The 122869-nt window shown below is 40.1% G+C and overlaps 10 protein-coding genes, 1 long non-coding RNA gene and 1 other non-coding gene across 17 annotated transcripts; 4 read left to right on the forward strand and 8 right to left on the reverse strand.

The window, feature by feature from the left end:
* Positions 1-2379: 2379 nt before the first annotated feature.
* Positions 2380-34410, forward strand: nol4la (nucleolar protein 4-like a). Its single transcript, XM_039604060.1, has 11 exons — positions 2380-3004; positions 15705-15860; positions 18960-19071; positions 21355-21464; positions 24460-24601; positions 25307-25599; positions 25698-25883; positions 27760-27948; positions 28038-28157; positions 28302-28491; positions 30942-34410. Exons 1-11 carry the CDS (start codon positions 2663-2665, stop codon positions 31151-31153), a joined length of 2052 nt encoding a protein of 683 aa, XP_039459994.1. The 5' UTR covers positions 2380-2662; the 3' UTR covers positions 31154-34410.
* Positions 34411-37740: 3330 nt separating this feature from the next.
* LOC120435268 lies at positions 37741-41060 on the reverse strand. Its single transcript, XR_005609607.1, has 3 exons — positions 40930-41060; positions 39036-39119; positions 37741-38024 (listed from the first exon to the last, which is right to left on the reverse strand). It is a non-coding gene; the product is annotated as an uncharacterized LOC120435268 (long non-coding RNA).
* Positions 41061-44461: 3401 nt separating this feature from the next.
* Positions 44462-46943, reverse strand: ppdpfa (pancreatic progenitor cell differentiation and proliferation factor a). The gene is made up of 5 exons (XM_031735870.2): positions 46783-46943; positions 45354-45456; positions 45165-45242; positions 44977-45070; positions 44462-44882 (listed from the first exon to the last, which is right to left on the reverse strand). The coding sequence occupies exons 2-5, from the start codon at positions 45406-45408 to the stop codon at positions 44750-44752; spliced, it is 360 nt and encodes a 119-aa protein (XP_031591730.1). The 5' UTR covers positions 45409-45456; positions 46783-46943; the 3' UTR covers positions 44462-44749.
* A 564-nt stretch (positions 46944-47507) lies between these two features.
* Positions 47508-47579, forward strand: trnae-cuc. Its single transcript has one exon. It is a non-coding gene; the product is annotated as a tRNA-Glu (tRNA).
* Positions 47580-49820: 2241 nt separating this feature from the next.
* LOC116317167 (tumor protein D54-like) lies at positions 49821-57957 on the reverse strand. 4 transcript variants are annotated; one of them, XM_031735850.2, is made up of 9 exons: positions 57736-57957; positions 56683-56792; positions 56426-56574; positions 56146-56193; positions 55611-55712; positions 53037-53063; positions 50428-50463; positions 50278-50326; positions 49821-50204 (listed from the first exon to the last, which is right to left on the reverse strand). In XM_031735850.2, the coding sequence occupies exons 1-9, from the start codon at positions 57746-57748 to the stop codon at positions 50127-50129; spliced, it is 612 nt and encodes a 203-aa protein (XP_031591710.1). In that variant the 5' UTR covers positions 57749-57957; the 3' UTR covers positions 49821-50126. The 4 variants fall into 4 exon arrangements, with proteins under 4 accessions (XP_031591710.1, XP_039460444.1, XP_039460445.1 ...); XM_039604510.1 differs by lacking the exon at positions 57736-57957 and adding an exon at positions 57270-57361; XM_039604511.1 differs by lacking the exons at positions 53037-53063; positions 57736-57957 and adding an exon at positions 57270-57361.
* A 2093-nt stretch (positions 57958-60050) lies between these two features.
* Positions 60051-65937, reverse strand: dnajc5aa (DnaJ (Hsp40) homolog, subfamily C, member 5aa). The gene is made up of 5 exons (XM_031735906.2): positions 65819-65937; positions 64863-64991; positions 64568-64781; positions 64309-64480; positions 60051-63346 (listed from the first exon to the last, which is right to left on the reverse strand). The coding sequence occupies exons 2-5, from the start codon at positions 64970-64972 to the stop codon at positions 63243-63245; spliced, it is 600 nt and encodes a 199-aa protein (XP_031591766.1). The 5' UTR covers positions 64973-64991; positions 65819-65937; the 3' UTR covers positions 60051-63242.
* A 4731-nt stretch (positions 65938-70668) lies between these two features.
* LOC116317212 (tripartite motif-containing protein 16-like) lies at positions 70669-72562 on the reverse strand. The gene has a single exon (XM_031735908.2). It carries the CDS (start codon positions 72511-72513, stop codon positions 70819-70821), a length of 1695 nt encoding a protein of 564 aa, XP_031591768.1. The 5' UTR covers positions 72514-72562; the 3' UTR covers positions 70669-70818.
* Positions 72563-73879: 1317 nt separating this feature from the next.
* Positions 73880-79862, forward strand: LOC116317220 (glucose-induced degradation protein 8-B homolog). Of its 2 annotated transcripts, none has more exons than XM_031735918.2 (5): positions 73880-74082; positions 74433-74559; positions 74653-74849; positions 75094-75291; positions 78414-79862. In XM_031735918.2, the coding sequence occupies exons 2-5, from the start codon at positions 74439-74441 to the stop codon at positions 78585-78587; spliced, it is 690 nt and encodes a 229-aa protein (XP_031591778.1). In that variant the 5' UTR covers positions 73880-74082; positions 74433-74438; the 3' UTR covers positions 78588-79862. The 2 variants fall into 2 exon arrangements, with proteins under 2 accessions (XP_031591778.1, XP_031591779.1); XM_031735919.2 differs by lacking the exon at positions 73880-74082 and adding an exon at positions 74192-74334.
* A 268-nt stretch (positions 79863-80130) lies between these two features.
* On the forward strand, positions 80131-92187 carry LOC116317200 (solute carrier family 17 member 9-like). The gene is made up of 13 exons (XM_031735893.2): positions 80131-80352; positions 81373-81570; positions 81699-81838; positions 85147-85246; positions 85344-85468; positions 86915-87011; positions 87135-87231; positions 87325-87412; positions 87514-87548; positions 89540-89655; positions 91557-91612; positions 91698-91727; positions 91817-92187. Exons 1-13 carry the CDS (start codon positions 80228-80230, stop codon positions 91984-91986), a joined length of 1377 nt encoding a protein of 458 aa, XP_031591753.2. The 5' UTR covers positions 80131-80227; the 3' UTR covers positions 91987-92187.
* A 5120-nt stretch (positions 92188-97307) lies between these two features.
* On the reverse strand, positions 97308-106316 carry ythdf1 (YTH N(6)-methyladenosine RNA binding protein 1). Its single transcript, XM_031735873.2, has 6 exons — positions 105931-106316; positions 105533-105560; positions 104951-105045; positions 102085-103704; positions 98946-98990; positions 97308-98819 (listed from the first exon to the last, which is right to left on the reverse strand). The coding sequence occupies exons 1-6, from the start codon at positions 105958-105960 to the stop codon at positions 98805-98807; spliced, it is 1833 nt and encodes a 610-aa protein (XP_031591733.1). The 5' UTR covers positions 105961-106316; the 3' UTR covers positions 97308-98804.
* Positions 106317-108205: 1889 nt separating this feature from the next.
* LOC120435367 (pericentrin-like) lies at positions 108206-109996 on the reverse strand. The gene is made up of 2 exons (XM_039604852.1): positions 109619-109996; positions 108206-109528 (listed from the first exon to the last, which is right to left on the reverse strand). Exons 1-2 carry the CDS (start codon positions 109842-109844, stop codon positions 108429-108431), a joined length of 1326 nt encoding a protein of 441 aa, XP_039460786.1. The 5' UTR covers positions 109845-109996; the 3' UTR covers positions 108206-108428.
* Positions 109997-110457: 461 nt separating this feature from the next.
* Positions 110458-121397, reverse strand: nkain5 (sodium/potassium transporting ATPase interacting 5). 2 transcript variants are annotated; one of them, XM_031735917.2, is made up of 8 exons: positions 121334-121397; positions 121128-121224; positions 120014-120151; positions 118042-118122; positions 114087-114284; positions 111626-111686; positions 111420-111490; positions 110458-111329 (listed from the first exon to the last, which is right to left on the reverse strand). In XM_031735917.2, exons 2-7 carry the CDS (start codon positions 121179-121181, stop codon positions 111435-111437), a joined length of 588 nt encoding a protein of 195 aa, XP_031591777.1. In that variant the 5' UTR covers positions 121182-121224; positions 121334-121397; the 3' UTR covers positions 110458-111329; positions 111420-111434. The 2 variants fall into 2 exon arrangements, with proteins under 2 accessions (XP_031591777.1, XP_039460795.1); XM_039604861.1 differs by lacking the exon at positions 121334-121397 and having other exon boundaries at positions 121128-121297.
* Positions 121398-122869: the final 1472 nt, after the last annotated feature.

A 122869-nucleotide genomic window follows, 5' to 3' on the forward strand; every position in this document is an offset into this window, starting at 1 on the left:
GTGTGAGAATTTGTCTTTGCTTGTTGACATTAAATGAAGGGAAACGTTTTGAAAGTGTTTTATCTCAACACCTCGGGTAAAATATAAAACATTACCATATTAAAAGTGGTGCAAAAACATTAAGTTTAAATGAATCAAAAGAAAATGAATGCTGATATTTTGATAACTCAGTAATTGTTTTAGTAATTTTTAAGCAGATAAATAAAAAAAAATACCTGTGCTCGTTTGTCTCTCATGATAGGAAAAAATATTTCCTTTGTGACCTCCGATTCTCCAGAATAAATATATTTGAAGATGTTCACCTAAACGGTGAAAATCTAAAAGTCTCACTATTCTATAAAAAATGACTATTTTATAGACAGAATGATTAATTGAAAAAAATCAGATTGTGGCAGATTAAAGTGACTGTTGCAGTCTCATGAAACAGCATAAAAATGGGGAATAACATAGTTTTCCACATTAAACTCACCTGTAGAACACCACCAGGTGTTCATTGACTTGGTAACTGAAAAAAGCATACCTCTGCTATGCTTCTTTTCTTTTGTGTCTGTTTCGAGCAGGTTTAATAACATCACAGCCTGCTAATAAGATCATTTATAAAGATTTTACTCTCTCAGTTCTGATTAGGATGAAGTACAAATTACACTTTTTGCTGGAGTTTCTCAATTCACACTCCTTGTGATGGGGACAGAGAGGTTTCACTCCTGTGTCCCCTCTCACAACTCTCTCTAATGTTGCTGGGTCTTTCCTTTGCAACATAAAGCACAATCACGCCACTGTTGCTATGAACCTGTGCTATATATATACATAAAAACTGTGCTGAAGAAGTGCCGCAGAATTTCTCAGAAAGTTGCACATAAGAACACTGAAAGTACATCCACTCCTGGAGAACACCAATTTGCTCCCTGAGTGCAAGTTTTAAGTAATAACAAACTGAACGTTTCTGTCCTAAACTCAGCCTTTCAAAATAAAAGCCTGTGTTGAGATGTGGCGTCTCCCCTGAGGGATGGATGGATGGGCAGCTCCCAGAGCGTATCCTGCATGCAGGCCAGTCCCGATAGAAGACACAGCATGAGACCACATGATGAAACGAAATGAAATAACTGGCGAAAGCTTTGGTCATTCAACACGCATGCATTCACTCACACACACACACACACACACACACACACACACACACACACACACACACACACACACACACACACACACACAGACAACATGTGAGTGAGCTCGTTTTTCTTTCTTTCCCTGTATCTGACAATCTGAGCTTCTCGTCATTCAGTCGTGGTGTGGCTTCTCGGCCCATGCAGCACACCGTTGTCTGAGTCAGGATGGAAAGATGAGGACGGGGCATCCCACTCACCCTCTGCACGGCCGGAGACACTGCTGCGCTGCTGTCATGGCAACAGCAGCAGTCACCACCGCCAGCATGGGCCTGTAATGCACAGGCCAGGAGGAGTCACACACAAGCGCACACACACAGACACACACACAAAGAGAGCACGACACACGGGTAGAAAACTGCACCGAGGAGGAAACCACTGATCCTAAATGAGCCTGTTTTTCCTCTAACATCTGTACACACACGCAAGCTGGGTTGTTCAAACACTGTCCCTAAACATAAAAGTCACAAATAATCTCATTATTCTTTGTTCGGAACACATTTTTCTTTCTTTTTATTGTTTTTGAAGATGTTATCGTGAATATAAATAATCTTCTTAAGCTGACTTCCAAAACATACATTGATATTTTATTCAGATTTAACGCCCATTTTATAAAAAAAAAAAAGAAAGAAAGAAAGAAGAAAAAGCACTTTATACATTATTGGAATCTCTCTCTGCGTAAAGTATTTCCTATTTAAAATCCTTCATCGGTGTTTTTTTAAAGGATGATTTCTGCCTCCACCCTCTTCCACCCTCCGTGTCTCCAAATCGGACATTTTCTCTGCGCCTGGGCAACATAAAGCTACTTGTAAACCGCAGGCTTTGCAGCAAATTACCAGTGTAATGCAGATTTGAGTGTGTGTTGTTTTTTTTTTCTTTACGTGGTAGAAAAAGCCCACAATGCAAAAGCTAATCCCATTCAAACAGGTGTTAGGAGCAGAAACAGTCCCAGGTGGCGCATGTTGATCGGATGCATGGCCATACAGGGGTACACTCTGAGCATCTTTGCGCTTTTTTCGAGGGGTTGAGCAACCCGCATCCGAAAATAGTGTTGTCTGTTAGAAAGTAGGTCGATAGGAACTGAGAGAGACGTTTGTTTCCACGCTTTTGTCTGTGTTCTTTGTTGTTTAGCGAGGACTGTGGGCTTTTTTTCATAGCCTACCCTTGTGTGGAGCGTTTTACGCACAGGTGGGAGATACCCGCTCAGCATAGGACAGCCCCCCTTTCTGCTCCTCAGCGGATGATGTGAGGAAGTGACATTTTTCACCGCTGCGGTTCGGGACAGCACTGCTCCTCTGCAAACAGGTGTGCTGCTGTCCGGGTCAGTTTGACTGAGAAGCCACAGAGAGGTAGCGTCCCAAAACCTGAACCGAGCCTCCTGGACGCGGGACAGCGGGAACCAGAGGAGAAAGAAATCCACCCGTTCAAGTCTGTTCTTTATTAGCCTGGGCTGTTTGAACGGGTTCAGACAGAGAGAGAGAGGGAGAGGGGGAGCAATGGCAACGAAAAAGGCGTGCGTGGAGGCACCCAAAAGGAGCCGGAGTCCGGTCGTTTTGGAGGCGGAGATGTTCAGTGAATTTCAGGACTGGTGTCTCCGGACTTATGGAGACTCCGGTAAAACAAAGACCGTCACCCGGCGAAAATACAACAAAATCATGCAGACACTGTTGCAGAACGACGAGTCGGATGGCGTTTATGTCGACAACAGCCACATCAACGCCAAATTCAAATTCTGGGTGAAGTCTAAAGGATTTCAGGTCGGGACCAACGTTTTGGGAGAGCACAACAAGAAAGGAGCTCCAGGGAAGCCCGTTTTATACGTCCCGGTCAAGTCAACGGTAAAGTGTGTGTGTGTGTGTGTGTGCGCGTGTGCATGCTTGTGCATATGTGTGTGTGGCACAGAGAGGGAACGTGCGTGTACATGAGCACGAGGTGTCCCGTCGCCGCCTATAAGTTGTCATTATTTCAGAGTGCACACATGCACCTGTCACACGGATAAAACGCTAACTTGAAATGTTTTGTCGTCCCGTCTCGCCCTCATCTCTGCCGATGAAGCTTCACTTTGTCCACATCCCAACCAGAACAGCCCTACTGTCATCCCTTGCTGCCATAGCAACGCCGGTGCCTCCTGGCAATCGCAATTGCAAAAAAAAAAAAAAAAAAAAAAAAAACAGTGAGTCGAGGCTATCACGCAAAAGCATCTCACCAGCGAGGTTTAAGTCCTGTCAGCGCTGTCGGGTGCAAAGCACGAGATAATTGACTTATTGACAGCATTTTGCGTGAACCTTGCAGTTCGGGTCTCGTGTAGCCCGGTATGGTGATGCTGTGCGCGCGCACGTGGATGCAGCGGCATGTTGGCGGGTCTGTGTCAGACTGCACTGGTGTTACCAGCTGAGAAGCTGCACGGCTTCTTTTTTTTTAAATGCAAACTTAAGATGATCACGTTCAGCTTTTTTCATGCCGAGTAGCTCAGCAGGTTTCATTGTCAGCGATTCATCAAAGGACACACGCACTCACTGTCCCATCTAAACCAAGAAGCACGCGCTGTGTCCGTGCGTCGACGGGGCTGATTTTTCTTTCTTCGGGAGGGCAAAGATAGGCTTCTAAAGTACTGAAAGAGGGGGCATTGTAATGAAATGGCACGGAGTGGCAGACAGCCCGAGTGTTTAGTCCCCACTTTTCATTGTCCTGGGCAGGATGCGGATCGGCTAGTAGGCACTCGTTGCTCTGGCAACACCTGTGCAGCCCAGGATAGCCTGCCTCTGCCGCATTTTATTCTGTAGGCTACGATCCGACATTAAGCTCTGTAAGCTCGTCTAAGATTATCTCCAAGAGAAACACACTGCAGGTAATTTCCACATTTTAGCGGAGAGTATAAGCGGTGCGTAATTGGTGACCACGTGAGGGGCTGTGGCGGAAACAAAAGGGTCTGCTCTGGGCTGATAGCGACATACGCCCACAGTTAGTACTCAGACTTCACTTCTCCGTTCTCCTGGATGATGTGTGGCGATGTTTCGCTTGTAAAATGGTAGTCAGGTCAGTGAAGCTGCAGGTGCTTCAAGGGTTAAGTTTTATTAGGCCTATTTGTCGGACTGGCGAGATAAACATGTGCGTGATGAACTGTCAGCCAGTGCCCCAGCAGCTTTTCCCGTGCACGCGGAAAACAAACACGCACGCGGGCTGTGCTCACGCGCGCGCACCCATGTCTATGTATGGTGTTTGGGCCTGCTGTGCCAGCACGGAGACAACCACCATTTTAAATAAGCGCCTTCAGGAATAATCTCCCCCACCCGGCCTGCTGGGACAGAGTCTCTCCGGACCTCAAAGAGCAGAAACACATTTCCTGCGAACTAACCGGAGAAGATTCTGGCCCCAATCAGAGACAGAGTCCTTTGACTTTTAGCTGAATAGCACTGATCCCTCTACAGGTGTTTTACCTGTGTGAATGGACGATTTAGACTACAAAACTCCTCTAATCTCGGCTCAATATTGTGTTTCCCCCCTGGGCAGGAGGGCAGGTGTGATCTGACTCCGCAGGTGCAGATGGTGCCTGAAATGTGATGTTGATGAGCTTTTGTCTGTCTTTTTTTTTTGGCCATTTCTGGTTGATACCAATTCAATATATTGATCAATATAACCTGATCAGCTTTAAAAAAAAATCCATGTGAAAAGCAGATGAGCTGAAATAAAACCCGAGCAAGGCCTTAAAAGTGTGTTTTTTAAAAAAAACAAACAGGGTAGCTTAATGTTTACTGGAGAGGAGTGCGCACACTTTTGTAGCTAATATCAGAAGGCAGGGGGAAACCTCCCCCTGACTCAGCTGCACTTGGGAAATTTAAACAACAAACAAAACATCAGCCAACAAAAGCTGCTTCTGATGATGAGTCAGAAGCCACAAATCAACCAATTCATGTGCATGTGACTGCAATAGAAAGCCCGATTTTTGATTCAGCTGGGCTTTATAAATAGGCTGTCCGGTGCCACTGGAAAAGGAACATGCACACACATGTACAAACACGCACACACAATGGTCAGTGCCTGCTCGCAGGGCTGCAGGGCCGGGGGCGTGTCTCTGGAGCGCGAGCACTGGAAGCCCCTCTGCAGCTGCTCCCAGGGTGTGCCAAGTTTCTGTGTGGGAGCAGGCATGGGGCTAAATGACGGGAGGCTGGGTGGGGGGTAGGGATGGTTGGTGGCTGATGTGCAGACAGAGAAGGTCTCTTCTGTGTGTCAGCGAAGCATACAAGGCGGCTTCAGTGTGTGGCAGGACAGAAAGACAGGGCACAGTAGCACAGACTCAGCGCTGATGCCTCTTTTCAAGCCGGGACACAGAATTATTTTCTGTCCTCCTGCTCTTGTTGTCTCGCCCTCTTTCTGCACAACTCAGAGCCCTGCCACTGCTCGGAGAATCCAGCAGCCCTCAGTGTGGAGATGCAACCTCGTTTAGCTCTCATTATGTCCTGATTAGAGGACGCTACAGAGGAGGAGGGGGATAGGACCAGAAACAGACACAGAGATGCACCACAGAATTTTACACAACATGAGCACAAGCGTCTTCCCGAGTGAAGAAACAGGGCTTAATCGCCCTGTGCATTTCCTTTCAGCTGACATGAGCATTGTACTGAAGAAAATTTTTGAAAAACTGCGAGCTGTTGCTTTTTGTTGCCATGCCTACTGAAAGCTGTAAATATCTCTGTTCATGTCTCACGGCTTTGGTGGACATGCTCTCACACAGAGACACACAGAAGTACTTCACATGAAAGGGGCTCGAACTGTGCGCACAGGACGTGCTGGCACAGACTGTGAACCCAGACAAAATAAGCCCATTTAACTGTTTATTAGACAAAAGAGAAACAAACGATGTAAAGACTAAGAGCCTATCAGCAGAAATCAGCATCTAAACAAGCAGAAAGCAGTGAAACATCATCATAGTCAGGATTCTTCTTTCTTTTTTTTTGTCCAAAGCAGTTGACTTCTGATCAATATAGCAACAGATTATTGTCTGTCAATCAGCCTTTTCGCCTTTTCTTTTAAAGAATTGAATACTTGTCTTTGTTTTTCTGCTTTGGGCTTCTTAAATATGAGAATTTCCTGCTTTTGTTCTTATTCCACTCATGTTGGGCTTTGCTCTGATAAAAGAAAGAATTTAAAGGGACACAACCTCGAGCCCCTTTCAGGATCTTCTGACATTTTATTGACAAAATCCCACATCAATCAATAGCTGACAATGACAATAAACATTAGTTACAGCCACAAAGTGACAGCACATGATCAAAGGAAGACATGATTGCCACAGAAAGAGGTTTCCAGACTGAAGAACTGAATGAAGCTTTAATTCCTAAAATAAGGGTTTGTCTCGGGACGTCCCCACATTGTTAGTCCTTATCCATGTCTCGGAAAATGGGCACTAAATGTTTGCTCCTCGCCCACGTCAGATGGGATGAGGAACATCATCATTATTATCTGATTAATTAGTCCGCGTTTCCCCTGAGAGCCCGTCTTTTGTGGATGGGCCACGGAGTCAAAAGAATACTGGCCCTATTATTCAGCAGCATTTGCATTAATGCTATTTTTTGCATAGCGAATCTCCAGCGCTTTTGTCCAGCCTTTTTTGTTTCATCCTTCTCTGGCAGCGCCTATTAGGAGCAACACATGGGCTCACGCTCGTGGGTTCAAATGGCAAAATGCTCAGCAGCCCAAACAAGAATCAACGCAGTTGTTCACGTCTCGTTCTTCATCAGAGCTGCAGAGAAATTACCCGAGCACCTCTAATAGTGATTGACCTGTTCCTTTTATTTATTTTTTTAAAGGTTTTAAAGTGGCTGTTTACCCCCAAATCAAATATCATTATTTGTCCTGTGGCCTGTTTTGTTATTTATCCATCTAGACTGTTTTAGAGTCATCTGCCCAGTATTGGAGATATTGAACAGTATAGATGTCTGCCTTGTCTTGAATATAATGAAAGGAAATGGCAGTCGCTCTGTGGTGTTCAAACAGTTTGAATATATACATAAAAAACAGCAATGTCTCTTTTCAGAAATCACAACCTGGTGACTAAGAAAAACCAAAAAAACAATAAAAAAAATCAACAAACCTTTGTGAGGTGGGTAGTTTCATTTTGGGACTACTTTCTTTGTACTAAACTATCCCCACCAATCGTTACACTGATAACAGGCTCCTGCTTGTGACAGGAAGTGCAACATGTTCTCCTCCCTGGGTGTAATATAATGCATTTTTGTCACATGTCACCCTGAGTCTTATTATTAAAAACAAGGTGTCCAGGGCAATATTGGCAGCAGGGACACACAAAGTCTGCAATAGGAGGGTGGGAGCAGTCTCATAAGTCATTAGGAGACTGGACTTCTTGTCCTATCGGCTCCTTTCTGTTTTGCACTTTTTCCTTTTTTCACTTGGTGATTGTTGTTCTGTTTTTCACAGCCTTGAACTTTCACTTTGACTCACAGGTTATGTTTAGAGACTGGAAACTACTTGGTTACGTTGTGTAAAAGATCCAAGTTTGGGGTAAAATGCATTTCTGCATGTTGAAAAATGACTAAATCAGAGCGCAGACGTCCAAGGACACCCTGTGTATTGCATTGATCGAGATGTCATGGTTGCTCCTCGCTAGACCTGCACCCATTAGCTGGCTGCAAACATCCTATTGTTCGTGGGTGAAGTTCGAAAGAAAGTAGTTCCTACATGAAACTGCTGGCTCAAGCTAAGAGACAGGGAGGAAGTCCAAACTGGCGATTTTTGAAAATAAAAAACGATTTATTAAAAATAAACTGACAAAACACAAATACCAAAGATGGTTGGTAGAAGGTGGAAGGAGGAGAGAGATCCTGGGACAGATTTTATCACTCCAGGAAGGCCTAGGCATTAGCTGCAATAGCTGACGACCCTCCGAGCATTTCATGTCACTGTTCTTTCCTGTTGGAGCGCCAAACGAGACGTCACAACTGCTGGCATGGTGCACTTTAGTGACATTTTGATTGTTGTGCACCAGGCTGGAGGCATTTCTACAATATATCAATCAGATGACGGAGAGGGAAATTGCTTGAACGTTTAGAAAAGATAACAAGGAAAAAAAGGAAGATTATAGTTATGGTGTAATAATGTGAGCCAGAAATGACGAATGCATCAGCTGTAAACCCGCTTAAGTCAACTGTTGTACAAGATAGTCAAAGGGCTTTCACACTGGGTCATGATTTCTGGGAAGAGACGTTGCTGCTGAGTGTTTCGATTCCCATTTAGTACCATTATAGCCAAGAAAACGCAGATCGTCTGCATGCATAAAATAACACAACAGGCCAGAGCGAACTGTCCCTTTAAGAGCTCCAGAAATGATGGGAACCAGTCAATCACCAGTGAAGAGGTAAATTCTCTGATGATGAGTGAGATGAGAAGAGCTGAGGTGATTCTTCTTTTAGCTGCTGAGCATTTGAACCTCCGAGCCCATGTGTTGCTCCTAAGAGGGGCTGAACAAAAAAAGCTGCCCTCAAAGCTGGAGATGTGTCTCATTGGGGTCTTCTTTGTTAAACTGGAGTCAATTAAAGATCCATAAAGAATATATTTATGTCAGCATTTGTTCATGTGGTCATCTCAGACTTTGCTGTGTTACTGTGACTTACTGTAAACGGGTGACGAAATCCATACTGTGCGCGAGCGTGTGTGCTCGTACAAAGAGGGGGTCGCTGATCGCATGCTCTGTGTTTCCTCCCTTCAGCACCCTCTCTGTTGCCATGGAGAGACCGTTCTTTGCTTTCCCATAGGAGGAGAAATTAACACCATTTTTAACTGGCCCAGGGGCCTCCCCCCTGTGTGGGAGATAGTCTGAGTTGTGCTCCGCGCACACACACAGCCTTAAAGACGGCAATAATCTCCCTACCACACCGTTGCTGTCATTTTTAATACCTTTGCAAGGCCAACGTTTAACGAACTGGGACAGCATGATAATAGCCTGAAAACGGTGAAATGGACTCTGGGATGTGATGATGTATGTGCGAGTCATTTACATACCATTTTAAGTCAGTGACTGAAACGTCAACAGTGCCAGTCTGCTGTGGGCCAGAGGGACCGTCTGTGTCTCCGGCTCGGTGGGATATTGGGGATGTCACACACTCTATCAAATAATGTTCATCATGGGAGCAGCCGAGAGGGACGAGCACACACCGAGACACACACACACACCCACACACACGGAGACGTCGGACAGAGGGGTTGAGCTCGGTGCACCTAATGTGGATTTAATGACGGGCCTTTATGAAATGAAGCAGACAGGAGAGGATGATAGTGGAAAGAAAAGAAATAGAAGGGGAGGGGGGATTGTTTTATATTATAAAAATGGGGACAGTGTTGAGGTAAGAGTTTCCTTTATCCCAGTTTTTTTCCATGACAAACCTTTGTCTTGCGGTGTTGTCCCCATGACACACATACAGGCGCAGGAGGAACAAGGATTGGCCCATTTACGTACCCATTAGCCAGCTGATAGATTTACAGAGGGGAGATGGGACTTTAAAAGATGACCTGTTGTCACATCTGCCTTAAGATCATCTGAGTCATGAGTAGTGTTGACACAGCCATCTCCCTGCGTTCTGGGTGTACACACATGTAAACACACACACACATAAAAGCACCTGAGCACACAACCCTGCACCATCAATTTACGCTACTAATTGTGCAACAATCCTGCAAAATAAAAGTTGCATTTCACTTTAAATGGGACCTATTATGCAGTTCCCTTTTTGCCTGTTGCTAAAATGGGTTTCTTTTTTAAATAATGAGTTTTAAATAAGGAGGTCAGCGTATGTGCAACCCTCCCGTGAGCCAAAAGCTTTAAACACTCAGGTTTTTGGCAGTTTTCAGAGATGCCCCACCCACCTGCTGTTTACACTGTAATATTCTGCTTGAGAGGGGCAGCCAATTAGAAGAAAGATGACTTAAAAGGAGTGGAGAGGCAAAAGCTGCAATTCTTCTGGTGGCCACTTGAGGCTTAATTCCAAAAGTGAGTCAATATGCATAGACTCCAATGTTAAAATACGCAACTTTAAAGCATTAAAACCCATGTTTACAGCCTGGTGAAAAATATTTTGGACTTTGTGGATAGTTATCCCTTTTTTTAAGAAAAAAGTCAGCCAGCTGGAGAGTCGTAAGCCTTAAAGATAGGGGCTGTTTGGCTGTTTTAACAGGTTCTAGCCAAGTTTAATCACTGAATGCGACCTTTGGCACCTTTTGAAGCATTTTAATCAAATTATAAATCTAATAGTATGACTTAGTGTGCAGTGTATACAGTCATCAAAGTCTCTTTTTGTGTTTTATTAGTCTGTTAAATTAGCACCCCATCATTTTATCCAAGCAAGGTCACTTTTAGCTCAGAAAAACAACATGGTGGTTGCCAAAGTGATAACATGAGAGAAGAGAAAACAGTGGAGAACATCACAGCAGCTACATCTGTCTTTTATATACAGTCTATTGTCTCAGGCAGTGGTTAAACCCAGCGACACCAGGACCCGGACTGAGATGAATAAGCCTTATTTTAAACTGTGAATCATGGAAAGCTGCACAGAGCTGAAAACCTGCAGGTTCACTTTAATTAGATTTCTGATTTTCAGATTTCGGCCTGTCCCACTCGTGTTTATCTGGTCGGCCATGGAGCTAATTTCTTGTGTGATACATCTCTTCTATCTTTGGCGGCCTGTCTTTGTGACCCAGCTGCTTCCCGTGAACCTCCCCCCACCTCCTCCTCTCTTCCTCCTCCTCCTCCTCCTGACCTGCCTGTGTGCAGGACAGCTCCTCTCTCCCCTCGGCGACTCTCGGCTACAGTGTGTGTGTGTGTGCGTGTGTGTGTGTGCGCGCGACTGCCAGCGGGGGTGGGGGCAGTCGACTCAACCCCTCCAGTCTCCTAGCAACAGAGCGGTTTGGTGCGGGACAGGGGGAGGCGCAGGGGATGGGGGCTGGTTGTACAGTGACTGGGGAGAGCAAAGTCCTATGGGATTAGAAAGATGGAGGGAAGGAGGAAAGGCAAAGAAGGAGGGTGAGAGTTTTGCTGTGTTGTTGCCGATTAGGGATGCTGACATGTCTCCTTTGCGCGTTAGAGCGGCGTGTTGTTGAAGAGACCAAATATCTACAGCTCTGCTCAACAGCTGTTCTCCTCAGAGATGCTTCAGTTCTGCCCGGTAGACATATATACTGCGCTTAAACACACACTGAGAGCAGGCTGTGGTTAGAGGTGAATGTTTAACTCTCTGTTGACTAAAAAAAACCCAACTCATTGACGCAGGGAAGCCCCGAGAAGGGGCCTTCATGAAGCAGGAAATGCACTTTTAGCTCAGTGCTCTCACCAAAAACTGTATATAAAAGAGAGACACAGCCACTGTGGGATCCTTTGGTTTCTGAAGCCCAGCTTTGAAGCCTCAGTTTTAGTACTTTGGCCAACGTCATGTTGTTTTTTTAAAACTCGAATGAGACACATTTGGGGAAGAAGGTGGAGTGTGCCGTTATCAGCTTGGTTAGTAATTAAACAGCCATAAACTGTACAGATGCAAAGCAGAGACGCAGATGCCTGCTAATAAACACTAAACAGCATTTAAAAAAAAAAAAAAAAAAAAATCCAGTTTAACTCACCAAACTGGAGCACAGACTTCTTGGAATGGCTTTTGGGACAATAAACCATAGAGGAGACCAGATTATTTGGCATATATAGGCAGCAACACCACAAAGATGGTAAACAAGTCCAGTTCAGGGATTCAGGTTAGTAGAGGTGACTCCAAGCAGGCTGCTAAAAATGTCTGCAGCACTAACTAAGCAAACTTAACGTTTAAGGCAAGTCAAATGCAGGAGATATAAAAACAGTTACCTTACTTTATTTGTTATAAACTCAGTAATAGAGCTGTGGAGATGCTTTGATACCAGGCTGTAAACTGGTTTATTTAGTTTTACCATGGGTCTCTTTGAGGGTTGACACCAGCCTCAAGTGGCCACTAGAGGGACCGCAGTTTTTATGTTGATTTCATTTATTCATTAATCTATTTTTTACCTTTTAACATTTTGTAGTTAAAGTTACTTTCAGCAGCTCTATTATTCACAACAGCTCATCACAGTGGATATCTCTGCAGGTCTGAGCCAGCAGATTTTTTATCAAGTAATCTCTTTTTCATCCTTCTGCCTAAATTTTGGCGTTTTGGCTGTCACCGTTTTGGTTCTTTGAAATCAGAGGTGATGACGAGGGCTGACGTAGTCCTGCCATCTAGCACAGCCGCTTTATTTCCCATTTGGACTCTAATGGACACCACTTTTTACAAGATGAACATTCACGTAAACTTAAACACGGGAAAGAATGAATAAACTCAAACTAAGCAACAACTGAGATCATAGATCATGTGAGCAGTAGGTTATTTTTCTCATAGACTTCTGCAGTCATTTATTTATTTTTTACTACATGAGTCGCCCCCTGGTGGCCATTAAAAAGAATGTGTTTCACTTTGCAGACTTGATGTATTTTTGATATTCAGTCTTTGGACTGTATATCAAAAATACACCTAGTTTTTCATGATGAGGCTGACAGCACAGGCCCCCAGGTACAGTTTCGTACTTATCTATTTTTATACATAGACAGATAGACTTAATGTATGGGAATATTAAGTAAATTACGATATTACAGCCGCTTTAAAATAGACACACTTTCAATAACAACAACAAAAGCTTTGAAAGTAAAAAGTAGAATATTTCAATAAAAGTGAAGAAACAAATAAAACTAGCTCAACATATAATATAAAATAAACACAACAAATTAAAAATGTCTCCATATTTATTTTAGAGTGCAAAGTTTAGCAAACAGATCAGAAAGAGAGAAAATAAAAGAAAAAACAAACAAACAAACAAAGAAATGTTGCTTATGGTTCAGGCTCATGCAGCAGGTCTAGCAGTGATGATCTGCAATATTTTCTGCATGTGATTCTTTCAGGTCAGAGAAAACGCTCCCAGCAGAATATCCGGTGTGTGCTGTGGATATTTTGCAGTAGCAGAATTCAATGCAGGATGCAGCAGTGGTGTGGGTGCACTGCACACCCCACAGTTGTGTGAGATTATCCAAATCCACCGTGAATGGGCCGACACCATTGTCCCAAACAGCAGCAGCAGCAGCAGCAGCTTCAGTGGTGGCGGTGGTGGTGGTGATGTCACCAGGGGAAAGATGATGATACCTCCAAGTGCGATAGATTACAGCTGTGATGATGAGGCGGAGGGTCGCTATTATTTCATTTATTATCATTACATTTAGCCCATGCTGACAGGGGAGAGTGGAGGGAGAGAGAGAGAGAGCGAGAGGGAAAGGAGGGCCGGATTAAAACAAACCCGCTCTGTGAGCTGGTTTTAGTTGCCATGGCAACGATCATTACCTCGCACTTGGGAGAGCAGGAGCAAGGAGAGAGAGGATGAGGAGGAGGGGAGACGGGACGGAGGTATGGGATGAAGAGATGCAAGCAGGAGAGAGGACGCAGTTGGGGAAAAACAAAAAAAAGAAAAAAAAAGGAAATGTCAGATCCCAGGAAGTGTGCAGAAATGTCACAGAAGAGAGGGAGGAGGAGGAGGAGATGGGGTGTGCGGGGGAGTGTGATTCCTCGATGCCAGGGGGACAACTTTTTGAACTCGGGACCCTCCTCTCACTCAAACATGAAAGGATCACTCCCCAGCTAGAACCCAATCTCCAGGAAATGTCAGAGAGCCTGTCTCGTATTTGCCTGGAAGAGGTGGAGAAAAAAAAAAACTAATTAAACGTCCAGATCCATTTGTTCCATTTTACGCTCGCTGGAGGACTTTGCGTTCAAAAATATCAGCAGGTGCTCGGCTGTTACGACAAAATCTGGTGAAAATGCAAAGTGTTGACAGTTCTGTATGAAGGTGTTGTTTAGAGGGGAAGATAAGGAGGAAGGGGTGGGGGGGTGGGAAGGAGAGGAAAGCCCCATGTGGTGCTGCGGATGGAGGCCGTTGTCCTGGCGATCCTACTTCTATGGTGTGTCACATGACCCTTTGCCCAGCACACCTGCCCGAGAGAAATCAGTGGCAGTTTCTATGGCGACAGGGTCAGCAGTACGGGAGGCAGGATGGCTGCCAGAGGTGGTGGTAGGAGGGACTGTTGGTCTTGTACAGTGTTATTTTTAAACATAGCAGAGATGAGGTGATGGTTGCAGACCCAGCCGGGGCCCAGACTTCTCCACCTAACGGAGACATTTAAAGACTGCAGGAGGTGAGCTGGACAGGATTTTTTTTTAAACTGGGGACAGAAAGCAAGTCAGAGTGGGCCCATCAGAAATCTGAAATAAATAGCAAACCAATGTGTTTAACAAAATGGAACATTTGTAGGTTTGAATGATTTTTCATTATTTACAGTTATGTGGGAAAATAAGTAAAATCTGAAAAGAAAATCGGTTAAGTGCTATTGCACATATGTCATAAACCCATCTTTTTATAAACAGCCTATGTATCGCATTAAAAAAAACAAAACAAAACATGTATGCACACAATTTTATAGCCAACTTACCTAATTTATCTTTTATTCAAAACTATAGATGACAAGAAGGAAAAATCCTTTTAATCCCAGTTTTCACCTTTGCTCAAAGCTTCCCACCCATGTTCATTAAATTAAATTCCTATGAATATTCTTTTCCAAAGCCCGGCGACACTTCGAAAACATTTTAATTGTTCTGATGGTTTTAATTGTGGGCAGACCTCCTGCCTCCATAACCGTTTATTAGGAGATGTGGCTGCCTCGTTAACAATATCTTGGCCAAATTAAAACACAGGATTTAACCTCGGAGTGATGGAGATGGCAATGACTTAAAATCAGTGTCTCGCACTTCCTTTGTTATAAGTTCAGCTTTGTGAGGACTTAGAACATAGAGAATGTACTGAACTTTAAACTTTATGGATCTACTGTATAGGCGTCAGACCTGCCTTTTCTCCAACAATATCCATAATTGGTTGCTTTCATGCAAGAACACAAATGTGTGGTGGACCTTAGGTCGGCCTATCAAATTTCAGGAGGTGTAGAGCCACCCAAGGTATCCTCGTTCATAGCCACAACTCTGCACACTTCCAGCTATGTAGGGGACTCTCCAGAAGGAATGGGGCTGTATGGCGCTGCAGTTCATAAATGTAAAATTCTTGGGGTCATTGGGGTAAACATGCTTCGGCTAGCAATTCTCATCATGTGCTCTGGTTTCAACAGTGTGGATGCTTCATCTAAGGACGTAGATGGGTCAAATGCTGATATCCACACTCACAAACTTTCAGCATTCTTCCTAAATCCAGGAGGGCTCAGCATGTCCCGCTATTAAACTGTCAAGTGGATTTTGAAGACTTGAAACACCTTTTTCTGTGACGTTAAACACAAGGGTGCAGTGCAGCCCTAGTTGTCCCTTTGACAATGCTCAAATCACACCGTCTTTCATTTAAGTTCCTTGTGTGCTGTGAAGACAATAAAATGTAAAATAAGAAGTCCTGAAGCTAGACTACGTAATAAACTCCTGTCTCTCTGTGTTTTAGTGTTCTGATGGAAATTCAACCCAGGAGAACTCCTCCCTGAAGCGCGTAGCCGTGGTTGAAGACTTCTTTGACATAATCTATGCCATGCATGTGGAGATGGGCGCCGATCCCGGCAGAGCACCCAAACATGCAGGCCAAAAGAAGACCTACAAAGCGGTGAGTAAACACAACCAGGTGCCTGCAAGGTGCAAGTAATCATGCTGCTCCTTGCTGATAGTGTGTGGGCTGACAGTAACAGCAGCCAAATATTATATGAAGTCAATATAAACTCGGCAGTATTAACATCATATTTTATTTCCTCTTGTCTCCTCCGTTTCCTTACGACGAGCAGTAGCGCTGCTGCCAGTGGTGGGAAACCGGAGAGTGAGCATATTCAGCTCAGAAAAATGAGGGGTTGTGCACATGTTGAAGTTTGCAAGCTCCTAAAAAATTTTATTAACAGAAATATGTTTATAAGATTCCCCGTGCTTGTCTTTAAAGGTATTTTAAAAGCTGTAAAGACAAAGTGCAGCTGAGGCCAGTGTGAGTGTGTTTAGTTTTTATTTTAAATATTTGGTCAGTGAGTTTTGGATGATTCAAGTTTTGACCACCAACATCAACAAGATTCATCCTCTGGGGAAAAATTATGCTGAGACATGCAACATTCCTTTCACTAGCTGTAACAGGAGTAATAGATTGCATCTTCCAACATGTCCTGGGACTAAAAGATCCCACATCAACGAACCTTACACCAAATGCACAAACAACAGAGTCTCATGGCAGCTGGTTCTTGTGCAAATTCATGAAGTGAAGAATTTGCCAGTGTGCAGAGCCAAAAAATCCAAATTTTGGTTGAGGTGCATTCATTTAGGCACTTTTACATGTAACTGATACACTGCTTTGTCTCCTGTATACTTTTTGTTTTTATTTATTGTTTGATCAGGATTAGGGTTTAAAAGGAATCTGTTCACTTAAAAAAGAGTTTTTCTGCAGAATTAAACACACATTAAGCAGCTCAGTTTTCTGAGGGTTTTGACCCATCGCGAGATGACGACACTGCACATTTTACATGAATTTATTCACAACGCTGTCAGAGATAATTACCTTAACAAATTGCTTGTGTTTCCGTGGGTGGACATGTTAAAACGACCCTTTCATGTTGTTGTTTATGAACATATAAAACATAAAGAAGCTTATATGATATATATCCAATATACATCCAATGTCACTTTAATTCATGAAATTTTGTACAAGTATTTGTAGTTTCAGAGAGTCACTCCTGTTTCTGCATCATTGTACAGCACACTGTGTACATATTGTACATGCATGCAGAGTACAGGGTAGCCTTGTTTGACAATTGCCACATTCACTGGGACTGATGTACTACTTTGCCTTTTACATTCAAGATGAATTATTTAACAGTAAAAAAAAAAAACTAAATAAAACCAAGCAACATGTGCAGTGCATTACGACTACGTCGATGCTATAAAAGAAAGAACAAGTTTGTAACGCTTTACAGACGCCTACTTGGCTACAGTTTAGAGAGTATATCAATCGCTATGCCAGTGCCTGCTAGCTGCAGGTTTTTAGAAGGCACTGATGTTACATCTATGATTTCTGAGTGGAAACGCACAAATTTTCACTCAAGCCTGCCTGCATTTAGTTTGCAATATCTGACTGTGATTGTTGTGCTAGCCACAGTGTTTTTTTAACATTTGAAACTCGTTGTGATTCTGAGAAAACAAAACAAATAAAAATCTAAAATCAAGATATAATCTCCCTCCACTGGTGAAAAACTGTGAGGCCTGCAAGTGTACAGTGTAACTTTTCCACCATTGTGATTAAACTACTCGGGAAGATGTAGAGCACTTCATGTAGTGCTGGGTAATGTGAAATCATTTGTGCGTGAAAAGTATGAAAATGCACAATTCATAATAAAGTTTCTTCAAAGGACAAAATAAATCTGTGCCTAATGCAGAAATATTGTGCATTACGCTAGCTCTAGCAGCTGTAATTTTTATCCAAAGTGAAGAATCATCTGTTTCTCACCTGAATATTTGCCTGTGGAAGCTCTTGGAAATATTGCATAACTAAAAACATATTTTTTTGGGAGACTATAAAAAGCGTGTTGACAACCTCTCTTTTCCTTTGTGTGAAATGTGGCCCAGAGTTGCAGAGAGCTTAAAATAATCCCAATGTGATTAATGGATTTGAAAAGAAGAGGCAACAAGTGAAGTCTTTGTAGGGGGTCCCAGACTCTGATCATCCACATGGCTAAAGGCAGGAGAATCAAAGAAGGCCAAATTTTGTGAGTTTGGGAATCATAATATATATATATATATATTTTAGCTTTAAGTAAACAAAGTCGATGCGGGGATCAAACCACAAATGTTTTTTTTCTACCACATTATTCATCCTTTTAGAACAAAGAGCTTCTGTTAGTTTCTGTTGCAGACTGAGGTGTGGTCTCGGGCCGTGTAAGCTGTCCTGACAAAATGAGGGGCTTTGTCTGCAGCCATAGAGGTGCAGCGGCAGCATTTGTGGCTGGGTGGGTGGATGGGGGGTTAGCAGGACACTGGTACCCCTCCTCTTCTGCCATCCCCCCCAGGAATAAAAAAAAGTCACAAAGCCAGTTCCTCTTGCCCCGTAGAGAGGTCCTGTCATGTCTCATAGAGTGTACCCTTTTGAGCAGGCAGCATCACTGGGGCTGGGCATAATATGGAACTGTCACTGTGGCCTTCTGGGACGTGCACGCTCCTCTGGGTGGCCTTTCCCTCTCAGCTGCCTCTAGGGGCCGTGAGGGGTGGTGGGCACCCCCACTGCCTCTCCATGGTCACGTGAAGGTCGCATTTTACAGGGAAACGCCAGAGGGGGCGAGGAGGGGAGGGTGGCATGGCAGTGGGGACAAACAGGGAAGGAAGGCTGAACATGAGAGGAGAGGTGTAGATATGAGTTAGCCGCTCCCCAGAGAACAAGAAGAGAAAGGGAATCGGAAAAGATGAGCACCACTTGTGTTTTATGGTATCAAAGCAGGAGTACGGAGGGGGGCTGCAGCTGGAATTAGGCCATCCAAAAGCACCAGCGATCGCCTAGAGGGAGGATTCCTCCTCATGCCATGTCGAGATAACACATAATCACTGACCCCATGCTTTCACACATGCACGGAGGAATTTAAAAAAACAAAAACAAAAAAAACACCTGCACACAGTTTGAGTTCAGCCACAGCCTGAGCCAAATCTGCTAACCCGGTCTCCTCCGCTCGCTACCCCGGCACAGATCGCAGAGACCTACGCCTTCCTGCCCAGAGAGGCGGTGACTCGGTTCCTAATGAGCTGTGGAGAGTGTCAGAAGAGGATGCACATTAACCCCAGCACTGCTGAGTTCAAAGGTAAAGGCACACACTAACCCAGAGACATCATTAACTGATGCACTATTTTTGAGATCAACCTTTAAGAGTTGTTAATGCTCAGACGCTTTGACACACTGACATGGAAAAGAGCTAATTACTATCATGTGATCATGATATTCTTAGATATACTGTGGTTTATCACATAGGACAGAGATAAGATAGAGGGGGTTGGCATCTGGATGACAGAAATTATGCTACATTGTCCTGTCAGACACTAAATATGAGCCGATATGATCTGAGGGATTTGTACTTTGAAGAGTTTTGAATCAAACCCTCATTAATAAAACATATGTGTGTATCCATCACTGACATGATGTAACAAAGACTCAAGAGGGCCGGCTCTCTGGGACCATACACAGCCTCTAAAATGATCACAGAGTTCCTCTAGTGGTTGGTGTGGAGACTGCAGGCAGCTTGCCAGACACATTGTTTGGTTTCTGGTGTTAAACACAGCACAGACTTGGATTTCTTTTGCAGGGTATTGAAGCAACTCTGCTGTACACAAAGCATTTGTCTGCATGATTAACTGAGAGCTTTTAGAACTTCTCCACAGAGGGATTCAGTAAAGGGAGAAAAGCCGGTCCAGTCTTTGTGCTAGTTCTTCAAAACTATAAGAAAAAGAGATGATAGAAAGATAAAAGAGGGGGGTTCACTGTGTTTGACAGTGTATAAAATGAAAAGACTTTAAGAAGGGGTCAGAGTGAAAGGTGACAAATTGTATTAAAAGAAATTCAACAAGACCTGAGGCTGTTTCTAGCCAGAATAGCATATTTGCAATGAAAATGAATATTAATAAAACCAATAAACTTTATTTTTTAAGTCCCAGAAAGCTGTCACTGAATATAACAAATGATGTTAAAACTAACTCGTGTACAGAAAGACAGTAGTTTTTCTGTTTTAAAATATTCCAAATTCCAGCAGGTGAGTTGTTTTTTTGGAAACCGTGCAGTTTTGTTGTGTTTTATTTTTCTTTCCCATGTTTTATAGTTGTTTAGCTAAGTAAATATTCTGTCAAGTGACAGACACTAATTGCTAGTGCTGCAAACTGCAGTTGTTTATGTGCTGATCTTATTTCTGTTGTAGTTTTTGAGAATGTGGTATCGTTACAGCTGACTGCATTACACCGTGAGGTTTTTCTGCTTTGACGTCCACCTTAGAGCATCACAGACAGAGATATAAAATCACAGAATCTGAGCTGACCCAGTGTAAAAGCATGGATCTATCGCGCTTTTCTCTGCTACAGTTAGAATGGTAGATGTTCATATTAAATATGGCAGAAATTTTAAATATTAAGTATGCTGTATGCACAAGTAATCTCTGTGAGCAAGAAGCTAAGGTTTCAGGCTCCTTTAAACACTCTGTTACTCACAGTTTTTTCTACTCTTGGCTCTCTATGATGTCATTGAGAGGGAAGATCCCTAATATGGTCATCTCAGCGCCACATGGTGCAAATTTCTGACTTCCCAGTTGTAGCTTTGAACTGAAACACCCCTTAAGTCAGACTTCCGACTCAGAAGTTCAGAGCAGTCCCACCAACCCGAACTCAAAAATGTAAGATGGCAGCAATTCACATGAACAGCGGTAAAACTCTAAAAGAAGTCATCTGTACAGCCACTGTTGTGTGTTTGTGACTCGCTAAATAAGCCATACACAGAGCACTGATAAGGCTCTACCCATGAATGTACTTTATCTGTGTTTTTAAACACAAAAAAACATTGTGCTGTTTTGCTAGTGATGTATGAATGGCTGAACCTTGCTAAGCAGCATTTGCTTTTTCAAATTTGCTGCTGGAATGCTCTCAACTAGGGAGTAACGTCATTTCCAGCTCTGAAATCAAACCTCTGAGTGAAATGAAACGCAACAACAGGTCTGCCTGTGAATGCAGAAGCTCCACCCACCCAGTGTTCAAAACAAACTGCTGCGAGGGGCAACCAATCAGAAGAAAGCTAGTTTAAAGGAGTGGGGAACTAAAATAGCAAAGTAAATATACTTCAAGTACCCCATGTAAGAGTGATGTATTAATATGGGCTCAGTAGTAACTCATTAATGAATATTTTATAATGTGATCACATATTTTGTATTTCAAAGTAGCAAGTAAGTAAATGTAGTGGAATAACTAATAATTAGTGTATAAATATTAAAGCACCTCAATATTATCATTACAGCAGCAACACAATTATAATAATGACTAGGTTACCTTAATTCATGCTTGTACTGTAATTACACAATAAACTGTATGTTTGTTATGCTTTCCTTCACCAGAGAACGACAGACCGACCTCGCTGGTCCCGGACCTCATCGATTACAACATGCCTCTGACTGCCACCTACCTGAAACAAATGAAACTGCAGTGCATGACTGCCACTGAAAGGGTAAGTGCCTCTCTCTCTAAGTGGATCTTTGTGAGGTGTGGGCAGAGATAAAAGCTTTTCCACCCCAGGTATAATTGCGCCGACTGCACGAGTCACCTCGTTATTTTCTTTAGAGGCTGCAGGGAGGGATGCTCTGTATGGGGAAAATGGGACGTAATACAAAACATCAGAGGGGGGAGCAGCCCAGTGTGAAATGAGGATTAGTAAATCTGTGGTGACGTCATATGAGAGACCACTCCCATGTGTAGCTGTGACAGAAACACTCAGGAACTGCTGCCACTAAAGTGCAGGGAGCGGCACTTGATGCTGATAATGTAGACCTCACTCACGCATAATTAGGATTATCCGGAACAATGACCCAGACTGTGATTCGCAGGTGAGTACAAATTAACAAACGCTCAGACTGTTGGTCGCATCTGTGCGCAGACAAGAGTGTGAGCAGGCCAATAATTTAATTATTAACCATCACAGAGGTTTATTTCAGCATTGTAGTAATTTGTTCCATATCTGTGCAGCACGGGTTTTGGAGCTCAGAGCAGCAGCTGTTCCATAATGCAGCAGATCACAAGTAAATTCACGACTGTGTGTTTAGTCTGTTGGAGCTTCACTTCTCAGCTGCCTGCACGCTGTTTTGCAGAACTTTGTTGGCTGCTAACATTCATCCCTCACTTTCTGTCTGGTAAAGAAACAAACGGCAGACATAATGAGTGAAAAAACATGCGGCAAACCCGAGTCTTTGGTTTGTTTTCCACCCTTTTTATCTTACTGTTGTGCTCTTAAAGAGGCCATTTTGGTTTGTCACAGGCCTCCAAATATAAACAGAAACTCAATGGTCTGCCATTAAATAGTATTCTAGGTGTGTTTCTTAATTGTTAAATTGGTAAAATACAAGATATTTTGGATTGAGGTTGAGATATTTGCACCAAAGACAATTTTGATTTTTTTTTGCAGATCTCTGCAGATTTCTGTCCATCTTAAGACAAACATATCTGCAAGCTTTCATCTGTACTGTAAGCTTTACTATCTTCAAAGAGTGATGCATCTTATCTACAACTCATGAAGTGAGCCTCAGTTTTAAAAGTTAACCTTGCCTCTCTTTAAATTATGTATCTATTTCTAAGCACAGACATTAATGATGCTACACATTCAGCTACTTAGAAACATGTAATTAGGAACCCTTTCTCCCACCCCCCCCTCTCTTTGATGCTCCACGGCTCACTTGGTGCCTAATAGAGCTGTCACTGAGCATTTTGGTCCTCCACGAACCCCCTAACAGAGGGAAGGCTGCGTATTCCCAGGAGTTTAGGCCTATTTGTGTACTCGTGTGGGGGGGAATGAGATGACGAGATGCGCTTCTGCTCCGTTCACGACACACATTGGTAGTTGTGCTCCCTCTGAGCGAGACACATGACAGCGTGCATGCAGGTCATTTATGCGAACATGAATTAAACCGGCCTGGGTCGCTCTTTGAAGCTCAGCTTTGGTATGAAATGTAAATAGGATTCATGCATTTAGTTTGGAGCCAAAACTCAGGACAGTCTGTGAATAGTTTGAGAGATTATTTAGCTCTCCTTCGCTTAATCCTCACCCTCGTGGCTTACTCATGTTTGTCTTACGCTAGAACAAGCTTCTTCAGGATTTCTGCATAACACAGTTAAAAATAGCAGTGCTCCAAGAAACATATTAGTTAAAAGAGAGAGAGTCTCCTGCTTTATTCTTCTCTTTGATGTCATCACTTTTTAGCCAGAAAATATCCACCAAAAACGTATGAACTGGAAACTGGTGGCTGTGATGTTTCCTCTGAATATTCTGGGCTCAGTGAGACCTCTCTGAAAGAATTTAACCTTCAAGCGAACAAATTTATGTATTTATATGTGCAATTCTGGTATTTTTAATCATAAAAACGCTTCCTACAGGAATGTTTACAGGAATTGGTGCAGCAGTGATAATAAAAGGTTGTGTGGGATCATTTATACATGTTGTACGTATGTTTTATTTTAACATACGTACAACTCTGATGTTATTGGAATTAGTCAAATGTTGGTAATTATTTGATAATAAGACTTCCTAAGCACTGTTGATATATTTCTGCAAAAAATATTTTAAATATAATTAGATGTTTGTTTAGATTTAGTTTGGAACAGAAACATGGAAGCAACAAATGACAAAAACAGTATGATGTAACATGATAACACCCATCTATCCCATTAAATTATACTGTGATAAATTCACACTTTAAGCATCTTTTTTTTCACAGTATAGCTACTTTTAGCTGTTAGATTTCACCAAAAATAATTCCTAACGCCACCCTAATGGGAATTTTTTTCCTCCAGCTGGAAATGAACCTGAGACTTTTTTGTTCTCAACTGAATGCGTTAACCTCTGCACTATGGAGACACTATAAGTACAGCTTTTATAATATTAAATAAAAAAACATTTGTTTTGTAAGCTCTAAACATACTAGATATAATTTGTTTGTATAATTTTCCGCATTCAGTTCCCTTTTGTACAAGCATGTTTACAAACTGTGATTAATGACGCTGGAATATTTTTGGATCTCTGTACTGGATAAAGGAAATGGTATAGGTATGATAAACACAAATAAAGCCATTAAAAGGTATTCCTGTATAAAATATAATGGGGTCATAAATGACTCCACTCAGTCATTTTCAACGCTTTAAGCATTAAGCATTAAGCATTAAGCAATTTAAATGGCCATCATTTTGCAAAAACAAGGATATTATCTGTGAAAACCCCCCCAACATAAATATAAAGCCTAACATTAGCTTCATATAGAAACTGAAGGAAGGGCTAACACAGGGCGAAGCACATATCGGTTTGTGATAAACTCGGTCGGTGTCAACCTGTCCCTTAGCAGCAAAAACTGTAATCAAAGTTGTCAGAACTGTGAGGAATCACTCCACGCCCTCTTCCCTCCTGTTCACTTCGCTTTTCCACTCTCACGCCGTCTTTCTTTCACGCCGCCTCCCTTCAGGATGATAGTTCGGTGAGCAGCGAGGACATGAACAACGCTGAGCCCACATGGGTCGCAGCTGAGCAGCCCCCAGTGCCTGAGTCGAGCCCACCGAATGGAGACAGGGTCAGCAACCCGGCAGCCACCATTAAAGAAGAAGACGGTAAGTGTCTGCAAACCGTCACAGCACAGTCCTCTCTTATCTCAGCATCATACTGTGCGCTGAGATTTTTTTCCCTTTTAGCTTTATTTACATCTGGAAGGCTACAGATTGGTATTATGCAGGAAACAGCTTGCCTTGTTCTTAGCGGACTAATCCACATAAATCCAGTCTTACAGGGGGTGGGACACCACCGCAGCCCCAATCCACTCGTCACCCCTCTCCCTCAGAGCTTACAGAAGTAGGACAAAGGCCGATGTTAACCTTCACAGATTAGGAGGGAGAAAAAATTGGGGCAAGTCACTGAAAGGGATTGATTCTGTGTTTCGCCAAACCTAGGTGTGACACGTGCAGGGATCTTAGCAGTAACTTGCTTTAAAAGCTGCACACACAGCAGGAAAAGAAGGCTCGCCCTCCCCCCATTGGTCCCTCCTCGTCCTCATCTCTTTCAGTTTTTTTCCCCTGCAAAACTCTTAAGATTCCCTCCTTTTACCTTAACTTTCATTTGTGGTGACAGTTGACCCCATTACACACTTCCTTCACAATTTCATTATGCACAGCACGAGGCAGGAAGTCCCCTCTCCTACTCCAACTCCCACTCTAAAATCTATTCCAGTAAACAGCCCCACATTAATGCTAAATTATGAAAACATCTGCACAGCTCATCTTCGTGTCTGCGTCTGTGTCCCTTTCCCTCCCCTCTGCCAGATGACGACTCCTCAGAGAGCGGCAGCGCCAACGGGCTGCCGGCTCTGACCTCCCCGGAGGTGCTAGCCATGGGTGGGAACGTCCCAGATGGTGGGGCATCGTACGGGGAGGTGGCGGAGAACGGGGTGAGCGCTCCCCTGGACTTCAGCACCACTTCATCTTCATCCTCCTCGGAGGATCAGCAGCCGGTGAATCTGAGCGACAGACTGCTGCCAGCGGGGAGCTCGCCACCAAACTCCTACCCTGCAGACCCCAACAGGAAGTACCCCATAAAAACAGAGTACACCAACAAGGTAACAGCAGAAACATGATCTGCACTGATCATGATAAACTCCTGTGTGTCTGTGTAATCCACAACAATGGATTTCTTTGTGTGTTTCTCTGTGTTTAGTCCCCTCCGTACAGCTCAGGAAGCTATGACTCTGTGAAAACTGAACTGAGCATGAGCGCAGAGGACCTGACCTCTGGTCGAGCACAGATAATTGACGACGATGACGACGATCACGATGACCATGATGACAGCGACAAGATTAATGACGCTGAGGGGCTGGACCCTGAGAGACTTAAAGCCTTCAATGTAAGTAATATTTGCAGCAGACCTAAATTAATATAGACGGAAAATACAGCGCAGAGCTGTTCATCAGCCTGTCAGCACAGATGTTAAATCATATGTATTATTACTCTGCGCACATGCTATTCTTTATTGCTTCGCTACATATTGAATCAGTCTCACTAGACGACAGCCTATGGTTTAATGATGTGTTTCCAGCCCGACGGGTTCTAGTTTTTGTATTTTTTTCAGTAGGTTTTATTTTTATTCAGTTTAATAATTTTTGCTTTCAGCTTAGTTTAGTTTGAAGTGAGGTAAATAATGTTTAGTTTTAATCATTGTTTTTATTTTTGTTTTTGCGATATGGGCAGTATTTGTCAGATAGAGATTTAAGAACATCAGAAGAATAATATTTTATTTTATTTCCCACATTCAGGTTCGGTACCTTCTCTTTAATTTAAATGACAAGGATTTTAGTAATTAAATGAATTTTTCAGATATGGAACTTACGTCAGTTCACTGATTGGTAGCAAATTTGTCTTTTGCAACAAAAACTCATTAGGTCCATGTGCACTTTTTAAACCTCAAAGTCTGCCTCTGAGGACAAAGATCAGTAAAGATGCACTTGGAACAAACTGATCAGCTGTAAAACAGAACACCTTATTGCTTAACAATAACAGGAGACCTTACACAATAATTACACCATAAACTGTTCTCAGAATAAATAAAGATAAATATGAAATAAATAATTTGACTGTACTCGTCATATCAGGTATGTACAAACAACATAATGATAATTTGACCTGTTTAAATGTCACGTGATCTGGTGTGTGTCTTCTGATTGGTGGTGTTATGGACACAGTGGCTTTTGCTTTTAGGGGTTTTTGCCAGCAAATCAAGTTTTAGGAAGAGGCTCTGTGTGGAGGGTCTGATTATCTTCAACTACATGCTGAAAGCTTTCACTTGATATTGTTATCTCATTTGTGACAGAGGTGGAGTTTAGAGGATTTAGTTACCAATAATAATCTTGTTTTCAGCTATATAAATTTATTTGTAATATATGTTCTGTATTTGCTCGTTTTATTGTGAAAACAAACAAATAACAAAAGATGAATCATGACAATCATGACCCAAAATATTTGTATTAGTACTCTTATTAAGTGGCTTCGTGGTGTAGTAGTTTTTCACATTTTCTTAACAAGCAAAAGACCCCTGGTTTGATCTCAGGAGGAGACAAAAATCCCTAAAAACTCAAATATGTGGAGCTACCTGCTGTGGTAATGCCTTGTGAATAAGGGAGCAGCTAAAAGTAGCTTGTTAAGTAAATAATAATGTGGTGGTAGTAAGAAGGGTTGATAAAGGTATCAAAGAAGAAATAGACTGACAATTGATATTTTGAAATGCAATTTTATGTGATACAGAGGGGTCTCTGCAGGGTTTGGAGCTCATTACACCACAGTTTCTACTGGTGCGGTGGAGGTGGGTGTGGGGCATAATATTTACAAGTTTTCTAGATGGGAAGAATTTGCATATACAAGCTTGTTCCAAACTATCCTATTTACTCTGTGAAATCCATTTTCTGTGCATTCCTGGTTTGAAAAGAAACCAGTAGAATAGCAAAAGTAGACTTCCAAATATGCCAACACAACCAGAAATATTGCCCTGGATTTGAGCAGTGACTCAATTTCCATCCCTCCTGTTGTCATCACCTCCCCCTCCCTCTTTTTCCTCTCTTCTTCCACTCTACCTCTACTGCCCCCCCAACCTCCTCCCCTGCCTTTCCTTCCCTCTTTTGTTTGACTCTCACACCCCTCTTTCTCTCTCTACCCTGCACCCCCACGATTTTTTCTGCTCTACATCCCTTGCCTCCCCTCCCCCTTCTCTATATCTCTCTCTCTGTCAGATGTTTGTGCGTCTGTTCGTGGATGAGAATCTGGACCGCATGGTGCCCATCTCCAAACAGCCCAAGGAGAAGATCCAGGCCATTATTGAGTCCTGTAGCCGCCAGTTCCCAGAATTCCAGGAGCGCTCCCGCAAGCGCATCCGCACCTACCTCAAATCCTGTCGCCGCATGAAAAAAGGCGGTTTTGAGGTACAAAGTGCCCCCAGATTAAGTGTTTTCTGCTCAGCTCATAACTATTCACATTCATAATGAAAAGCTCTCACTCGCCCCACTGCCAGATACGACCAACACCTCCCCACCTCACCTCTGCCATGGCCGAGAACATCCTCGCTGCCGCCTGCGAGAGCGAAACCCGAAATGCTGCCAAGAGGATGCGGCTCGATGTCTACCAAGCGACGGTAAATGTCTTGGCAGTTGGTGTTTGTGAATCTGCCCAGCAGGGATTTGGGAATGTGCTCGGCTGGCCATGCGTCATTAACAGCAGACTGCACAACACAAAATCCAATGTTCTGCCTAAACTGAAAATATTTAATTTCTTGTAGGATGAGCCAGCCTCTATTGACAAACCCACCTTGAGGGACCCAGCCCCCGTGGCTCCTTCGGGATTTTCCATTTCCAGTGCAGCTTTTGCCCAAGACCAGCTCTACACCAACGGAGGCCTCAATTATAACCTGCGGGGATATGGGACGGTCGGCAGCACCCAGCAGAACTCTGATGCTGTGCAAACCAACGGTGAGTCGCTTTCATTGGATTACGTCATCTGCCTCGATAACGTGTAAAAGAAAGGGTCGAAAGGAAGCCCACAGTATTTAAGAGACTGTATTTATTGATCTAGATATAAAAGCTAGTGTAAAAATACATGTATTCTTTGTTATGGCCAGCAGGGGGCATCACCTCTGGTTAGCGAAAGGAGCTCACATTGTATAGAGGCCTTTGGGAAAAATTACCCTACTTCTCACTTTATTTATGAGCCTCATAAACACTTTACCAGTAAATTTATAGTCTCAATCATTAGTTCCAAGTCTTGTTTGATAAAACATAATCTTCATTTTGTAAACTGGGGTTTACTTTACAGTAAAATAGACAATAGAGTTTGATGTGGTTTGGGTGTGGCCTTCTTACAATCAAATGTTGCCATATAAGAGTTCATCGACTTTGGTTTCTCTCACCAGGTTTCAAACAAACAAACAAACAAACAAACAAACAAACAAACAAACAAACAAACAAACACAGCCAAAAACAAATTAAAAAAACTTTTTTATATGCTGCATGGCTGGTCCATTCACACTGAAAAACACATATTCCACATTTTGTAGACTTTGTGGTAATGAGGCTGAATTTTTGTATGGCTATCTGTATTCTGTCATTAATGGAATCCCTGGTAATCAATGGCAAAAAGACTTCTGCAACACATTTGCTAAGATTTACCAAAACTACCTAACATTTTTACTTTTACTTTCGTCCTTTGTGAAATAAGCAGCAGCTCAGAAGCCTGCTTTGTGACTTCTTTTAATGGTCACCACCCTGCCTGAAATAAAACAGTGTGACTTGGTAAGATTAGCATATAGATAATCTGAGACCTGGTGAGTTATTCTGGTGATAACGCCTTTCACCGGGAGCTTCCAGTTAGCCAGAGGATATCTAGATGAAGACTTCCTCTTCCAGTCACATGGACTCAGATACATTTAAAAAAGCTAATAATAATAATCTGTGCATTGATATGCATTGATACATAACATACTCCCATAATTTTCTCTTTAATTTCTCTGTTAAATACACTCAAGTGATTCCACCCTGATACTCTAAAGGTCACTTCTTCTTCCCTTAGACCAGCGATGTCAAACTAATTTTACATTGTGGGCCACATATAGCCCATTTTGACCTTAAGTGAGCTGGACCATTGAAGCTCCTCTTTTTGTCAGTATAAAGAACTTTAACTGTGCATTGAATCCCTCAGTTATCGACAAATAAGAAAAAAGTACTTCAACAGCATGTCTCAGTTTTTCTACATGATAAAGAAATACTTTTATAGTAAATATGAAATCTGACAGCGTGACTTTTGGGACTAAATTGTAAGTAATAACTGCCCGATCGGATCTAATAATGAAACAAAGTTTTTTCTTGTTTTTTTAACCTCTGTTTTTTCTTTTTCTTTTTAAATTGTATGGAGCCTCAAAATAGAAATTTCTATTGTAGGTAGTGAAAAATATGAAACTTCTCAGTCACTTAAATGTTCATGTATTACTTCATTACTTTGATGTAGTATGAATGACTCTGGAGGTTTTCATCAGTAGGAAAAGCTGTAAAATTTATGAAAATACACTTAAAAGTCCAAAATCTGTGCCCTTCTTCACATTTTCCAAAGTCATCCTGTGGGCCGTATTGGAGTCTTTGGGTGTTCGATTCTGGCCCCCGAGCCTTATCTTTGACAGCCATGCCTTAGATCTACAGGTTTATATTGGGACATAATGTGTCAGTACAAAAGCATACACACAAAACTTACATTTACACCAAATCACGCAGGCTATAATCTGCAGTATTTCCCATTTGAGAACTCACTGTCAGCAGTTCTCAGGCCACATCTTCATCATTTCATTCATCCATTTTATTCTTATCTCCTTAACTGAGATTTCTTCTTCTTGCTTACATGTGACTTTCAACCAGCCCTCTGACTAAACAATTATATCTGGGGGAGGACGGCTTCTTTACGTGTTCAAATCATCACTTCTTGACGCCCCCAGCTCTCACTGTACTTTGCTTCGACGTCTTTACACTTTAACTGCCACTTCACCAGTTTCCATGGTTAGCCCGTTTAAAGCATCATTTTTGCTTATATAATAGAATAGACTGATTTTTTTCAGTGATTTATATTGTAAGGTAAAGACCCTGCAGTAATACAGAGAAAACCCCACAATCAAATGACCAACCTCCCACTGGTGACAGTGGGAAGGAAGAACTTTCTTTTAACAAGAAGAAACCTCCAGCAGAACCATGCTCAGGGAGGGGCCGCTTTCTGTAGTGAACAGTTGGGGGATTACAGATTTCTTTGGACTGTGAACCATCCAAAGCCACTTTAGTACGATTTAAAAATACAAAGATGAGGCTAGAAATGAACATAGAGCCACTTAAATGTATTTCCTGTATTGTCTGACTTCCCTAAAATATTCCGTTTGCCTCCGCAGGTCCCACAGATCTGAGTATGAAATCTGTCGGCCCAAACTCCTCCAGCGCCAACAGTCACGGTCAGGGAGGTGGCGGAGGCGGCGCTTCGGCTCAGCTCAGCCCTCCAGAGGTGACGGCGGTGAGGCAGCTCATCGCGGGGTACCGGGAGTCCGCGGCCTTCCTGCTCCGCTCAGCAGACGAGCTGGAAAACCTGATCCTGCAGCAGAACTGAGTCCGAGCCACACCGTGCCAGCTCCCTGCCCCCTCCTCGGCCTGTCCGTCTCGGGGCAGACTCTCACATACAAAGACACAGTTGTACATGAGTGATACTGCAGCGCACAGTGGGCCCTGTAGGTATGACACTTATCCCCACATGTTTATGTCTTTGGGCGGGCCAGAACATATCACAGGCTGAAAGATGTTTATTTATGCATTTGGTTCACTTTGACCTTATAGTGCCCTGTTATCTGTAGCCATTCATCCCATTCAATTCATCTTAGCACCTCAACCTCCATTTGTCTCAGGAAGCGATGATCTATGTGGAAAAAAAAAGAAAAAAAGGAAAAAGTGGTGCACAGACTGAGGTGTTGAATCAGCTTAACCACCGTAACGCCAAGTCAGCTCATTTGTGCAGACGTTTGGACAAATGAATAGTTTCCTAGCAGTGAATTAGCATCGTTATTTCTTTCTATTTGTGTGTAAAATATGCTGTACAGTGGCATGATTTGATTGGGTCATGTGAATCGAGTTGTTTCTAAATGATAACCGGATAACTGAAAGTCCACAGATGAATTGCTGCTAAAAGATGTGGCGACCTGCCACTTGACCTGTTAACCTCAACAGCTACTGTCGGATATGCTGACTTTCATATATATATAAATATATATATATATACTCCAAAAAAATAATAAGATTAAAAAATGTTACAAAGTAGAGCACGAAAATATCAGCAGTGACAGTGTTTGACAGTTTTCACCTGTAAAGTTTGACCAGAACAAGCAGATCCATCAACGCGTGGTCAATATTATACCTCTGTTCTGCTTAGTCGGAGTGATTTCCAGACTACGAGACAAAGACTCATTACCCAGCGCACCTTTTTGTTTTCACTTATCCTACTATGAATATTTCTATCACGGGCAGTTTCTCATTACTCAAAGGGAAGGAGGCTTTTCGGAAGCCTGGGTATGCAAATTGAGGTCACAGACTCCTGTCAGGGAGAGAAAGGAGATTAATTTATTGTTTAGACTCTTGGTGTTATAACCAGAAAAGTGGAAAAAGGTGCAATATTGAAGATAATCGGTAATGGTTGCTGAAATGACTTGATGAGGCGTTCTAAGAGGGTTAACTACCCTTCCCTCTTGCTGTAACTGTCAAGTTGTAAAAAGTAATGATATCCCATGCAGCATTGTAGCCAATTTCAATGTTGTTGTTTGTTGTGATTACTGATCTTTATCGCTAACCTCATAACTGAGGCACTTTCGTGTACTGGGATCAGTCAGTGACAAAAAAGGAAAAAAGGGACCTGGCAGAAAAAAACAGGACTTTATGTTGCACGTCTTTTTCAGGGGAGGGTCGGGTTGTTTCGTGGAAGAAGTGTTCAGTGACTATTCTTAAGTTTAGAAAGGGCACATAGAGCTCACACGCATCCATTAGAGACTGCGGCGGAGGCCGTGTGAGCACACGAGCGGGCGGGATGTTCAGACAAAAAGAAACTCCTTCGTCTGGGCGTGCGTCCGTCTGAATCGTCCCCTCTGACCCTGCATCACAGTCTCATTAAATACACGTCTGAAAACACACAGTTTGAAAAGAAGCAAGAGACAATCTTTGAAAAAGATGTAATCACATCACAGTTTACTCTCCCAGCTCTCTGCTATGGTGTGTGTGTGTGTTTATGTTTGTGCATGTGTGTGTGGACTGAGGACACAAACGAGTACTCAAAGCCGATCAAGAGCACAGCCTCACAACTTTTAATGGTGAGTCACTCAGCACAAAGACAGTTCTGTATGTGTGTGTGTGTGTTTGTGTGTGCGTTTCTTTTAATCCTTTCTGTCGATGTTGACAGTGTGTTGATTTCCTGTTTGTGTATAAGTGGAGTGACCCAGTTTGTAAACAGCATCAATCTGTGACGATTTAATTCAGTAGGCTGAAACATTCCAGACAAAGACTCTTCGAGCAGCCGAAAGCGGCTCGCACCTTACTGATTTGTCAAAGTTTAGAGAGCTATATTTCTGTATGTATCACAAATCCTATCACATGTATCATTAATCAGTCTCTTCGGGGTCATTCACCTCTTTCTCACCACCTGCAGGCCTGGCTAGTGATTCAGGACCTGCGCTTTATTACCATGTCATGATTGGGCTGCATTCACATTTACATTCACATTTAAATTCTATTATCTATTGCAAGTTTGGAAGCACTTTATAGCTCAGGATTAAGGTAACACAATGATTTGAGTGTGTTTTTACCTCATTTGAATAATTAGCTTCAGTTCTGACAAATGATTATAACAAAGGATAATCTGACATAACTCACAATCAGAGGTAGTTTTCATCAAAAAACAAAACAGCAGACAGCTCCTTTATCGGAGTTTAAACTCATCAGTGTGTTTGGTCCATCTGAGCGGTGTTTCATAACAGAGGAGAGAAGCAGGGCTTGTTATGAAAGGCCTGAATAAGCCTTGTTGGAGACCATCCCTATAGCTAATAATGATCAATCAGATTTCTTTCACTTATTCAGTTAAGGTCCCCAGGGGGCCTGTTTGAAGTGTCATACAGTGCTAACCACTGTGCTGCACCTAGTAAAGTCTTAGCTTTGGTAAAGTCTGACTTCAAATTTTAGTTTGATTAGTTCATAGATAAGAAAACAGAAAAGTAGCTGTAACGTTCGTGGCTGAATAACTGTGAAAGATATAGTAAAGAGATTTAAAAGAAAAATTTCAGTAAAGTTGAAAAAAAAAAAAAAGGTTAGCAGTGGCCTCTGGGGCTGAAGAATGAAGTCGCAGTTCAAGAGCTGTTCTGTCTTTTGGCCAAAGTATAGCAAACACTTTAAAAAATGACTGAAAAAACATCAAAGCTAATCACACTCAGCAGCCTGAAATTAGCAGAGAAATGTCTTCAACTTTTATATGTATTTATATGTAACATTATATATAATGTTTTCAACTTTTATATACTTTAGTTTTGGTTTCCTAGACATGTAACCAAGGAGCCAAATAGCTTTCAGACTTAATTAGTTAGACCTACAGCTGGCCAGAGCAATGAAATTGGTTATACAGCACTGAAGCTGGGCTACAGCTTCAGTGCTGAGCTAAACCTGCTTTTTACGGATTAGATGGTCATGATTGGCCGGCACAGGCAGAAATGGAAACATTTTAACCAAGTGGCAAAAATAGCAGAAGTGCCAAAAACTGCAGTTCCTCTAGTGACCACTTGAGGCTGTAAAGCTCAAAGTTAGGGGACGTAATCAGAGTCTGCTAGGCCTCACCCTGACTAATTTGTGTTACCACCGTGTTTTTGCTGTTCGTGCCTTTTGTAGAATTTTTATTGGGAATATCTGAGACATTTTATTTTTTGCTGTGCAGTGCACATATCCAGAAAGTTTTTGATTGGCACGTTAAATTCTAGCGTTTTATTAACTAGATGACAAGTGTGTCTATGCTTGGACTTATTTGGATGCAGTTTGTGTCCCAGGCTTGCTGATTTCTCAGCACTCTGCCTTCTTATCCACATACGATCACTTCTAGCTCCAAAAATTCCAACATATCTCAGCCAAAATGCTTGAACTGAGGCTTCACAAACCAGTTATTCAAATGAGAGCCATCTTTTATATGCAGTTCATGGTTTAAGCCTCTTTCCTAAAGGTGAATTTGTGATGTTGCTGAAACAGCCTTGGTTTAACTGGTCATCTCACTTTATGAAACACCCCTCTGGCCTCACACAGACATAATCATAGATGTACGGGACCTGAGTCCTCACACACGTCTTCCTCGTCTCCTCCAACCTGCTTGTTTGTTACTGTAGCCATAGCAGATCCTCCACATGTGACGCCTTGTTGAACCTCGTCCCATCTTCACAACCAAACATTTGCTTGCAGATCGATATTCTGTCTCAAGTCTACGCTGAGCAACATTTTAGCTGTGCTAGAGTTACTGTGATCAACGACAACCATTAGTTGTCATGTTGTTGTTTTTGTTTTGTTCCGTTTTGGTTTCTTTTGATAATGCCCAATGGATTTTCTCTTTGTATTGACTGGACAATGTAATCTATTGGTGTTGATTAAAATGCCCTGGTAGCTTGTGGATTGCTAAAGTGGTCTGATAAATGTACTGTATAGCTGTACAAAGAGTGATAAAAGATGTTTTAAACCTTTTCTTTTTTCTGTGGGTACAGCGCTGTTTAAAAAAATCAAAGTGGTTTAGCCCTTGCCTGTTTTAACTTATCATTTGGTGGTGGTCTGTATTACTTCTATTGTTATTTATATTATTTCAATTGTTGCCTCTTCTGCACGGATAAGTGACTGTAGCTCTGTGCAGGAGGTTGTACTGTAAACCTGTGTGAAGCTTTGTATTTTTCCCCTCTGGTTTTGGACTCAGTGAAAGTGTGATGTTTACATGTACAGTTTTTCAGAATATTTTGCTTTTGTTTGTTTTTCGCGTTTTATTCCGACATATTTTTGCCTCTCACACTTATTCCTCTCCTTCTAATCTGTGTACATTTGCCCAGGTATTTTCCTTTTGTTGTTTCATTGCATCAAGTGCAGACGTGACCTCTTTGACTACCTGGTCACATGGTCAGAGTGTGCCGTGACAACTGGCTGCGGTCGGCTCGGCGTTGTGGTGGCTTCCAGCATTATAAAAGTTAATATTAAGTAAAACGGGAGCTTCGCAACTTCTCAAAGTGGACCAGCAAAGATTAATTAAGGATTTCGATTACTTTAATCAGCTGTTTTAAACTACTATTGTGGCCTAAACAGAGAACGATGGAGTGTAGGTACATTTATTTTGCTACATCAAGTGCTCATAATCTTTTAATATCCTGGCCGCGTTGTCAGGGAAAACTCCTTGTCCTTAACCCGACTGGTGTCCTGAAAGGTACACTTTGACCTGTTGTAATATCTCCTCGGTAACATAAAAGCCATTCCCCTCTCCTGGCCTTTTAAGGGGAACCCATAAACCTCAGGTAATACTGAATCTCCAAGTTTAGTTTTTATCCGCTGATTTCCTCTGAAATGAGATTTAAATCTCTTAACGAAAACCATTAACATTTATATGAGATGTCTATTGTTTTGTACATTTATCATTGTGATTTAAAAGTGGAGCTTTTTCCAGTACCTGTGACTTAATTTTTTGGAGTGTTTATAGGTATGGATATTTATTATTATATGTGAAACTACAAAAAGACAAAAGAAAAAGGTTGAACCTGTTTCATTTGTATGTTTCATGCAAAACTGTCCAGGTGAGATTCTCTCTGCCTCTTACATATCACTAATGAGGGACCTGTGTTTGTTTGGAAATAGCGCTTTTTCAGTGTTGCATCAACGCTATGAAAAAAAAAACACCAGTGGTTTACCAACAGCAGAGTTGCAAGGCTCTCCTCTTCTCCTGAGATGTCAGTAATTGAATAAAACAGTGCGATGAGCTATCAAACTGAGACCTCGGCTCGTGGTGTTTTACTTTTTTTCTTTAATTTCTGCAAAAATAAAGAGTCTCAGTTCAGTTTATTTATATAGCACCAAATCACAAGAACAGTTGCCTCAAGGGACTTTATATTGTAAATGTATTGTATTATATTTATATTGTGAGATTGTTGTAATCCTAACAATCAAAAGACCTCCTATGAGCAAGCACCAGACAAGAGTGGAAAGGAAAAACTCCCTTTTAATAGGAAGAAACCTCCAGCAGGACCAGGGTCAGGGAGGAGAGCCATCTGTGGCGACCGATTCGGAGTGAGGGGAGGAAGACAGAACAAAGACATGCTATTGAAGAGAGCCAGAGATTATTAATAAGTAATGATTAAATGCGGAGTGGTGAATAAACACATAGCAAGCAAAAAAGAAACAGTGCATCATGGGAAGAAGCACTCAGCAGTCTGCACCTATTGCAGCGTAACTAAGAGTGGATTCAGGCTCACCTGATCCAATCCTAAATATATTCTTTATCAAAAAGGAAAATTTGAAGCCTTATCTTAAAAGTAGAGATGGTGTCTGTCTCTCGAGCTGGTTCCACAAACAAGGGGCCTGAAAGCTGAAGGCTCTGCCTCCCATTCATCTTTTAAATACTCTAGGAACCACAAGCAAATGAGCAGCCTGACAGTGAAGTGCTCTGTTGAGGTGATATAGTACCATGAGGTCATTAAGATAAGACAGGGCCTGATTATTTAAGACCTTGTGGGTAAGGAGAAGGATTTTAAATTCTGAGTCAATGAAGAGAAGCCAGTATGGGAGAAATATGCTCTCTCTTTCTACTCCCTGGCAGTACTCTCGCTGCACCATTTTGAATCAACTGAAGGCTCAAATAAAAAAAAATTAAACACGGAGCTGCTTCAACACTTACTCAATTTATTCAGTATTAAGTGTATTGTGCACAAGAGGGCAGCAGAGCCACAGAAAGCAGATGGAAAAGTAATGATTAATGTTTGCAAAGGAACCAAAGAAATCCTGCATGTAGCAAAGCCTTACAGACAGTAGTTCAATGTGTAAATGTTTTCTTTTTCGCAAAAGTTTAAACACAATCTATAGGAAAATAGAAATAAAGCAAAACAGTTCAATAAAATGCACTACAACAAAACAAAATTGTAAATAATTAAAGTTTATTTATGGTGCTTTTCATAGGTAAACAAATACAAATCTGCCCATGCCAAAGGCAAAGTGGACGGACAGGAACCAAACATAACAGTACAAATTACAAACACTTAAATGCCTGTTTGAACAGATGAGTTTTGAGCTGCTTTTTAAAGGATGCCAAGAGTCAAAGGAGCAAATACAGAGAAGGCAGAATCCCTTTTTAATTTTCTGATCATGAGAAGGCCTCTATCTGAGGACCTGAGAACCCCAGATTGGAGAAAAGGGGTGGAGCAGTTCCATGACACAGGTGGGGGCCTCAGTTTCTAAGGTTGTAAAAGTGAGAACCAAGACTTTTTGAGATTTCTTTGAAATTGCAAACAGAAACCTTACAGATGTTTTAGTTAGACAAGAAACAGTGCACTACAATAATCCAATTGAGAAAAGATGACAGCATCTCTAGGAGCTAATAATGTGAAATAGAAGGGACAAGCAAGAACCACAGAAAGCAGATGGATCAACAATCAAGCAGAAACAAGAGAAGGAAAGGACTTTGAAAAATACTCAGAAGCTCATATTCTCCAGTCTAGTTGAGGACAACAAGACATGGTGGGAAGAAGGAAAACCAAAAAGTACACAAAAAATTTCTTTATCTAAATAAAAACGAAATGATCCATCAACCTACACTGAAGCACAAAAAAACCCAAATACTAAACTTGAATGAAGTCATTCAGGAGTGAACACGGAGAGCCAGAGATAGGAACAGATAAGCACTGAGGCAAATAAACACACAAAAAACAAACAAAGAGCAGGAGCTGATACTTTGATGAATTGCATTTGAACACCATTTTTATGAAAAAGACTGCAAATCAGAAAAACGTGAAAGTACATCAACGAGAAAATGGAAAAATAATCAGTGCTGTGACATCAGGATATCGTGAGTGTCAGAGATGTAGGGTGCTCGCTGCTGGAAACACTCAGTGTGCAGCGAGTGCTGCACGGGTAAAGCGTGAATGTTCCAATAATCAGCAATCACATGACAGACTATTGACACACGCGCTCTGTTATTGACTTTGTACTAGTGAGTACACTGACTCAGAACAAGTAAATATTCCCACAAAACAAAATAAAAGTCTGTTTACATCATTATACATGTCAGCTTATTCAACACTTATTTGTATTTACAGGCTTTAACTGGCTTAAAATGGTTCAATTAGGAATTAAAAATAATCATTTAACAATCGAAAGCCAGTATTATGTTGTAAATGTCTTCTATCACATTACAAACGTACTTTATTGGATTGAGATCTGAAGACTGTGGAGTGAAGTGAACTCACCGTCATGTTCCAGACACCAGTTTGAGATGATTTTGTGACATGGTGTGTTATCCTGCTGGAAGCAGTCATCAGAAGCTGGGAACACTGTGGGTACAAAAGGATGGGCATGGTCAAGCAGCAATACTCAGGTAGGCTGCAGGCTTCTGCAGTTGGGGCCCAAAGTGTGCCAAGAAAATATCCCCCACATAATTAACCCACACACAGCAGCCTGATTTTGTTTTACACTGATTTCTCTGATTTCTGATCCTACCTACAGAACTCACAAGACCAGGAAACATTTTTCCAGTCTAACTCCTGGCTTCTAATCAGCTTGAGTTAGTCGGATCAGTTTTCTTTGACCTCTGACATCAACAAGACATTTTCACCCAGACAACTGCTGCACACTTTTCTCTTTTTCAGACCATCCTCTGAAAATCCTACAGATGGTTGTTTTGGGGAAAATCCCAGTAAATAAGCAGTTTCTGAACTACTCAGACCAGCCTGTCCAACTAACAACTATGCCACATTTAAACTTTCTGAGTTTCTGCTAGTAGCAGCTGAACTGGCGTATCTAAGTGCGTGAATGTGTTTTTGTTTGTTTTAATATTGAAAGTAAAATGGTGGTCGTTGAGTCTATAACAATCAAACTGATCATTTGAACTATTTCAAATCATCTCCAGTAAAACAGTTAATGAGGCATTTAAATCCTCTAGTAAAGTCAAACATACATAATAGTATAGCCTCATCACCTGAGTCTTATTTGCTTAAATGGGGCCAATCAAAAGGTAACACACACACACTGTAGATGGCTGATATGTAGCTGCTGTGAAGTTCAATGAGTGTGGTGAAGTAAAGCATGAAATAGTCTAATCAAGGTGAATGTAGCATCACTGCTTTAGACAGTGAAAAGAGGCCATATGAAGTGCAAGCTACAATCTGACATGAGCGTTTTGGATTCAAGGTCTATTTCACCACCATTTTTTTATGTTAATTTTATTTCCAAACACTTTATTGGGGTTTTTTTTAATAGAGTTAAGAATAAACTTCACTCAGACATTGCTAGATAAAAGATGCTACTGCAAAGCCTTTGAAATCACAGTGTTTCGAAATGCATTTTTCTGAGTGTTGCTTCAAATCAAAACAGATTTTTTTCAGTTTGCTAAACTTGATCCTGTGAAGAAATACAAACAAAAAACACAAACAAACATCCGTGGCCTGTGGAGAAAATCAATCAGGATTGGATTTCAACATGAAATGTCCCTCAGTGACAGATGAACCCACGTTCTTAGGTCATGCTGCCAGTCAAACATAGACATAAAAAAGGATGCGAGCAGTGCCCCTGCAAACAGTATAAACCCTTTTACCTGAAAAGTCAAACAAAGATGATTCCTGTTATTCCTGTTATCTTATCGAAGAGGGTGTATAGTTGTACATTTGGTGGGAGTCAGAGGCTGGACTTTGGGGATGCATCGATTCATGAGCCAGATACCTTTGCCCCACATTCCCCATTTATCTTTAGACTGTCTGGTCTGGATGGGAGCTCTGTGGCCATGCCAGTCTCTTTCACTGCACAGAGTCAGCATTCAGAAAAGATATGATTTCCTAAACTATTTCACTGACATGCATCATATAGAGAAAAAGTTTGTCTAATAACAACATACCCTAAAGAATAACACAAACCTGCAGTAGTGTACTTATGTAATAAATCCTTAGATGGAGGGACATCTTTAGGATCTTTTAAATGGGAAACCAAAAACCAGTTAGGCCTCTGCAGCGGAAATATTAAACATGCATCACAAGACCTGGCTGACAATATGGCGGCTGCACTGAAGGTCACGATATTAACAAAATTTATACTATATTGAGTATATATATGTTATGCTACTGATGGTGGAAGTAAAGAAAAGTGTCTCACACATTCTTTGGTGCAGCTCCTCAGTTCATCCTCTGTCCAAAACAAGCCCGCTTTCTTCTGATTGGCTGCCCTTCACATACAGACGATTTAAACAGCATGTGGGTAGAGTTTCTGGTCTTACAGCCAGAGAGGTGTACCTGAGGGAGAAAAAGCTTCCTAATAAAATAAAGAATCGCACAACAGATCCTTTAAAAGCTGTAATGACTCTTCAAAATGCTACACAGTTAAAGAACGCACCCAGAAATATACATATACTGTATATATATACAAATATATACAGGAAGCTCCACTACAGTAGCAATGGTCATTAGTCATGTGACTCCTTTGGTAAACATGACACAAATACTGCTAATAATACACTAAACTGTGATTAAAAAGCATCTTTATAAATAGAAATAATGATATAGTTTGATATTAAAAAGTGCAACTAAAAAAGTCATGTAACCAGAGATATTATAAGTGTTATGAGTCCATTTTAAAATGACAGCACATTTTATATTGTAAATTAGCCTGCTTTAGGATTTTTGGATGAAAAGAAGAGCTAACATAATGTTTTTGACCCATTTCAACAGACAGTTCTCATTCATCCTTCAAAGTTCACCTTTGCAAATTAAAGGAGTGAGAGGATGGTAGGCAGGGAACCAAACCACCACCATGAGGCATTTTCAAAACTTAAATTAATTGTTTTGCATCTATTTGCACAAAAGCTTTGGGTTTATACTTTTATTGGTTACTGGAGAAAGGACCCAAGTTCAGTAAGCTCATGCTGGCAATGTTATCAACAATAAACCAGCCTTTTTCAGCTGATCTAGAACTAAAGATGTTTAATGTTCAATAGGCATAAACCAAACAGGGAATCCAGATAAGGGAAAATTAAGGTAAGGAAAACAATCACAAAGGAGGGAACTCAAGGCACAGCAGACATGCAAGGAAATGTATTAACCAAAATAAAAATGACAGTGGACATAAGGAGCACAAAGACACTAAAACAAAGACAAGACAGACAGAGGCAAAGTCTGAGAAACACTGGAGACAAGTAGGAACACACTGGAGACAAAAGAGGATCTGGACACCCTGGTGTTTCTTGTATTTGCTGCTCCTGGATGGCCTCACGGCACTTTTTGTTTTGGTCTGTGTTGTTTTTCTTTAATCTCTGTATTTGTCCTTCACTCTGGTCTGTAAACTTTGTACAGAGAAACTCAAAAGACCGGCATGAGGGGACAGTCCCACGATAGTGCATTGCCACAGGTTTGCTTGCACTCAGCTGGGATCACAAGACATTTTTAGACCTGAGCGCCTCCCTGACACGCCACCAGGAATAGGTCAGCTCTGGAGGGCATTAAGAACAGGTTGTACCATTTTTAAATCAGTTGTATAACTTAAAGTTCTGACTGCATGAATCATGTCTGACACGGCTGTAAATGATTAGCATAGATTCTGGAACTGTTTGACTTTCTGGTTTGTCCAGATAGATTATCTTGTGAACAGGACAGTACTGCACGTAGACTTTGCTCAGTTTATTCTTAGTTGTCAGTCTATAGTTTGCAAAAGCTTTTCTGACTTGTAGTTCAAGGAAAAACCTTTTCATAGAACTAGAAAATGTATTGATCCTCCTGTTATCATTAATCTGTTATATAATTATTTTACAATGATAGTCTTAATAAGAGAGCTACACAAGACTATGGTTCTAAAGGAAATGTGCTGTGGTGATAGTTCAGTAATTAGTTCAGTTCAATTAAAGTATGGTTGGATACTGGCACCTGTTCTTTTCACTGTGTAGCTCAGGTTGCATGAGCTGACCCTGATTCTTAAATTAACACTAAGAAGAATGTAACAATGCACACGACAACCAATGAGGATCAAATTCCAAATTTTCCCCTCATTCTGTTTCGGAGAGCAGTTACTAAACGCGGTGACTATGAAAGATACTCTGCCAGGAATGATTTCTGTGGTGATGATAATGCTGTGCAGCACTGCATGCATAAGCAAGTTCAGCATGTGTACACAAAATGTCAAAGTAGCTCTTTTTAAAGCGTACAGTCCAGCACATTTGTGGTTGAGCTGTGGAACAACATGTCATTGGGTAGACGATGAATGCATTAAGGATTTTGTTTGTGAAGAATAATGTTCCTCTCGTGGTGCACAGAAAAATGTTGTGTATATTTAAGACCAAATTAATTAATTTCTGTAATATTCGCTTTCACAGAACACTCTAATGTTTGTGAAACAGCTGGAATAAATGCACAGTTGTACAACTATATACGAGAGTAGATAAAAGTTAATAAAATGCAGTAGCGACATATGAACGTGAAAGGAAAAGAAAAGAAATAAAAGGGAAGAGGAGAGTGGAGAAGGAATATTGAGTGCATCACAGGATTTCTCCCAGTTGACTACATTTTTAAAGGATAGTTCAGAGTCACCCAGTCCAGCCCAAACTGTATGTTTTGTCAAAAAGGAAAGTTTAATCTTAATATCTTGAAAGAGTAGAGGAGGTCTGTCTCCATTCTAAGAACCACAAATAAGCCTGGACTCAGCATGAGTTCTCTGGTGGGAGGATGTGGTACTAAGAGGCCTGGATCATTCAGTGCACTGTATGTGAGAAGCAGAATTTTAACCCAATTCTGGATTCAACAAGAACCAATAAAGAAAAGCTAAAATGCAGCTCATTACACCCTTTGAACATGTGTTGCACTAAACTTCAGAACATTATTTTCTTAAATCCTTGCCGGCATATCAGGATCTAATCACCTCCTTGAACTTCTTCTCTTACTAATCACTTACTAATCCTACAATCACATTTCTAATAAAATGTGATTGTTAATTTTATTTGATTATAAGCACATATCTTTGTCTTTTAATGTGGTATTTAGGTGCTTTCAAATATAAAAGAAATCAACATTTATTCACAAACTGAGAACACATGTAGAATTTTAAGTCTAAAAGGATGACAGGGGAGCTTTAAAATCTCTCCCGTTGCAGCATTTAGAGAATGAACAGCTTGAATATTTTACAATAATGTGCCCGTCTCTGAAAACAATGGCAGCATGAGCTTTAACAGGAGTGCTTTACATTCATGCTGAGTGGGTTTTATGGTGGCAAACAGCAGCGGGTGCATGGCTGCTGTAGTAGGTGTCTAAACAGTGATTTGTTTTCAGTGAATTTATGCATCTACAGAACAAAACATGAATAAACCCTCTGCATTTTTATTTAACTGTTAATCATGCCCGACCATCCTAACCGTTACTCTCCACAGCAGTGTGTCTTTCAGGAGCTTGGTGACCCACATTCAAGCTAAGGTGAAGTGTTATATAAACTGTAATACCCCTTGTAATAATCGTTTCTAATCATATCGAAGTTAAAGAGATTAAGGTTGTTTGGTAAGCAGAGTGCCTCTCTCTCCCATTACAGAAAAAGATCCCATGAACCGCTGCAAATCTGAGGATTTGTCATAATGTTTCCTAAATAAAAGCTCAGTTTCTTTTGACAACCAGTCTGTAAATGTCAATAACAGAAAGAAAATGTGACACATAAGTGCTCCCTGTAAGCATTTTATTAGTAGTACTGGTAATAGTATTAATAATAACACTGTCAAGTCATAAGAAGAAATATATGAAAAAACACATTACATATTCTGTTTTTTTTTACTTTTGGTCTTAACAAAAATGTAATAATTTATACAGGCAAACAGGAAAAGCAAACTCTACCAACTAAAAGTAAGAAAAAACACCCTCGTTGCCATCACCACCGTCATCTCCATCTCCATTGCTTGGACTATGGTGATGGATGGTCAAGCTGAGGGTGAGGAAGGTGCGAATGGGGTCTAGGAGGAAACTGGAGGAGGGCTCATTGGTTCAGACTTCCCGTTTTCACTGCTCTCGCTGACCTGTCTGTTCAGCACCATTTGCCTGGCAATGCAGGTCACCTGACCGTTAGCCACTGTGTAGGTACTGTTCCTGCAACACAGAAAAAGCCACAGTTTAAAAACCAACAACTACAAGGGAAAAAAAATCAAAGGTAACTGCCCTCCACAAATATTACAATGCTCACTTTTGATTTTCAGAGCCGTTCTGCATGCCGGGCTGGTTCTGTTTAGCAAAGAAAAAGGAAGTCCACCAGTGGTCAGAGTCTTGCCGTGGAAGTGCTGCAAGGAGCAAAACTGAACGTTATCTGATGCGGAGAGAGGAAGATTTTCCTTTTTAAACATTTTGCATATAAAATCAGGTCATGCTGAATACCTGGATGGTGTGGAATGGCCTCTCCTGTGTACTCGGCACTGCTGCAAGAGCTGTTACTCGATGTGGACCCGATGCGCCCTGGAGAAAACACAGTTTGGCTTTTTATTCAAGTCTTATTCTCGAGGAAAAAATTAATAAAAAAATTAACTTTCACAAAAATGAAATGCACATAAACCACATGGGACTCACTTCTGTAATAATCATGGGTGGCGATGAGGGAGCCACTTGATGGAATTGCTGCCATTGTTGCCGACCTTAGGTGGAAAACCGCTCAAAGATGGAAAATGGTAACCTAAAGGCAAACACAGAAAAAAAAAGTATCTTTATAATTTTATTCTCTTCATGTTGTACCACAGAGATACTGCACATCTGCGCTGCACGTTTCCCTCTGTGCTTAGTTTAAGGGCCTCGAGTGCAGGTTGCTAAAACAGAAACAGCTGCTTCAGGGAGTCTGGTTTCCCATGACTCAAATAACCAAAACATGTGTAAGGACATGTCAGCACGACCTACATGAGCTGGCTGCGTGACCACTGACACAGAAAAATCAGGTTGTTCTGCCAGGTCACAACAGAGGCCTGCATCCAGACTTATTATAGCTTCCTATATTAATTATATATATATATATATATTTATTTATTTAACTTTTACTTCTAGATGCCAGGTCAGCATACCGTTACACATTTCAGTTCATTTTTAGTGCTTTGAAAGGTTTAACTTTGTAAAAGTACTATGATATTATGACAAATGCAACACTTTCCCATTGATTGAGGCAGCTCAGTCACAATAAGCATCTTCAGGCTAACTAAAGATATTTCTTCGCATTTAAGTTTATTTTGTAAGTGCATTTTTGTTTCTGTTTGTTTTATTCCACCAAATGAACTTACTATTAGTGGTAGTTAATTACTACATACAGTATACTAATAATATTTGTAGTTTTACATTTATTTATTTATTTAAAATGACTCCTTTTGAAAAACACGTATTAACAGCTCAGAGAACCAGCTGAAAGCTGTAGAGCTTAATACCAGGTGAGCAGCAGATGGCTGTGGGGATTTCATGAACCAGGTACAGGTCCTGATAACCCAGATTAACACCTGAGCTGAGGCACAGACGCACCAGCAGTCCAGAAGGCAGTTTCACCTGCCTTCTGCAGTAAATATTAACATTTACTGCATTTGTAGACAAAAATGCACGAGATACAGATTTACATTAAAAAATACCACAAAAATATTGGTGTAATTATGAACTTCACAGCCTTCTGCGGTAATCTGAAGGATCATGGGTATACCTTCAACAATAGTTTAGTTTGTTTTTCCTCTTGACTTTGGTGCCTTAATGGCCATCATATTTGTGTTGCTTTGTACACAGAGAAAGCCAGAGTGTGCTCTGGAGTAATTAGAATAAAAATGTGCATGTCCAGTGATGTGAGATGGTTTGTAGGCAACTTGAAAAGACTTGGAGAACACCACCTTTAACTTACAAATAATGAACTAATATTCTATATTTCTCAATTAACATTTTTTGTTTTCACTAAGTTTACATATCAAGGTTACAATTAACATACAAATAATTAGCTGCTGATATTTTAACGCTTTTCTAGTGATGTTATTTGACTCACCTGCAAGAGTGGGGTGGTGTCGTTGTCACCAGGTGCGGTTGTAAGGTGCGGATGGCTGGAACCAGAAAAGGTACTAGTTGTTTTTATGGCCCATTTGTAAAGAAACTATTCCTGATGACCACTTCGGTCACTATGCTGCTGCGCTTTTGGTTCACGCAGAATCACCGAGGGCTTTTTATACGAGCTGGGTTTGGCGCGTGCCACTGTGGAACCACGGGGTGTGGCCTGTGGTAACTCGAGGCCACTGAACGTGCGGAACGTTCTAATCGGTGACACCAGACTGAGAAGGAGGAGAAGCAGGCTTGGAGCGGCTTATGTTAACCCGCTGCTGGCACAGACTCGTGGAATAATCCACATTAGCCAGCCAGTTTAGAGGTGAAATGGGAACAGGCAGACAATGCCAAGCCGTTTTCAATAGCAGGTGACATTTGAGTTAGTAACAAGGCAGCGGACGAGTTTTTAAAGGGTTTTTCGACCTTACATTGAGTTGAAAGGCATTGTAAAAGCAGTTCGTTTGTAAAGACTCATTCATAAAGTTCTTAACTCAGAGCATGTATCTAAGTAGAGATGGTAACTGAGCTTACCCTTCCCGTAGTGGAAATCACATGAGACAACAATGCAGCATAATTTTTACTATTTGTCTCAGTTAAAATGTAGCATTTCTTTGAGTTCGTAAGGCTAACGGTCTCTTTCAAAGGGGCTGGACTCAACCGTGTGACTACCACTCCCTGGTGGTCTAGTGGTTAGGATTCGGCGCTCTCACCGCCGCGGCCCGGGTTCGATTCCCGGTCAGGGAACACGACTTTTTGAGCTTTCGGTCAATCACAGCAAAAATTTTTGGCACAACTTCACCTGCTTCCAAGGTGCGTGGGGAGGATGAAAAAATTCACAATGCAGGGACTCCAGCAACACTTCAAGGAAAGAGGAACAACTTTATTGACCACATCACATCTTCATAGATAAACCAGCTCCCATATAACAAGTTGGTATTGGTTAATTGGTTAAGCCTCCCTGTAAGCCAGTTGATTACACTCAAACGTATCTGTGAAATTCCGGATGAATATAATAAGAGCAAAGAAGAGATGTTGAACAAATTTAAAGAAAGAAAGTAGCCAACAAAGAGGACTGGTTAAGATCTGCAGAAGAGAAGATGAATTCAATAAGCAGGGATTTCTATTTAGCAACTAAGAAATCTCCAAAACTTAAACCTAACCTTGTCTTTTGTACAACCTTTACACCAAAAACCAGGAACACTAAAGAAATAATTTTAAAACACTGGCATATCCTTCAAAATGACCCAAACTTAATAGGTACCTTTAAAGAACCACCAATGATAACCTATAGGAGAGGAAGAAATATTAAAGATAGGCTTGTTAGAGCTCCCCAGGACCCTAATACGCCAGATAAAACCCTGATAAGCCATAATCTACAAGGTAATTTCAAATGTGGGTCATGCATAAATTGTCAATACACCAAAAATGTTAAATCATTCAAAGATCCTATAAGTGACAAAACCATTGCCATTGAGGGCTTTATCACATGCAGAACTAAAAATGTAATTTACATGATACAGTGCCCATGCAATAAAATATATAAGAGAAACATCCCGCCCTCTGAAAGCTCGAATTAATGAACACAGAAGTTCAATCAAGAGGAATGCTCTAACCAGCCCTGTTGCAAGACACTTCAATGATAAACATCCAAATTCACCTTTATTCTTTCTAGGCAATGAAGCCATTAAACTAAACCAAAGCGGTGGTAATATTAATTTTATCCGGAAAAAAAGAGAAGCATTTTGGATAGAGTCTGCACCCTAGAGGTATGAATGAGGATTTTTCTATCAATGACTTTTTGTGAACTGTACCCTTTTTAATGTTTTTATTCTTTTTTTACCAGTTACTTTATTTTGTCAATTATTCTCACATGGGTAATGTTTAGTAATTAATTGATTAATTAATTTTATCAACAAAAGAAAGAGTAGCTTTCTAGACATCTCGTTTTAAGTCTACATTTTAAGTCTACATTTTAGAGATTTTACATTTTATTGACATAATTGAGGACCTTACCGAAAATGGGGTTCCATGTTATGATGTACTCTTGTTTTTTAATCTAACTGCTGCACTGACTTCTTTTTTAATGAAATGTTTTCCTTCGTAATCATTTTATAGTTTTTTTTTTGTATATTTGTAATATTCTTCTTATGTATTTCATGCATGTATTATTTTCAGACAGGTGAGACTTATGCCCCCCCCCCTTCATCATTAATGATCTAGTCCAGTATTTACTTGGGTGTGACTTAACCAATTAACCAATACCAACCAGTTATATGTCAGCTGGTTTATCTATGAAGATGTGATTGGTTAATTTGGATTTTTTTTTCTGTTTCCTGCCTTTTATTTAAGCACACTTTTACTATGTGTTACTGTGACGCTGATGAAGGCCACAAGCCGAAACGCATTGGTCAGTCAATAACGCTTTTGGTTAATGTCATTAAGGCTTGCTAACATTTGGGGTTGTCACTTTTATGGCTTTTTATTTTCAACACTTTAATAAATGTTCTGTTATGATAAGCCAGGTATACATATTTATAATGACCTATTGATCTATAAATGATAAATGATCTATAAATATTGGGTCCTTCTCTGTAGGATTTAATTTTTGGGATTGCAGCTTTTGATTTAAGTAAAAGCTGATTAAGTAAAGTAGAATGGAGACAAAGTAGGTAGGCAGCATAGCATAAACTGGGGGTATCAATAAATTTGCTAAGTGTGAACATTGCAGATAATAAATATAATTTAACTTGTTTATGTTATTAGAAATATTAGATAAATGTTTTAATAGTTTCTTAAGCAAAGTCTGTCCCACTTGATTTCCATCTATGAGGCTGTATGAGACCCTAGAATTAAAATGGCTTTGATACCCCTTGCATATCTCTTCCACCACCTAAAGGTTCATACCCGTGAAGTGAAATCATCTTATATTGTCCACGATCAAAAAATATGGACAATGTATTTCAACATCCATTTCAAAAGACTGCACACCATTCTATTGACTTTAATTGAAAAATGTTCAATTACAAAAATACTTATAATTTATAATACAGCTCATTTCTGCTTGAGTCTCTGCACATGTGTCAAAATAAATTACATTAATGAAACTGAGTATTGAATATTAAAAATGTTTTATGTCAAAATGAGCTTAAGTTACAAATTTAACATATTCTATCAGACAATCAGTTTTAGATTACAGTCAAAAAACAAATTCACACAGACAGGGAGCAAAATTATTTTTTTTCATAGCTTTAGAAGTAATGAAAATAATTATTGACATTAGACTGGTTCTTCTCATTGACTGTGGCGATGGGATCTTCTTTCAAACCCGGACATGTTTCCATTAGTTGATGTGCTGCCAGTCACTTTATCCTATGAAACAAGTGACAGTATTCAAAACAAGAAGCACAGAGCTAACTGTTTTATCCATCTGCCTGCTGTTTACCTTCATATTGCCAACCATTTCCTCAAAAGATCTGAATGTAGAGGAATGCCTGAGGAGAGACAAAGGACAAATTAAAAGATGAGCAAAGTTAATGTCCAAGCCACGCATATATGAAAAGATCTATAGAGACAAAGAGACGTGGTGTTTTACCTCATACTCGGCACACTTATGGTGTGGCTCAGTGTGCTGGGAAACAGAAAAGAGGAAGTTTAAGCATTAAAAAAGACAAATAAGCTTCAAAAACAAACCTTAAAATTACAAAAAAAAATTTTTTTTATTTTGCTGCAGATTTTGTAGATTTGTATACTAAGGGTTAAAACTTTTATAATAAAAGTTTCACATAAGTTCAGTAAGGAAGATCTGTTTTTCACTGCATTTTATCACATGAGCTATTCTTTCTCTTCATCACTTTCCACCTTGTCAGATTCACCTCTTGTCCAATAATCTACCTGCCCCTGATCTCCCAGCCAATCATTCTCCTCCCAGTTTTCCACCTCATCCAAAGTGTCTAGAAAATATCCATTAGCATGTTTAGGCCATCATTGTGAGTGGCTACAGCACTATGGAGACCACTTTGATAATATAAAGTTTAACATATAGCAGATTAATAGCTTTCAAAAGTTCAGTTCAGTTCAGTTCAGTTCATTTTTATTTCAAACATATACATTCACCAACATTTCATAAAATCATTCCATGCAGTTGTTTGAAAAGGAGTAGGCTGAAGTATATACTTATTTAGCCCTACCCCCTCAGGTTTACATCCTCATCATCTAAATTTGAACAACAAAACGTTTACAATGCCTTCAACTTAGAACATAATAACATCACAAAAAAAAAAAAAAAAAAAAAAAAATTGTCATGTTCAACAAGAAAATCAAGAAAATAAACATCAGTTTGACTGCTGTCTTGGGTTAATTGCATTTTCTTCATTCTTATACTTATTTAAAATTTCTTTTTTGAGTTTTATTTTAAACTGGTTTATATCACTACTGACCTTTATTTCTTCTTTTAACTCATTCCAAAATTTAACTCCCGCTATTGAAATAGACATCCTTTTCAATGTTGTTCTTACTTTTTGTAATTTTAAATTCCACTTCCCTCTAAAATTATACCTCCCTTCTCTTTCTAAGAACCATTTACTTATTTCGATTGGGAGCATCCCTTTCCTTGCCTTATATATTATTTGCACTGTTTTAAACTTCACCAGATCCTGGAATTTTATAGCTTGCGTCTTAATAAAGAGCGGGTTTGTGTGAGCCCTATACCCCTCCTGATTTATTAGTCTAATAGCCCTTTTCTGCATTATAATTATAGTCTGAATATTACTTTTATATGTATTTCCCCAAACCTCTACACAATAACTCATGTATGGTAATAGTAAAGCACAATATAACATATACAATGTTTTCCTATCCAAAAATTGTTTTACTTTCCCCAAGACAGCAATGCCCGTGCTAACTTTCCCTCACATAAGTGATGTGTGATTTCCAACAGGCCTTATGATCAATGATCACACCAAGAAATTTTATGGTATTAACCCTTTCTAGATATACATTATCAACACAAATTTCAATATTAATTTTTTTCTTATAGTTTCCGAATAACATAAATTTTGTTTTATTTAAATTTAAGGACAATTTGTTTCTATCAAACCACTTCTTTAACATCTTTAACTCCTGTGTGATCACCTCCAAAACCTGTTGAAATTCCACACCTGAACAAAGTATATTGGTATCATCTGCAAAAGCTTTAAAAATAAAAAAGAAGACCAGTTTTAGTTTAATTTGAAAGTCCAGCTGTAGATGAGTTATACTGGTAAACCATCAGCGTGGGCAGTGGAAGCAAACAAATCTGTTCATGACACATTTTTGGAGTCAGTAGCTCGGTAGCTCCATGGTGTAGAGGGTAGAGTTGACCTTATATTAAAAGATCTGAGGCTTAAGACTAGTAGAGGATCCAAACCCAGCCTCTGGGGCATCACAAGCATGCTGATACTTCTCATGTGGTGACTCGTTAGGAAATGAGAAAGAAGCTGGAGCACATTTAGAAAATGATGAGCTGTTTATGTGTCTGCATTCATAGAAACCACTGCTACTGACATCCAGCAAAATTAACCAGATACGGCACCAGTTGATATCTAGATGTAGGCACATATTACACATTTTTATAACAGTATATTAAATATTTTATACTCTTTTATTTTTCTGTCAAAATCACAGGGAGTTGCTAAAGCTGGGCAACAGATCCACAGGCTCCAGATCTCTGGTCTAGACACTGGGTGGTGAAGTTACTGTCTCCTTTATCTGGGAATCTGCTCCAACAGGATGCTCCATGATGATGCCTCTCATCATAGAATAACTGCTAGAAATGCTTACATTTTGCATGCAACAAATTTGTTCTTTTCTTTCAAACAATTTCTCCCTATTAAAGTATAAATTAATTTAAGTCTTGTTTTTAAAATTCTTGAATTAGTCAAAAATTCAGAGAAAAAAGAGGGAAAACAATAATTTTTCTTTAAAAAACACCTGACATGTCAAACATCTGGATCTAAAAAGACAGAAATGAAGAAAACCCCAAAACAATTTAATATCTTCTATAAATCACGCTGATTATTTCAGTTCCATTTCAGTTACTGCATGATGTGAACTGTGTGATGTTCTAACACTCTAAATCACCACTTTCCACTTTTCTTTTCTTTATTTTTTTAGGTCACACCCTCTCATGCAGCTCGCTTCAGTCTTACCGCTCACAGATCTTACCGTGGTGGGCTTGGAAGAGGCAGAGCTCTGTTGAGTCCGCAGCATGAAGGTAAACAGACAGACACAGATAGCGTCACATCAGCTTCTGTTTCCACAAGGATTACAACAACAGACTTATCAGCTACTGCTGCTGATGGCCAGGTGCTCCACGGTGATTGGATTACAGCTGTTTAGTGGTTGAACATAAACACAAGAGGTACTTCAACCAAAATTTTGAGCCTGTCAGGAAGTTCTAAATCTACTTGTTGTACATCTTTTAATAGTTTTCTTCAGGAACTGGCCCAGTGCTGTGGTATGGGGTCATGTTATATAATTGTTATATGTATTTTTTTTTAACATCACAGGCTTTGAATGTATTGTAGCTATTTTGCATTGAGCCACGGTTAACAGACCTTGAATTTTAAGATCTACTGCTGGAGAAACTTTGGTTTTGAATTTTTCTGCATAAAATATTTCAAAAACAAGATGTTTGTAGAAATTCTGTTGCAAAAATAAATTTGGAAGTAACAAAGGATGAAAAAGCCCCACCCTGACTAGAATCCCTCAAGCAATCTCTTGTTCATCTAATCTGGGTTTTAAACCAATTCCAGCACACTGTAAAGACATACCTCACTCAAACATACCATCAGTTTTAAAGTTTTAATCTTCTTCTAGTATTGATAAAACAAGGAAAACTTATCTGGCAAAAAGTAACAATGCAAATGTAATTTAGTTTATATAATTTGTATTTTTGACTATTTTTTGCATTAAAATGATAATTAATACAATAATAAAATTTGTGAATTCCTGCCACTGATGAAGGAAAATAAATAAGAAACACATATAGAGACATTAAAAGGTATTTGGATATAAAATAAAATACAATTTGCTCATAAATGAAACCACCATGAAACCATGACATACTCCCTACTGCACCCAGAGGCTTGTAAGATGACTGATGAAAGACTCCCAGATTAGTGAAGGTCTAACTGACATTAACCTGTTAGCGATCAGCTATTTTTATTGAATTTCTACAAATCTGACAGACTCAAATGGAAAAGTTAGTAACAGAAGAAATCCTTGTCATTTTTGGAAAGGATGGTTTTGAAAGCAAATTCTAAGGGTTACGACAGTGAAGGATTTTGTTAGTATTGATGTTTTTTCCCTGTGGAGTTTAGAGTAGCTTTAACTGTGACTAATGCAGGTTTACATGTTAGCAGCATGTGTAAGGATTGCTTCCGTCTGAGTCTGTTTAGTCAGTACTCGGTACCATAATTTGAAAGTTTATATGTGCGCTTAACATTATCAGTACCAATGTCGGCTGTGAAATTATACAAGCTGTTTTAGTTGTGCGACATTAAACTGAAAGACAAAATAGTGAATCCTAATGCGAGAGTTAGGATGTGAATACAAAAATAAAACTAACATAATCACAAATTAAGGAGCCTTTAACCTATCTTTGGGCTCATAGTTTCAGTTTGTATTAGTGTTTATTTTATTCCCGGTATCTTTCCTCTCCCATTCTCTTGTGTGAACTCCTTTATGTCTCTGTGTTTCCCTGTCTAGATACAGGTCTCACTTTTTTAATTTTTAGAATTACTTTTCTTAAGTGTCTTTGATTATCTTCACCTTCATCTCGTTACCACATTGTGTCCTGTTTCCTTGTGTATTTCAGGCTGTGTATGCCTGCGGCACTTTGGATTTTGCCACTTTAACAATGAATTTTGTTTTGGATTTGGCGTATTGGTGTGACTGAGTGGGTTGCCTTTGGTTCACTCATTCTGTCTCCTGTAGATCTACATTAGGGGCCTAATTCCATGTTTTGTGTTAGTATTGATCTTTTTTTACGCCTTTTAATTTCAGTTTTATTTCATTTTCCAGTTTTTAGCTGTGTTTTATTTGTTTCACATGTGCATCATTTCCCACTTATTTTTCATTCTCCTGTTTGCTCTCCTGTGTTTCCTCTCGAGTTTTACCCTGTGTTTTGAAAAGTGCTATACAAATAAAGTTATTATTATTATTACTATCATTTTTGTTTCTGCAGAATCAGAGTAAGGCTTGTTTTTCTGTTCACTATGTCTGCCTCAGTGTCCTGCATTTGGCTCCTCTCGACACCTAATTGCAATGCTTGTAACTTGCAGTCTTTCATAGTGTTTTCTAACATGTAAATCTGCCAAATCAAATATGCAGAGCCACCCGCTGTGGCGACATCTCGTGAATATGGGAGCAGCTGAAAGAAAAAGCCACAGTTTACACTTCAAATCACCCTTTCGACATGCTGTCCGCTTGTCATGCCTCTCTGTTGGCCTCCTATCCATCCATCTGTCCAGCTGAACTAGCCAAAGACAGCTTTTCCAACACCCCGATGATAGCCTTTGCACTGTGAACTCTTAGTCCTCTTTCATTATGTGCAAGCAAAGCCTGGCATTTGATTTTTAAGCTAAAGGGGACTCACAGGAAGTAGAATCTTAATGACATTTATCCTGTTTATTTTGACTCACTACCGAGTCAATTTTGAACAAAGCTAATTTAAAAAGTAAAAAAAAATAGCCTTTTATTTTGAAGATTGAGTGGAGGAACTGACTATGGGTGTACCTCATCTGTGCCAGCCTCCTGGTGATGACCACGCCCACACTAGACATTGCAGCAGATGTCACCTGGCCTGCATGAGAGAGACTGTCCCGTGTCCTCACATATCTACAAGGAGAAATTAGCAGTAGAAGTCAGGATCTGAATTAAGAAAAGTCCCTCGCTATTGTAATATATTACATAACAGGCAGGTGCATACAGGGAGCACAAAGGTATTAATTCAGACGTAGTTAACAATAAGCTCATAGACGTCACTGGCGACAGTCCATCTGGCTGAAGCAGATCCCTCACTCTGTCTCTAATGAACACCTCAGGCTGGTCCTCCTGTTTCCTGTTAATACTGCTGCTCCTTGTGCTAAGTCAGGCTGTGAGGCTATTAACGGGGCACCAATCCTATTTGACACGGAAAATCCCATCCCTTGCTTCTTTGAAGAGATCCCTCTTTAGCATGTGAGTGCAGGACAAAACTTTGGAAAATCCCTGCGTCATAAAACATAGCACAAACCTTTATTATTTTGTGCATATAATGAGGAACACTCACACGCTGGAGTGGCTGATGTCATCCAGAGTTGCAGAGGCTGTGAGATATCTGAACGGACAGAACAAGCACAGGTTGACAGATTATTGCACTGACACAATAGAGAGCCTACGACAGTCATTAGAGTACTTTCCATCGTTACGTAACAGAAGTGCACTAAGACTATGTGTGGTAAGTGATCTATCACGACAGTGGTTTAGGTGTCTTAAACCAGTTAAACTATCAATGGTTTTCAAACAATTAGCAAACATTACTATGTTTGTGAGGACCAAAGTGCACATACGGGGCTGAGGTCTGGACCTCTTGCCATCCTTTGGATAAGCTCTGTTTGATGTTACCGAGTGTACTCATTCCTAGTTGCCTTCTGATGTCTGCTGCATATTGTTCTTTGGCCAAAAGCACCTGCCTCAAGGCCTGAATTTCATCCTCTGTCTGCGAGAAAGAAAAAAAAAGAACAAGCTGATGTTATACATATCAATTTTTCTTTAGAGCAGGGTTTCTATCCCACATTGTCCCAAATCCCCCCATGAATAACTTTACCTTGGTAAGTTCAAAACGTAGAGCATCTAAGTCCTCCTCTGTTAGATCTGTGGGTGAAGATCCATTTCCCAGTGTGATTGGAGAGAAGTGCACAGAAGCTCCACCAAAACCTTAGAAACAGCAAAGAGGAAAAGACCGGATAAATAAAAAAATCATATAGATACTTTCCTATTATCTTTGACTATTTTATTAACAAAATATTGGCTATTGTGGTGTAACTGAACCCCAAGTTAACTTAGCTGGCTCTTAAATATATATAATGTATTTGTATCTGATTTAATATATATTTTAATAGGAAAGGTATGCTGCATTAACCAAAGCTACAAACCACAGTATTTAACGCTTTAATTGCGAAGTAGACGGGCCTTTGAAAAACATGAAAACTAACAACAAAATGCGCACTGGATTAAGTGTTCATATTTAATTAAAAACACAGAACAGAACATATTCAGTGAGAATAAAAAAAAAAACCCCATCAAGAACAATGAGGGCAATGAACTATTAGATAAAGCCATGTAAAATGGAAACACCTATTACATAACTGTTTAGTTCCTGTTTATTTTTACGGATAAATACATAGCACGTACCAGACATGAATATCATTAGCCTTCTGAACCTCATCTAACTTAGAAATGCCTTTAAAATGCATAAAACAACAACAAAATACACCAAAATGTAGTTATAGATACTCAGTATAGCATATATACACAGCTAATGCTACAGCTAATATAGATGCTATGTACAAAAAGCCACAGAAAAGCCTTTTATAGATACATATGAAACTTCTGCATACTTTTAAACACACTTTTTGTAGACATATATAAACAGACACTGGAGCTGTCCTCAGTGCTGAACTCTCCTCTCCCTCTTCCTGTACAAATAACTAGCTAATAAGTAGCTGCTCGGCTAACAGCTAACCTCACCTGTTGCACATTTGTTGCTGTTAGCTGATAACATTAACCGCACAATTTCAACGAATAAACCTTTAAAGTAAATGCATGTCGGTGCTAATTTCACACATGGTCCCATACAGACATGGCGAGACGGTCTTACCTTGTCTGCTCATTGCTGCCAGTTTCACCTCTCAAGTGTTTGACTGGCTAGCTGCTGCCAACTGTCCCCACTGAGCTCAGCAGGAGGCAGGCAGCCAGGATCATCGGGGCTGTTAATGGGCTTACACCCACACACATACACACCACAGGAACAATGATGAAGAAACTTATAGCACAATTAAACCTTTCTTTAAACTCACGCAAAGGACAAAGAAGTGTCCTATCTAATACGACTTTATTACTTAAAGTAGCATTGAACGTTGTCTTGCAAATTGGTGACACAAGTATTTAGAGTTTTTTAACTGAAGTCAAAGGTTTAACCATCAAAACATACTTAAAACGACAAAAGAGGAAGATAATTATTATAAAGTAAAAGTACTTATGCTGTACAATAACATACATCCCCAATTCTAAAATAACTTGCGTCATTGTGTAAATGTCATAAACCCATATGGTATCAACAGATCATAGAAAGCTTATCCTCCTGAGACCCAGCCTATTCACTGTAGTGGACAACAGCTAAACTGAAATATATTTTTTTCCTTGGTTCTCAGGATGATATGAAATATTTAAACTGAGAAAATGCTCCACTGTAAGAAAAATAGTAGCTCATATTTAACTCCTATTGAATTTGATGGCAGTAACACATCTCAAAAAGATCATCAGTCAGATGATCTCAAAAAGATCATCAGTCCACAAAAGCTGCATCTGCAAATTGTGGAACAATTTGTGATAATATTCCTCAACATAAAATTGTGAAGACTTTAAATATATATCCATTTACGCTTCATGATATCATCAAAAGATTCAGAGATCTTCAGGCCCACAGGTGGCACTGCATTAAAACAGGCATGATTCTATTATGGAAATCACTGGGCTCAGGAACACTTCCAGAAATCATTGTCTGTGAACATGGTTGAGCAAGACAACCATACATGCATATTAAAACTCATGCAAAGAAGAGGAGCAAGATGTTCACATCACATGCCTACTATGTCCTTTAAATTAGTTTCACTAAAAACATGCTGCATCTATCCTTATCCTCTGCACAGTATAGCTTCTAAAAACATGGGTAAAATAATGAATAAAATCTATACTCATGCACATCAAATCAAAGTTTCAAATCAATTCAAATTGCTAGTTTGAACAGTTGAGAGATGTTTTAGTATAAGGATCCTGAGGTAAGCTGGAAGAATGACTTGTCTCCATCTGCTGGTAAAACAATCCACCACACTATGAAGGTAAAGGATGATTTATTTGGAAGTCAGATTACTTTGTTTTTTAGTTAATATCCTTTTGCTTAAAAAAAACTTGATTTTTGATTAAAGTTAGATACATTTGTTTATCTAACAAATACCTTCGCATGTGAGCAAAAATGTGATAACTGACAGCTGTTATGTTAGCATTTAGCATTAGCATTTCATTGTCAAAATTAATTATTAAAATGATTTATTATTCTTTTTATATATGTGCAGTATATTTTAAATTAAAAAGCAATAATATAATAATAATTTTCAAGACAAAGTGGTGTAAAGGATTTCAACATTGTTCATGCTTCTTAATTTTTTATATTTCATATGACATTTATTTATTTATTGTTGTCATTCTGATGCTTACTTTTCTGCATGGTGACTGAAAATTTGACAGTACTTTCATGTGTTCATAATTACAGCAACTGTGAAAAACCACCAAGACACCATCAGCTGAAATGCAGCTCCAAACTGATCCTGCAGAGTTTACGGTTGGCTGTAGACACTCACAGCTGTACCTCTTTCCTGACCTCCTTCATAAAAAATGACAGTGATCTGGGCCAAAATTTTTTAATTTCATTGCAACATAAGACCTCCTGTTGCTAATTTTCAGTCCAGTTTGGCATACTTCAGCCTTTTCTTCTCGTTTCCCTTCCACTGACACCATTTCTGATGAGGCTAGATGGGCCAGTGGCCAAGCTCCAGATGCATCCCTCATGTCCTGTATCTGGTCTTTTCTGGGTTTAAAAAAAAAAAAATCCTCTGAAAATGGTCATATACACCGACTGGATGGAAAATTGGTGAAAAAGCAGCCATACCTTCAAAAGCCTGGACAACAATGGCTCAAGACCACTTAAAAAATTACAAATCTGGCTCCCTGGAAACAAAATATAAAGAAATGAAGGGTGGTTCAAGACTTGACATTAATTTGTTGATTACTTGGCTTAAAACATTACCTGAGTAATATCATTACTACTACTGTAAGTATCTGAAATCCCAGTCAAAACGAAAAACCTGTATGTAACCTAATTTGATAAAAACACGAGTCAAAATGTTGAGGAACATTTATTCAACAAGAGCAAATGAGATCAATGATCCACTTGTTTTCTTCCAGACACACAGTTACCATGCTACAACATAAATGTTAAGGTTTATACTTTATATGGGCCAAGTGTATGTACAAGCGACCTTAACCATTAAACCATTCCTTGCAAAATTTAATGGCTACATTACAACACCATACCAGTTAAAATCATAATCGATCATCATCTAAAACGTGACCAAGTATGAAATAAATAAAATTCCAAAAATGCATCATATAACCATTTCACTATAGTTACACTATATACTATATTGTCTTTTTATGGAGTCATTTCCTGATCATTGATCCATTATAATTTTTTTAAACACACAGTGCATTCAACTTAGAACATTTACAGTAGCATTTTTCAGTATCTCAATGAAAAAGCCATGACAGGAACATCTACGTTTCATCAAGGGTTACAGGAAACATCATACAAGGGCCACAGAGGTCAACATCCATACCGTTAATAGCAGAGGGTGGGCAACGGGAGCTCACCAATTGTAAACCATTAAAAACACATCATTAGCAGTCATGAAACTGACAAAGTGGCGAAGATGTTCATGGCGATTTATGGCAAAAATGTGTGGCAATATATGCAAATTCAGTAGTATGTAAAATTCTTTTACTCTGAGCTGCCTGTAGCACTGGCTCACAGATGATATGCCTGATGAGCATCTTTCTCTACATGGATTCAGAAAAGTCAACAATGAGGAACGATCACACAGCATCGGACAAAATATCAAAGTCATCGGACAGTTCAAAACACAGGAATGAGTTGAAAATAAAAATCCTCCATGCTGATATTCTGTTCTCACCTTTTTTTTATAATAACTCTGAAGAGTGTAACATGTTTTTTTTCCCTAAATCTTCTTATCTAAAGTTAAAAACATGTCACCCTCCTAACCAGCACTGCTGCTGATAAATATCGGTTATTTCTACCTTTTAGCAGTTCTCATCAGAGCCAGCTGGATTACCTGGAGCTCCTTGGCTTCATGTAGCAGAAAAATAAAACTAACATAAAATAAATGTCTCTCAGTCTTAGTGAGCTGCAGTAGCTCTAAAAAATAGTTTTACTATTAGTACAAATCTTAAGTAAGGACAGGAAAACAGAATAGAAGAAGAGCCCGGATGTGTCATCGTAAAATAAACAAAATCTATTGAAATGTTATTGTTTCATCTGCCCATTCTCATTAGTCGGGTGTCAGATAACGTTGTTTTGTCAAAGCCGAGGCTCATTTATGCACAAGGTGTCCTTTGGTGGCAGCTCATGATGCACCGGGTTATGGCACTGGTGACACAGAACTGTCACTTCCAACTTCATCATGTAAGGCTACTATTTTAAAGGGAGGCATTTTACTTCAAGCCAACCAAGCAGTTTTTAGGGCTTAAACCTAACCGAGTGAAACCACAAATAAAAAGAGGAAAAACACAAAGTGCAATGGCCTCTCTCAGTCCCTGGTAGGATTGCGTGCATGAGCAAGCTAGAGGTGTGTCCTCTCCCCTGTTTGCTGAGCGGCAGGTTGGTGTACCTGTTTCCCGTCAACTCATGACCTCCTGCACATAAAAGAGCCCATTTAACATGAATTCATTGCCAAAGTGCTCTCTCCAGTGCTCCAGTTTAGTTACAGACTTTCTCTGTGCACTCGTCTCTATGAGATAAGCAGATTTACCTGTGCTGGACATCACCTGACTCCCTGTGCTCTAATCGCTGCTCTCTGTTGGACTGCTGACATTTATGTTAAAATTAAAACTCTCTGAATCTGCTTTTTGGTTTTCAACTTGGTAAACCATGACACATAAGTTCAAACAAGAACCAAACCACGGTCTCCTCCCTGACAAAGCTACAACTTATGCACCACCACCGCTTCAGCCTCCTAACAGAGACTTCATAGGTGTCTAAAACCAGACTATTAACTTTCACGGACTAACTATGGCCACTGCATTAAGGCACTGTCACCAAAGGACATTTTATGTTTAACCTGGAAACATTTATGGCATCTGACAAAACAACATTATATCACTCCTTGAGATGAGAACGTCTTGGTTATATATGATTTTTTATTTTTTTGAAATTTATGCATCTAGTATCATCGTCAATTTGTAGCTGGTGATATGATGAAACAACAGTGAACTGTACCATGGGGTTGAAATGTGCCATATTTGATTTAAAATACATTAAAAGACAATATGCATTAATGTAAAATAACAATTATAACAACCTGCTCAGTGCTGCAGGAAAAACAGGGGTAAGTAGTCTGTCCTGCGATGAGGGGCTTTCAGAAGGAAGGAAAATGCCAAAGCTAATTACTAACTAAAACAGAAACTCTAACGTCAGCAGAAATTTATAGCAAACTGTCTGCAAATAAAGCTCTGTGCCTTAATGACCTCATGATTGACATTAAAAACACTCTGGTGGAGGGCACACTAAAGACCACGCTGTAGGTCTGACAACAGCAGGTGGCATTTTCAACTGAAAGAATATCGATTGCGAATCACAAGAGAAAAGTGTAAATATGTATGAAAACTTAGTTCTTGGAGGTTTGGGTGCCTTGGGGCGCTTTGGGTGCCTTGAAAAGCGCTATATAAATCCAATGCATCATTATTATTATTATTATTATTATTATTATTATTTATGATGGCACCGAACACCTAAGCCAGAAAGCACTTCTCCAACCAACACCTCCCTGAGCCATGGCTCTCTGTTCCTTTAGCATAAAACATCTGGTAAACTTTATCCCCTCCTCATGTACTGCACTCATTTGAAAAAACTGCACCTGCATGATGGGTTTTGCAAAGTAAAAATGTTGCAAAGGATTAAAGAAAATGTGGAGACCTTTTTTTCCAAACAGTGCATGCTACACCATGATGCAAACTATGGGAAAGGTAAGGTAGGGCAGGCGACCTGTGTGAGTAAAGGCTGAGAGATACAAAAGAAGAAATAAAAGGGATTTCTTCTCGTACTGGCGGGGAAATACGCAGCGGACCGATCAGGGAGGGAGGTGTAAGGGATGTGAATTCATTAGTTCCTTTCATGGGCCATGCTTACTAGTCCCCTTCACCTCCACATGGCTCTCTTTCTGAAGTGGAAAGATGTTTTGCCCCTTTCGTTCATCTCACTGAGGTGGAGCAGGGAAGCAGGCAGGACCGCAGGCCAGGATCGATGGGAACGGAGGGTTAGTTGAAGCCGGTGTCGGTGCGGTAGGAGTGGTGCCCATCTGATGTTAACTGGGTTGTCTCTGTCGCTGACGGCTGCAGCACTATAGGTTCACCACCAGCCTCTGTACGAGAAGCACAAGGAATATTTCAAGTGCTTGTCAGATGAAAAATCACTCACCGGACACATTGTTAGGTACACCTGTTTAAGTGTATTTTGAGGAACTGCTAATCTACTATGATTCCCCACACAACCATCTCTATAGTTTAGAGTGAAGAGTCTGAAAAGAGAAAAAAATCCAGTGAGCAGCAGTTCTCTGTATTCTCTGATGTCAAAGAAGAATTGTTAGACTGTTTTGAGGTGATAGGAAGCCAACAGTAACTCAAATAAACACTTTTACAAGGTATACAGAAGAGCATAACATGATGAACCTTGAAGCAGATGTGCTACAGCAGCAAAAGAACACACTGGGTTACAATCCTGTCAGCTAAGAACAGGAAACTGAGGCTACAATTCACACAAGATCACCAAGCTTGAACAATAGAAGACTGAAAAACATTGTCTGGTCTAATGAGTCAGTATTTGGCATAAACAATGTAAAAGCGTAGCTCCATCCTGCCTTGTAGTTCAGCCTACCTGAGTGCTGCTGACTCTATGACCACAGTGAACTCGTCTTCAACTGGCTTAGTTCACCAGGAATCACAAAACCCAAATCATCTCAAAATATATGGTTTTCTTGAATATGATAGTGTGTTCAGTGTACAAAGTGTGCAGCCAGCAAATCTGCAGCAACTATGTAATGCTATCATATCAATATGGCCAAAAATACACCAGCCTGAATGCCTTTGCACTGGCTTCCTGTTTGTTTAAGAAGAGATTTTAAGATTTTGCTTACTACATTTAAAGCTCTTTGTGGCCTCATATGGTAATTATTGATGTATTTCACCCATATAATGTTAAATTCTTGGATTCTGAGTGTGTGATTTATGTGTTTTTGTGACACTCTTTGTAGCACTGTTTTTTATAAGTGCTATACAAAAAAACGTACTTGTGAGAAGAAAAAAAAAAAATGGTGCTCGTTCTCACCTCTCTCATCAGATTGCAGCTGAGCCTCCAGGTCCTCAGGGGACACATAAAAGTCCTGCTCCTGGCCCTCTCGAGGCCGTGGTTTACATCTTCCACAGCAGCAGTTACAGCAGCAACACAGGCAGCAACAGAAGTAACAGCCAGTGGCCAGGCCACACAATACAAACAGAGCCTGTAGGAAACCGATTCATGAAATAAGGGTTAAGACAAGAGGTGTAAAAGGTTGTAAAAGAGCAAACAGTAAACGATCCTGTCTTACCTTTGCCCACCAGCTAGAAAGGACAAAGTAAGTGTTAACATTCTCCTCTCCAAACTGCTCGGCCACATATAGCCCTAGAGAGCCATATTTATCGTAAATGTTACGCTTCGTGGGGTCATTCAGGATGGCGTGGGCGTTGTTTATCTCCTTGAACTTATCTGCGGCCTCTGGATTGTCGGGATTCTTGTCAGGGTGGAACTTTAACGCCAGTTTCCTGCAGAATGCATCACAGTCAGCTTTACAGGTGACCAGACCTTTCTGTGAGCTAAGCCAGGTGACCAGAGTAAAGCCTCACCTGTAAGATCTCTTTATATCATCCGTCGTGGCCATCTTGTCAACTCCCAACACATGGTAGAGAGACTCACCCGCGGTGGACAGAGAGCGCTGCCTCTGCTGCTCACTCATGATGTCTCACGTCCACAGGCTGCACACAGAAATGCACAAAATTAAGAGGCACTGCTTGGACTGTTTTACCAGGACATTCATTCAACTAAAGTGAGGCCCTTGTGATTCAGTGCTTTCTGCTGCAGGCAGGCAACAGCTGGTTCTGTGCTGTCTGGATGAAATACAGATGTCCAGTACTTACTAGAAACACCCAGCTGTGTGGGAAATATATGGAAAATAGGTCCAGGAAAGGGGGAAAAAAATAGTGGATTTTTCTCCTTTTTTAAATTTTGATGATATAAACTTTAGATTTTCAGCAGGAGATAAATTCTCCTTATTGATTTTTGAAGGTGTGACATCTTGGCAGGACCCCTGATGCATATGCTGCTTAAAGTAAATCAGCAGCTGACACCCATAGAGACAACGCACTGCAACAGCACAGGCTTTATTTTTGAAGACCAGAAAACCTACTCTTTTAAGAAGACAGAAGCCTCCAAATGGGTGTCATCTCGACACAAATCAACAGCTACTACTCTGTTTAAAGCCCTCTTATGCCTGATTTCTTACATTTTCACCAAAAACTACATGTTCAGTCAAGCGGCTGTCAAATTTCCCCTAGTCACGAATCGCATCCCGCTCAAAAAGATGTCTATAGGAAGGATTAGACTCTGGGTACGATGCTGGGAGCATAATCTCCGTGCAAGCATCATCAGCAGCACTGCTATAGCGCACAGCATCCATGTTGGTTCGCTTCCCCGGCCTGCTCTTGATGCAAGACAGGAATAGATCGTCAGCAGTTATTTTCAAGGACAAGGGCCAGAGTGTCGAGGAAGAAAGGAAATAATGGAAATGTAGCATGAGGCTCACCTTTCAGTCGACTCTAATGCGCTGCGAAACTAACGATCCCAGCAGGTTATGATTTTAGACAGTGCAGCGTGACTATGGCCGCATCTCCTCGCACGTACCCGGACCCTCTCTGGCTCCCACTACACAACCATGGACAGTGCAGCAGTCCGCTGGCTCCGCCCCCCCACCACCCCACGGCGACCCGACGTGCGCGTGCACGACGGGGAGGATGCTGGAGGAAAGATGAGCAGCTCAGTATTTGTCGTGAAAGCTAAAAAGGGAGTCTCTTTAAAAAATATTACATTTAATTTACCCACTGGAAATTGTATAAGAAAGATTTAAAATCGATACTGAGTTCTATGGAGGGCCAGGAGTGACTAAATGATACACCATCAAATAATTAGTTAAATGTGTCATTAATTAAATTAAATTGGAATTAAATTGGAATTAATTAATTAAATAAGTATTTATGCCACATTAATTATAACCCTGGCATGTAGAAACTAACTGAACTGTACTTTGCAAAAAAACTGTTTGTGTGTCAGCAAATACACTTTTAATATTTTTTTAGCCGAGAATGTAGTGGTTTAATCTTCAGATATCTGGTCGGATTGTCAAGATAGAGCCTCTTTGCAAAAGTGCTTTGATGATTTCGGATTGGTTGAATGAATGAATGAATGAATGAATGGATGTGATTGGTTGAACAGGTGTTCGTGATGTGTGTTCTGTGCTATCTGCATTTCCATCAGCGTAGGAGACTCAGCAGCAGATTAGAATCAAGTATAATAACATTTATACATCTGGTGATTTTGTGAATAATCAATAACCAAACTGACAATGCAACACACTGTTTGCACAGAGATTTACAGCACGATGCTCATTTACAACACATTCCTCCATCATTCCCCCTTTTAAACACTTAAAACATGCAGCAAATAAAAGACTGAGTGAAAATGTGGCGCTTCCTGCTGATTTTAAACAGAAACGATCAAATCTGTTCAGACAGTTTAAGTTTGTATTCTCTCAGCTGCAGACTCGCTGCTGTTCAAATGTTTGAGAGTAAAGATTGGATATAAAACAAACGTCAAACATAGACTCAGTCTACATACACACTTGATATGAGGTCAGCAATTACACTGTCTGTGTCCTGTTTTAAGATCATATATGTAAAATTGTTGTTTAAATTATAGTTTCGGAGTATCATACATAACGCCCATGTGAGGTGTGTGACTGTACACCACTATACTGAAATAAATCAGCTACTACTGAAATACACCTGCTATATAATAAACTATGATATACATGTGAAGGTGCGATTAACATGTTTAGTGATAAAGGACAGCTTCCTGCCTTTAGTCTCATTCATGAGCAGTATTAGTTCTCTTCTAACATCCAGAAGTCTGCACGATGTGTTTCATAGTTTCTGACAAGCCTTTGTGAGTTAAAGGTAACATGACCGAAACACCAACATCAAAAAACAAAACAAAACCCCTCACACAAATCATATATTAACCTCATTTATTTTTATTTTAGTAAACTCTGAAAGTTCTAACAGACAGCTGGTGCTTAGAATACAGTTGAATAACTATTAACAAACAGATGATGTAATATTTCTGGACAGACTGGAGTCTTTCAGTATCCAAGGCTGCTCCTCTCGGTGGAAATTCGCCTTCTCTTTCCTCCTTGCATAAAATTTTTTTTTAATCTTAGTTTTAACTCAAAATTCACGGTTAAAAAAAATCCAACACTTATGAGCACCACATAATAAGGAAAATAAAATGGCTCAGTCTAACATGTGCTCCAATGAGACATTAAACTTCAGTAAAATTATGCAGTTATGAAACTTAACTGTAATCTGAGCCAAACTGATTTTCTCAGTTGTAAATAAAACAGTGAAGTAAACGTGACCCGACAGACAGAACCTAAGTGAATTATGTCCAGTGTTTAACCTCTACTGAGAGCTAAAACTCAGCAGAGGTTTTAAAGCTGTGTGCCGGTGATTGGATATCAGCTGCTCATAAAGTGGGTTCGCCTATAAAGTGCTGTGCAGTTTTCTAAGTGTCCATTGCTCTCCGTTTAAATCCCGTTTGTCATCTTTAACCCAGGTCAGTCACTCTGAGGGAAACACAAGCTGCAGCAGCTCTGCGCTCAGGAAACAAACTACATTTACTTAAATGGCTTAGAGAGCCATTTGAGCCTTAAATTAGAGTACTTTTAAATGCAGGAACATGTTTAAAGGACATCCAACTTTGACTGTAAGACAAACAAAGCATTGCATGTGTGTTCCTCAGATGGGCAGGATATCACTATTGGACTGTCTAACCTGCCAACTTCAAGAAGGACTGAGACAAACGACAAAAGAATAGAGCAGCATTCAGTGACCACGACACATGAGCATATTCCTGCAACATTCAGCATCTGATTCTTGTTCATCTGTGTGCTTCTGCTTTTGGTAAGTATAGTTACCTAACTACAGTAACTATAAAGCAGTCACTCTAAACACATGCCGCCATCCAGTTCTAACTACCTGGTTACTTCCTGTCAATTATTTTAGAAACCATGTGGTCACCTGACCTAACACTGCCTCTTCTTGTTCCCCTTAATGTTGACGTGTCAAATGTCAAACAGCTGGAAAGGAAACTACACCAATGCACTGGGATGTTTCCCCAACACGTGCCAGACGATGTTCCTGCCTATCACGGCAGCATCACCATAGACAGCCCGCCTCCTCAGAACCTCAACAAGTCATGTATTGATCACAATGATTATGAAGATGACAGCGAGCGGAACTAAGATTATAAAAATACACCACCGTAATGTTTAGATGGTTTCTAATTATTAATGAATATCATGTTTGTTTGTTTTGTCTGTTTTTCTTTTTGTTTTGTCTTTTTTGGCCTCATTTGTTATTAACAAAGGTCACCAATCTCACACAGTTTACATTCTGTATGTGTTTTCACCTTTACCAGCCACACTCTGACTGCAATTAAGAAAACAAACTTTAAAAAACTGTCGACTCAATGACTTTATCAAATATTGAAGGCATTCAGGTAGAGCCGGCTTTTGAATTACTATGAACACTTACTATATTCTACCTGTACAATAGCGAGCAGAACTAACACTGGAAAAATGCACCACCACAATCTTTGCATGCTTTACAATTATTCATCAATATAATCTTTCTGTCTTTTTTTGCTTTTTTCTTTTGCTTTTTTGCCCTCACCAACAAAGCTCACCAAACTTACACAGGTAAACCTTATTCATGATATAACAAGGTAACAAGGTCAACAATGAAACAGTAACAGTCTAAGAAGTGCATTCTAAACTCCACTTGAGTCAGTTCTATAAATGTGCAAAGACTCATTCAGGACTGTAAAAGGAGAACTGCAGAACCCCAAGTCTTCATCATTAAACCTCTGGTTGCTTCATTTTTTTGTTTTATATCAGATACTTTAAAGGTTTTAGTAAAGCTGCATTGCCATGGTGGGGCAAAGTGCTTTTGTGTTTGTGTGTGTGTGTGTGTGTGTGTGTGTGTGTGTGTGTGTGTGTGTGGTGAATGCCTATGAAAGGCCTTTTCTTAAAGAGCAAAGTGGGATTTGAATTTGAGTTACAGCAGACCGTCGCCACTTTGAAGTGGAACGCAGCCCTCCTACTGCAGACAACAAGAGGAATTGAACACGCTGTCCACCCTAGTCCACAGCAACCACCATAGCAACCGCCTAGTGTATGACCTTAAAAAACATGTCCTTTCTTCACAACTGTCAAAAATATGAAATAATTTGCAAAGAGTAAAACTGTTACAGCTGCAGAGGGCTCTTTTGAATCTGTTTATATAACTAATAATATACAATATGATGTAACCATGGAGACAGAGTAAGTCATGTGAGCTAGCGTGCATGTTTACTACAGTGAATGAGGCGATTGTGTGCACAGCGTCCACACACTGCACAGGGTCAAGACATGACTTCAATATTGTTTTATACAAAATAAAGTTGTTTACAATTATTATCTGTCTCCCAAATAAGCACAGCTGTTCATGTTTGTCATTACGCGTTTATTTGTAAGAAAATGATGAACTTCACATTGTGCACCTAATCAAAGCACATTTGATAAGTCTGTTTCATTCCTTTGCACCATGAGAGCTGGAGTAAATATATATCCTGACAATTAAAGTTGAGCAAACGTCAGTGAAATCTTGAAACAGTAGACACAGGTAGAAATGGGATCAGATTCATCTCTGCATAGTCAAAGGCAGATACCGCCTGTGTTCAGTCCATCATATGAAAAAGGAAGCTGTAGCACAGTCCATGTGCTTTTGCATGCACGGCTAAAATGTTCTCAAGCAGCTCAGTCTCAGAAATGTCTCTAAAGTAGACATGTACAGTGTAGTGTAAGCACTGAAAGATCATAAAGAAAACACTACCATTTATGTCAAACTAATGTTGGAGAAAAAAAATAGAAAGGCTATGTTTGGTTTTAAGTTAACCTTTAAGAGGGCGACAAAGACAACATGTATACAGGACTGAAAAAACATTAAGAAATACAACATATGTGGAGACAAATTCAAAAATGAAAATTGCAACAAACATCACAGTTACATTTTTGATTTTGAGTAAGTTTCACTTAACATTTGTGTTTTTATTCTTGTAAATGTGTTGCTCTCATATAACACTGTGCTTTTTATTTTTAAGGCAAAAGTGAAATAACGTAAAAATACATAAATGAATTTTTTAGCAAATATGCAAAGCAGTTTACAATGTCATGTGCAGAAATAGTTTTGTAAATAAAAATCATCATGAAGAGCAGCAGCCTATGGGAGGTTGTTTCTGCCACTGAGGAAATATACATAACCCAATCTCTTATTTTATGGATGTTGTTTTTCAGTGGCAGAAACAACCTTCCATAGTAGCCTAATGGCTAATTGCACACAAGAGCTCTTATGTTTGATCTTTGTGAAGTGTGAAAGGCCCAGTAATGATAAAATACAGCTTTAAAGCCACCACAACATGAAAGATTCCTCTCTACTTGAGTTTGCAGAATTTAGTGGTTTTCACATCTGAGAAAAGCCAAAATCCAGCATAGAGCGGCTGAGTGAACGTGGTGTGGACTCTGTGGAGAAGGGTCATAGTTTCAGATACACTGTAGAAGGACAGGATGCCCGCACTGTGATCCAGGTACACTCCTATTTTGGAGAAGTGAGGACCTGAGATGGAAGTGTGGCTGTTGTTATGCCAAAATTCATATGCTTTTTTGTGACAATTCAAAGCCCAACTTTTCTCATTGCGTCCAAATTTACATTCGTCCCCCCACCCTGCTCTGCCAATATTTTTGTAGGCGACTGCAATGTGAAATCCTATCCCTATCCACTCCACCTCCCAGTAACACCGTCCAGTCAGACTCTCTCTGCTCAGGACCTGAGACCATGCAGTGAATCGATGTGGATTATTAGAATAAGACTGCTGTTGTTTCATTAATGTCGCCTTTCTGTTCCCCTCTGATAAGAGCAGCCATTTGTTTGCTGTGTTTGGGTCCAAGGTGATTGCACGTGAATAGTTTAAGAATCCAGCTCTGGTCCTTGGCTCTGGTTTTGGAACTGACAGCAAAACATCCACTTGAGTGACTATGAGTGAGATGTTTGACCATGTCTCACTCAGGATATCCTGTAGCTTATTTCTGGTTTCTGACACAGCTGCTGTCACATCCTCAAAGTACCTCAGAGGACGGATATTGATGCTGGAGGAGTCTATAGGCTGTCTGAGTGGTGACAGTAAGGGGTGGTTGTGCAGAAACAGATTGTGATCCTCTGTGTCTATGAGCTGCTTCAGCTCAGCATCTTTGTTCTTCAGCTCAGCAATCTCTTGCTCCAGCTTCTCCTGAAGCTCTTTGACTCGGCTCACTTCAGTTTCCTGCTGGGATCTGATCTGCCGTTTTACATCAGAGCTTCTTTTCCAGATGAGACGAATTAGCTCAGTGAAGATCTTCTCACTGTCCTCTACTGCTTTATCAGCGGAAAAACTCATTGCCCTGACCTCCAGCTGAAGCACATTCACTTCTTTCTCTCGGTCCTGGATTCTTTGCTGGATTTGTAGTCGACTCACCTCGAGCGCTCTTTGCCTCTCAGACCTTTCTGCTACAGCTGAAACCGTTTCATGGCCTTTATGTTCATCTAAAGAGCAGACATAACAGATACTCTGCTGATCAGTACGGCAGAAAATTTTCATCACCTCACTGTGACGAGAGCAGATGTTCTCCTGGAGCCTCTTGAAGGGGTCTGCCAGTTTGTGTTTCTTTAAAAGAGCCACATCATAATGAGGCTGAAGGTGCTGCTCACAGTAAGAGACCAGGCACACCAAACAGGACTTCACAGCTTTTAGTTTTCTTCCTGTGCAGAGATCGCAGGCTACGTCTTCAGGACCAGCATAGCGCTGATAAACAGAAGCAGCTTGGAGTGCGGTCTTCTTCAGCTCCTCCACTAACTCTGCTAACATTGTGCTTTTCACCAGGACAGGTCTCGGTGTGAAGGCCTGCCTACACTGAGGGCAGCTGCAGATTCTCTTCCCCTGCTCTTCATCCCAGTGGGTTTTAATGCAGTCCATGCAGTAGCTGTGTCCACAGGGAACTGTGACCGGATCCTTTAGTATATCCAAACAGATTGAACAAGAGAAGCTTTCTGGGTGCAGCTGAACTCCTTTCTGTGCCATTTCACCTCTCAGCATCTGTGCCTGTGTGAGTTTCGTTTCCTGAGAACTGAGACTGCTCTGACCTCTGAATGTAAGAATTGTGTTTGTGCAGTACACGTCACCACATTTTGGTTACACCCATGTCTAAACTGCAGGTCCAAAGGGGAGGGAACACACAGAGAAGAGCTCCAGTATTTAAAGAAGAAGTGTTAGAAGCTGTTTTTCATTCCAAGAAGAGAAACAGTACTCTGTGTTTAGGCTTTACTCAGTTAAATCTTCAGCCACCAAAATTTTTAGGTGGTAAATTCATCTTTGAATCTCTGTCTTTAGAGTTTGTGCTTTACTTCTCCACAAATCCATTTCCAAAATGTCATATATAGTCAAGTAAAGACAGCTATAACATTTAAAACAAAAGCAATTAACCCAAAGTCAGATACAGACACATGGAAGTCAGACACATGAAATAAACTGCATTTCCCATCCCAATCACACAGAACAGGACACACAGAACACATTTTCTTTTTTACATTTTTGTTCCCATACACTAACAGTCCATAATGTAAATTCTCAGTTGACCCATCATTACTAGTAATCAAGAAACAAGGAAGCAATGTCAGACAAATTTGTAATAAATAGTCATTTTAATAACAAAAATAATTCTAATTCTAATCATTTACACCTAAAGTTCAAAGCACAGAACTCTAACTCTAATAGTGTGTAAAAATGTGTAAACTGACTACAGGGTGAAGACAGGACTACATAGTCTATACAGATTGAGCCTCAATTGGTGCACATACTCGACACAGGAGGGTCAATCAGAGAGGAAGCAAGACACAAGAGAATGTGTCAAAAACTGTCAAAGTAAAACAGGAAATGATTAAACAGCCAATACTGAAATGAGAGTAAAGACTAAACATAAATGACAAATTCAGGGAAAACACAAAAAGACTAGCATTAGGGTCATTCTACATCTGAAGGAAAATTTATTTCACTTTAAAAAGTGTCCCTTTATCTTATAATTTTCTGTTAAGTATTTAAGAAAAGCAAATAATAAACCAACTACACTATTCATACAACAATTCGGACTATAACGAGGTAAAAGCTCAAAGCCCTGTGAGCTAAGAAAAGCATTTCTGATTATTGGATTAAAAATGAGACGGTAGCAGCTTGATTGCACAAGTTAATGTTTTTAGATTATGACATGTATCTGCCCATCTATTCTTTATTTTTGCCTGTATTGTTCCACACAATGTTTGTATAACTTCAAACTGAACCTGTGTGCGCATTAAATAAGAAAATGCTGTCCGACTTTTAATTTAATCAGTAGTTCCGGTTGGTTCTCCCACTGCTCTGACCGTTACTGTTCCTCGGCAACCGTGACGTCACACCCAGCGCCAATCGAAGAGCTCGCAAGATCGACGCATCTATCGCGAGGTTATCACATTAGCTTGGTTAGTTAGCTAGCTGCGGAAACCCTGAACGTGTGTCCGTTGTTTATGATTTTATTTATTCTTCTAAAGCACTGAGAGGGCTGAGCAGTGCTTATTGATTATCGATTCCTAACGCGTGCAGGAAAGCATAATCGCCGGACCTTGTGTTTGCACGGTAAGCCATATAAACGCTCGCTGTCTGCTAACTGGCCAGGGCTGTTGCTCAGGAGGAAATGGGTTTGTTTTGAAAGCCTCGGAGAATTTTCCCGTTATGTTTTAGCGAGATTTTCAATCGTGTAAAACCAATTTAGGCATCAGAAATGTGGTGTTATTAATTTTACTTTTTAACCTGTTGCGTGTTTGATTTCTGTGCGTGTTCGTTTTGTAATACTGGTCTTATTTTCACGGTTGTCCTGTCGATCTTCGTGTAGGTACAAACTGTGACCAAGCTGTGTCAGTCTTGCTCACGTTTACAGTATTTATTTATTTATTTGTTTGTTTGTTTGTTTTTTGAATACTTTTCAGGATCCAATGATGAGTTATGCCGAAAAGCCAGAGGACATCACAAAAGAAGAGTGGATGGACAAATTAAATAACGTTCACATACAGCGGGCGGATATGAATCGGCTCATTATGAATTACCTGGTGACAGGTGAGGCGTAGATTGAAGATACAGCCTGTAAGCTGAATTTACAAATTGTAAAGTCTTGTTTATTTCTTTGTGTCTGTCTGTGTTTGATTTAAGAGGGCTTCAAAGAGGCAGCAGAGAAGTTCCGGATGGAGTCTGGTATCGAGCCGAGTGTGGACCTGGATTCGTTGGATGAAAGGATAAAGATTAGAGAGATGATCCTGAAGGGCCAGATTCAGGAAGCTATTGCACTCATTAACAGCCTACACCCGGAGCTGCTCGACACCAATCGATACCTGTATTTTCATCTGCAGGTGCGTTTCCGAAAAGCTGTGCAGGGCTCTAATTTTAACTTTGGAAATAACAGTAAGACATCTGATGTAGATCTGCTCTGCATTGCAGTGCACTTTCTCTAATAACCTATCCTGCCATTGCCTGTGATGAGATTATGTTCTTTTTCTCCTCCCACAGGAAAAGGAAGTTATTGTGATATTAGATAAAGTTTGACAAGACAAAGCCTGAACGTCAACACTCACTGCTTCATTTCCCCTCTTGCAGCAGCAACATTTGATTGAGTTAATCAGGCTAAGAGAAACTGAGTCAGCGCTGGAGTTTGCTCAGACACAGCTGGCAGAGCAGGGGGAGGAGAGCCGAGAGTGTTTGACAGAGATGGAGCGAACGCTAGCCCTTTTGGCATTTGACAACCCAGAAGAGTCACCCTTTGGAGATCTGCTCAACATGATGCAGCGGCAAAAGGTGGGCAGACTTTAGTCCGACTGTAAAGCTGGACATCTATTTGACATTAATATTGCATGTATCCAGTATTGTAGACTCTTGTGGATCTGAAATTGCAGTAAGAGACCCATCAGCCAGAGCAAAAAATGATGATGATCATTTTATTTATATAGCACATTTCATCACTTGAAACTCATTGTGCTTAACACATAAATTAAAGAAATTTAATAACTGTAGGTTTACAATCCCTTAAGGCAATGAAACCAGCAAAACAGAACAAAATCATATGAAAGAAAAGAAAAACACATATAAACTGTAAGCCTGTGTGAATAGAAAGGTTTTGAATCTGTTTCTAAATGTACACACAGATATAATTATTCTCAAGTCAGCAGGCAGCTTTTTTCAAAAAACAGGACCACAGTAACTAAACGCACACTCAGTAGACTGAGATCTGATTCTGGGACCAGTTAAAGGATCTGAGTCTGATGACCGGAGAGGTCTGATTGGGTTGGAGACACTGTCAGAGATGTACTGAGAGCCAAACCATTGAGAGCTTTGTGAACTAATAGAAGAATTTTAAAGGTTATTCTGTATTGTGTATTCTGTATTGTACTGGGAGCCATTGAAGCGCCTTTCCCTGTAAGGATTCTGGCTGCTGCATTTTGGACAAGCTTAAGATGTCCTAGTGGTGATTTAGAAAGGCCTGCAAATAGTGTTGCAATAATCTCACCTACGTGAATGCACGGTATATTTTCTCAGTGTTGGTTTGAGATGTGAAAATTCTAACCTTAGATATATTTTTAAAGTGACAGAAGGCAGTTCTGGTAACCTTATTGACGTGGTTATCAAAACTGAGATCACTGTCCAAAATTATGCCACGGTTCCTGACTTGCTCACTGTGTTTCAGAGAAATGGATGACAGATATGAACAGTATTTTTGGCCTCTGACTTTTTGGAACAACAAGTATTTCTGGCTCGTTTCTTTTCAGTTCTAAAAAGTTTTGAGACATCCAACAGTTAATGCCATCACTGCAACTTATTATTTTGTGAACAGAGGTTAGATCAAAGGAAAGTGATAATTATAACTGTGTTTCATCTGCATAAGAATGGTAGGTTATATTATTATTCTTTATGACAGTACCAAGTGGGAGCTTGTAATAGACAAAGAATTGACCCCTGAGGAACTCCTGATTGAATTATTTGTGGAGATCTAGATATGATGAGAGCCAATTAAGAACCTGACTAGGGCTGTTCGATATAACGATATATATCGGATGACGATATAAAAACGTCTATCGTTTCATTTTACGCTATCGTTTGTTTCGTGGTGTCGCAAAATAAACTGTTTACGGCAATATTTTTTCATTATTTTGATGGTCACTGTAGTGGCTATATTAATTTCCTAAAGTTCTCTCTTTCTCTTATATTTAATATAACCACTCTACCAACGGACAAGCGCTTGTTTTTAAGCATTGTCGTTAGCAACAACGACGGTAAAACCACCTCGTGTCCGCTTGTTTATTTTCCACATAAACCTTTCACAATAAAGCTCAAGATCCTGTTGAGACTTTTCAAAATAAACGGAATCACGTGAAAGATGCAGAGTATTTACGGATGAGAAGCAAAAAAGAGCCGTCAGGTGCTAAAAAATAAACCTTAGACTCAAACGTTAGAACAGGCTTTTCCCCGCAGCACGCCGTGTAATAAATACTCACAAAGAAAACGGCGGCCGTTACAACCTATGTCTAAAAATGTATCGTTTCATGCATCAGTTAAAACACTCGACTCCAGGTACACGACGCCCAGCTGGAAACACTTCACGCAAGTCGAGCTGCCTGACATTCACGGAATTTACAGAAAATGTTACATTTTTGTGATTTATATCGTTATCGGACGATAGATGTCTTAATATCGGGATATGAGATTTTGGTCATATCGCACAGCCCTAAACCTGACCTGTTAAAACAACGTCATGAAGCCTTTAAATTAGAATATCATCAAGAGTGTCAAAAGCAGCAGTGGGATCACTGCTGATCACTGTTGATCCTCAGGTCATTGATGGCTTTAGTAAGAGCTATTTATTTGCTATGATTGGTTCTGAACCCTAATTGATACTTCTCATAAAGACTGTGAGTTGAAAGGTGTTCAGTAAACATTATTTTCAAATACTTTGCTGAGAAATGAAAGATTAGATATAGGTTGTTATAATTATTAATTACCAGTGGATAGAAGTAATTTCTATGGTTGTGGTGGGATTACAGTACATTTAAGCAGTTAATAATATTTCCTAAATGTTTTCTAGTGAGATACAGATTTGAATAGTTTGATGGGGATGGGGTCAAGTAAAGATGTGCAAGGATTTAACTCTTAAATAACTTCTTCCAGATCTTTAGAATTTACAGGTGAGAAAGTGGACATTGATCTTGTGGCAGCAATTTGATCAGAAAGTGAGTCTGTCCTAGATAAATTACTTTGAAAGGCTAAGATGTTACAAAATTACAAAATTAATTTGTAATTGTATTTTGTCTATGTTTTCTCTCAGCTCTCCTGCAGATTCTTTTTGCCATCTTTACCTTTTAGCTGTTTCTCCAGGGTGCTTTTGACAGGAGCAAGGCGATCAATAATTTAAGAAACTGTATTTTTATAGTTGTCCATTTCATCACATGATGACAGTTTTGGTAATGCACACTTTAAAAAGTCACTAATAAATGTGTCAGTCGTCCTGGCAATGACACGATGCTTATTAATAAATCAGCTTGTATTTGTTTTGACAGATAAACAATAAACGTCTGAAAATAATCTCTAATGATCATAAACGGCAACATCTAGGACATTTGTGATAAATGTTGTTTATATTTTTACTCCTTTTTTGTTTGTCTGAAGTTGTTTCCCCAGGTTTTGGCATACAGGGAACAAAAAAAAAATTCTAAATGGCAGATATATAAAAAAATATTAACTTAAAAAAATAGTCCTGACTTTCTTCAAAATATGGTAAGGGTTGCCAGGTATGCTGGCTCAGAGTGTTTTAATTCCTGTTTTGTGGAGTCGTGTGAGGCTGAATATAAACATTAAGAGCACAGTGAATGCCAGCAATAAAAATTTGTTTATTTCAATTTGACTATCGCACACATCTCGGTGCACAGGTGTGGAGTGAGGTGAACCAGGCCGTGCTGGACTATGAAAACAGGGAGTCGACACCCAAACTGGCCAAACTGCTGAAGTTGCTGCTGTGGGCTCAAAATGAGCTGGACCAGAAGAAGGTGAAATACCCCAAAATGACTGACCTTAGCACAGGCACCATCGAGGACCCCAAGTGAACACAACAGACAAGAACCACCACCTTCCACGTCCCCTTAATTTATGATCAGTCAGTGACTGTGTGACAACCAGGTAACATATATGTATAAACAAATGCTACAGTGTTTCTTTTGTTTCATGTTTCATTCATGAGAGGTAAGACTTAACTCATTGTGCAAACTGTAAATTGCTGTATTTGCAAAGTGGCAGAAATTATTTAGTTTCAATACAGAACCTGGATTTTTAGGTAGCTCTCAGAGACAACAAAATTTAAATTGCTGTTTTATATTTTGTCTTTTTAAAAGCTACGCTGGTAGTATTATTTATCGTGACCATTTTCCCCACCAGACTTCACTTTACCAGGAAAAGTTGATGGTGTGAATGAGCACTGTTCATAGAACCGGGGGGTGGGGGGGTTGAGACTCCTGAGACTGGTGAAATGAGAAAATGTGACTATTTTTCAAAAAAATGGAAAGCTATACTTTATCTAATTTTAATAATATAATATTTATGATTTTATTTACTCTCATTTTTGTTTTCCTCTTTTTTTTTTGTCAGCTTTAAAATCAGCCACATGCTTTTTACGCCGTGAAATTTGATTGTACCTTGTGTCTATGGGATGCCTTGTAAATTCATCATTTAAGTGTTTGAGAAGGTGAAGAGAGTCCAAATGGAGTTGGTTTCTTACTGAGCTGAGGCCTTTTCTGATATCTACAGTGTGCACTGCCTCCAACATGCTCCAAATGGTTTTTCCTGCTGCACAGGTTTAAGGTTATGGTTAAGTGAAGCCAATCCTGCATGATCATCATGTAGGATTGAGAGAAAGGGCTGCTGTATATGGATGATGGAGCTGTCAGTTATGGCTACTGTCTAGTTCAACCCCCTCGAGTATGAAATTAATTCAAACAGGAGCAGTTTCCTTTAGTAAGTGGCTTTGTTTTAGTAACTTAAAATGACCCAAAGCTGATACCTGTTGTCTCTGAACAGGTATTTTGAAGAGTGCTATCATTTTTCCACTTTTCAAAGCCATTGGTACTTTCACTTTACCTGCATGTAAGTGTCCCTTTTTTTCCAAATGGGGGAAAAAGTACTTGTGCTTGTTTATTTTTGTTTGGTTTGTTTATTTTTATAAAAAGAAACAAACTTGCTGCTAGTTGTCCATCCTTAATTTCTTTTAAGGTTGTGTTGTCTTTATAGAAACTGGCTTTGACCCAGAAAGCTCACATCCCTTTTATTATTCCACATTTCTAAGATCAGATTTGCAATTATTAAAATAAACTTTTGTGAACCATAAACTGGCTGTGTTTGCATTTTCTGAGTTTGGAGTGTACATGTATGTAAATTATAAAAAGATCCAATAAGTAAAGTTATTTTAATCAGATAAAAGTTCTTTGAAGATTTTAAATTACCTGGATTTTGATTTAAAATTCATATTGAAATTCATCAGCCCTTTATAGGGAAACATGCAAATGTTGTATCCACTAAAACCACCAGAGACCTCTGCTGTCTGCACTGCAAATCACAACCAGGTGCATTTGAGTTTTCTTTCAACAAGTTTGACCTGTTAGGCTCGTCTGCCTGTGGCTATGAGGTTCAGCTAAATGACGCTTCTTTAGTGCGGAAAGGCTGCAGAGATAACAGAGACGGTAGTGTTCTCTGAATGGCTGACAACCACACATCAGGAGCCAACAAGAAGGACTCTAATGGTTCTTTATTGGATCCTAAGATTTATGGGCCTGATGAATGTAAAGAAGAGGAGTCGGGAGACCGAAACCTATGGCCAAGGTGAGACGGCAAAAGATTTGACTAAGAAAACAGAGCTAATGTCTAGATTGTAGTCTGTCAGGGTATTACTGAGAGCTCACTTGAAACATGTACTCATTTGATACACTAAATGGCTGTCTTAACTCAATGCCTTTTTGTGTTTGTTTTTTATAAGAACAATGGCAACTGGATGCTAAGTGACAAAACAAATTACATGTGTACTGTAACTATTCACGAGAAATTTAAAGACCAATATGATACACAGTAGTTGTAGTAGTAGTATGCTCAGTTTGCCTGGTCTCAGTAAACGTGAAAACAAAAGTACTGGTAGTTCTTAATATTTATTACAGGCCAATGAGAATTATTTTTTTAGGCATGTTAGTTAGTTTGGTGTGTTTTTACATGCTTATCTGGCTTTGTCCAGGCTAAAATGTCTCAGCAACTCCCAGATGAACTGAGATTACATTTTGCTAAAGATATCAGTTTAATTTTATCACCAGCATGTGAAATCTTTCACTTAGAAGTAGAGTTTCTCAGCATCTACCAACTAGATGTAGCACCAACAAATTGACATCAGTGTTTTTAAATATATTATTTAAACTTCTTGATTATTGCACAGACTGCTGTGAAGCCCTGTATAAAGAATTGTGCAGCACCTGAGATGCAATAACTTTTGGGTGATCCTCTTGTCTTTTTTCTCCCACGTCTTTGCTTTACTTGCAAAAATATTGAGATTTCCATGAGCCTCTGGAGTGTTTTGTTTTTAGTACTAATTAGCAAATATTAACATGTTAGAGCACTAAACCAACATTATCACACCAGCACGTCAAACACCATCTCTGTGAGGATATTTACTTGCCAGTATGAGCATTTGCATTTGTCCCAGTGCAGGTGCACACAGCTCATAAAGTGGCTATAGACTCTTTGTTTAGTGCTGCTGACATCACTAGACTGGTTTTCACTCACACTCACCCAGTTCGTTGGAAACAGTTTACTGGGTGCAAATTCTGAATATATAAGCAAGAGCTGTTTGCCTTACAGATCCCTGGCTCAAAAATGGATCGTGATGCTGTTTATGGGCACCTGCTTCCTCTATTGTGCGCGGATGGCCATGCCTGTCTGCGCCATCTCAATGGCTGCTACATTTCATTGGAGTAAAATCGATTCTGGGGTGGTTTTGGGTGGATTCTTCTGGGGTTACTGTCTCACACAGATCCTGGGAGGACACGCGAGTGACAGGTAAGGATGTGATGCGTTAAAGCACACATGACTTCACTTAATGAGCAAATAACCTTCCAGGTCTGTTTACTGTGAAGTTAGGTTTTGAGTTTCAGGATGTTGCTCTGTGAATGATTGTTGTTTATTAGAGTGGGAGGAGAGCGTGTCCTGTTCTTCTCTGCATCATCATGGGCTCTGATCACAGCTGGCACTCCTCTGCTGGCCCATCTTGGCTCTCACACCCTGGCTCTCATGACTGTGGCCAGGTTTCTCATGGGGATATTACAAGGTTAGTATTCTACCAGTCATTATGCTCTAGTAAGAATGTACATTTATTTATGCAGATCAAAATCCCAAAGCACTTCACATTAAAACACAAAAAATATATATAACGGTGCAAAGCAATACAATATAAAACAACACATTTATTAAAAACTTGTCTGTACAAAAATGTCTTCATCTGCATTTCAAAAGAATCAGTGGAGTCTTCCAAGGTCTTTAGGCCTCAAAGAGAAATCCACAATCTTGGTGCAACTGCCTGAAAAGCCTGATCTAATAAAAATTTAGCACAGATGTGGATACATATTTTGATACTGAGTAACAAATAAAGTTGGGACAACAGACTCATACTGAATAAAGGAAGCATTGTGCTATTCTCACATGGCTAACTAATGAGAGCTGACCCCGTTGTAGGATTTGTGCATGTGTATGCTATGTGGAGTAAGGTGTAGGTAATCCAAAGGGTTGCATGCCTGTGTAGGATTCCAGTCATCCAGATCATGGTAGTCCTAGGAGCTTGAAAAGAAGACAACTGGACTTATTCAGGTTGTTGAAGATGTTTTGCCTCTCAACCAAGATGCTTTTTCAATTCCAAAAACTGGCAGAGAATTGCAGGTAATAAACCCCTGATGGGGGCCAAGGTGTGAAAAAAGGTGTGGATCATTATCGTCACCAGGTGAAACCTCTGTGAGACATTGTCCCACCCCACCATCCTGTGAGCTGTTGAGATCACCAAGGTGTGAGTGGGAGAAACAATCTCAAGCATGGATTGTGGGTGGCCAAAATATCGTTGCCCCTGGTGATGATAATGACCCATGCACTGGCTCATGTAAATCACATGATCAATAGTGGGTTAATGACCCAACCCCCAGGACCACCTCCAAAGGGGTCGGCCCCTACCAGGCATTTATTAAAGAAGCCTCTTTGATGACAGAAGAAGTCCAGTTTGTCTTTTTCACACTCACAAGACAATCTAATGGATGGTTGCCATACAGGCAACTGAAGTAAACTAAACTAAAAAAAACTGGCATGCGTACAGAGAAAAAATCGAGCCAGGGTTAAGAGTTTTACACTGGTTTGCAGAGAGTTGGGCTGAAAAGTCAATGTCTTGGGCTGTCTCCCCTTCTGTGGTGCACTGAAGAGTTGTACAGCCCAGCAGACAAAAGACTTCCTCAATCTCAAAGTGTTGCAAGACAGCTACAGGAGTCTCTTACTGAGCAAGCTCATGACAGACAGCTGTCTATTTAGTTCTTTTTTTCAACCACTGATGCAAGGGCTTCAAGCTGCATGCCACAACTGCAGAGCCCACTGTCCTAACCAGTCTATCCTAGTCCCTCTTCTGAATGCTTTCCAGCACAACACTACATTGAAGAGAACGCTTACTGTAAGTGACTACTTAAACATCAGCAGGAGATTACTGCAGTCCAAGCTTGTTGTCCATCTTCAGTCTCATGCTGAAAGTTGAATAAGACAATAAAAACACTCTGATGCCTGTTCAGTAAATACAAAGCAGCGAGAGAGACTGGAAACAGTCAGTCTGTTTTTGGTTAGTCGGTCTGATAACCCAGTTGGTGATGTTACTATAACTTTGTAATCAATGGTACTCCTGGGCCATCGTGGGAAATGACCAATCATGTTCCTGTGATATCAAAATTTTCCAACAAAAAGAAGAAAAGCTTTCAGAAATGGGCACAGTGCTACAGCTCACCTGGTTGAGCAGGCTACCTATAAGCCAAAAGTTAGCCATGCATCGTCGAGCTGAGTGTTTTTACCATCTTGGTGCTATGAACCCAAACTTGGTGAGCGAGCTGTGGCTCTGACAATGAAAGTGAAGATGTTGCATGTTAGTGTTCAGTGAGCATGCTCTGCAGAATCTTTGTTGACCTTAATTAGCAAAACAGACCCAATCTTTTATCCTGTGTCGCCTAAATCCAGTGATCAAACCCATTAAGCAATCAAGAAAGTGTTTACCGAGGTCACAGCCTAATTCTACATTTATACTTTTGGTTTCCTCTGACACACAGATCCCAGTCCCATGGGTTAAAGTTCTTTGTGGTGGACAAAAGGATAAAACAATCCTATCTTTAAGTATTATATTATAAAATGAGCCACTCTTTAGTCTTGTTTTTCCAAGCTGCAACTATGAAATCACAACTCTGTGACTGGTCTGCTGAGATGAGCAGCATAAATATAATGTTGTGGGAACAACACCAGTGTGACAAAAACAACTCCAAGTAGCGAAAAGCTGCAGCAATTAAGTTGTTTTATCCGGTTTGTTAGCTGCTCAAAACCAGTGTAAAAATGGGAATTTGTGGTTTGTTTGTTCTCTTGACTGAAAGCAGTTGCTAGGCAACAAGCATAAATGTTAGGAAGTGAGTGTTCCCAGTCAGAAGTGCAAGCAAGCAGATTTTCAAACAGAATTTTTGACTTGTTGCACTCTGGTTTCCCCTTCAAAAAGTACAAAACGTATCCAGCTGAGTGTTGTGCCATTTTAATGCCATTAACCTTCAAGTGTAGCCATGCCAACATACTGGTTTTGTCAGGGAGAGCAAAGTCATACCAGTTCAACATGTTTTTTTTTTCCTTTTGCTTGCTTTGTTTTGTTTTTGGTAATTGTGTAGCTATGACCTGTTACAACGACAGATGCATGTTCAGCTTGCTCTAGTTTAAGGAAGCTGGTTGCTGGTACATATTTCATGCTACCACTCAGGAATGTGATTCATAATGTTTAGCCTAAGTTTTCCAAAAGTAAGCGCAGCCATATCTGACCACAAGCTGAACTAGTCCTTTAAATAAAACCTTCAGTTCTCCAGGTTTATTAAACATATTGTAGGCTCACAAGGTTCCTCCCCCGAGTTCTGCAGGGTTCTGCAGGTGCCTTTCTTGGCTAGCATACATGTATAATAGATCTGAAACGACAGCAGTCCTTTTTCTGACTGCAAATGTAGTGAACTTTTGTGTGCACAACTGTGGGTGCAACTTCACCAGCTTCAAGTCCAAGAGGAAGAGGACAAAGTCTGGAGAGGTTAATACTCCCACACTTACACTGCTTTATTGTTTGACTGACATGTTTTGGCTTGTGGCCTTCATCAGGGACCTTGATAAAGGCTACACCAGAGTTTTTCTTCATTTCCTGTACGTTGATATGTGCTGCATGCTATCAACACTAATCCTGGATGTAAAGGATCCTGACCACCCTATGCCAAACACCAGAATTCACCTCAGAGGGGAAAAGCCCAGTGCTAGGCAGGTGTTTTTAATGTTGTGGCTGACTTGTGAATACTCTGTGAATTTAAAGTGTCTCGTCATTTCTTACAGGGGTTTTTTTCCCATCTTTGGCCAGCTTGTGCTCACAGCGTGTAGTGGAAGGGGAGAGAGGGTTTTTAATGAGTATATTGCAAAGCGGTACACATCTTGGGTATGTTTTACACACGTCACACACATAACAGCTGACATATGAATATACATTTATCTCTGATGGCATGCTTTTGTCTTGCTCTCTGTTTCTCTTTCAGAACATTGTTAGCGGGTGGGTTGGGGACCCTGATGCTCGACAGCTATGGCTGGGAAAGCATGTTCTACAGTATCGGTTTCCTGTCCGGACTCTGGGCTCTCATTGTTTGGTGGTGTTTACTAAAAGGTACAGCAGCGAATCGTGTATTCTTAAATAACAAAGAGGCTTAATATACTGTTTTTCTTTGACAGATAGTTCCAGTTTTTTCGTTTATTTATTTATAATTTTCAACCACTTTTTAAAGAAAACAAAAGCAGTTTTGGTGTCACAGTTCCATCCCAGATTTTATGTTGTACCTGGCTGGTCGAATGTATTCCCTGAAACGGCACTTGCCTCTGAAAGCTGCCCATCATCCACACAGAGCAGTTTGCTCCGGTTTCTTGGATGTACTTCAGGAGGTGTCTGAATCTCGCCCTAGGTCTGTTAGCAAGTCTGTTCACTGAAAATCATTCCAATGAGTGATTACAAGTGGAAAATTAGACAATAAAATCAAAGCTCATATTAAAAACAGAAGATTAGAAGTAGATTCAAAAACATCATGATAGGAATCAGTTGCCCAAATGCTAAAGTGGTGCATGGAGAAGCTATTTGTGGCAGCTGCTCATTTCCCGAGTTGCTGAGTTCACTGACATAAAAGTTTATGTATAAATTTATGTCTAATGATTTTAAGTGTAATGACTTTGTGACTTTTAATCTGGCGTCTCTATGATAGGGATCCTTTTTTTGGACTGACATATATTTGTCTCCTTGTGATCCCTAGGAGATTTTTTTTTAAATCTAGAAGTTCCACAAACTGTCAGATTTGCATAAATATGTTTGATTTGATGTGCCTTTATGTTTATATGCACTGATGCAGATAAATGATACATCCCTGCAAGTTCCCTTATAAATGTAACCTTGTTTTTCAAGAGCTCGAGCTACTTTTCTTCAGTTCTTGTGTTTAAAATACTTTAACACCTTCCGAAATTACTGAAAGCTACAAACAGAATTTGAAGAAATGCCTGCTATGTCTTTGTCCCAAACATTTAAATATTGTGTTGAAGAGAGATATCAGGTGCAGTTGCACTTGGGGCCCCTCTGTGTCGAGTTTGCATGGACTCGCTGTGCCTGTGCTTCCACTAACAGTCGACATCAATGTTAGGTTAACAGCTGAATCTAATTTGGCTGTAGCTGTGAAAGAAACCATGAATATTTGTACGTCCCTCTGTGACAGTCCTGTAATAGACTGTGAGGGAAAACACAAAAAGCACACTGCATTCATTCTTCTATTTAAAAAAGGTGTTTATTATAGTGAGGAAGGTGATTGGCTGTAACATTCCAGCCATTTCCTCAATAATGCTGCTTCTTTTTGTCATAAACATTTGCCTGATGAAGGTCTAGTAGTGAAACACTGACAATAAAGCCAGTTTATGGAAATCGGTCTTCAGCACTTGTTATGAAACACAGGTGCTGAAGACCGATGTGTTTTAAAGTGTTTTTTGCTAGTTTTATTTACTGATATATTTACATCTCGATCAATATCAAATGTAATGGAAGATGGCAGTTTAAGCTAATGTTCAGTGTATGTTTTAGGTGAACTTACCCCCAAGATGATGGAAACAAAGAAGAACTCAGAGTGGAGTCTGTCAAGAATACCCTGGCTGAGCCTTTTTAAGAAGCCGCCTGTCTGGTACAGCTTATAAAGTCTTTTATTTTTTCATAATTACCACCTCATATTTGTGTGAGTCTCTCAGCCTCACCGCATCTCTCTCCTCTGCTCTCTCTCTGGTCACTGTCTTCTTCTCTCTCTAAGGGCCATGGTGTTTGCTCACATGTGTATGTGCAGCACATCCTACACACTGTTATCATGGCTGCCAACATACTTCAAAGAATCATTTCCTCATGCCACGGTATTTCCACCATTACTGCTACTTAGCTAATAAGCATGGTGCACTGTTTCCTGGACCTACATGACAACCCTCTGAAGCTGTCTGTTCCTGCAGGGATGGGTCTATAATGTTGTTCCATGGCTAACTGCAATCCCATCAGCACTTGTTGGAGGATACGTTTCAGATTTCCTCATTAACCGAGGTATCAAAAAAAGGTTGCTCTTCTACTGTGATGTGTGTTATGTTGCAGTTAGAATATGTTTTATTAAAGATGTTTGAAATGTTCTGGTTTGTTATCTGTAGGATATGGTGTAGCATCTGTGAGAAAGATAATGCAGGTAAGTGTGAGATGTTGTTTGAACTGATAAAAGCATGTGTGTGGTGAGAAATTTGTCCTGACTAGTTACTTAAGTGTTCTTTGGGAATTTATGCAGTCTGTTTTAAACATGTATTTACAAGCCTGGAAGCTTTCCTAGGACTGTTTTTTTGCCAGTGCTCTACACTGTTAAAAAAAACATCTTAAAAAAACGGTAACATTCCGGCAGCTGGGGCGCCAAAATACTACCGTAAAATAACAGAAAATAACTTTCCCATAAAAATACAGTTATTTTCAGTAATGAAAATAGAGTTTGTTGCGCTAATTTTACATAGGATTCTGCCTTTTCCAAGTGCGTTTAGACATTAAATTAGGAACATTTTAACGTGATTAAACAATGAAATTACCTATAAACAAGGTCAATGAATGTGGCAATATGAATCATAATACGTAAATGTACAGAAATATACAGTTAACAGTTGGTTTAAATTATAATGGATTGCATGCTCTGGGACAGACTGACAGAGGCGAGGCTGCCATATCGCACCATCGGCCCCTCTGGCCATCACCAGTAGGCGGTAGGTGAAGAGTCTTGACCAAGGACACGACGACCGAGAGTGTCCGAGCCGGAGCTCGAACCGGCAACCTTCTGATCACAAGGCGAACTGCCAACTCTTGAGCCCTTGAGCCTAAATAGCAATGATAATAATACTTATGTGATGTAACACAAGCTTATAGGAATCATGTTATATACTTTTCCATAGCATTACATTTGAATTCAACAGTTCAATCTTTCAAATAACGGACAGATATTTGTGAAATCATGATACATTTCTGAATGTATTTTAACAATCTAAATATGCATATGTACAGACAGATACATTTAATAAACATGAAAATTATGTTTTATTACATTACAGTGATTTAACGTTAATTGACATTTGAAATGTGAAGTCACAGTCTATTTATATAACTTTAATGACATTCTAGAAGAACAGAACAAAACTGTAAAATGCACAGTAAGATACTTTTATATTAGGATTTTTTTTCACAGTGCAGCCATACCCGCGACCTTGTGGTTGTTCACATTCATTGGCCGATGCTTAGCGTCCTGTTATTATGTGTCCCAACATCCAATGGCATGTCACATTGTTTTCATGGCCACACCCTCACCCCAGGTGCAGAGGCCTATTTCTGTTCAGGAATGTTGTGAATACTTTGAGATTTATATTAATTGCAATTCCTACCTCTACATTTATTTTTTAAAATATATAATTAGCACAGCGTGGCCGTGCAATGTTTTATATGTTTTTTTTTAGTTTTTATTCCTATTAATTATATTTTCACTTGTTACCTCTGAATTATTGAATCAGACCTAGATGACATGAAATTTTCAGCAAAATTATAATTCAAATACTCCTTTAATTATTGATTATTCCCATTAATTTTCGATCATTTTATATATTTTTCCATAGTATTACATTTGGATTTAACAGATCATTCTCTCAAATAACAGACAAATATTTGTGAAATTATGATACATTTCTGAATGTATTTTTACAATCTAAATATGCATATGTACAAAAAAATATTTAAAAAAACAAGTAAATTGTGTTTTGCTATATTTACAGTGATGTCATGTTATTTTACATTTGACATGTAAAATCACAGTCTACTTGTGTAAATTTAATGATATTCTAGAAAAACAGTACAAAACTGTAAAATATACAGTAAGATACTTTGACATTACTATTTTTTGGAACAGTGTAGATTACTGCTGCATTATCTGCTCTGTAAGTGTAAACTTGTGTAAAAACTACAAAAAAAAAAAAATCAAACACTTTGTCCTTTATGTGCACAGTTTTATTTTTCTGACCATCTTGAAATACAGCTATGAACATGTGCAATCAAACCATTAGAAATTTGCTCACCCGGCTATCACTTTTGTTCATCTTTAGCCTGTGGACTGTACCTTTAAATACTCACCTGTATGTCTCTCTGTCTGATCCTCAGTTTTTTGCCATGGGAGTATCAAGCATGTTTATTTTACCTCTCTCTGGAGTTGTCACATTTCCTGCAGCTGTGACTTACATTTGTGCTGCTGTGGGTCTCACCACCTTCACCAGCGGGTAAAAATGTCAGATTTATACTAAATACTCAGACCAGCTACTAATAAGTTTCTCAGGCACCTGTACCTTTTACATTTGATTACCTCATTCTCACATCAGATCCTGGCTTTCTCACCATCCTCATTCTCATTGACCTGAGTGCTGCTTTTGACGGTAGATGAGAATAGGTTATAATATGGTCAGTAGACTTGGTGTGGAAGATGACTCCTGTTAATCCAAACTATGAACCAGGACTTATGTGCTGTGTTGAGAAAGAAAAGGGTGTGTTCTAGAAAGATTAGATCGTGGCCTCCTGGTTCATGCCCTGGTCACCTCTTGCTTGGATTATTGTAACTTCTTATATGAATCTGCCAGAGTATCAGAAGTAGACAAAGGGTGAAAAATATTCAGAGAAAGTCGTTTATTTTCAGTGCTAAAATTAGTTAAAAGATGAGTCATGACAACACTGTGTACTGTAGCTAGCCAAAGTTTGTGAGCTGATGGTCTCTAGAGACTGCTGTGGCCACCCACCCTGGATGATGGGCAGTTGTGTTCAATATATGGCGTGGGGACTCTGTGACACATAGTGAGACATACTGTTGCAATAGCACTCATTTTAAGGTATCTCAGACTGTTCATCATCTGTTTTTGTTAATGAAAAAACTAAGAAATGTTTTTAGAACGTATTCATACTTCTTTACGTTAAAAGAAAGCTAGGTTATGCAGTTTTTTAATTGGCCCGACGGACTTGTGATCAAATTTGGTGATTATCTGATGGTACATTAACTAAAGTGAGTCCTACACTCCTGATTTATAGAGTAGCATGCAAATCATTAGCCAAGGGATGCTAATGGCTAGGAAAGTTAGTTTCACTCGGTAGGTTTTTAAGGAGGAGATCCTCTCAGTCTCGCAGTAACCTGCTGATCTCATTGGTTGACTATAGTTGGAGATATACAGTTAACATTGTCTGCTTAGGCCTCTTGGGAGTTGCTAAACCTCTTATACTTACAAATATAGATGTGTATTTATGGTGTGTAGTTATAGAGTAATGCTGGCGATATTAGATTGACAACAACAAAGTCTATGTCCATATTTTTAATGCTTTCTTCGTACTCAACAAAGTTAACACAGCATATTTAATTGCCCTCAGGAGAAAAACCTTTAAATACACAGCCCAAAGCCCAATGACAGCTTTAGACACTGAATCTTACGTGGGCCGTGCTGTATATGCAGAGTGTCAGTAAAAAACGAAGAAAAAAAAAAGATTTGTGGCTCTGTGAGTCAGCTGGGTTGTAGTTCTTCGGTAAATGGTCCTGAAACTTCAAAATGTATTTCTGTTTTCAGTAGGCACATTTGGTGCAACAGCATGACGGTGACTCAAAATAAACTACAGTGCCCACATTTATTACCATGTGACTCAGAACAACACTGCAGTTTATTTAAAAATGTTTGGTGCTTGACAGCAAAGCTTTGTGACACACAGAAACCAGACAATGTACCAGGTTGTATTTGTTAGTTTTTATTGTTTAGTTTCATGTTGGTTTTAGTGCTTAGAATGAATTTGTAAAATTCACTGTAAAAATTATGTCAAGAGAAGTCAATGAAAAGCCACAGAGTTAATCTATCAAAACACAGTATTTCATTGAAATAACACAAAAGACTCAAGTAAACCCCCCAAAATCTAATTTGTTCAGTAAGTCCAACTAAAGATGATTCCTTAAAAGCAATACTTGTGAGATTAGTTTTTATTTTTTAACATTAGTTCCCAATAGATGTGGTAAATCCTATCATACTGGATAAGAAAGAAAAACCAAATCAATCACAATAGTTTGTTTTTGAACAGTAGCTGACGTGTTTGCTCCTGCTGTAAATCTTTGTTGAAATTACTTCACATTCTTCTGCTTTTTGTTTTTCTGTTTCAGTGGTGTTTCTGTGAATGTACAAGATCTGACACCATCGTGTGCAGGTGCCCTGTTTGGTGAGTTTCTTTGGTTGTTAGGTTCTTCAAACTGGCCCAGTGTCTGGATTTTCCGTGTCTAATAAAATTTTCTTTCCTGCTTCAGGTTTTATGAATATGATGGGCTCTTTTATGGGTATGTAGCCAAAGTCTGACCTTTAGAAGTGTACATTGCTGAGCACAGGGGCTGATCTCTGATGGCTGATGTCTTTCTGTTTTGCACAGGGGTGGTGCTGGTGTCCTCATCAGGATACCTGATTGAAGTCACACAGTCGTGGTCTGTGGTCTTTGCCCTCATCACTTTAGTAAATGCCACGGGTCTCGGTGTCTTCCTCATCTTTGGAGGTGCTCGCCGTGTGGACCTAGTGGAGTATTCCAGGATTATTGAGATATGACCCAGAGTAATTTATGATTATTATGTTTTTCAGAACATGTTACTCTTTATTTATTTATTTATTGATGAATCAGGTAATACACAATACATCGCACAAAAATATTTGTCTGTATGTATGTTTGGCCATGTTTAAAGTTCTACTTTTGGATAGTTGCAGTGCAGCCTTTGAATGGTCAGCACATGTCCTTAGTTATTGTGCAGTTTCCCCAATTTTGTGTGCATACCAGTTGAAAACTTTACGTCTATTAGACAAAATAATTTTAGCCACTCTTACCAAATAATATATTATATTATATTATATTATATTATTATTAAGCAGCAGATTTAGTGTATTAGAAAGTAGAGCATCAGGAGGGTATGTCATAATTTGTCACAATAACCTGTCAGGTTATTTAAACTTTTCTGAGAGGCAGCTGGACTCCTGGGCTGCTTTCAGGCTTTAATAGAAAATTTAATATGTGATGGGAGACTTCGGCCAATCACAGATCTTTTCAGAACAGGTAACAAAAAAGTGTATATAAAAACAGGTAGAGTATGCATCAGATGAAGGACTTTTACCTGGAAGATCAGGGTTCAGGATCAGGGTCTTGTCTAGTGGGAGGAGCTTATAGGAGGAGCTTCAGGTTATCTGTAATTCCTTTGTTTTGTTTTGTATAAATGTTGCATACTTTAGTTTTAACAAGCAATGAAGACCTCATGTTAAACTTTAGCAGGACTAATAAAATGACTCTTTTATATGTATTTATAATGACATTATAAAAATCTTTATTCAGGTGTTTTCAATGGTGCTGTAAAGTTTGGGTTGTAAAAGTGTTTTATATGTTTATACTTGATCTGTGCAGTTGTTGATATTTAACATCTACAAAAAAGTGTTTTGTTTTGTGGGTGTTTTTCCTGTTAGTTTCTATTTAAAATTTGGTTTTATTTAAAACATAATAGTGGCTTTTTACTTTTGGTTTACAATATTATGTGTTAAGTGGATTCAGCTGATTTTAATAATGTGTCATTTGGTTTGTAAAAATGTTGCAGTACCTTTTTGAAAGCATATACTTGTATATGAGATATGAACTTTTTATCTTGTAAAAAAAGTGACATGAAAAATATTTTTTTTAATGTGTGAGGCTTATATTGGTAAAGGTGCACAACAAAAGTCCACTTCTATCTTGAAGAAAAAAAATATTTAATATATTTTGTTTCATAAATAAAAATATAAATGTAATAAATAAAGGGGCATACATGTCTCTCTATTCAAGCCTATTCATATATAACCCCCCCCCCAAATTTCTCTCTCTTCTCTTTCCCCTCACCCCCAAACTGTGGGGGGTGAGGGGAACCAGGAGAACCAGGCTCCCTCCCAATAACACATTAAGGCAGCAGTTGTATTGGTCCTCCCGCTTTAAAGCCAGCTCTCTTCTGATTGGCTGCCCCGCACAAGTTCAAAACACCAGGTGTGTGGAACATGTTTTCACATCTTGTGTCTGAGATAATTGCTCTCTGTGACATCAAAGAGAGCCAGTAGAACAAAACCTGTCTGAAACAGAGTGTTTTTGGTTCAAAAAGTTACCTTAACATTCAATAGCAAAGTAATTTACCTTTTTATACTTAAATTTGAGCGGGCACTCTGTACTTCTTTGAGAGGTCAGGAATGAATAAAGCATAACATTCAAGAACTAAAGTTATTTTTTAATTGTTCATGAATGCCAGTAAATTGGCATCTTAATCAAAACAACGATGCACTTGACTATTTTCAGCTATAAATCAGCACTGTAAATCTGAAAATCCACAGAGAACCACAATAAATATAACAATATAATATCATATTTCTGTTGTTTTTGTATTGACCATTGCAAAAACATAAAAATGATTTTGGTAATTACCAATACTGTTAAAGCAGCTGTGGCATAAACCTTACACTGGGTGGTGATCTAATAAATTTAAGCACTGTATGTCAATAAAGAAGAAAGAAAATAAGGCAAAAGCATAACAGTTCCCTTTAACAGTAACCATCATGTTTGTTGGTTGGTGATGCAAATATGAATATGAATAATTCGTGTTGCTGATGAATGAGCTGCACATTATTCTGTTTCTTGTTTAGTGACGTATCTGTGAATGGATCTCACCCCGGCGTGTTCAGGCGCCCTCTGCGGTGAGTTTATATATTTCAGCTTCATCAGAACTGGACCATTGTTGCGCTTTTTCTTTTCTCTTCCATTTCAGGTTTCATGGATATGATGGATTCTAAAAATGCACATCGTTGAGTCACTGATAGCCGTTGTTCCTCATGTGTTGCACAGATACTGCGAAACGGCATATTTTATGTTTTCATTTTTGTAATTTATGCATTTTCGTTATTTATCAGAATCGTGATATTTTCCATTATTTGCACAAATAGGAAAGTTGTATTCGTCTATAGGATGTGTGAATGGTTGTCCTCAAGGAGCAGCCTCTTCTGTGATTTTAATGTGGTTACAGCGAAGAAAATACAACTTTATAAACTATTAGATTGAATATATTTAGGGGATGAAGCTGTATAGAGGCTCCTGTGCGGTTAACTGACTCCCAGCGGGTCCGCTTTCAGCACCCTGGTCAGCGCATGCGGATCTTTTCCTGCCCACAGAAATGAAAACATTGCAGCACCGCTCGGCATCGGGTCCATATATTTTATTAACCCGCTCTGTAGACGCTTTAATGGGGTCAAACACTTTGCGTCTCATAGCGGATCCACGTCATGACGTTACTGCTTCAGCTGTGAACACCGGGATATGAAAGACGCACGCAAATCAGGACGGGGGCGGTTTTTGCTGTAGAGAAATGTGAAATATCCAGAAAACCGAAAATATCTGTCAGATACTTAAACCTCGGAGTCCGGAGGGCTGAAGTAGGTCTTTATTTCCTCTGACTCAAAGCCTGGCTGAACATCACCAGTGGGCCTGCCCGCCCGCCTCGCACTGTGGACGGCATTGTCTGGCCTGCTTCACCTCCACACATCCATCACTGAGAATAAAACAGGACAGGTGCTGTGTCACGGAATGAAGACGCGCCGAGGACGATGGACTGATAATTCACGGTCGCGCAGGAGGGAAAGAAGACGAAGGCGCGCATTGTGTATTGTGTTTTAATTTATGTTGATGGTTGGTGTAAAATTCAGGTCATATTTTCAAGACATGTAAACGGCGATGCAGAGCGATGGCGCTCAGGCCTGTCGGGTTATTTGTGTGTTTTTTTCTGTGTGTGACGGTCAGAAGCTCCAACTTTCCTCGATAAGGGAGACAGGGTTGCCGCTCCTCGTGTTCACGGCGGACCTTGATTTATTAGCCATACAATTAAGGCACGCGGTGAATGCCAAGAGAGGAATCAAACTCTGCACCATCCCCGCATCATTCACGGAGACGAAGGGCTGCTGAGACAGGAGGGAGCGCATCTGCTGCTTCTCATCCCATCGCTTTTGATCAAAAATTAACCACGAGTACTGCTTTCTTCAAAAAAACAAACAAACACACACAAAAAAACAAAACACAGCTAATACCTAAAACTACAGCTCAATTTTTAATAACTAAATATGTTACACATAATTTAATCTAATTTTCTATCGGTTTAGAAGTATTTTTTTAAAGAACCTGTAACCACAAAATACTTATATTCAGCCTGTCGGTGCTTTCCTATCAGTAAAGATTAATCAGTTCATTATTTCTATGTCAATGAAGTCCTCATATGTGTGTTTAACTGTGTTCAGGGGGAAAATAAAGACCAACAGCATGACGCAAACTGGTATGAGCTTTGTATTTAGTATGTTAAAGAGTACAACAGCTTTATCACTTGATACCTTAACTGAAAACTAATTTTTTTAAAAACAACCAAGCAGATAATGAAATAAATTTGAATCACACTGTCCACATTAAGAAAACGATTTAATGTAATTATACTTTCAGTATTTCTATTTCCGGGTACTTTCCTCTTCTGCACTACAGCTTAAATAAAAACACTGATTTTTGTATATCAGAACATTCATTTTAGAGCTTTTATCACATTATTACTTTTATTACTTAACGAAATAAAACTCTAACATGTTAGGCTGTAATATCATAGATGAAGTTAGTATGTAAGTATTATGAGTATGAGTATTATTCAAAGATTATAATCCAGTAATATCACACATATGATTCAGTGATTTAGATTTTTGTATACTACTCATATAGGATTACAGGAGTGGTAATACTTGCCTCAGTAGAGCCTGAAATTTGTGACTATTTTCTGCATCTGTATTTACAAATATTGATTTCTTCTTCTTGGTTTTTTTTTGGGGCCCTCTCATTTAAAAAATCCTGGAAACACCGCTGCATTCGAATCTTCTTTATGGAGACATCAGATAATAAGCAGCTGATATACTGTAAATAATGTATTTGCTGATTCAAATATGAACTTGTAAAGATCAGAGGTGTGGCTGAAGAGGAGAAGCTGGGAGTCTTTAGCCAATAAAGCATACCCTGGGCAGTCATCCTTCCTGACTGTAACAATAACCATAATCTACAAAATCACCTTTATATTGTGTTAAGTAAAACTGGTGCCTGAGGCCATAAACTCTTTAGGAAAGTGTTTACTGAGGTCACAAGTTAAATTCATAATTTTCCTATAGACTTTTATGTAACCAGACTTTTTCAAACTACAGATGCTGCCCCCTGCTGGCCATTAGAAAGATGGAAGGTTGGAAGTGCTGTGGCTTCAGTTTTGTGACCTGAAAGCTATGCTCATCTTTTACATACAGTCTGTGGTCCTAATGGTTATTGAAGCATGCTTTACTGATTTCCCACAGCACGAATTAAGTAATTTTAATCAACATTTTATAAAAGGGAATTCCTCCAAAAAACAATCAATGCAACAAGCAAGTCTCTACACTTGGAAGCTTCTTCTTACCACTTTTTTGTTTTTGCTATTCCTAAGTCAAAATTTCGAGTTAGTAAAAAATATCAGAGAAAATTGAAATGTCAACATATCAAGTCAAAATTTTTAAATAATAGTAACAACTTTTCACTAACTGTGTCAGGAGAAAAAGTTTTTGTTTTGGTGGAAACAAGCATCCATACTGTACATGTTCTCTGTTCTCAAACTTGTCACATGTGCCTGTTTCAGCTGGAGGTCACTTCCTGTTAAAGAAGAGTTCTTTCTTCCCACCGTCACCATGATCAGTGACTGAGAACCTCTACTGGAGATGTGCTGTATCGATCTCTCAGACGTTCTAATTTTGTCTGCGAAACTTTTGTGGCAACTTTTTTCATTTTTCAGAAACAAACATCCTTGAATGGTCACAAAAACAGAAACACAAACAACAGATAAGTATGTCTTTAATAATGAGCATGATCAAATCTAAGAATGTGATAGTGACCTCTGATACAATAGATATTTAATTCAAGGGTGACTTAAAACTTTTTTTTTGCATAAATTTTCTATATTCCAATACCATTATATAATTCTGATTGCTCCACAGTCCCTCTCTTTTTCTTCCACTCGCATACAGACACACCCACGCACACACCCACACACAATACAGCAAGCAATTAAAAAAGAAAATAACAAAAAGTCACAAACATATACCATATAGGCTAGTCTCTGCGTTTTCATACACTTGACAATAAATCAGTTAAGTATAATGCTACAGTTAAACATTTTGAGGCGATCTCAGTTAGAAATGCCGGTACATTAAAGCTTACATTTTCCGAGGATGAAGGTTATAGCGATGGAAATGATGAAAAGATTATTATAATGTTAAGAAAGAACAAATAAAACTAAACGACGGGCCTGGCTTGAGTTCTAAAAGCAGTACATGCTACATTGCCCAGAATTTCATAAACAGAGAAAGGGGGAAGAAAGCAGATCCTGTGTTGATTTAAAAAAAAAAAAAAAAAAAAAAAATCAACTTAAACAGTATTGTTTGAATTTCCATTGTTAGTGAGAGCAGGACCACCTTTAAGAGCGTTTGATCTTCAGACTTATTTTCCCTGAATCTCTAGCTTGAAAAAAAAAATTGAGGTACAGTACTGGAAATAAAAATTAATCCACACTACCGCTGCAAAGAAATGTTACGGCTCCACCCTGTAATGACAAAATCCCACATTTTCTCAACATTATGTTAAACCTGGTGATACATCCTTCAAAATATTCTTCTAACATTTATGCCTTCTAATGCCACCACCTTTGCACAATTATGTCTATGCATATAGAAACCTTCAGAGACCCCTCACATGAAGGAAAAAAAAAAAAAAAAAAAACAGGAGGAGGAGGAGGAGGGGGCATGATAGAAGTTATTATTTTGTCTTATGATAATACAAAATACAACTGGCCACATACAGATAGCAGACATTTGTCAATAAAGTTGTTGTTCACTCATTAAGATAAATCAATACAAGCACTTAACATTTCTCCAACACACAAACCACAAAGTGAACAGTCACTGAATATCAGCAGCATGTTGTCGAGAGATTTTTCCAAACAGATGTGCAGATATTTAGAATTAGTTACCAATTTCAGAAGTTCGAGGGTAGCGATAGAGATTTATAAGGCTAAAAAATACAGAAAAAACAAGAAAATAGATATTATTGAAGCGATTCATCTGGTGGAACGAGCTTCATCCCTGCACGCATATCGAAGACTGGAACTGGTGGCTCAAATAGTTTGGTCGCAAAAATTAAATAGAAAAAAAATATTCGTTTTCAGATTTTTTTTGTGTGTTTGTGTGTGTCCTTGTGTTTTCTTTTTAAACCTAGATTTCAGCATGTCCATTCAAACACAACCGTCGGCTGAGCTTTCAGAAGACACTTCTATAGCTTACTTCTGACGATCCTGAAAGAGAGAATTAAAAAAACAAAACAAAAAACATACACATCATCATCCATGTTGCTACAGAATTCATATTCTCATCCCAACTTTACCCCCACTCGAGAGAGAAAGAAGTAAGATAAGCTTTACCTGATCGATTCGGGATCGACTCTGTATTGAGGCAGGCTCGTAGCTCTGTTAGAAAAAACACATGAAGACTTAATGAAGTTCTCAGCAGAGAATTATGCAAGGAAGTATCTCCTCAGTCACACTAGAGTAAAAACATGACAGCAATCTCCTCACGACTAGGAAAATTCAGTGGTTGCTTGGTGATTTGCGGTCAGCAACCAGTTGCAAGCAGTTGCAGTGACCAGCTGGATGCCCAGAGGTTCAGGATGATGAACGCCCAACTGCTGGGCAACCAATTTCAATCACAAGAAGTTCCCTTCACTTCATTAGAAGTGCTCATCTGGTGGCAGGCATGCTGTCTCCAAACAATTGGAACCACTCAGAGAGATTGGTGAATGTCTGCAAACAACTGCTGTCTGTTTATAGACGCACACAGGTTGCCTACATGTTACAATTAATCTGAGTCTTGACTGCAACGTAGTTGTTTGCAGTAGAAGACTTTGACTCAACTGGTTTAGTTGTGGTTGAATTCCTATAAAAATGCAAGGTCACCAAACACCTGTGCAGTTAAATCGCTGTACTCACTCAATTGAGGCCAGCACACCGACTCTCTCATTGACATTTTTAAATCACCATCTCGAGGCACCAAAGTTGCTTTGAAGACAGCAGTTACTGTAAGTGCTGCAGACTTAGTGCGAGTCTTCAGAGTACGTTTATCGCAATGGGTGGCAATAATTTGGGTAGTGTTGGGATCTTCAACCACTGTTTGCACTAGTGGGACTGTAGCATAAATGCTATAAATTTTGTAACAAAACCTTTATTTAAAATATAATTACCACGCAAAAGATTTTGTGATCCACAATGAAAACCAGGAAAAAACAAATCTTTACAGCATAATTTATGCAATACATAATAATAGGCTTCTGCATAACTACAGTTAAAACAATAGTCAGCAACAAAAACACTAATTGCTTAAATTATCCATTCTTTTTTTTTTCTTTTTTCAATTCAGGGCTGTGAGGGATTGGTGCTTATCCCAGCTATTATAGGATGAGAAGCGTGGAACACTTTGGGCTGGCTGCTAGTTTATCACTGGGCTGATAAACTAGTGTGGCAAACTAATTGTGGACACAGGTGGAAGCCTCATGGCTGAGTAGTCATTCCTGTTATACTTTTTTGAAGTACACCGCCTGAGGTGCATGCAAATCCCCATGGTCACAAAAAAACAGGCGGGCACGTGAATATCCACATGAAATCTTGTGCTCACCATCTGATGATGAAATTTACATAAACTGGGACTCGAGTGAACAGGCAAGGTATAAATGAGGTTTAACCAAGAGCAACAGGTCACCATTCACACCCACAGCCATTTCAGAATCCCCACTTAACCTACTATACACGTCTTTTTGTATTTTTCTCATGTATGACACAACTCATGATGAGATGCATCTGTAGCCACCAAAAGATAACATCAATCAGTATGGATAGGTGCACCTGTGCTTCAAACCTTAATAGTTTATCAACCAACTCACAAATCAAGCTTGGTTAGTGTTAGCTGATAACTTAGCAAGCAACGTTCTAAATATGGTCACTTCTGACTTGTTCCTGATGACTTAATGGGCTCAGTTGCTAGTTTCAGGTAATATTATGTGGCTATGTCCATCTTTATATACAGTCTATGGTTAAGTCAACTGCAGTTAACATAAATAACTCGATATAAGGCAACATCATCCAATTAGTTTTATTCATTTCATAATAAATCAGGTCGAGTACACGTTTTGTGCACCTTGAGTGATTAAGAGTCGGTTTCCCAGTCGGTGACTGAACCCAGTCCTAATCTAAAAAGAAAATTCAATGAAGACTACAATAGGATGGTGTATTTAGTCTAGGATTAGGCATAATCCATGTGTAAGAAAGTAAGTCTACAATAGGATTATGGCAAGGGTGTTGTAGTTTTTATCTGAAGCTGTTTTTACACCTGAACTTCAGACACCGTCACCAGAATCAGGTCTGAGCGTTGTGCAGAGCTGTCTTTTCTCACAAGCAGCACACAGCAGGAAATAACCTGCGTCAGATGGGTTCTCACTGCTGGAAATACTATTTTTGGTTTAGGCAAGAGAGCTGACTGAACAGAGCGTGCAGGAGGCAGAACACATGACGCCCACTCGCTTGTTGTGAATTCACAGGACAGTTACCTGCATTGTTCTCAAACAGGCACTATCAGACATCACACAGACCTTGTACTATGAAGCTGGCAGGTTTAAGACCGTTTAATGCCTGATCTGACTACAGTTGCACAGGTTCTACTGCTGCTCGATTATGGAAAAAATCCCAAATTTTCTAGTCAATTTTTAGACCCGTGAGGAACACCTGTCAAGAAAACTAAAGACAAAAACTGTATTTTTATAAAGGAACAAATCCTGTTTCTCACTCACTGCATGTACCCACAGGCTCGAGTATGGTGATACTGTTTATGTGCGTGCTTCTTTGGCCACTTTGAGCCTTCTCACTCTGCACTGCATCACTGGGAGACAAAAGTGAGATGGTCTTCCTTAAATAGCAGATGACAGCAGCAATGTCTGATGTTTCCATGCAAGGTTGTGCTGCAAAGATTACCTGGTCACATGTGCTCTTTGTTTAAAATACAGCACTTACAGTGTCCAGAGGGCAGTTAAATATTACCTGTACCCTTATTTTCACACAGATTATATGTATCTGTCACAGCTATTGTAGGTGCTGTTCTTAATTTGCAAATACGAATAATGTGTTGTTGTATCTGTCTGTGTTAAACTTATAATGTAACTCTTGTGCACCTCAATGACAGAAGGTCTTTAAATAAAGGATTTATTAATGATAGTACTGAGATCATGATTATTCATCATGATTTCTCACTTTGGAAACATGAATTTAAATAAATATTGATTATCTTGATTTGCTAATCACAAGAAATTAAAATCGGATCAATTGCGAAGCTCTAGTAACACACAGGACATGTTGTAGAGCATGTGTGCAAACAAAAGTGAAAAGCGAGGGTCCAAAGAAGCTATTTTAGTAAAATTGTGAACAAAACATTCCTTCCCCACGTTAACTTTTTTCATACAGCAGCAGCAAAACCTTAACCGATTCATTCATTTGTATTTAATATCAAAGACATGTCTACCTTTTTCACCACCTCCTCTTCCTCTTGCTTCTTCTCGTAGTGGGAAAAGTCGTCGAAGATGGAGGTGGTGTGTTTGTACTGGGCGATAATCTTGAGCACCTGCTTTGCTTTTTCCAGAGGAACCTCTTGAGTGTCACGTGAGTTGGTGACCGGCTTGTTGTCGTTGTTTTCCAGGCGGATGTGGCGCAGCTGGCTATTAGGCACGTCCTTAACAAACAACCAGTTCACATCAAACTTGCCCTTCCACTTGTCCTGCGCCCACACACCTGCGCTGGTGCCGTAGTCCACCGGCGAGCGCATCTCCGCCACGCCGCAGAAATGCCCGCTGCCGTTGACGCTGAACAGCAAGTAGACGGGCCCTTTAGAGTTCATGGCTCTGTAGGCTGAGTCCAGGCGCTTGTTGCCGTGCTCCGTGCTGCACCAGATGGAGTACTTGATGGAGCGGTGGATGTCGTCCTCGGAGTAGCTTTTAATGATAAACACGCGGCCGTTTTTCAGGTTCCAGTCAAAGTCCTTGGGGTTGTAGCTGTGGGCCGCTCGCAGTTTCTCCAGCACAGGGTGGGACTCTGATCCCAGGTCTGGAGGCCCCACCCCACCCCCTCCATTACCAACACCACCGCCGTTGGAGGAGCCACTGCTGTCCAAGCTTCCTCCGCCATAGCACAAGTTGCGGTTGCGTGGGGCTACCCAGCGGGTCTGAGGTGTGGGAGCAGAGTTGTGGTTCTGGTAGGAATGAGGAGGAGGTGGAGGAGGGCCCTGCAGGGTCATCTGCTGCACCAGGGACTGGGCAGAATGCAGAGATTGTTGAAGGGGAGGCAAGAGACTGGGAGCATGGGAGTGAAGCTGGGGCTGGTGCTGTTGGTGGTGGTGGGGTAAAGGAGGGGCCATCTTGGTCGCAGTCCCTTTATTGTCCCACGTATCAATGTCCATGCTGTGTTTGATGGGAGGTGGAGGCAGAGGTCCTCCGACTATAGGAGGCTTGTTCTTGGTCTTTTGTTGCTGCAGCTTGGCGGGTTTACTAGCGATTGCAGCCCATGATGTCGGCTTCGGAGGGGGCATTCCCATTGGTGTGCCACCGTTGCCCGTGGCAACAGCAGCCGCTACACTGCCGCTGCCACCGATCACGGAGCCTGCACTCTTCACACCTGAGCCACTTCCGGTCACGTCCCCGCCTATTTTGAGGCCCAACATGCCCTGCTCTATGCTGTTCATACCTGGGGCCTTGCTTAGGGTGTCACTATGGAAACCTGTCTGGCCATCAGGGACTAAAGTGCCTCCAAGTGAGCTTGGTGGGTAGCTGTAGCTCCCCCCGTAGGCTGAGCTCTGAGTCTGCTGTCCCTGAGAACCACTGGTGCCCCAAGCAGAGAACGCCGGATTCTCTGGGAAGAAGTTAAACCTGTGAGGGTAAATGCTGCTGCTGAGCCCGCCCGGCTGCCCAAACACAGTGTCGTGCATGAAGTGGTGGTCTCCATTGCTGAGCGGGGCATAGGGTGTCAAGTAGGGAATCGGCGGATCGCCTCCTGTAGACCAAGGAGCCTCACTGAGAGGATAAGGAAATCCAATAGAGGGGGCATAGTAGCTGGACAGGTAAGGGTCTGTCATGGACTGATAACTGTTATTCTGCAAAAAGAAACAGAAAAAGATCATTTTAACAAAATCAAAGTAAATGTTTTGCTCTTTCACCCTTTTCTCCACACTCCACTTTCCCCTACACCTTACACTCTGTTATACTGAACCGCTTTAATCACCTGATAATTGCCGTGCTGATTCCACTCCATTTAGTACGCCTTTTAGTAAGGTACTTTATTTTGCTTTGTTGAATTTGAGATATTTTACTTTCCTCTTCTCAACTTGACTCACGGATGCAATCATGACTCATACGTGATAATAGGAAACACCAACTATAAACCCACAGGTCACGCTGTTCAACAAAGCAAACATTATGTCACAAAACAAACTAGCATCCTCCTCTGTCACGCCAACTTTCTGCATGTCCTCCGTCACTACATTCTCCTTCTTTTACTGTCTTCTTCCTCTTTTCCTCCTGCTCCATATTCAGCACTCATCTATCCAGTATACCCACCATCCCTCTACTACACATGTCCAAAAACCATCTCAGCTTTGCCTCTATAACTTTATCTCTGAACCAATCGACCAGAGGTGTCCCTCTGTTCAATTCCAATAAAAACCCTACTTAATGACACCACTGAACAGCATGCTGGGAAGAAAATATGCTAATCAAGGCTAACTGGTGATTTTACCCAGAGACAGAACAATTTGTGCCACAAAGTTGGGAAGAGTAATTTCAAATGTTTTTCATTTGAAAGCTGCATTTAAACATTAACACTAATGAGCTAAACAATCATTGTTTAAAGACAGCGGCCCAAAAAAAATTATATTAGTTTTGACTGTATAGCCCAAATATTTATGTTTAGGTGTGAGAGTCTAAGATCAGACTTTTTGTTCCTTTGGTCGTGCAGTTTCATTTTATTTTATTTCTTTTTTAATGATGACATTAAAGAGTTTTATATTTTTTTATAATGTTAACATAAAAACAAGTCACCAGATTTGTTGGTCATACTGCCCAGTGCTACACTGATTCAAATAATTTTATTTTTAAGGTCTCCAAAAAGTTAAAAGAAACAGTGACCCCATCATTTTCCCTTTCAACAGATCTAACATGCATATGTGCACACATGTATATTTAATCAATGTGATCATATGTTAATTTTTTTACTTCCTAAAACTCAAAGACTAGTTTGGCTATATTACATTGTTTTTATTCAGTGCTTTCCATCTCATCACTACTTTTGAGCTGCTGTAACAGGTGAATTCCCCCCTGTGGGATTCAATAAAGTTTTCCTACCTGACTGGACTGGCCGGTAAGATAGGGCTCAAAGTCATTATCATGGACAGCATCCTTCTGATGGAGGGAGCCATTCTGCACCGAAACTGGAAAGGCTGCAATAAATAAAATCAAAGCTGCACATGGGAACTTATACACACTTAAAAAAAACCCAAAGCTAAAGCAAAATACCCGTTTTTAAATATTATGACACCTCATGATATATTCACACTGCAGTTAATAATGGTACAAACTAAACACCAGCATGTGTTCACTCTAAATACACAAATAGGTTTCCAACAGATGTGCACTTTGTGCTACACAGCTGTAGACAAATGAGTGGAGGTCAACGTGAATGATGAGTACCGAGAATTAAAATTGATCTTCTGTCTTCCTGATTGATAAATATAGCATTTAGTAGCTGACCTTTTGAAATATGTGAGGTACCTTAATTTTAAAAGATTTTTGCTGTGGTTATCACTATTACAAACCGCTACAGAAACATGTTCCATATTAGGTGGTGATGCACTCAGTAATATGCCTGCCAGGCCAGTTTGTCCCCCTCTAGATACAGAAAACATCTAGAGATCCATCATCTCTTACCTTTGCTTGCATCTTGTCCTTTCGATGTCTTATCAGTCGTTTTGGGAGGATGAAAAAAAAGAGAGAGAGAGCTTGTGTGGGTCACGACTGGAAAATGCAGAGCATTAAGACATCACCCTAGCCTCACACTGAGATGTATTCAGAAATTTCCTCCGAAAAACCTCACTGACACATAAAAAGCATCAGCGCTCGGCGGTGTGGTATGTTAGGGCCACTCGGATACCCACTGGGAGCTGTGGTCCAGGCCTTGGTTTGTTACCAGCAGTGAGTAGTTTTCCAGCTATCCTTAGCTTGCAGCGGGGGCATCGTCTCCAGAGAGGGGTGCACACCATGCTCATCTCTCCTTCCTGCAGAAATATAAACCCGAAGCTGAGGGTATCCCCCTCTTTGCTGCTTACCTGAGGGTCAATGCTAGCGGCAGACATCATTCATCCACCAGGTGCTGTGTTAGACTGGAGCTCCGATGAGACGTGCCGTGTGTGAGCTGCACACTCCGCGGTGTGGAGAGGCTATTAGCCGGAGAAGCTGGCTGCTTGCTCTGCGTTACTTTGCTGCTAACAGTTAAACAGAGTTAGCAGCAGCTTTTAGCCGGTGTCTCTGCTCGACCCGGAGTGTTTGCTCCTCGTAGCCCTGCTGGCACTCCGCGCTGCCCTGTCCACATTAATCCAGCGGGGCTCCGATCCGCTCCGACCCCCCTCTCTGCTAAATTAAAACCCGACCAGCCTCAGTGGCCCTGCTTCACTTGCCCCAAACGGCAGCTTCATCCGGGGTCTGCGGGGCGGAAATGACGCCGCTGACGTGAAAAACGCGTCCACGGCTACCTAGCAGCAGAAGTAGCAGAGCGAGCTCTAACATGTCATAAATTTAATTTTTTTTATTTTAAGATTAAAACATTTCTTAAACGCACCGAATCTAATTCTAGTTACGGCTTTTTAAAGAAAGGTTTTTTTTTATAGATATGGAAGTTTGTTTCTGCCACTGATTTTTTTTAAACTTACTAATCATAGATCAAAAATTTAAGTTAATTTAAATTTAAATTTTTTTTTAAAGTTATTTGGATTTTTCTCAGAAGTTTTTAATTAAGTCGAACCATTTGAGATAATACTATGGAATCTTGACATATTCATGACAAAAACTGTTTCTATAGGTCCAAATTTTTGGGATAAATAAATCAGTATATCTTATATTTAAACACAACATATATCAAAATAACTTAAATAAGTGGAACAGTATAAACTGTAGCTCAATCTCTTAAGGGAAAAAAATATTTGAAAGCAAAATAAAATAAAGCAGAATAGGTGTAAATTTGATCATTATGGAACAAAGGCTTTAAAATTCATTAAGCAAAAACAACAAACAACAAATAAATAAATAAAAAATCAACTGAAAACGGGCCAAGAACATTATACGATAACACTATGTTTAATAATAATAATTTCCAAAATATGGGATGAATAATCAAATTAGTCACATTCATAATGCTTTTTTGTGCAGTATGTGGTACAAAATCATCTAAAGTAAATGACAACATTGCTATATTACTTTATTTTTTACTCTTTCTTTTATTACTGTTTGGTGATAAATGAAACATATTTTATAAGTTCACATAATTAATTTTAAATGTAGCTAGCATTTAAAGCTGTCAGTGCAACAAGTACAACATTTTTTTTAAAGAAACAAACAAAAAAACTCAGGCGTCGGTCAGTAAACTGAAAAATAAGTAAAAAAGAGTTTAGTCAGCAAACACTCCACAGAGCAGCAGTAAACAACCTCCAAACAAAAACAGCTCACTAGCTGCAACCACCAACATGGATCTCTGGCACCAGAGCTCACCTTTCTCTGGCCTTAAATACCTTTAACTGCTGATGGGAGTCAGCTGTACAAAAGAAAAAGGTGGCACCTGAGGCAGGAGAGACGGTAGGACATGCCTACACAGGCGACTTCAGGAGGAGGCCCTGCTAGGACCGTAACAAAATGATGCCAAAGATTACTAATATACTAATACTTACCACTCGATCAACGTCTTTCTGCTCATTTTCTAGAGTTGCAAGACTTTGATAAATATTGTTGAGTGCAGGTCCAGAGCTTTAAAGAAATCTCTTTCCACAGACAAATGACTATTCTATATTATTCAGGTATTCAGGAGCAGGTTTTTGTCAGGGCACCATACAGCTAGGTATACCTCTTCCCTTTTATTGATGAGATAGCAGAGTAAAGTTAGAGCAAATGGAAAGTACTCTGTACAAAACCTGGAGCTGTACTCAACTACAATACTTTAGACTTTTTTTTTCCCCAAAAGGCATCAACAACACAGACACAGTGGATATCATTCACAGAACAATGTTTTCAACCAGGATGTAAATGTTTTTATTTCTGCTGTTAGGTTGTTATAATTGGACATTTTCATATGTTTTAAATGAGACAAAATGTTCACACTTCAGATGTTTTGTTAAATCCAATTCTTTATTTAATTTTTTTGATTGTAATTTTTTTTATGGGTAAGATGTTATAATACCCTGGTTCACTCAGTGACTACTCCGTCTCCTAAAAATCTTCTTTAGTTCAGTTCAATTCAATCCAACAGTATTTACATACAAATGAATTGAATTGAACTGAACTAAAGAAAAAACCCAACAATCCCCTATGAGCAAGCACTTGGCGACAGTGGGGAGGAAAAACTACCTTTCAAAAGGTAGAAACCTCCGACAGAACCAGGCTCAGGGAGGGGCGGCCATCTGCCGCGACCGGTTGGGGGGTGGTGGAACCGATGACAAAGTTATACACAACTAAATATTAAAGCAAATATGCTTTTAAATGGATGTTTAGGCACTGGAAGTGCCTGTTAATATTTAGTTGTATATTACTGTGATTTTATAGGAGACGGAGTGGAAGTCACTTAAGTGAATAGTCTCCAAAACCAACTGCGCTTCTTTTTCTTTTTTGGTTTTTCTTTTGGCACTTTGTCTTCTCGGGCAACATTGGACTGGTCTTCTTGCTTTTCCATTGTCTCTTGCAGATACTGCAAAAACTCCAGAAGTGAGATCTTTTCTTCTTCTGTTTGCCTGAGTTGGTTGCAGATTGTTGTGTTCCCCAGGTTTTGCTTCTCCACGATTTCCAGGTGGGAAGCTTTGGTTTTCTCCAGCTCTTCTTTTAAGTTTTGTGCCTTCAAATCATTTTTTTCACAAAGAGCCTCACTGGTGCTGAGTTTGTCTTTCAGCTCAGCGAGCTCACAGTTGGCTCTTTGTTCCTGATGTTCACGCTTTGCAGCTTCCTCTTCTAGATTCTTTTGAGTTTTGAGGAGCTGCTCACGGAGTTGTTTGATCTCTTCTTGCTGGTTTTTGCACTGGATCTCCAACTCAGCTTCTCGATCGGTTTTCACATCTGTAGAGTCTGTGTGTGGAGCTTCTGCAGTTTGTGTTGAAGCGTCCACACTCAGCTCTGCAGCTGTGACAGCTGTGTTGCTGTCTTCAGCAGGAGCCTCACTCACCTCAGGGGTGAAGTTCTCCTCGGGTGTCTTTCTACGAGACTCTTCCAGCTGTTTTTGGAGCTCAAGGATGGTTTTTTGAGCGTTTCCTCTGCAGCACTGTAGCTGAAAGCGAACCCAATCATTCTGAGTTTTAGCTGCAGCAGCTTTGTGGTTTGCAGCTGTCATTTTGTATAGATTGGTTTTGCACATGTTCTGAGCCTCCTGCAGGTGGAATCTCAACGCACCCAGTTCATCAGTCTCATTGTATGGACGACTGCCATCATTTGGTGTTAAGTGAGGCTGTGGCTGAGATGGCCCATCGTTGGTGTTATGGTCAGGATGGGGCTGATGTGGCACAGGCCCTTGTTTTGGCACAAACCATGGATTTTGCCAATGTTGCCCAGGCCCATTATTGGGTTTAAAGTGGGCATTGGGCTGATGTGGCACAGGCCCTTGTTTTGGCACAAACCGTGGATTTTGCCAATGTTGCCCAGGCCCATTATTGGGTTTAAAGTGGGCATTGGGCTGATGTGGCACAGGCCCTTGTTTTGGCACAAACCGTGGATTTTGCCAATGTTGCCCAGGCCCATTATTGGGTTTAAAGTGGGCATTGGGCTGATGTGGCCAAGGCCCTCGATTGGGTCCAGGGTTTTTGGCTCTGGGGTTTGGGTTTGCATTTTTCTGCATCTTCTTCTTGTTTGCACCCTTTTGTTTGGCAGCATCAGATGGAGTCCCTCCATTTGGTGCCTTGTTTTTCCCTCTTGGGTTTGGGTTTTGCTGCTTAGGGTGAACAGCGGCCGACGAGGTCCCTTCCTGGGGATCAAGGTTTTGCTGCATATGTTGCATTTCTCGTCTTTTGTCTTACAGTGTCGAATGATATTTTTTCTATTCGATCGGGGTTTGAGTTTGTGTTTTGTTGCATACACTGAACGTGTCAAATCTTTGTCTAGAGGTTGGCTCGTGGTGTGTTCCTATACAGTTGCACAGTTCTGAGACATACTGAGTGCACGCTGGTGTCCTATTTAAGGACTTTTGAGAGAATGTTATTACTCAATTTCCTTTTGATCCTTTGATCTGGAGTTTGATGTCATGGAGTGCAAATGGAGCATGATGTCATCCACTTAGAATGTAAAATGTGATGTCATCAACTTAGCAGAGTCTTGTTTTTCTTTGAAATAGAATTCTACCAAACTCAAATAAAAGTCTTTAACTTTGTACGAGATGTTAAATTCCCAATTGAAAGGCCAAATCTACCCGAGAACTTCAGGAGAGGATTACACAAATAGCTCAGAAGCTTCAATAAATGCTTCAGGATCAACATGTTTTCTATATACACCTTTAGGATGTTGCATCTTCAAAAAATAAAAATGAAATGACTGAGCCTCACACAGGAATATTGTTGCTACTTGTTTACTGAACCTTCTCTTAGCCACATGTTTATAACATCAGTGTCCGTTCACTGCCTCCTGCAGGACGCTCCCTTCTTCCACTTTCTTACAGAACCGATACTGCCTCTCCTGGCATTACCAGTGTAACAACACACTATGTCCTTTATCACACTCATTCTATCTGTCTGTTTCTTCAGATGAATAACACGAGCTTGTATCTATGTATCTTTAAAAGAGTCTTTGTCATATTAATTTCTGTCCCAATGCAAAAAGATTTTCAAAGCTTCAAGTTTAAAAGGAAATAATGTTATTTAACACTGTCCAGTTGGAGATTTGCTATATTGTATAGTATTAATCTAAACTGTACAAGAGACGAAATTGCACACAAAGAAATGTAATCTTAAGTAATGTGCAGTACTTGAGTAAATGTACTTACATTTCACTAATGGAGGTAAAACTGTATATGAATGAATAAACATAAATGAACATTAGCAGTACTCCAATATAAGGCAGATTGTGGACACAGTTTATTTCACTGACTGATAACACACATTATACACGTCGGGGTCCTCCCTTCTTCTAATTGAAATTACACATAATAATAATTTGTACATTTTATGAAACATCAGAAAGAACACCAGCTGCATATGTACAAATTTAGAACCACAGTATTCTGTCAGACAGCTGGACCTACAAACAGTCTTTCACATACATGCCGAGAGGTAGCGTTACTACGTGATAAAACTAGAAAATATCAACATGCAATAGACTGGAGACTCCTCTTTTGAATCAGGCCACAGTGTGAGAAACGTACACAGTGAGATTCGGCATCTCTGTGTGAGTTTTATTGACCATGCCAGAGATGACGCACTATCAGACTCTGCAGAGTTGTTTGATCTTCTTCTTAGTTCCTTCTCAGCTTTTCACTTTCTTTATTTATAATCTAAAAAACAAAAACATAGGAAATAAATTGTGCAGCAGAGGATGGGCCTAGCTTAGCTTACATGAGTGCAAACAAATGTGAACTACTTACCAATGGATTGTAACACTAGAAAAGCAACTTAAAGGGTTTGGATGGATGGTGAAACTCACCAATGAAGTTAACTAAAATAAACATAAAACAAAATGAATGAAAGGCGTGCATAAACATGCTGTTTCTCTGTAATGGATTGTTATCCAATAAATTAGATAATGTAAGAAAATGAGATTGTATTTGACACTGATCAGGAGGACACTTACAGCTGTCATCCTCCTCTGAAAATGTGCTGGCCACATAGCAGGCGTAAACAAATCCCAGGAGCTGTGGGATTATTACAAAAGCATAAGAAAAGAACAGAATATTTTAAAATCTTCTGTCTTTTAATATTAACGCAAAACACAAAGGAGACAGTAGATTGTTCTGACAGCGAAAGATTTTATGACTTAGTGGGAAAAAAACATGTAAATAATAACTTACCTCTTAATTCCAGTTAGATATCTTATTTGCATTCCTACTCAGAGAAAATATCTGTCTGTAGATGTTCTCTTAAAGTATCACGTAAGAAACTGTTTTAGATATTAATGGATTTAAAATCTCTGCACACCTGAATGAACAACAGGTGCGTAGGAGGAAAGAATTTGTATTGAAAAGAATCATTGTAACCTCCGCACACCGTCTTGCTTGCCACGACTTTATTAAATCTAAACCTTTTTCTCCAACTGACCTTCATCAGGTAGAAGAAATGTTCACATAAGCACTCAAATGCAGTTCAATATACATGTTCACCAGCATACACCTTAAGGTGATTTATACTGTACGGTAAGGACCCCACAATAATACAGGGAAAATATCAACCAATCAGATGACATCCTGTGAGCAAGTAGCTGATTCTTGATCAGGTAAGGTCACTAATAAAACATCAGTTTAGTAATAGAAACTGTAGTGAAAGGAAAAACAAATACTTGTATCAGTTAAATCCACACAACTGCTTAAGAAAGGTTTATCTAAAAGCTACTCCTTCAGGTTGAGGTGATTGTGTCAAATTATGAAGGACTTCACAGAAAGAGCAGCGAAAGTCATTTTATCGGGTTAATTTTGGGAAATTCTTCTTTAGTGTAAAATTCATGTGGTCTATGAGTCTTCGGTTTAATAGTGATTGGGTGGACAAGGTCTCCAATATGTGGGGTACAATCAAAAGGTTCTGCCATTGAGCTGACAGAAATTTGGCTATTCTTATTTTTTATGTTCTTTTAGGACCACTTGCTGGTGCATTTTAATGATTTTTGCATGGACCTCAAAATAACATCCACTTTTTATCAACTTTTATGTTTATCACTGCTAATATGACCTGATACTCCTGATACTCGGAGAGGAAAGAGCAGCATTCAGTGGAACAGTTAAAAGTTTCAAAGTCTGAAGGAAGCACAGACATGAGTATACTGGTCATTTTCATGATATTCATAAAGGTTTTGACCCATGAATGCATCCTGCAGGTTCAGACTGTTATGTAGATTTATGCTTTAGTGCCCTGAGTTGTCTGAGGCTTTCATGCCTGTTCACAGGACACTGAAGACTTAATCTTTGTCCACCTGCTCTACTTGCAAGTATGGCAACTCTACATTATCTCCTCCAGTATCAATATGAAATTTAAGTTGAACACAGAAGGAGATCACAAATGCACAAGTGCAAGTGGCCAAAATAGGAATGCGTGAGGACACTACTAGAAGTGAAGATCTGCCAAAATCAAATCAGACCTATATTTTTCTTTTTATCAATGAAATTGAGGCACTTGTAATAGAGTCCAGAACACCACCACCACCAACCAGGATTTATAAAAGCAGAATTTATGGCAGAGCTGCTGTGTTGAATCTATTGAGCATATGCAATACTTTGTGTAAGGAAGTAGGCCTTCATCAGGGTCCCCTAATACAGACCACAAGCCGAAACGCATTGGTCACTTAATAAAGTTGCTTTCTATCACTTTAAGTGTCGCTGGAGTCTCCACGACATCTGATATCAAACAGACTCAACCATCAATTTTTATATATTCTGGTTGAAGTGGATAGTTAAAACTACTTTTAGTCATGTAAATTAACCCAGTGTTGACCAGAGAAATGAAGTGCTGTATAAAAAAGAGATAAATATGGTTTCATTAATTGAACAAAAATGAAATAAATCACACCCAGAAGATTGAACTGGCTTCAAAATATTTTCAAAAACAGGACCTAATATCTCAGTAATTCACTTTTGTAGATAATACACAAACTGAAAATGTGTACCAGCTCTCGCTAGTGTGATAATATGATGTTATTCTTAAATACCGTGGCTCTGTTACTAATCTACAGATTGTGTTGCTAAGCAACAGTTAGTTCCTGTGTGTACTGATGCATGCTTATTAAAATTAAAATTACATTAAATAATATATAAATACAGTTATGTCCATAAGTTTTGGGGTAATGACACTTTTTTTTTTTTGCCACTAGAGTGGATTATTTTATTTAATACAAAATTTGATTGACATATTATTTGGTTTTGTTGTCATGGGGTGACATATGCTGATCTTATTTTTATGGATTTCTGGACCAGTGTAGCTCTAATGACATGAAAAGGCAGGTTTTCCACTTCACTTTTTAACTAGCTCTTGCTGTGACTGCGACATCTGGCAATGGTGTCATTTCAACATCTTGTTAAATGAAGTGTGGAACAAAACTAAAGACTCACTGATATGAGGAGCTGGATGATGCAGTGCAGGATTTCTATGTACTGGTATTCCAGCCAGCAGCTCAGCACTGTGGTAAGCTCTGGGTTTTGCTGGTTTTTCCATCCGGCAGAGGGAAGTCTCTCACTTTCACATCCCGGCCCATTCTCCTTCCACCAGGAATGATGTGAGGATACACCGAGGGACAGAATGTCACCATCCTTAAGGGAGCAAACAGACAGGCGGTAGTTCATTTTATGAATATTATTAAGCTTGAAAAGCAGCACGATATTCAGAATCAAACTTTTTGTGAAAGAAAACATAACAAAACCCCCAAATGCAGTATAAATTTAATTCAGACTTTAGTGAAAATGAATCCATGCACTAAGAACCAAGTTTTATTTCACCTTATTGCACTTTTTGTCCTTGTTCTTTATGCACCAGTCATGTAAGAGTGTTGCTACAAGCATATATTTACCAGACATTTTATTAGGTACACCTTGCCAGTACTAGGTTGACCTTTGCCTTCAGCCCACCTTTAATTCTTCATGGCATAGCTTTAACAAGTTACTGGAAACATTCCTCAGAGATTTTAGCCCATTTTAACATGATAGCATCACACAGTTGCTGCTTTCATTCCACCACATCCCAAAGGTGCTCTTTTTGTGATCTGTTCACTGTTTTGAGTACAGCAAAATAAATTTGAGTTTTGTGATATGGTGCATTATCCTGCTGGAGGCAGCCATCAGAAGATGTTTAAAAGGGATGGACATGGTCAACACCAATACAGAAACGGTAGGCCGTTATTTATTTATTTAGTTATTTTTTAATCAATGGTAAATTGGCAATAAGGGGCCAACGTGTGCCAAAGAAATATCACCCATAACACTGCACCACCAGCAGCCTGAACCGCTGATACAAGGCAGGATGGATTTATGCCTTCATGTTGTTTCATCTAAATTCTGACCCCATTCTGAATGTTTTGGCACAAATAGAGACTGGCAACATTCTTCTAATCTCCTGTTGTCTGGGTTTGGTAAGCCTGTGGGAATTTTACCCACATTTTCTAGTTCTTAGCTGACAAGAAAGACACCTGGTGTGGTCTTCTGCTTCAAGGTTTGACATGCTGTTCATTCAGAGATGCTCTTCTACATACATTGGTTGTAACAAGTGGTTATTTAAGTAACTGTTGCCCTCCTACCAGCTCAGAGCAGTCTGCCTATTCTCCTCTGACAATGTTGTCTTGACCATGTCTACATGTGTACATACACTGAGTTGCTGTGATGTAATTAGCTGATGAGATTTGCATTAACAAGCAGTTGAACAGTGTACCTAATAAAGTGAGTCCATATTTACCTGCTACATCTTCAAATTGATCTTCAACGCACACCTCCGGCAGAGCTTCAACAGCATTCCGAGGGAGACTGGGGACATTGAGTCTGAATGGACCATGTTCAGCGTCTCCATTGCCGAAGCTGCTGCAGTGAGCTGCTTGACCGCAAGGTGGTTGGTGCCTGCCGTGGTGGTAACCCCGAACCAAATGGTGGACACCAGAGGTGAAGGGAGCCACCAGGCTGAAGAAGGAGTCCTATCGGGCAGGTTGGCCTGTGGGACTCCGGAAGCAAGCCGACAGGTATCGACAGGCCAAGCGGAATGCGGCTCGGGCAGTGGCTGAAGCAAAAACTTCGGGTGTGGGAGGAGTTCGAGAGGCCATGGAAAAAGACTTTCGGACTGCCTCGAAGAGATTCTGGCAAACCGTCAGGCGTCTCAGGAGGGGAAAGCGGTGCTCTGCCTGCACTGTGTATAGTGCTGGCGGAGCGCTGCTGACGTCGACTGAGAAAAATTGTCAGGCGGTGGAAGGAATACTTGAGGACCTCCTTAATCCCACTGACACGTCTTCCGAGGGGAAGCAGAGTCTGGGGATGAGGGAATGACCCGCCAATTTCCGGGGCGAGGTCACTGAGGCAGTTAAACAACTCCTTGGTGGCAGAGCCCTGGTGTTGATGAGGTCCGCCCGAGTTCCTGAAGGCTCTGGACGTTGTAGGGCTGTCCTGGTTGACACGCCTCTACAATGTTGCGTGGAGATCAGGGGCAGTACCCTGGACTGGCAGACCGGGGTGGTGGTCCCCATCTTTAAGAAGGGAGACCGGAGGGTGTGTTCCAACTACAGGGGATCACACTCCTCAGCCTCCCTGGGAAAGTCTATGCCAGGGTGCTGGAAAGGAGAGTTCGTCCGCTAGTCGAACCTCGGATACAGGAGGAACAATGCGGTTTTCATCCTGGTCGTGGAACACTGGACCAGCTCTTTATCCTCTCAAGGATACTTGAGGGTGCATGGGAGTTTGCCCAACCAGTCTACATGTGTTTTGTGGACTTGGAGAAGGCATTCGACCGTGTCCCTCGGGTGTCCTGTGGGAGGTGTTGCGGGAGTATGGTGTGTCTGGCCCATTGCTACGGGCCATTCGATCCCTATACAACCGTTGCAAGAGTTTGTTCGCATTGCCGGCAATAAGTCGGACTCGTCCCGGTGGGTGATGGGCTCCGCCAGGGCTGCCCTTTATCACCGGTTCTGTTCATAATTTTTATGGACAGGATTTCTAGGCGCAGCCAAGTGGCGGAGGGCTTTCACTTGGTGGCCTCAGAATCTCATCTCTGCTTTTGCGGATGATGTGGTTCTGTTGGCTTCATCAGGTGAAGGCCTCCAGCTCGCTACTGGAACAGTTCGCAGCCGAGTGTGAAGCAGCGGGAATGAGGATCAGCACCTCCAAATCTGAGGCCATGGTTCTCAGCCGGAAAAGGGTGGAGTGCCCACTCCGGGTCGGGATGAGTTCCTGCCCCAAGTGGAGGGGTTCAAGTATCTCGGGGTCTTGTTCGCGTGTGATGGGAGAAGGGAGCGGAGATCGACAGGCGGATTGGTGCTGCGGCTGCAGTGATGCGGACGCTGCACCCGTCGTCGTGGTGAAGAGGGAGCTGAGTGTAAAAGCGAAGCTCTCAATTTACGAGTCGATCTCGTCCCTACCCTCACCTATGGCCACGAGCTGTGGGTAGTGACCGAAAGAACGAGATCGCGGATACAAGCGGCAGAAATGAGCTTCCTCCGAAGGGTGGCTGGCCTCTCCCTTAGAGATAGGGTGAGAAGTTCGGCCATCCGGGAGGGGCTCAGAGTAGAGCCGCTGCTCCTCCACGTCGAAAGGAGCCAGTTGAGGTGGTTCGGGCATCTGACAAGGATGCCTCCTGGGCGCCTCCTGGGTGAGGTGTTCGGGCATGTCCCACGGGAGGAGGCCCAGGGCAGACCCAGGACACGCTGGAGAGATTATATCTCTCGGCTGGCCTGGGAAGCATGTGGTGTTCCCCGGATAAGCTGGAGGAGGTGGCTGGGGAGAGGGAGGTCTGGGCTTCTCTGCTTAGGCTGCTGCCCCCGCGACCCGGCCTCGGATAAAGCGGATGAAGATGGATGGATGGATGGATGGATGGATGGATCTTCAAATTGATATAACAGACTAACACTAATAAATATTGCATAACTGTAGTGATCCAGTTATAAAAACACTACACAGGGATGGTTTGCAGGAGAAATCCCTAAGAAACGTTTTACTCGACCAAATGTTACATTTTAAATCAGTGAATAGAATCCAACCATCATTAAAATTAAAATACAGCATTGTTTGTATTTGGGGAGCTAAGAAAAGACTGAATGACTGACTTGAAAATTATTCTGAACAGTTTTATTTTTAACATTTGCAGTCATTTCCCTAAATTATAATTAGGGTTTGGTCTTGCAGAGTGCAGACAGTGTACATAAACAACTTAATGAGACTTGTTTGCGGCTGAGGATAGGAACATGCTGTAAGGTGTCTGTCACTCTGAGTCTGTAATTGGAGGCAGATCTTGAAAGGAGTGACATGGACAGAGCTGAATGTTGTATTTAGGAGCTCTTGGTCCCTAATTACCTGACACTTACGTGACCATTAAAGTTACCTTTGAAAGCCCTCCCAAATCCAGGTAGAGACAGCTCACAAAGACATTCCAGCCAACCCACAACAACGTCCACAGCAGGTACTGAGAAAACAGAAGCACAGAATTACTCTGGGAATGACAGCATGGAATGAGGTTGAGGTTGGTTGGGCTGAGATGTAGTGACAAACACTGACTAAATATAGTTTTTTCCTGTTAAATACAGTAAAGGTATACTACCATGACATATTCAGAATAATCCAGATCATCCCAGCTCACTGCTGCTTGGTGTTATTATACTACTCAGCTTTCTTACAAACTTAACATAAGATGGTCACAAGCACCATACCATAGACTACCAGCACAGTTAATGCTGCACAGCACAGGGAGCTGCTTTTTTCCACTGACTACATGATTTTTTTGTGGGTTCTTTTTTTTTTTTTAATGTGTTTCATCACGTTTTTTAATGTCTTACCTTTTTTTTGTCATGCATTAGATGGAAAACAAAGGCTGAAACCCTCTGTCTCTGCACAAAATACTGATCATTGTAGTACTTAGCTTGATATAAAGACATAAAAATGGGAGAAAACAGCCTAGACGGCACTTCAAACTGCACTAAACAAACTGCATCTCGGTTTTGTAATTCTTGCACAAAAGAAGAGTAAGAGCCATTTTTAGTGGTTTATTCTAGTCTGTTGTTTTCTAGTAGGACTCGTTTTATTAGTTTTTAGAGCTAGAATTAACCATATTTTAACGAGAAAAGCAAAGTCATCAGCAAGATAACCGTTAAATATCACTGTTTATCATACATATGTTGGTAATACACATATAAGATAATATTGTGGATAACTGTGCAATTGTTCTTTTTGCAAAGCTTTTTCTCAGTTCTGGCTGGTGAATTATCTCTTCGTGTTCGTACACCTATGCTTGAGTGCAATTTATTACTGACCTAAAGCATAAACTAAAATCTAAATAGATGAGTTACAAATAACTGACACCCACTGCAGTTGTTATGAAAAGGGGAAAATACCTATAGGAACATTTTTTAACTTTCGTTTTTGTTTTTGTTTTGTACCAGGCTTTAAACACATCAATAAAAACATTTTAATATGGAAGTCAAAGGGGATTGATTTGCTTTTGGAGTCAGAGTCAAGTGGTCATTGGAGGAACTTCAGCCTTTGCACAACTGAATTTTTCAGCCCTGGAGGTGGCCACTCATATATATCTCACATATAACCAGCACTGGCATAATAAAGAGGCCTCAGCAGTTCAGACCAGACCAAAAATGTCACTGTGCCCACTCAGCTGAACTCTCCTGATATACTTCAGCTGTAAGTTACACTGATTCATAACAGTTTGGTAATGAAAAACTTAAACATCCATAACACAGATACGTTTCTGTATTGCTAGCACAATTTAATTATTTGGTTCAGAGTATTTTACTGTTTCTGCAGCAATCGTGGTAACCAGTATGACAAAGGAGCACACTGAGCGGACAGGGCCTGTGCAGGTCAGATTTTGGGAAGTAGCCCCCATGTCTCTTAAACTAAAAAGAGGTCAGTTTATGCTGCTTGTTTTAAAGCACGACCCTTGTGCTGAAGATATTGTGTGCTCACAGTCAGCTGCCCCAGTGTGTGGGGAGTTCATTGACCTGTTTCTGCAGCTTGAGAATTTGTCCCTACTGTTTTCCCTCCTGCATTGCCCCTGAAATATAAGACGGATAATTTTGCACTCCTCTCACTCCTCTGTCAAAGTTGGTTGCCATTCTAGTTCACATGGTCTGCTACCAACTCCGGATATAACATGTGTTTTAAGTAGCTGTGGAGATGCTGGTAGGTCAGAATCAAGTTAGCAGTCATTATATTGAGCTAAACTAACCACCTTCTGGTTGTATATTCACAGTAGTGATCTTCTTGAGGGGAAGCTTGAACAAACTTTTTTATGACAAACTAAAAACAGCTGTTTCTTATGAGACAACATTCAGTATTAGACTTACCATTATAACATAGCGTGATCTGTACTGGACTGCACCAAACAGACCGAGGATGACCATGATGATGTGAAAAAAGTTGATCATGATGGGAGCCCACTGGTAGCCCAGAAAGTCAAACACCTGCCTCTCCAGCGCCGTAATCTGCAGGGCAGAGTTTAAAACGCATTTTAAAACAGCAGTGAGTGTCAGCTGAGCCTATGCTGCCATGGCTTGTTAGACCATGATCTTTGACCTGTTTTTTTTATAAGTTTCCAAGGCAACTGAGCCGTGGGAGACAAAGCATCCTCAGGAAAATACAGAGCTGGTTTGTGGTGTTGTGTCCTCTGGGGTCACAGTCCCAGTGAGCCATAAAGGGGGGCAGGGTGGGAAACACTGAGGAGGAGGGCAAAGTGGGAGCAGCCCTTTATTGTGGTGGTGGCTGATGGTGGTGGGCGGTCACTGCTATTCTCCACCTTCATCTAAAATTGCCCACTACAAAAAATATCTGATTTTCAAAGTGCTGCAGTCAACAAGTAGTAGCCTACTATTTTCATTACAGCATGTTCTGCTAATTGTTTGATGTATAAAATGCCATAATGCAGTCATTTTCAACTGGCCGAACAAAAAACCCAAAATAAATTGACTTTACTGTAACAGAAGCCCTAACAGAAAAAAACAAAAAACAAAACAGCAAATAATAAAAGAGCAGTTCGTTTTGGCGTTTCTGCTTTTTAGATTTTACTTGTAGATTTTACTGTAATTTAATTTATTACCAACTGTTGCCGTATAATTGAATGACAAACCTGAGTTAATGTGAATGAAAGAACATGCGTAAAACCGTTTAACCTGCTTTTGGTCACCGTTACCCTTGAATGGTCTTAAATTTAATATAGTCTTTAAAAAACTGAAGCCTTAAAGCTTTAACTGCGGAACTTCTTTCACTATAAACAACAAAGAAGTGATTCAAGCATAACAGTCATTAACATGCAGTTTTAAATTGCATTTTTACTGTTGTTGTTTTTTTTTTGTTTTTTTTTCTGTTAGGTTGCTTTGAGTTATTAGAGGGGATAGACAGCAGCTGGCCTGATGCCTAAACAGATGTGTTTATGTCGAAGCATCATGTGTGAAAAGCTCTTACCAGCTGCAAACAACACAGGAGGATCAACATGCATCGCGCCGAGCAGCACCCCATCTTCTTCTTCTGCTGCCTGCCCCCGCTGGTTTGATGATGGTGGCTGTGGGGATGTGGATGTGGATAATAAGGATTTTTTTTTTAATCCGCTCAAACACAACAGCCAGACCTGTGAAGCTTTACACCCAGTGGCAGACTGTGAGGAAACGTACCTTTACTCCACGAGCAAAACACGGAGGCTGCTGCGCGAAAACTACGGAGAAGGGGGAGGGTAGGCTGATGTATAAGGGGTGACTAGTGCCACACCAAACTTTTTTTTTTTTTTTTTTTGACAGAAAGTGTCTGTGCTGCTCAGTGAAACTAAATACTGTGTTTTCATCTTTTACTGCTGAATTTATTTCATGTTGCTGCTGGTTTTCAATTCAGTTCAACCTTAACCTTGTAGACTGCACAATATGCATATGTAGATTACGCAATACAATTGCATGTTTATTTAATCGTGTGCACCTGTGGTATGTTTAGGTAAAGTAAAAGTACTACAGATGCTTAGTAAGTATCTTATACTGTGACAATGATTAAAAAAAACACAACAACAACAAAGAAAAATAAAAAAAACGAAAATGAGGTTACGTTAAAGAAAAGTTAAAAACCAAGTAAGGCTGAGATTGTGTAGAATTGTAGTAAAAAATGCATGAATGAATAATATGCACACTATAAATCTGAGAAACAGCTGCTAAAAGTGTGGGAATCCTATGCCTGATGGTTTTGAAGAGAAGGTGGGAACATTTCCTGAAACGGGGTTGAATAAGTCTGAGGGAGACGACGCTCTGCTGCCTCCGTAGTGGGGCATGGAGTGGGTATGATGGGTTGTCCACGATGGAGAGCAGTTTGTTCAGTGACTTCCCGTCCCTCACTGACTCAAATGCCTCCAGATTCTGGCCAATGATGGTTCCAGACTTTTGAATTAGTTCATTGATCCTGTTGGCATCTCTGGCACTGATCCTGCAACCCCGGCAGACAACAGCAAAGTAAATGGTACTTTCTACCACAGACAAACAAACAAAAAGCTATGCAATACGATATGCAATATGTTCAAATACAGGGTATTAAAGCTAACTGTAGCTTCTCTCTTATTAGCAAGGGGTCACCACAGTGGGTAGTTTTGCATGTCTGATTTGCCAGACTTTTGTTTTTTAAAGCGAATATCGTTCCTGAGACAACCCCAAAGGGATTTACGTTTCCCCCCAGGACTGAACGGCTTCACATTGGAGCCTAAAATATACTGTAAAGCAAGTAAAACCACTCCTGTAGAGGCCAAGAATAAAAAACAAAAAAATTATCATAACAGGCCCACATAAGATATGATATGTATGATTCACAGTTCAAAAGAATCCATATTTATCTTCTAGTGGACCCTGGTACTACCCCTCGGTTCATCCAGGAAGCAGTTTTCATTCCTTTCCTTATAAATCAATGTTCTTCTGCCAGAACTGAAGTACAGCAGATGCTGTAATAATTCAGTTTGTATAACTAAAATAGTAAAATAATATTAACACAGTTTAAAGTAAAATAGCACTTGGATTAACCCTGATACGTCTTAGGTTTTAGATAAAAACTGGCACTTTTAAAACTGCAAAATAAACTCTGACTCTCATTCCCCCCACTCACTCATGTTTTTTTCGTATCAAAAGCAGGATGTCAGTCAGATTCCTAAAAATCTCTGCTTAAAGAAGCCGCGAAAACAAATT

This window comes from Oreochromis aureus, linkage group 20, assembly GCF_013358895.1.
Source record: "Oreochromis aureus strain Israel breed Guangdong linkage group 20, ZZ_aureus, whole genome shotgun sequence".
Lineage (NCBI taxonomy): Eukaryota > Metazoa > Chordata > Actinopteri > Cichliformes > Cichlidae > Oreochromis > Oreochromis aureus.

Excerpts from the sequence above, each read along its gene's own strand:
- nol4la (XM_039604060.1), top strand. The coding sequence starts at position 2,663 with ATGGCAACGAAAAAGGCGTGCGTGGAGGCACCCAAAAGGAGCCGGAGT. Across the intron at positions 15,861-18,959 it reads AAAAGAAGACCTACAAAGCG|ATCGCAGAGACCTACGCCTT; the intron begins GTGAGTAAACAC and ends ACCCCGGCACAG. Across the intron at positions 19,072-21,354 it reads CAGCACTGCTGAGTTCAAAG|AGAACGACAGACCGACCTCG; the intron begins GTAAAGGCACAC and ends TTCCTTCACCAG.
- LOC116317200 (XM_031735893.2), top strand. The coding sequence starts at position 80,228 with ATGGCTGACAACCACACATCAGGAGCCAACAAGAAGGACTCTAATGGT. Across the intron at positions 87,232-87,324 it reads AATCATTTCCTCATGCCACG|GGATGGGTCTATAATGTTGT; the intron begins GTATTTCCACCA and ends CTGTTCCTGCAG. Across the intron at positions 87,413-87,513 it reads AGATTTCCTCATTAACCGAG|GATATGGTGTAGCATCTGTG; the intron begins GTATCAAAAAAA and ends TGTTATCTGTAG.
- LOC120435367 (XM_039604852.1), bottom strand. The coding sequence starts at position 109,844 with ATGCAACATATGCAGCAAAACCTTGATCCCCAGGAAGGGACCTCGTCG. Across the intron at positions 109,529-109,618 it reads CAATCGAGGGCCTTGGCCAC|ATCAGCCCAATGCCCACTTT; the intron begins ATCAGCCCAATG and ends GGCCTGTGCCAC.
- LOC116317220 (XM_031735918.2), top strand. The coding sequence starts at position 74,439 with ATGATGAGTTATGCCGAAAAGCCAGAGGACATCACAAAAGAAGAGTGG. Across the intron at positions 74,850-75,093 it reads ACCTGTATTTTCATCTGCAG|CAGCAACATTTGATTGAGTT; the intron begins GTGCGTTTCCGA and ends CCCCTCTTGCAG. Across the intron at positions 75,292-78,413 it reads ACATGATGCAGCGGCAAAAG|GTGTGGAGTGAGGTGAACCA; the intron begins GTGGGCAGACTT and ends CTCGGTGCACAG.
- LOC116317167 (XM_039604510.1), bottom strand. The coding sequence starts at position 57,303 with ATGAGGTTCAGAAGGCTAATGATATTCATGTCTG. Across the intron at positions 56,194-56,425 it reads GAGGTCCAGACCTCAGCCCC|ATATCTCACAGCCTCTGCAA; the intron begins GTATGTGCACTT and ends CTGTCCGTTCAG. Across the intron at positions 53,064-55,610 it reads AGGAGGCTGGCACAGATGAG|AGCTCTGCCTCTTCCAAGCC; the intron begins GTACACCCATAG and ends CGGACTCAACAG.
- ppdpfa (XM_031735870.2), bottom strand. The coding sequence starts at position 45,408 with ATGGCAGCAATTCCATCAAGTGGCTCCCTCATCGCCACCCATGATTAT. Across the intron at positions 45,071-45,164 it reads GGCCATTCCACACCATCCAG|CACTTCCACGGCAAGACTCT; the intron begins GTATTCAGCATG and ends TGCTCCTTGCAG. Across the intron at positions 44,883-44,976 it reads AACGGCTCTGAAAATCAAAA|GAACAGTACCTACACAGTGG; the intron begins GTGAGCATTGTA and ends TCTGTGTTGCAG.
- nkain5 (XM_031735917.2), bottom strand. The coding sequence starts at position 121,181 with ATGGGGTGCTGCTCGGCGCGATGCATGTTGATCCTCCTGTGTTGTTTG. Across the intron at positions 118,123-120,013 it reads GATCACGCTATGTTATAATG|TACCTGCTGTGGACGTTGTT; the intron begins GTAAGTCTAATA and ends CTGTTTTCTCAG. Across the intron at positions 111,687-114,086 it reads TCATCCAGCTCCTCATATCA|CTCCTGGGATTTGTTTACGC; the intron begins GTGAGTCTTTAG and ends ATAATCCCACAG.
- ythdf1 (XM_031735873.2), bottom strand. The coding sequence starts at position 105,960 with ATGATGTCTGCCGCTAGCATTGACCCTCAG. Across the intron at positions 105,046-105,532 it reads AGGACAAGATGCAAGCAAAG|CCTTTCCAGTTTCGGTGCAG; the intron begins GTAAGAGATGAT and ends TATTTATTGCAG. Across the intron at positions 98,991-102,084 it reads AAGAGGAGGTGGTGAAAAAG|AGCTACGAGCCTGCCTCAAT; the intron begins GTAGACATGTCT and ends TTTTTCTAACAG.
- dnajc5aa (XM_031735906.2), bottom strand. The coding sequence starts at position 64,972 with ATGAGTGAGCAGCAGAGGCAGCGCTCTCTGTCCACCGCGGGTGAGTCT. Across the intron at positions 64,481-64,567 it reads TTTCTAGCTGGTGGGCAAAG|GCTCTGTTTGTATTGTGTGG; the intron begins GTAAGACAGGAT and ends GGTTTCCTACAG. Across the intron at positions 63,347-64,308 it reads GCTGCAATCTGATGAGAGAG|AGGCTGGTGGTGAACCTATA; the intron begins GTGAGAACGAGC and ends CTTCTCGTACAG.
- LOC116317212 (XM_031735908.2), bottom strand. The coding sequence starts at position 72,513 with ATGCTGAGAGGTGAAATGGCACAGAAAGGAGTTCAGCTGCACCCAGAA.